At 44.6% G+C, this 144179-nt stretch overlaps 1 protein-coding gene across 3 annotated transcripts; it reads right to left on the reverse strand.

Moving 5' to 3' along the window:
• Nucleotides 1–14880: 14880 nt before the first annotated feature.
• EMCN (endomucin) lies at nt 14881–120724 on the reverse strand. 3 transcript variants are annotated; one of them, XM_090031870.1, is made up of 9 exons: nt 120579–120724; nt 69162–69206; nt 62506–63093; nt 48470–48526; nt 45521–45616; nt 42990–43014; nt 42515–42573; nt 21423–21494; nt 14881–16864 (listed from the first exon to the last, which is right to left on the reverse strand). In XM_090031870.1, the coding sequence occupies exons 1-8, from the start codon at nt 120655–120657 to the stop codon at nt 21469–21471; spliced, it is 975 nt and encodes a 324-aa protein (XP_089887996.1). In that variant the 5' UTR covers nt 120658–120724; the 3' UTR covers nt 14881–16864; nt 21423–21468. The 3 variants fall into 3 exon arrangements, with proteins under 3 accessions (XP_089887996.1, XP_089887995.1, XP_089887997.1); XM_090031869.1 differs by having other exon boundaries at nt 69162–69209; XM_090031871.1 differs by lacking the exon at nt 69162–69206.
• Between the last annotated feature and the right edge of the window lie 23455 nt (nt 120725–144179).

A 144179-nucleotide genomic window follows, 5' to 3' on the forward strand; every position in this document is an offset into this window, starting at 1 on the left:
GTCCCAAACTCAGCCACTGGGAAGCACAGATGACTTAAGGGGTGTGGAGTACACCTCAGGACCACTCCCAGGTCCTCCTGAGAAGACTAATATAGTCACTCCTCCAGTTGAGGAGTGCCTTAGTTGATTACCAATAAAGTCAATCAACTCTTCAAATCAGTTTTCCATATCTGACCCTTCTCTTTCAAGAACATTTGCATGTTTTTACATTTTCTCTTTTTGTATCTATCAAATTCATATTCACCTTCTTTTTGGTTGCATGTTTTCCGCTGCCCTGAAGGTTTATACCCACTTCTTATTCATGAACTAAAATATTGTAAGCAGTTTGTTATGAATTCTTTAAGAAAATCAAATCTAATTTCTGACTGACTATTTAGAAATAACCACTGCAGTTTTCTAAGTTGGAAGACTTCTAAAAGTGAGTTGGCTGCACATTGTTGCATATTTTACATGTATTCTACACAAACGGTTTTGCAAACCCAGTTTGCACTGTTTGCTAGTAGGAGCTTTAGTATTTCATTGGAGTTTGCTTGGAGGATGCTTGGAAATCATCAGAAAGGAGGTTTCTGATTTATTCAAGTAACTTGAATACAGACAAGATATTAATACTTCAATAGGTTAGCCCTGTGCTATTTCAATAGTTATTTTAGTAGAAGTGAATAGCCTTAAGACAGAGTTGTATTGTATTATAAATTTAACAGACAAGACAACAGGCCTCACTCCAAGATTCAGATAACACTCAACAGATGAAGAAACAAAAGTAACAGCAGCAACAGGTGGATTTTTATAAATTAAAAGACAGTAGGAATATCTACACAAGATATTTATTACCGAGTTGCCTAATTAACTTTGCAGTAAAACGTCACTGTCTACACGTGTAGTGCTATTAGGATGGAATAAACTAACAAAATCTCCCATAGGATAGTACTGCAAGACTATCGTTCAAGTCTGCTGGTCCGGACGATCTTCACCCTAGGGTTCTACAGGAACTGGCCGAGGTCATTGCGGGACCCCTGGCGCGGCTCTATGAGCACTCGTGGTGCTCTGGCGAGGTGCCGGAGGACTGGAAGAGGGCCAATGTGGTCCCTATCTTCAAAAAGGGAAAAAAAGAGGACCCGGGAAATTACAGGCCAGTTAGTCTTACCTCAATCCCGGGTAAGCTCTTTGAAAAAATTATCCTGGCACACATCCAGGAGGGCCTTGCGGGGGAATGCATGCTTAGGGGCAACCAACATGGGTTCATCAGTGGCAGGTCTTGTCAGACCAACCTGGTGGCCTTTTACGATCAGGTCACCAAATCATTAGATGCAGGGGTTGCTGTGGATGTAGTCTTTTTGGACTTCCGGAAGGCTTTCGACACTGTCTCTCACCCTGTCCTCATCAAAAAGCTGGGAGACTGTGGTGTCGATGCCCACACGGTCAAATGGGTCGCCAACTGGTTGGAGGGCCGCACCCAGAGGGTGGTAGTGGATGGGTTCTTCTCGACCTGGAAGGATGTGGGCAGTGGGGTTCCGCAGGGCTCGGTCCTCGGGCCCGCACTGTTCAACATCTTCATCAGTGACTTGGATGACGGGGTAGAAAGCACCCTGTTCAAGTTTGCTGATGACACTAAGATGTGGGGGGATGTGGGTGCACTAGAAGGGTGCAATAGGCTACAAGCTGACCTTGACAGGTTGCAACGGTGGGCGGATAAGAATAGGATGGGGTTTAACACTGATAAGTACAAGGTGTTGCACATGGGGAGGAAGAACCGGCACCACACTTACAGGTTGGGGAACTCCCCTCTTGCCAGCACGGAGACGGAAAAGGATCTTGGAGTCGTCATTGACTCCAGGATGAACATGGGCCGGCAGTGTGGGGAGGCAGTCAAGAAGGCCAACCGTACCCTGTCATGCATCCACAGATGCATCTCGAGCAGGTCCAGGGAGGTGATCCTCCCCCTCTATGCGGCACTGGTCAGGCCGCAGCTGGAGTACTGCGTCCAGTTCTGGGCGCCACACTTCAAGAGGGACGTGGACAATATGGAAAGAGTTCAGAGGAGGGCCACTCGTATGATCAGGGGTCAGCAGGGCAGGCCTTATGAGGAGAGGCTACGGGACCTGAACCTGTTTAGCCTCCACAAGAGAAGGTTAAGGGGGGACCTTGTGGCCTGCTACAAACTGGTCAGGGGGGATCAGCAGGTATTGGGGGAGTCCCTGTTCCCCCGTGCGCTGCCAGGAGTGACCAGGAATAACGGTCACAAGCTGGCGGAGGGTAAGTTTAGATTAGATATTAGGAGGCGCTACTTCACAGTCAGGGCGGCTAGGGCCTGGAACCAGCTTCCAGGGGAAGTGGTGCAGGCTCCTAGCCTGGGGATTTTTAAGAGGAAGTTAGATGAGCACCTTGCCGGGGTCATCTGACCCCGGTGCTCTTTCCTGCCAAGGCAGGGGGTCGGACTAGATGATCTACCTAGGTCCCTTCCGACTCTAGCTACTATGAAACTATGAAACTATAAGACACAAATACTATCCTATGGCAGAGTTATTTACTCTACCACAATGCATGTGTAAATGCTGATGGGGCTGGCTGGGGCATGAGGGTGCTTTAGTGCAGGGGCTGCCTGCTAGCTAGTCCTGCACTGAAGCACTGTTGTGCCCCAGATAGTCCCTCTGCAGCACGCTGAGCCAGGTCAGGGCAGCCCTGAGCTGGCAGGGGACCCCCAGGGCCTCTTGCCAGTCAGGGCTGCTCTGCCCTGACTCAATGTGCTACAATCCTCAACGTGCAAATGGCATGCTTGGGAGAAATAAACTCTGGTGCAAACTGTGCCAGAGTTTATTCAGGCATGCTAATTGTATGTGTAGATGCATCCAGTGGTGTTCAATCTCCAGCATAATAAAATTACATTAGTCTGTAGGTAATGCTTCATTATTGTTAGTAGTGTAGTGAGTTGCAGATGGAAGCAGCACACAAATACCTTTAAACCTGTGTAAAAGAATAAGCCAAATAGTGATTACTAAGGTTTCATAGCTCACTTGTAAGTGTTATAGAAGGAGCAATTTCTAGCAAGTTTCAATGACTGCTATGTAAATCTTTGTTCTGACTTGATCTAAGCTTGTGGCTATGCGGCAATCCAAAGGTGGAATTGCAGCTCACCTAGATATAGCTCATATACTGGTGTGAGTGTAGCCCAGGCAGTGTGGAACACAGAAGCTAGTTGCAGTCATAGGCAACTTTTTTCTACTTGGTTGAACCTGATGTTCAGCACCACTTTTCAGTATGCAAGCTAGCAAATTTAAACCTGACTTAGATATGTCAACACCAGCTGAAATCTCTAGACATACTCTTTCTCTCCCCATCAGAAGTACATTCTAGCTAAAATTTTGCATTCTTATTAGCCCTTGATGTGCCTTAACACTCACCCTTACTTTTGGGTAATTACTGCTCAGTTTTATGTCTGTTACTAATCAATGACAACTACTGACAGTTTTTTTCTAGAGAAATAAGGATAAAGTCTCCATCTGCTGTGTAAATTGAAAATATGCCATCATTTTAACTGAAGAAAGGGTATTTTTCATTTCCATGGCAACCTCTTTCACCATCATGTGAGAGACTAGCTAAGAACCATACATTGCATATTTCTGTGTTTAGAGGCACTTGGGGATAAATGATCAGCAATAGTATGATCCTCTCAAGGTTTGTACTTGATGCCATAGTGATCAAGGTGTCAGACTGGGAGGAAAAATATGCTATCTTCCCAAGGTTCTCTCACAACAGCAGAATGCTTCTGCTATAGTAATTTGTAGTGAAACTTAATAGTAATTTGAATTGTTATTGTAGTCTGCATAGTTAGGGTATGTCTATACCATATCCCTGTCACTGCCAGAGGCATATACTTCTATATGCTCCACCTACCTGCTCCTGCTTGCATGTGACAAACTAGGAAGTGCATTTGAGAGGTTGCTTCAGGGACACCTCCTATGACTCCTGAACTGTATCTTTGTAATTGTAACCTGGCGTTCTTTGTATATGTCTTCCCTTATTTAGAAATTGAACCATGCTACTTTTTAGCTTACATCTTATTTTAAAACCAATTTAAGACAAGTTAATATAGGAGAGGCATTCCTAATTTAACATGGTCACACATGGACACTATGCAGAAGTAACAAATATTACAACCGATATAGTTATTGCAATGTTCATCAGTGTGTAGAAGAGTCATTGGTCTACAGTATAATTATAATTATGTTAGGGGGCCTAGATCATAACATGGCTTAGTTTTGTTTGTGTTGACTAAGCTGAGTCAAATCTTGGTCTTCTAGGTTAGGTACAAGCCTGAGGCTGAATCGATTCAGTCTTTGCAGGTTAGTCTAAGCTGCACATATTAAATTGAAACAGAAGTGAACAGACATTTATCTTTGACTCAGCAAATGTAGCCATATGCTTGCAATGGCTCATGCCACGCTAGAGCACGGCTCTCTGGCTGTGTATTATAGAGTCAGAGAGTTAATGGACCAGAAGAGACCTGTAAGATCATCAAGTCCAGTTCCCTACCATAGGCAAGAGGTTAAAGAGTTCAAAATAGCTCAACAAGGTGCTTGTCCAGCCTCCTCTTCAACACCTCCAAGGATGGCAATTGCAGTACCTCTGCCGGGAGTGTGTTCCAGGTTCTATTTACCCTTACAGAGAAGAAGTTCTTCCTTATGTCCAGTCTAAATCTTCTCTCTATTAGTTTGTGACTATTGGTCCTTGTCCTCCCAAGGGGTGCCTTCCTGAAGAGTTGCCGCCCCCACCCAATCTTGGTGTTCCCCCCTGACATATTTGTAGGCAACTATCAAGTCACCTTGCAACTTCCTCTTACCATCTTATTTAAGCCCAGTTCCTGGAGTCTCTCCTCATAGGGCCTATTCTCTAGGCCCCTAATCATGTGGGTGCCCCTTCTCTGCACCCTCTTGAGTTTATCTGCCTCCTTCTTGAAGTGTGATGCCCAAAACTGGGCACAGTACTCCAGTTCTGGCCTCACCAATGCTAAGTAGAGAGGGAGAAGCACCTCCTTGGAGCTGTTGGCAACACATTGGCTGCTGGTGACTTCTTCACACTGTTAGCTCATATTCATCTTCTGGTCGATTGTGACCCCCGGTCCCATTCAGATGCCATGCCAGCCAGTGGGCTACTGCCTGTCCTATAGTTGTGGTGAAGATTCTTCCTACTCAGACGAAGGATTTGGCACTTTTCCCTGTTGAACCTCGTCCGCTTCTGATCAGCCCATAGAAGGTCATTCTGGATTTTTACCTCATCCTCTGGTGTGCCTGCATTTCCCCATGATTGGTATCATCCACAAACTTAATCATAGATCATTCCACCCCCTCATCCAAGTCATTAATAAATATGTTAGAAACCATGGATCCAAGCACTGATCCCTGTGGGAGACCACTGGAGACAGTCCTCCAGGATGAGGCTATCCCATCAATTACAACTCTCTGGGACTGGACTCTAAGCTGGTGTTCAATGCCTCTTCCTTCTGCCCTGAGGGCTCTGGGATTTGCAGTCCAGAATTGCATCAGCAGGACTCTGCCAGGTTACTCATCACTTTCTCTTCCTGCTTCCAGGTGCCTCTGGGATTTGTAGTCCACAGTTGCAGCCAGCTGTAAGTTTGAGCAGGGGAAGGGGTGTTTAACTCCCTTCCCTGGATGGCCCCAACTCCAGTCAAAGTTTGCCTGTAGGGAGAAGTCCCCCCATTGACTGGGCTGCCCCCCTTACCCGCTTGTCAGCCAGCACTCACTGCTCCAGCTAGTAAGCAGAGGGGTGGAGCTAGCTTTGCTTTCTAGAGCAGACACCATAGCCCAGCTCAGGGCTGGAAAGCATGCTGGGATGCTGGGAGACTGTGATTTAACTTGAACAAGGAAGGGGTGTGGGACAAAAATTTCATAAACCATCTTGACCCAAATCAGTTAAGTCTGATAGTACATTCAACCAGATTTATTTTAAAACAGTTTCAGCCATTTTGAAACTATTTTATGTGCACTGAACTTACGTTCTGTTACAGGTTTAAACCAGTTTCTGATCACTTAAACCAGTTGATGTGTAACTTCTGTCCCTAGAGGATCATTTGATCTCAGTAGTATTCCTGCCCAGAGCAGGGGGGGTTGGACTCAATGATCTTTTGAGATCCCTTCCAGCCCTTAATTTTTATGATTCTCTGAGTTTAAGTTCAATTTATATTGAGAAATATAAACTCTGCATTTCCAGAACTATAATCTTGGCTGAGATCATCGTGTCATCCCACGAAACTATTCCCAAGTAGAGCAGTCTGAATAATGGAATTCAGGCTACATTTGATTTAGGTAGTTACATTCTGTCAGCTCAAAATTCAACATATTTCTTCATAAGACTTTCTTACTATTACCATAAGGCTTTCTTTTCCATGAGTTTCTGTATGTTATGTGTCAATGTCACTTTCTGGGCTTCAGCTTGGAACTTCCAGCATTTCCTACTCAGTGAAGTCTTTTTGATACCATTTGTCCAAATCTGCAAAATGCTTTGCAAACCTTCAGGTAGAGAGGGGCATCAAGTAAGTAATCAAGTCATACTCATAAAATCTCCCATGGAATGTTAAGCATCTTCTACTCTCCTGGAATCAATGAGTTTACCAGTAGTAGGCAGAGGGCTGATTTTTTTTAATGGTTAGTTTCTGTGAGAGCCATATGAAGAAATGTTTATAGTGAATGGGCTTTTATGGATCCACAGAACTAATCTTTCATGTACAGATCCTAATAGAAGCAGCATACTAACAGTGTAGGTGTGCAGTTCCTCAGCACAAAACTGCTGTGCAAGGGTTAGGATGTCTTTGTGAGCCGTGCAATTGCAATCTTGAGAACTGAAGCACAGGTTCCTCTCAGTCTTCTCTTCCCCAGGCTGAACAGTTCCAGATCCCTTAGTCTTTTTTCATAAGGTTTGTCCTCCAGGCCCTTAATCATTCTTGTGGCCCTTCTCTGGACCCTTTCAAGTTTCTCCAAATCTTTTTTGAAGTGCAGTGCCCAGAACTAGACATAGTACTCCAGCTGGGGTCTCACCAACACTGAGTAGAGAGGAAGTATCATTTTCCTAGCCGCACTCGTGATGCATCGGCTAATGCAGGGGTTTTCAACCTTTTTTGGTCAGGGTACCCTGGAGGCCAGTTGAGAAGTGAGAAGTCTCCCAGTGGGTGGTTGATGAGCAGGGGGGGTGGGGGGCATGCCACACAGCAGCAAAACCAGAAGTGCCGGCAACGAAACTGGAAGTTGCTGGCAGCTTCTCCACACCACTGCCACGTACCCCCTGGGGCCTTCCAAAGTACCCCCAGTTGAAACCCTCTGAGCTGATGCATCCCAATATGCTATTAGCTCTCTTGACTAGTGTTGCACTGGAGACTTAGGTTCATCCTGTGATCAACCATGTGAGGTCCTTTTCAGCCATTGTGCTGGCCAGAACATCTCCTCCTAACCTGTATTCATATTACTGGTTACTTCTCCCCATATAAAGAGCTCTACATTTATCCTTATTGAACTGTGTTGCCAAACTGGAGAACTAATGGCACCCCGGCAGGGAAAAGTGGTGGACTCCACTCAAACCACCCCAAACCCAAAGGAAAAGTAGCCCAGATAGGACTACTGATGAGTTTACCTTACTGGTATGGTCTGGAGCAGAGTTTCTGGCACACCCCCTACATTGATTCAAAAGCTCATACTCCATGCATATCGGAGGATGTGCAAAGAGTGACGTGTATAAGCAGTGTCTGGAGATGGAGGATAGCTGGGCGTTTGAGGCAGCCAGAGACCACTGAGAGGCAGAGCAGGATGGCAGCAGCCAGGAGAGTGCCTGTGCTCTGACCCAGCCCTGAACCTGTGCTGCTGAGCCTGGTAAGAGAGTCAGAGGGAAACTGAGCTACAGTGAACCAAGGAAAATAGACTCTGGAGTTCACTTGCAAGAGGGGCTCATCAAAAAAGACTCAGAGGAGCTTGGAGTGAGCCAAGAAGTGCTTTGTCCTTGATGACAGTGAAACTGTGGATTGGGAGACAGTTGTGGTACTGGTCATATGAGTGAATCCTCACGGGGTCCAAGACAGAGTACTGCGTGGCCATGGAAATACTTTCTTGCTTTTTGTTGTTGTTGCAAGTTCACTTATATACTTAAAACTGAGGCAAGTCAGGGCTATGATCCCCCTTATTATTTATGAGTAGAAAACTATCCAGAGTCACAAGTGAAAGAGTACCATGGGACATTCCCAGTATCACACTTACTTTATGCTCAACGTCCCTAAAGGGGGAGTAAAAGGGGGAAAAAAGGATATATGCTTGGGTAGAGGAGTTGTCACCTAGATCTTAAAGCTGAAAGACACCATTGATGTAACAACAAGGTTGGCATATGGAAGAGGTATAGGGGAGATGGAGCCTCAAGGAATATGCCCATAAAGGACATTTGTCTGAAAGGTGGGAGAACACATAATTTTGGAGCCTCCTTTGTTTTCATTCTCTTTATGGTAATCAAGTCGTGACAGGCGAGTGAAGAAGGGACCGCACTCTCCCCTCCCACAAAGGGCTACAGTGGTGTATTGGCTGGGAATCTGCCAATAAAACCCAAGGCTGAGATCAAAAGATATGCAACCAACTATGGCAACCCACCCAGAGCTACTAGGTCAGATGCTGCTGGCCATAAATCAGGTCTTAGAAATTCAACAGCAACAAGTATCCTGACAGCAAGAGTGGATGCAGCACAACTTGTCTTTTTTTAAGATGCCTAAAATGACCCAAAATTATGATACTGAAGCTTATATTGAGGCTTTTGAAAGAACAGCAATGCAGGTAAGACTGGATTGCACCTATTGGGCCAGTCAGCTGGGAGCCCTGGTGATTGGCAAAGCTCAAGTGGCTTATAGAGCATTATCGAGGGAAGACACCCGGGGTTATGGAAAAGTGAAGTCAGCCATTTTGCTTTTAGAAATTACCCCAGCGTATTATTGCCACTGATTTTGAGCCAGAAAGAATAAGGAAGATTGCCGGCCTCATATATTAATGCAGCTATTGAGGGATTTAATGAACGAATGGCTCCAGCCTTCATTATTTGATAAAGAGGGTCTAGCTGATTGAACTCTCTTGGAACAACTCCTGAGTGATTTAGAAGAGAGCCTTCAATGTTGAGTCAGATGACATCTACCACAAAACTATGAGGAGGACCTAAGAATTGCAGAAGCCTTAGTGGTTTCAGAAGATGAGTATAACTGAGAGAATGCCTTCCAGCCCTAAGGGTAATAATATGCAAGCAGGAGATAAAAGACAGGGACTGAACACAAGTGGACCTAGTGACATAACTTGTTACAGGTATGGGAAAGGAGGACATATATTGAGAGACTGTCCCAACCTTGGAGGAGATAGATGGAGACATAAATGAATGGTGCCTCCCATGACTTGGGGGCCACCATGGCAGCAGGCGACAAGCAGGAACTGCTTGCAGCCACTGTCCACACTGTCAGTGACAGCAAACTATGGGTGGGGACCACCCACAGCTATTGTTCACGCTGTCGGCAGTGGTGAGCAGGGACTGCCCACCGCTGTCAGTGGCCACATCAGCAGGAAAGGGGGGGCAGCAATTGCCTGGAGAAGCTCACAGCAGCTTCAGCAGCAGCTAATTTTTTGCAGGGGGCACATACTTCCCTGTAGCCCCTCTATGCATCACCTACGGGTGGAGAGTTGACAACATACTTTGCATACCTCATGAGAACCAAAGGCTCATGGAAAAATTTGGGGCATGGACTGTAGTTATGGATGTGGGGGAGAGAATATGGGATGGAGCCACTCAGTCATAACAGGATGGGTAGGAAGCTGACCACTAAAGGCAATGCTGGAGTCAGGATGCTCACAATCGCTGATCTGAGTAGACCTGATGCCACAGCAAGAACTCTGTACAGCCACACCAGTAAAAATGATGTGTATTCATAGAGAGGCAATACAATACAAGACAAGTTTCATCCCCATAAAAATCCTGAAATTCCAAGGAAAACTCAGCACAAAAGCTGGCCTGCATCATGATAATAGGAAGGGATTGGCCACATCTATATAAAGTCCTTGACAGGGTTAAAGAAGCTGAAGAGGGACATATACAAAACAAAGAAGGCTGGCTGGGTGAGTCAGAGGAGGAGGCAAGCTACACAGAGGATGAACAGATTGAATTAGAAGACATTGTTAGTGCAGCCAAATTTAGAGAAACCCAAGAAGGAGATGAAGAACTACAGGCAATTCAGGATAAAGTATCGCCATAAGCGGAGACATCCAGAGCACTCAGGGAGCAAGATAACTGCTATGAGGTAAGGAAGGATTTACTCTGCTAGGTAAAGGGAGAAACAGGGTCCCAGTTTAAAATGTCCTGATTAGTGGTACCTAAAATGTTTAGGCGTATCAAATGGCACTTAGCTCATACTACACCTACAGGGGGACATTTAGGTTGTGATAAAACCATTGCTAGAATTACCCATTGGGTTTTTTAGGCCTAAGGTACACGAAAATGTAGCCCACATGGGGGTAGTGTGCTCAGAGTGCCAAAAGGCCCAATTACAACCTATGCCAATTTTTGATGTACCTTTCGCTCAAGTGGTACTTGATGTAATAGGCCAGGTGCGGGTAATTATTTTGGGCGGAGGCCCACTTAAAAAGTTTTGGTGAGCTGTCAGGGGGCCACATAGGTAGCCCCACCCCTTGAAAGTTGCCCTGCCCCCAATCACCACATTAGGACCAGAAGTCCTGCCCCCTAGCCCTTGACCTTTGCCACCGGAAGTCCATCCCCTTGCTGCACCCCCCCATTCTCCTTTTGGGAGTGGGGATTGCCATCTTAGAACCAGTAAAAAAACCAGATCATACACTAGAAGTCAAACACCTACTATAATATATTTTAATTTTATTACAAAAAAAATTTGTCATGACGTGATTGTGTACTGTATATAGAAGGGATTGCATAAGAACTCAAAAATAAAGTGTCACACTTTAATATTGTGTGTGTGTGTGGTGGGGTATGGGAGTGTGTGGGGATTGTGATAGGGTGTGGCTATATAGGAGGGCATAGGGTATGTTGAGGTGTATGTATATATCGATGGGGCTTATGAGGAGGTCAGGGCACTCATGCCCAGCGCAGGTGCGGCTCTGGCCAGCACTGCATGGGGGGAGGGAGCAGAGCCTGCCCTACTGTCGGGGCTCCACACTATGCACCTGCAGCTCCAGCACTCACAGTAGGAGAAGCCCTGCACTGGAGCCTGCTGCCTCCCCTGATCCCTGCTGTGCAGGTTCCAACACCCTGCCGGAGTGGAGGGAGCTCTGCCCCCTGCTTCCCTGCAGAGTCCAGTGCGGTGCTTCCCCACCGTGAGTGCAGAGTTGCAGGCACGTGGGGTGGAGTCCCCATGTTAGAGGTGGTCAGCGCTGCTCTGGGGGTGAGGAGTGCACCCATGCTTAGCCTGCCTGGCTACTTCTGTCGCAGGGACTCCATACTGCATACCTGCAACTCTGCACTAGCAGCAGGGAAGCCTTATGCTGGACTCCATGGGGAAGCAGGGAGTGGGGTTCCCTCCACTCCAACAGAGTGTAAGGACCTGCACAGCAGGGAGTGGGGGAGGCACAAGGCTCTAATGTGGGGCTTCCCCACTGCAAGTGCTGGAGCTGGAGGCATGCAGCACAGAGCCCCAGCGATAGGGCAAGCTTCACTCCCTCCCCCTATGCAGTGCTAACTGGAGCCACACACCACTGGGTGCCTGTGCTGGGTATGAGCACCCTGATCTCCCCGCCTGCTCCTGCTGCTGGCAGCTGAGGATGCATGCCATGGGGGGAATGTGTGTAGGGTTCCCTACACTCCCCACCTTCACACCTATACCCACACCCTTCCCATCTGAGGTCCATGCTCCCACTGCCCCTCTGGCCACAGGCTCCATGCTGCACTTCTGCTTCCGCCCAGCTGCAAATACACCGCCTCCCTCCCCTGGCCCTCCACCACCCCTGCAGCTTCCCTACCTGCTGCCCCAAACAAGCAGGTTTCAGCTGCAGGAGAAGCCCCACCTGGCTACAAACTGCATCCAGTTCCACTCCACCCATGTTTTCAGTTTGTCCAGATCTAGTTGGATCCACATCCTATCGCCTAGCATGACTGCTTTTCCCCATAAGTTAGTATCATCCAGAAACTTGGCCAATGTGCTTTCCACATATTCATCTAAATCACTGATAAAAATGTTGAACAGCATGGGGCCAAGAACTGAAACCTGTAGTACACCACCAGCCATCTCCTTCCAAGATGATACAAACCCATCCACTAACACACTCTGGGTTCAACCCCTTAGCCAGTTTCCAACTCACCTAACTCTGGACTCTCCCAGTTCACCATCCCCCAGTTTTTTTATAACAGTGTCACAGGAGACCATATCAAAGGCCTTTTTAAAATCCAAGTATATGAAAGCAACTGTGTCTCCCACATCAAGGCAATTCATTACTTGATCATAGAGGAGACGAGGTTGGTCAGGCATGACCTGCCCACAAGAAAACCATGTTGACTATCCCTCAGCATCATGCCTTCTGCCAATCTCTCACAAATGGACTTCTTGATCATTTTTTCCAAAAATTTACCCAGTATCGAGGTCAACTGACCAGTTCTATAGTTTCCCAGATCTTTCTCCCTCCCCTTCTTAAAGATTGGCACCACATAGTCCCACAATGACTCCAGCCAATTCCCTCAGCACTCTCAGGTGTAGTCCATCTGGTCCTACTGACTTGAAGACATTCAGCCACTCTAAGTGCTCCCTCACCGGTTCAACTGTGACCTTTGGTTGGCAATGGCTCCCTCCCCTTCATCCCCTCCCCCCATCCATCCTGTATCCAACCAGGCAGGCAATCACCATTTGTATGTCAGGAACACTGATGTTTTCATTAACGAGTTCAGTTTTCTCCTGACTGTCTGTTATCAGCTGTCCAGTCCCATTCTGCAGGGGCCCCACTTTTCCCTTGGTCTTCCTACATACCTAAAGAAAGACTTCTTATTGTCCTTGATTTCAGTTACCAACCTGAATCAGTCACCTCTCTTGCCCTCTTTATCATTTCCCTACAAATACAGGCTATACTTGTGTATTCCTCCTTGGTAGCTACCCCTTGTTTCCACTGTCCACAAGCCTCCTTTTTCTTTTGACTCCTTGACTCCTCTGGTAAGCGAAGAGGGCTTCCTGGCCCCTTTACCACCTTTCCTGCATACAGGAATGGACCTTTTTTGTGCTCTGAGAATTGTTCCTTTGAGGGACCACCATCCTTCCTGAACTCTCTTCCTCTCCAGTCCCTCTTCCCAAGGGTCTCTCCCACTGTTTTCCTATGCTCATTGAAGTCAGCTTTCCTGAAGTTAAGCACCTTCGCCCTACTGGCTGACTTCCCTGCCATATGACAGATAGCGTGAATTCTAACAACTCATGATCATTATCTCCCAGATTACCCTCAATCCTCAAAATTCCCAGGTCGTCCCCTTTGGCTAGAACCAAATCCAACAAAGCCTTCCCCCTGGTCAACCCATTCACCTCCTGTTCTAAATAAAGTTCTTCCACACAGGTCAAAAACCTATATGACCAGTAAGATCTGCTTAAGTGCTTGTCCCAGCAGATGTCAGGGTAATTGAGGTTGCCCATGACAACCATGTACCTTAAATGTGCAGCCATCATCAGTTCTCTGGAAAATTCCAGATCCAGCTCCTCCTCCTGGTGTGGTGGTCTGTCATAGATGTCTACCATCAAGTCCTCTTCTCTTCAAACTTAGATCTTCAACACAGTTTCAAAACCATCTAAGATCCCCAACACTTCCCCACCCTCCATCATATTTTAAGCATAGGCCTCATGCTAGTAGAACAAGACTAAAAATATGATTTAATGCTATGCATTATACTTAATATATTAATAGTATTAAGTCCAAGCAGGCCTGATATGAAACAGATTTCTCCAGAAGCCCAAGTTGGCTCAGAGTGAACTGAGTGCTGCCTAATACAGAAATGGAGAATTCTTTTCACCTGACAAATCTGACTTCCTAGCACTTTGGTAATATGGACTCACAGTACAACTCAGAATTTGCTAATCAGGAATTATTCATCAGCCAACAACTTCTTGAACAAATGCACATTTGTTAGATTGATGAAAAAGTGGGCTTCTGTTCATGTTGTCATACAGAAAGAATGCAGACTGAAAGAATGCAGAAAGAATGAATGCAGACTGAAATACAGATAGAATGCAGGCTGAAATTATACCATTGGTCTAGAGGCTTGTTTACACTGGACAACTTAGGAAAATTAATCTGAATTAACTTTTAAAATTGACTAATTCAATTTATTAAACCCCATTGTGGGCACTGTAATGAAACAACTTCTATTCAGTTTAGCTTACTTCTCTTTTAAAGTAAATTAAACTATTCAGAATTAAGGGTACTTTAATTCTTAATTAGGGTGCTCAGGTGGCAGTTTAACACAGTTTAACCCATTTTAAATGTACACCTTCAGTTAATTTGGATTCATTTCCCTGAGTGACCTTATGTAGACAAATCACAGATCTTAGAGGACCAGACTGTTTTGTTTCATTTCTCTTAGCCATGCTTGTAACTGAAAGCCTTTTGCAGACCTGTATCAAACTAGGCCCACTGAATCTGATAAGTGTGACACGTATCAATAGAGTTTGCATTTCTTCCGCATTCAGCTATCGCCTGAACGGTTTGTATATTTAACCGCAGTTCAATTTGCAGCCTAGCCAAGCACCTCTGTCCCTCCCTGGTAGGTAACTTTGCTTTCTAGTTAAGATGAATGCAGGATCAGGGCCAATGTATATATTTGGTGCAGATTACACACTGTATTTACAGAAAGTGAGAAAGAGGAACAGGCTTTTATACAAGATCAGAATTTTATTAGACGATTAACATTATCTTGATACTTTGTGACATTTTCTGAATATACCTTTCATAAACACAGATATTCATTTACTAGGCTCATGTTTCTTTTAAACTGGCCTGTCAAGAGGGTGCAGTATGCTACAAAAAAACTTATTATATATGACAGGCACAGATTCCTTTGTCAGCAGGATTCATCAATCAAGCTGAAGTGGGTATACTTTATTGTATAAACTCTTTAAGCTGTGCATATTAGATGGCCTCACGTTTTGAAAGCCCAGGCCTCCTCTGTTCAACCAATCTGGCCAGAGCCAGTCATGATCCAACACAAAGAATGCTTTATCTAAGTATAAAAGTTCAGCTACAGCCTGCAGCATACTCACTGGGTCCCACTTTTCACATTGCTTCATCAGAAAGTTTTCCTGAAATAGGGCAGTAGACCCATCAAAATGAAAATGAGCCATGATAATACCTAGCACTCAAAGAGCACTTTTCATCTCCAAAATACTGAACAAACACAAACTAATGAATCTTTCAGCAACCTTGTGAGATTGGTGCATAAGTGTTACCACCTCCTCTTTAGAGAGAGGCGAACTGGAAAGAGAAGTTAAGTCCCTTGCCAAGGACACCGAGGTAGTAGATCGGAAACAGGATTAGAATTCAATAATTTCTGTGTTTAGAGAACTGTCTCATATTCCTATTTCAACAACAATGGGATGTCTATGCATACTACAAATCAGTAGTTAAAATGGCACAGAATTGATCAAAAGACTGCAATTCCTAAATGTTTTAATTTGTAGAAAAGCTGCAGATATGCAGATAGCAGCACTTTTCAGATGTTTAATGTGTACTCATTACATTTTTAGTACTGATAAATAATGAACAGGACTCTCATGAAATACGCAAAATTTGGGAAACAATGCCCAGCCACACTGTTGTTATCCCTTTGATAAATGCAGCGGGTAGTATTATAAGCAGCTTTTGGATCTTCACTATGTACTGCAGATTAATAGAAGGAGACATGTTAAGAATACTTATAATGAAGTGACTACCTAAGGAGCACTTAAACATAAACGATTATATTGTTTGTGGTCATTTTGCATTTTAAGCACCAAATGCAGCAATATACAGTATTTAGAGATTTCCAATGTAGAACATAATTAGACATTTTCTCCCTTCATAGAAAAAAACCCCAAATGACTGTCACTTAGGGATTATCTCAAAAAGTCTCATCCTGCAAATGTCTGCGACCAGGTGAAGTGCTTGTTGTTATGAGCAATCCCACAAAAGTCAATTGAATTATTTGCAGTTAGAATTTTGTTCTGGTAGTGTCTAAAGCCGGGGTAGGCAACCCCCAGCATGGGTGCAAGAGCTTGGCATGCAAAAGCATTTTGCTTGGCATGCACGCCTTGGGGTGGATGGCAGGGAAGGGGCTGGGGCTGTGCTGCCACATCAAGGATGGGGCCCCTCACGGCTTTCCCGCTGTCCGCTCCTGGCACACCAACATCTTGCAAATCGAGGTTGTGGGTGTTTTTGGCACTCTGCCCAAAAATGTTGCCAACCCTGGTCTAAAGGAGCAGGCTCCAAGTTTGCAATCTGTTACATATGATTTAAGAAAATTATTTACTGAAAGTTCAAAAAATACAGTAACATTTTCCTTCCTGTCCCAAAAGAAAACATTTCTATGTACAAGGCATCATTATTAGTCACTTCTCATTTATACATGATTTTTTTCATTATCACTTTTTTCCTGTTTAATATAAGTAGAAATAATAAATATATATGGTACACCAGTTATGAGACCATTTAAAAAAACACAAGTCTTTCCAAAAAAACAAGAAACATTTTAAAGCACAGAAATTAAGAGCTAGCCAAAAAAACAAAGAACATAACTGTTCTTCCTGTCTTAGAAGCTGCAGTTCATCCATTTGCTTCCAGTGGGAACTGCAACTTCTGCAGTAAACCAGATAGCTTCAGACCTGAAATAATAGCAAAACCTCAAGATTATCATCCCAATTAAGTCTGTTTTATGTCAACTACTTGGAAGAGAAACAAAATTGATTCTATGGTGTCAAAATGAAATGCACAATATTCAAATTATAGGGCAAGTATTTATTTTCAGTTGCTGTTAGCTTTAGGGGTTCTGAATGTTTTCTCTCCAAGAATGGTATTGCTCAATGCCACAATTTATAAGCAAGGTGTAGATAACCCATCAAGTTCTTCACATCTCTGAACAGGTATATTTATGAAACAAAACTTGAATTATTTCTGTAATTAGGGGCAAATTGGTAGAATTTAGCTGAGTACTAGGCTGCATCCCAGGCTCTGCAGAAGGGTTAAATCTTCCCATCTCCCCTTACAAAGATTGAACTTATGAGTTTACTTTTTGCTTTTTTTAGAAATGTTAGAATGAAGAACTGGGGCTAATTTTATTCTAGTTTGTCCAATGTGTGGAAAAGTTACAATGCTGTGGGGGGCCAACCTTTTTGGTAGATGTGCTACAAGATAAACCCTGCACCCCACTCTCCAAGTGCTACTCTGATCCCTGTCTTCTCCCTCCCAAACTGTTGCTCTGCTTTCTGCTCCCTGCCTTACCTACTATTCTGCTTCCTGTCCCCTTTCTCATCTGCCAGGAATCACACACAGGGGCTATTGATGCCACTTGTGGCATATGTGCCACAGGTTGACCACCCCTGTCATAATGCATGGTAAAAATGTGAAGTGACTCTATTATGAAGGATTTCTTCACTCATAAAATACAGTGGGAGCTTAGTCCCTTTAATACAAGCAGGTTTAGGCCTTATGTACATTCTTCACCATGTAATTCAGAAGTATACAGTACTTAAGTCTCAAGTACACTCAACTCCCCTTGGCTTCAAGAGGAATCGAGTGCCCACTCCTTGTCTTCCCACCCCAGAGGTACATTCATAAATGTGTTCTTAGAAATAGTGTGCTATCCTTCACATACGTGTGTGTGTGTATTATATATATGTGTATTTATATATAAATAATAGCTATTTCTTAGGTAAGAAAACCTTTGCAATTAATCAGAGTAGTTTTCATGTAAATCTACCCAGCCTTCCTATTTTTACTTTAAAGGGCATTTACTGTATTTTTTTTCTGCTTGCTATCCAGATCTCCATGCTGGCTTTGGTATCCTTCCTTAGTAATCTCTGAATGTTGTATTCTCTAGAATTTTATATTGCGTATGAGAAAAGTATTTTTAAATTGTGTTTGTGCATCTATACTGATCATTCCCATTTTCCCTTATGTTCTTCAGCATTCTGCCTATTAGTCAGTTGCTGACCTGAACCTCAGAAATGACAGCATTTCACTGCTGCTGTAGGTCTCTGAATCCTAATCCTGCAATCAGGTTGAGAGATGTATGATTTGGAGCTCTACTTCACGTGGGCACAATGGAACGATTAGGCTCAGGATTTCTCAAGCACCTTATGATGAAGGCTGCAGTGCCAATGTAAAATGTTTGTGCTACATATATATTATTTATAGAAAGAAAAGGGTACTATCTCTTCTATGTGGAACTAGTAATCAAGTATCATTTTTAGTAGAAATGCTTTTTAAAATCCTCTGAAAAATATTAACGTTCCTTTTGCCAGATAATTAATATATCACTCCTGTGAAAATCAGTTCACAGAAACCATGCTTCTTTTCAGTGATATAGACTTGCTGGCCATTGTTGCCTCCAGTAAAAGCATTAGCACTTCTATTTAAGGCAGTCTAACATTAAATGGCATGGTGCATTTTGAGGGTTGCCTAATTTGTGGCAAGGCTGCCAAAAGTAGCACAGGAAACCCGTGTGTATGGCATATGACAGACCCAGGGGGACAGGCAGTTCAGCAGCAGGAAGCAGAAGGCAGAAGAGGATGAGTGTGGGACTTGCAGAGGTTGAAGAGCTAATCTGTGGCATGCCTGCCAAAAAGATTAGCTCCTGCTGGTGCATTTACTAAGAAAATAACTTGAACCATCAATGTTTCCCTCCAGAACAACCAACAGCTTTCTGTTGCATGTCTTTGTTACTTCCCTCCTTCCCCAAATCCCTAAAATTGACATGTTTCCTTCCCACTTAAAAGTGCTACTTTGAGTTTCTCAAGTATCTTTATGACTAACAACACAACCAGGCCATTCTGCTCTTGGCTGGCACCTGACTTTTACACAGGCATGCCAGTTTCAAATCCACTGAAGGACAGTTAGCAACACTCAGAGCAGCACTAATTTACATGGATATGGTATTGTAAGTTATGCCACCCAGGGTGAAACATGCTGGGCAGAGCAGCTAAGCAATGACAATTCTCATTTTCCAGCTGACTGTGCATGCAGAGTATAGCTCATACATTGTACTAGTGGGTTGGGGGGGGGGGCGCTACATAATGGTGAGCACTAGACTAGAAGGCAACTGGGGCCAGAGGCCCAGTGCCCAAGACCCAGTGCAGTGGGCCTACGCTAAAAAGAGTCCAGCTAGAGGAAAGAGGCAGAAGCTTAGAAAGCCAAGGCCCTGACAAAGGTGTGCAGGCCTGAGGAGGTCTGATATTGTATTGGGACAAGGTGCCAACTAGAGTAATTCACTGTTAACATATGCAAGGCATGCCTATGACTGTAGGAGTGGAGGAGGGCACAAATAGCCCTTAAGGCAACAGGTGCACTGGGACACAGATGGGTCAGTTGGGCCACTTAGCACTTAAGGGTCAAGATTGGGATCAGCGGGGTCAGAGAGGGACCTGCTGATCAAAAGGCAGGTGTGGGCTCTCTCTCGGACCCAAAGGCAACCTCCTGTTTTGCAAATCAACAAATTTACATTAAGGCATTGCAGGAAAATGAAAAGAGAAGATACCAGGAAGCTGGATGGGGCAGGAGATGTATGGCCAGTAGAAGGCACCATAGCTGCCCCTAGGGGCACGATCCTGTTAGACTTCTGAAGAAGGATTCTTAGCAGGATAAACATGGCCCTTACAGGTCCCCTCTGCAGTTTGAATATGCATGCTGAGAAAGGAGACTATGGGAAATAATTTCATACTTGAAATCACATACTTGGAAAGCTAATGCACAGGTTATCCAGCTGGACATAAAAATAAAGCAAAACATCCCCAATGCCCAAATCTTACTGTGAAAAGAGAAGCTGAGGTGCAGGGGCAGATTCAGGGGGACTGTGGCAACATGGTTGCTCCCTCTTCACCTCTTCACTCCCCCCACCCCCTTCAGCTATGTGGCCATGCACAGTGAGCTCTCTGAGCTCCCCAGCTGACCATTGCAAGGTTTGGGCTGAAGCTTCTGTTTTCACAGAGCTCCAGAGCCCAGAGAGTGATTGCCCTTCTCCCTTCCTCCCCACTAAATTCAGCAGCAAGGAAAAAGAAGGGATGAGCAGTAGAAGCAGCATTTGGTCCCTGGGCTCCAGAGCCAAGGGAAAACAGGAGCTAAGCACCACTGCTACTCATCTCCTCTTTTACTCAGCTGCTGAATTCAGCTGCAGAGGGGGGGGAAGATGAGGAAGGGAAGGGGGAAATGGTGGCTCCCCTGTAATTCAAACCCTAGAAACAGATTTTTAAAATATTACTGCTTGAAATACCTTCAGACTCCAAAGAAAATGCAGAGCCTATTTTTCAAATGATGACTTTGACTTTGATAGGTTTTCTAAGGATTCCTGCTCTCTGATATTTAAAATTTGGGGCAACATTTTCAAATGTTTCACATCTATAATCAAGCACTTTACATGTCACATTTTTGACACCTAAGGAAAGTGACCTTATTAACAGAGATCTGGAGCATAAATAAGTTCCTGTGAAGCCAGTGGGAATTAAAGGTGCTTAGTACCATTATATCCCTCCACTCCTTTTGTTTACAAATTGTAAAATAATTTAGTTTTGGCCAGAGCTAACCTTAGGGAAGATGGTGCTTTGGGCAAACTTGTATTTTGGTGCCCCTCTCCCTAGGCCCACCCCAAATCAGTGGTGCTTCTACAGGCAGAGGCAGGGCCAGCAAGGAGGCAGAGCTGCATGCTGTGCCAGCAGGCAGGTGGTCAGCGACTGAAGGTGGGGCCATCGTGGGGAGCAGGCTGGGCTGGTCACTTCTTCTGTGTGGGGCAGAGATTGGCTGGGGTGGGGCATGTCAAGAGTCCTGCTGTGAGCACAGGCTGCTTAATTGTATGTGCACGTGGTACCCCGCCGATCGTGGTGCCCTAGGCAGTCACCCATGTTGTCCACACCGCTAAGTCTGGCTCTGGTTTTGGCTCACTAAACAAAAGCCCTACTGAACAGGAAATATTTAGCCAAAGCAAGAAAATGCACACTTTAGTTCTGATCATGTTAGATACCAATTACTTCTTCCATGCTCACTGACTTTAGAAGCCTTAGCTCCTTTGTGATCCTAGCAGCTGAGTTTGCTTAAGCAAGATGGCCTCAAGGTTCTTATCAGCTTAGATCCTTTTTTCTGCTTATGGTCCTTTTCTTCATTTTTTTTTCTTTTTTTGTTTTAGCTAAATAGAACCATACTAATTAGACATATTAATTAAAACAGCAAACATACATATTTATTGCCCCGGTGTGAAGAGGATTCATCATGTTGTTGGGTGTTATTCTTCCGGAGGGGAGTGCTCTCCTAAGAAACAGAAGATACATTTTGATCAATTAGGCATAGAAACAGAATGAGAAATGAGTTCAGGAAGAATACATCAGAGCCTGCCCTGCAAAACTAGCCTAGTCTCCTTATCAGAGCTACATTACAGGCAACATTTTCCATTAAATTCTACACAGTGAACCTTTGCTGCCCTCTCTATATTCTATGGGATGTATGTGCATAAGTGTTTTATTAAATAGGGATGAATTTAAGTAGTACTGACAGGTTTTTCACAACAGGAGCCTCTATGCTGAAAAATCCCTTACGTGTCTGTTTCCAGGGTACACTGTTCCCAGTGCTACTTACCATTAAAATCGCTAGGAGTTCATTATATGTAGGCAAAACAGAATATTTAGGTCATGAGTTTTCCTGTGGAATTGTAAAGGGAATCATCCTCTTAGATTGGATTGGCCTGTGTAACCAGAAACTGGTTTTGTGAAACCCACATGCCTCCAGAGAACAGTGGATTACATCTCTGTTCACTTCTCTGAAAGAAGTTTTTCACCAATACACACAAGAGGATAATTTAGAAGGTATACTACAGCCTCCTAAAAAAGGAATATTGTCTATCATGAATCACTGTTCTATAATTGTAAGAGCACATGCCCAATGGAAATTAGTCGATTCACTTATTTGCTGTTCATTTTGAAAATTCTGTAGTAATCTGATTTTTTTTTTAATGAATAACCAATGCTTTTGAGATAAGTTTACATGGGCAGCAGTATTTGCCCTCTAATGAAGTGCAAACCTCAGAGGCTAGCAAAGAACTTGGTATCATCTGGGATTCTAGTGCAACTGCTAGAAAAATCCAAAAGTTACTTAAAAAACAAGGCCATCTTGGGTGGGGGGAGGGAAGGGCAGAAATCAGGGTGACTCCCTGTGCTTTAGGGAGCCTCGTGGAGCTGAGTGGAGTGGCCATGGTGAATCTGTGCCACCACTTCAAAATATTCAATATTTATGGAAAACAATACTATCAAATACATTATTGAAAAATATACTGAAGTAGCTGCTAGCAAATTTTCATTTACTGAAGCCATCAATTTTCAGTGCACAACAAAAATGTCAGCAATCATTTTAATAATTCATTATACAAATTTTGATAGAAAAATATTGGGAAAGAAGGCATAGAAAGAAAGCTGTGTTCTGTGCACACAAAAAATAGTTTAAACGGTATTTCCCTGGGGTGGGGGGGTTAGTTTTGAAATGAACAAATATTTCAAATATAACTCCAGTTGCTATACAGTTTTGTCTCAACCAACTCCACAGACTTGCAAAGACTCAGGGCCAGATTAACACCTAGGCAAGCTAGGCACATGCCTAGGGTCCTGAATTGCGGGGAGGCCTGATCCTTCCCTCCATGGCAGCGGTGCAAATGGCCCTTTCCACCTCCCTTCCCTTCCCTTCCCCTCCCCTCTGTCAGCCTTGCTGCCACAATAGCTGTTTCCTAGCAGCAGTGCCAAGCCCCACTCCCCACTGGCATAACCGTTGGGGTGGGGAGGGGGGACTCAACCGGCCCAAAGCCCAATGAGTTTGTTTGTCTGGGATCCACTAAAGGGTTAATCTGACCCTGCAAAGACTTTCTGGTTTCTTTATTGGATTTCTTTGTTTTCTTTTTGGCCTACATGTTTTAACCTTTCTTCACTTTCAGATGTGTGTTCTATATGAAAAATATGAGGGGGGGCGGGAACTGCTGCACTAAGGTCCTACTCCGTGCACTGGCCTGTGCACCGTGTCTCTGGCCGCATGCCAGAGGTTGCAGACCTGAGCCACCTCATGCAGGTCCCAGGGTCTGGATGCCATGCTGCACACCGAAAGCCTAGCTGCTGGAGCGGTCCACAAGTCCCCACCAATGGAAGTCTTCAGGGGCACTTCTGGGCTACTGCTTCACCCTGATGAGCAGCTGTTCCCAGTTCTTCTAAGTCCCGCTCTTGTCTCTTCTCTGTCCTGGACGTGTTCCCCCCATGCTGGGCACGCAGCTCCTTTTATACACTGCAGGGCTCCACCCCTGAAGTCTTCTGGACCTGAGTGTTGCAGTCTTCAGTCAGGTCTGGGGGAGTGGGGGGAAAGCTCCTCTCCCCCTCCCCTCAGGAAAGGGGCATGACTTAACTCCTCTTGCTGCCTCCTGTTTGGTGGATGGACTCCACCAATCAAAACAGCAAGATTTCAAGTCTGGGACTCAACCCAAGCTCCAAAAGGCAAGCCTGCTACATAAGGGTAGTGCTTCCATGGGTAACTGAAGAAGACACAACACAATGTCATACAGAGATATCTGCACTAACTGTGGAATCAAATGCAGTCTGGCTGCATTTGGATGGCACTCCAGCTTGCTAATAAAGTTGAATAAGTCTCAGCATTTCATCCTACAGACACACCCAGTTATTTTTCATTGGTTGACTATGGTAAGATTATAGTGCTTGGAGGGAAGATGTGTGAGTACAACTCCAGAATAACCATATTTACTCTTGTTCCACCTTTGTTCATGTATTCAGATTAAATATTTTAACACACACAATATTAGAAAGCCTATAATTTTAACTATAATTCAACAATTTAGTGATGAGGGTAAAACAGCTCCATTTTAGGAAGAGGAACACAATAAGAAACAAAAGTAAAAGAATTCTTTCAGAAATAAGACTGGGTTATGCCCTGAAAAATTTCTAGAGTTTTTGCAAATGTCTAGAACATTTCGAGGTTCAAATGGGATACTGAAAAGCAAAAGAAGAACGGTATTACACTTAGTCACTGGATCAAAGCTATTTTTTCCATTGACACCTAATACCTTAAGACACCAGAAAAAAAGATGAAAGTAATTTGAACATTCTTATTTAAAGTGTTAAAAGATTTTTATTAAACTAAAAATGTCTCAGCTTCAAGCTACAGTTTCCAAGACTATAAAAAAAACCACCTGGGTCAAAACCTGTTAGGTTTTATAGCAAGTCTAAAGGCATGGCTTCCATATGCACGCTGAGTATTTTGTTAGTACAACTGAGATTTAAATTGAGTTGTGGAGTTATTTAGCACTGAGCAGTGTAGCACATTACTTAGTCCAATCCACTGGGGATAGATGACTTGGCCAAAATCTCTGGATATTGTGAATCATTTTGAAAGTGCTGTACACAAAATGCAAAAATATGACTGTTTGCAACTGGTCTAGATAGACTATATGAGTACCTTGAGGACTGTGCTTGAAATAAAAGATATATTTATATACAAAGTATCAGAAACAAAATAGGTAGCCAACAAAATCAATGAAACATTGGCTTTTGCTTCTTTTTCCTGATTTGGGACTGTTCAGAGAGCATATTTTAAAAAAATTCCAGTGTCAGCACACTAGCATATGAATCAAATTAAAGTAGCATCTAGGAACACAGAGTCATCTGACTCTCTCAGTATATAGCTCCTAGCACAATGGGACCCCAGTCTCAGTTGGAACATAGATACTACTGTAATAATAACAAAAACTAAGTTTTAAGCTGCGGAAAATTCATTTCATACATGTCAACTTTGTAAAAACGATTGACTAAAGTATGAAAAGGGAAGCAAGCATTGCAAATTGTAGTTGATATAGCTAAGCAAGTTTTGTCAACTGCACAGGTATATGTGTGATGAGACCCCATTTTACCTGTGTTCATGACTAGGGGACACCTCTGAAGTTGGAGGGGGAATTGTGATCTCATATAGATTGGCAGGGGGCAGTGAAAAGCCAAGTGCACTTAAAACACACTGCTACAAAAACTGAAAGAAACAATGCAAAGTTTGAGAAAGAGGCTTTAAGCATTTAGGTATGAAATTACACAGATACTGACATTAGAAATGTTTCTTGATAACTTACTGTGAACCCTTACTTCATCTTAAGAGCTTTTACTGTTACCCTTATCTTCCCTCTCTAGTTCCCTTGAATTGTTTGACATAATCACTTGTAGAAGTTTTTCTCAACCTCAAAACAAGGGCTATATCAATTTACATAAAGGGGATTGGGGCATGACTGGGGTTTTTACTGTAATACAAATAAAACAACAACAATAATACAATTAAGATAAGATGCAACAGTACCTACTACCGCTGCAACACTGATCTTTGTTATGGTTAATGTCCTATTATAGCACTGATTAAAAATTATTTCCCCAGCAGTTCAGATACTCTATTAAAGTATTCTAAGGAAACTAGATCATAATCTGATTACTTTCCTTCAACAGAGTGCGAATAGAGGAAAGGGCCATGTCTACATGAGATATTTACTGAGGAGTTACTCGCTCCGCAGTAAATGTCTCAGCATCTACATATGCAGGGCCATTAGGCTGGAGTAAACCAATTAACTCCACAGGAAAGTTTTTCACTTTGCAGCAGTGCATGTGTAGACACTGATGCAGCTGGTAGGGCACAAGGGTACTTCAGTGCAGGGGCTATCTGATTGCTAGCCCAGCACTGGAGCACTCTTGTGCCCCAGCCAGCCCCTCCACAGCACATTGAGCTGGGGTGGTGGGGAGCAGTCCTGGGCCCCGCTCCCCCCACCCCCCAGGGGGGGCCCGCTAGCAGGGGCTGCTCAGACCCAACTCAGTGTGTTGCAGTCCTGGGTGCACCTTCAAATGGCACACCTGAGAGCAATACATTTTGGAGCAATAAACTCCAGAGTTTATTGCTTCACATTAATTGCACATGTAGATGCAACCAGGAAAGAGGAAAATGTTATGCTATTGTGATAATAAACTGTTTTTGCTTTATTCCTATTATTGGTTAGAAGTACCTGGAAAATGGGGATCAGATACCAGGCAAGAACACATTCCAAGGACCCTGTTGGATCCAGGTAATAACATTAAGTTAAGAAATCTGTAATCTTTCCAGTAATAGCAATACAGATAAAATTATGGGTATTGTTACTGAAATACAACTACTGGCTTATACAAAAACAAGGGTCTCTTGCTATTATATCTGTATTCCATTTTCTGTTTCTAAGTGCATATTGTAAATGAGGTCATCTAGTTGTTACTCCACTGCAGAGTCTATTGCTAGCAAACCAGATACACACCACTATTATTTCAGTATAAAAATTATCATATTTAATCACATACCACACGCAACTTTCTCTCGAAAATCAGACACCCTTCCCCCCACCCCATCCCCCAAAATCAGGGCATGTGTCTAGAAGGTTGATTTTTTTCTTACTGGAATAAAAGAATAGAAACAGTCAGACACTGTTGCAAGATAACTTGGCTGTTGTGCTTCTCCCTCTGCCAGCTTCAACAAGGGAGGGAGCAGAGTTCACCATTCAGTGTCAGAGCTAATGTTAACCCAGCCACAGCCACAGCCACAGCCACAGCAGACAGTATTTGTTCATGACTGGGAAAATCTTTTGTATCCATTCTGCTTTCCCGAAACAAGGTGCGTGTCTTGTTTCAGGACGTGTGGTATGTGAGAAGATAGAGTATGTTTCTTATTCTGAAAGAAATACAATAAAGGTTATTTTCTTAAATGCAAAGCTGCCCTGCTACCAGCCTCTGATTGGTTGTCTCCATAATTATAAAATAAAGAAGGAAGTAGTTTTAAAAATACCTGAGAATAGATTTGTGCTAAACTGAAAATGTAGCCACAGCAAAATATGTGAGGGAAAATATTGGTCAGCAATCTATGCATAGCTGATGGTGTCCCATTCAGCTGATAACATTTTCAGTAATTCCCAGGCAATATAAGACAGGCTATAGTAGAGGTCTCAATGCATAGCAGCAGAATCACAGCAGGGGTGGTTTCTCAGTTGCCTTGAACCTGGTGCTAATGTCCTGTACCTACTGGGCCTAACCAAGGAACAGTTCTCTCTCAGTACCAACAGGATGAAGTTACATAGTCCATAGTGTCATACAGGAGTCAATGAAATGGGAAGATAAGTATTAGGTAACTATCCTCTGTTCAACAAACAACAAAGGATGGATGATAAATGGGGTGATTCCCCTGGCAGGAGGATATCTTGAGCCACAGTTCAGAGCATCAAGTAAAATTCAGATATAAACATCAACCCACAGCACTGTAGCTCTTAGCAGGCTCAAGAGCTGCCCCCCACTGGCTGTGGTAGCCTCTGTTTTAAAAACTCTTGAAAAGACACATAGGGCAAAAAACCCCACTTTAATGAAAAATGGAACTGCAAAGACAGATGGGGAAAAGTATATTTTTTATTTCATGGTTGTGCCCATAGACCCCAGTCAAAATTGTACGCTGGAAATTGCACAAATATCAAATAAAAAGCAGTCAATAATTGAAAGAGCTGGCAGGGTATTTATTTACAATTTCTATGAGGAATGAAGCAACAACAGGGGTAATGCAAGAGAAAATGAGAAAACAGAAGAAAGAAAGGGTACAGAGAAAGGAAAAGAAAAATAAGGGTGCTGGATTCTTCCCCCTTGCAGATACATCTTTTTCTGAAGCCATCTGGAAGGTAAATAAGGTACTAAGATATAAGTTCACAATAACAGAAGCAAAGGTATTTTACGTAGTCAAAGTCACTCCATAAAGTAACTAGGAGTGCCAGTCCTTACCACTTTGTGGCATACAGAACACCAGTGTCCTCCACTGGATACTGCTCAAGAGAAAGAATGAACAGAAGGAATTTGGTGAGGCCTCACTAGGAAGAACTAACTTCTTCACCTGTCCCTGGGTCCCTCCCTCTTGATTCTAAAAGTGGCAAAAAAAAGGGAAGAGGATAAAACTATTAGTGTATATTGAACAGTGGAACCATGCCCCACATCCTAATTTCCTTTGGCTGCAGCAAGGGTTCCATGGCTGAGCCCTCAGTGGATGAACAGCCATTTAGAAATTCAAAACGACAACACAAAGGTTCTTTACCTCCTTAGGCACCATTATCCAGGTGGGATTACTGCAGCAGAAGCCAGGGCTCCCACCTCTTGATTATCTGGGAGGGACAATTATGACCATCTGCCACACTTCCAGCAGCAGAATGAGAATGTAGCATCTCAAGATGTGTGGTTAAATATGCCGGAGAGAACAAAATTCTTAAACAAAATATTGACTCTTGTTGCCAGGAGACTCAAGAAGTCAAGATCAAGGCATAAACTAATAGCCTGAGAATAGAAAATGGTAGGATATTATCCCATCATGCCCAAAACACACCTGTACAAATACCCATTCTGGAGAACTGGGACAGGTACTCTGGCAAAGCTGCTGCAAAGCCCCCATATTTCAATGTCTGAAAGAATTGTGTTGAGCAAAAACAAAGGATTGTTCAACTTTCACTGATGAATTGAGTGGTTGGATACAATGTGTGGTATTGTTCATTACAGAGAGCAAAGTTGTGTGTTGTGAATCTCAGAGGTTATGACAGAAAAGGAATGATAAATTCACACACAGCAGCATTGGAAATAGATGGATGGCAGTAACTCTCAGGCACAAGCTCAGGTCTATTTTATTTGAAAGTCACTCAGCTCATAGTGCCAGAATGATCTACTTTATCACGTATAATAGAACTCCAGAATGGGTATGTCATCTTACCTATGCATAAGGAATGTCATGAGAACCTGTTAGAAAGGAAACAATAGGAACCACAGCTGAAATCTGACCTGTTAACAAAGAGCAGCACATGAAGTTTCTCAAGTATACATAGCCCTGGAGCATTCTGAATGATGGCTGTGTCCCCTTGGTTTGGAACTTGCTCATATTTTGCATTGTGATCTGTGAGTACGTTAAATGGAGAAATGGCCCCTTTCTTCAACAGTGTTACTTCCTAGAAAATTGTTGGACACCTTCCAGGAATGTGAAGCAAGGGCTACCTGAGTAAAACCACCATTCATAAACATCCAATCTGTTCCATTCCCACTGCTGTTGCATTTACCTTCTTAAGGAAAAGCACAGAGGAACAAAGGACATGATGACCAGAGTATCATAGAAAGGCCAGTGAATCTAGTGGTCTCTCTAGAATCTAGTAGTCATCTCTAGACCACAATCAGGTTGGGTATCATGACACATAGTCAGCCACCCGCTTGGTACAATTTCCTGATTATGTTCAATAAAATACTAGAACTTTCATTTGTGACATTAGTGCAAGTGTTTGGAATTTCCCCTGTTGACATCTACAGAATTCAGCATTCCACGACTGGCTAACAACAGATCCACGTTGGTTTTGGCACAATTTTTTATTCCTTTCCAGCAAATTTACTGAGGGCCTGTGATTATCTTTACTTTCCTCATAACCAAGATCCTATGTCTTCCTACCCTATTCTCTCTAAGAAACAAATTGTTTTGCAAGAAACTATACAGTGGGTACATCTACATGAGATGTTTATTTGTGGAGCTGCCTAATTAGCTGCATAGGAAAGTCTCAGCATTTACATTTGCAGCCTTATTAGGCCATAGTAAACTAATTAACTTCACTGCTGAGCCATGCTGGAGCAGCCCCAGGCTGGCAGGTCCCCCCCCCCCTTCCCCCCAGGTCTCCTGTCAGCTGGGGCTGCTCCGACCTGGTTCAATGTGCTGTAGTCCCAGACACACATGTAAACACAGCACCTGGGAGCAATAAATTCTGGTATGACATGCACCAGAGTTTATTGCATCACATTAATTTCATTTGTAGGTGTGCCCTATATGTGTCAAATTACATTCAGATGTTTGAATTATTCTTGGCAACTTTACAAAATCATATTTGTTGCCTCACTTAAATATCATAGTGGTGTGGTATCGATATCAAATACCTTCGCTAAAGTCTGCTTGATGCAGAGCAGCTACTCCAATCTTGTTTCCAAAGTAAGGATTTATCTTCCATTATCTAGGCATCTATACATTTATATCACAAGCATTCATATTAATGGATTATATTAATGGGATATATTCCATCTGTTGTCCATCTGTGATTCTTTCTTTCAGTTCACTTTCACAGAGGTTGATACCAACATAGACTTGAGAGCATGATGTGTGCCAAGTTTCAAGGTGATAGGTGCGAGGGTTTCTGGGAAACTGCACCTCAAAGTCTTGCAAGCAAAACGTGTGTGTGTTAAGCCACAGTGGGATAAAAACTGCAGGGGTGGTAGCTCTGGCTGAGGCCACCTATCTCCTTGAAACTTGGTAGGCTTCATGGCCTCAGCCAGAGCTACCACCCCTGCAGTTTTTACCCCACTGTGGCTTAACATGCCCACATGACATGAGTTTTGCTTTCAAGACTTTGAGGTGCAGTTTCCCAGAAACCCCTAAACCTATCACTTGAAGCATGGCACATGTCATGCTCTTGGCAGAGGCTACCATCCCAGCAAGTTTCATCTGAATCAGTCAAAAGACAACAAAGTTATAAATATTTCATTGATTCCCCATTATACTCTATGGCCAAATCACCGAATTCGCCCCCAATCTTCCGAAGCGATTCAGTCAAATCAAATTGGAAAAACAATTCGGATCTCTGAATTGAATCTCTGGCATCTGAATTGGCTGAATCCAAATTGAATAGTTCCCTATTCACACAGGCCTAGGACTGACTTCTTAGTTAGCATGCAAAATTCTGCATTATCATCCATTTTCTGGAAATGTGCAACTGTGGTGAATGTCCAATCACAAAGCAAGAAAACATCAAAAAAGCTAATATGCTTATGGCTGACTGTTCTGATGCCCTATAGAGTATGAAATGATTTCTTATTCTAGAAAGCAGAACCCTGAATATGCCAATGTAGCCAGGATGAAGGGGCTGAATTAATCTGTGTACATTTGTATGCCACAGGCAAGGCTTTCCAAATTATTTACTATACCCAGGGTGTAGGAGTAAATTTAGTCAGGCTTCTGGCCTACTTAACTAGAAAAACAGACAGAGACCAGAAGTGCTGATACTGCTTATTTCAGTTACATGTTTTGAGATAAGAAATCCTGCATGTCTTATTACCCTGTGCACGGATGTCCAGTTAAGTAAACTTGTTTTAGTTTCTCCAAGGTCGTATTTTTTTTCTCTATCTGTCTTAAGTATAAAAATGCTTAAAAACTTAGAGAGGAGGAGGATTCCTTTGAAACAGACAAGTGGGTGATTCCCCTTGCTGTATGAAATCCTCCCTGTGATCACAGTATAGACCTAAATAAAGAAAAGCTGGCTCTGTCAGTTCTGATTCAACCACAATGCAAAGTTTGATTTCTTCTGCAAGGGTTATTGTCCAGGACAAATATTCTCATAGACTGCACTCAGGAACATGATTCGTTCACATCAGCTGCTGTAACACACTACTAAAAACTCACATATGAAAGCCAAAACTTTTAGATTTTCTACAAATACAACCCAAGCTAGAAGGCAGGAGAAACTCAGGATTACAGCCAACTTAGTTAAAAAAAAAAAAAAAGAACATTTTATTTAGTTTTCCTGGTGTCACAAGCTCTATTAGGACAGCAAATATTTTTGGTACATCTTGAATTAAACATAAGTCTTTCTTTCTATTCTTCAGAATGACTTACTTCTTGTAATAAAATTAGTTCAATTTTATCAAAGTATAATTTTGTTGCATTGTTGGAAAAAGCCAGTCTTTTTTTGTTCTGTTCTCAATTATTAGAGTTGAGGAACAAATTTGGGCTTGACAGACAATCTATACAACTTCATGGAATACAATGAGACTTCCAGGGTTGCATGCCAGAGCAGAGTCTTTGCATGCTTATTTTGCTTTTCTAAAATATCATAATTTGTTCCTCATCATCAAGCTGCTGCATTTGGAATAATATTAAGAAGTCAAAAAATGCCACCAGTGTTGTGAAGAAGGCTTAATTCTCAAGGTTGAGGGGTTTTTTTTGCTTGTTTTTTTAAGTGTATAATGATTCAACGATCACAAAGCAAGGAATATTCACAATTTTATGTCCAAATTTTATAGCCAGCTGATTTGCTTCAAGAGTAGCATTGTGCAAATCCAATAGAGTTCCATTAAATGCACAGAGAGGGCATTCAGAGGTGATATGATTCAGTCTCAGTTCGGTGAGATATTCCATTCCCATCAATGTAACAGAAATCCACATCTGCCATGTCCTGTCTTCATTCAGTTTAGAGAAGACCAAAGATGTATAGGGAGATCAAAGCTAACTGGTGTAATGGTGGGATTTGTAATACTAATTTCTGTATTAAGGGGTGAATTGAGCCATTGATGTATCCACGTATCTTGAAGATTAATGAGTCTTGCTTGGTGTTCTTCAAGCAGGATGTCTAGATTTTAAGCTCAGATGAGGCAGACGTTTAAAAGATCTTCACGTATAGGCAGCTGCGGGTTATTTTTTTTTCTCCATAATTTAGATAAGGCATTTTTTCTTTTTAATTGGAGAGGATGTATGTGTGAGAGGGGAGAAGAGAGTGAGCAAAACGACTGGTGTCCCCTGCTTACCTCCGCAGGAGTGGTTCCTGGAAGTGGCAAGTGGAGATTGCTGCAGCATTTCTAGAGCAACCTGACCCTCCATCTCGGCAGGGAACATGCCATTAAAAGTGCTTCCAGCCCTGGTGAGGGACCTGGAGAGGAGGCCTGCAGAGTGCTATGGAGGCAGATGCTGAAGCAGTCCCCTGACAGGGAGCAGCAGGCCACCAGAGTGGAACCAGGAGACCAGGCAGAGCAGCACAGTGTTCGGAGGAACACTGGTTCCCTAAAACAGCCTCCAGCAGATGTCAGAGCAGATGCGGGCAACTCCAGTGAGACAGGTGGTGGAGAGACAACCATAAGGTAACAGGAAACCTGGGAGGAGGCAGATTGGGTGAGAGGCCCTAGTGTGGGGCGCATTTCACTTAGAAGCCCTGTCCACCTCAAGGGTGAGAGACCAACTTAGGGGAAGCATACCCCAGGACTGAAGCCTGCTGACCAAGAGAGTCTGAAGGCAAAAGAGGGGCTGTGGCCAGTTTGTCAGGTCCCATGATGATGGGACATTAGATTTAAGGCCAGTGAGCCTGTAGAATGCTTTGGGCAACAGGGTTTGGCTGAATAAGTTGGATTGCCTTCAAAGGCCTCTGTTGGGAGGGGTTTACCTCCAAAGAAGTGGGGCAGAACAGCAGTGGATGCTGACACCTTTTTGGTTTTGATTTCTGGGTTTGTTGAATTGAGTTACACGCATTATTAGTACTAAGGAGGTTGGCAGAGCAGTTACGAACCTTCTAGAGCTGTGTAGAGAAGACAAGGGCTGGAGTGAAGGTCAGCTGGATTGCAGGCTGCTACCAGGGGCCACTACCAGGACCCACACCAGCAGGTAACATCATTGAGTTTGGCCATTGTCCATCTTCATCAGAGACTGGAGGTGTTTAGGGTAAGGTAAAGAAGAAATTTGGAGCCCCACAAAGAGGCCAGGGTGCTGTACCAGGAAGGTTGCTCACAGGGAACTGCCTCTCAAAAATTATAACACCGAAGTCATAGCAGAAAAAGAAACCACAACCAGGCAGCCCAGGTGATATAGCCCAAGTGCCACCCTGCCACCCCACAAGTAGGCCAACAGCCCCCTGGGAAGGGCCTAAAGTCATACAATACATACAGGTGACACAGTATGTTACTAAGAATGGGAAGCCATTGAAGAGGGGTGGATCGGATTGTACCTGTAATGATTTGCAAAGCCCCCCACACCCCCAACACCTTGCCACACCACTGCAAACCCTCCCCCCAGGTGCTGTCATGATTTCATGTGCCTTCATGTCCCAGCCTTCCCACACCCTGCTATGGTATCCTGGCACCCACGCCCAAGCAGGGAGACCCAGGAAGTATGGTGTCTTGCTGGTTGGCCTGCTCAACTCACCAGATACTGCAGGATATCATGCATGCCTATTTGGACCTGATGTGGCAGTGGCTCACCATGGTGTGTGCCCTAATGTCCACAAGCCACCAGCCAACTTTCCCACTCATGCCCACCTACCAGACCCTGTGCCTACCAAGCATCCAAGGACTGGGCCACTGACATTTACACAGCTGACAAGGACAAGGCTATCGGAGATGCCATGGATGCCAGGGTGTTCTGGCACCACCTCCAATAGTCACCATGTGTGTCCTCCACAAGATCTGTAAGACCATGGGGAGGTCTTCTGCAAAGCCTGGGGCAAGGACCCATGGCACATGGACCAGGCCTAGCAATGCAAGCACATGCATCACATGGATTGAGGAGAGGCTGAGTCTCCCTGCTGATGATGGGGAAGAAGGCTGTCCAGATCTACAAAGCCCTGGTTGACTACCTCCTCACCCATGTGGACCAGGAGTCCTCCCCAGATTAGTAGGGCCAGAGGACTTTGGGCCTTTGTACCTGCAACAAAATTGGCCTTTAAAGTGGCTTAACTGCTCTTTTGCACCACTTTAATGGCATTGCTATTTACATGCTCAGCAGTGTATTTTGCTTTAAATGACTTGGTTACATAGCAAGGTAAAACTCATCCAAGGTATTTTATTTTGCTACGTAACAAAGTACAATGGTGTACAGGGCACTGGAAATCAAGGTGCTGGGGGAAGCTCAGGCTTGGTGGGCTTCCAACACCCCATGCACCATCCCTGCTGCCTTCTCCCACCAAGAACATACCCAGCCACCCTCCTGCTACCTTGCCACTCTGCCTCAGAGCAAGCCAGCTGTTCCTGCATGGTCCCAGGCAGTGGGGATGGTGCACAGGGTGCTGGAGCTTACCTGCCTCTCCTGCAGTGGAGATGGGGGTGAGTTACCATCTGGCCAAGCAGTCTCTAAGCTGTGGGGGACCCGGATGCTTCCCTCCCAGGTGGCAGAACCCCCAGGCGGCACCTGCTTGCTGGCACTCAGCCCAGGTGGTCCCAGGAGGTGCTGCCACCATGGAGGGAAGCACTGGGGCCTGCACAGCTCAGGAGCTATAAAACCTGGTGGAAGCTCCTGCAGGCAGGCTTGACTGAATTAAAAAAAAAGTGGGGATGAACCTGATCTTTTTTTTTCTTCCTGCTGGAGCCTGCCTGGCTGCCTGAGCTGTGCAGGGACCCGGTGCTTCCCTCTGCAGCTGCAGTGATCCCTAGGCAGCTCCTGGGTGGGCTGCTAGTGGGTGGGAGCTTCCCAGAGGGCAACATAGTCGTGTAGGGAAGTACCAGGCCCCCGTGCAGCTGAGGCAGGCTCTGGGAGGAAAAAAAAGATCAAGCTCCTTGCCAGTTTTTTTGCTTCAGTCAAGCCTGCCTGCCTGAGCTGCACAGGGCCCAGTGCTTTCCTCCATGATAGCGGTGCCTCGAGATTGCCTGGGCCAGGTGCCAGTGGGTGGGTGCCACCTGGGGGGTGCTGCCACCACAGGGGAAGCACCAGTGTCCTCCAGAGTTCAGGCACCTCTCAGCCCGCCGGCATCTCACTTTGCTCAGCCCACCACGGAGAGGCAGGTAGACTCTAAGGATCAGGCCCCCTAACCCTTGTGTACACACAGTGGGGGTTTAGTTTAGTTTAGTCCTCCCTACACTGACATGGTGGAAACAATGGGTTTTAAAAAACCCACCATTTCAATTTAGGGAGAACTAAACTGAACTAAAGCCTCATCATGTGTACAAGCACCCTTCGAGTGCCCATGCCCTGGCACCAGGCCATGAGTCTCCTGCCCCAAGCTCCTCTGGTCCTGAATCCTGGGCAGCACTGCCCATAATCCAGCCTGCCTGGACACCATTTTCCTTCTCCTCCCCCTTTCTCCCCCACCCGACCTAGGGGAAGACCTAGGGTGCAGGAGAATGCAGTGCAAGTAAGAGATTTGCCTCAGTTTAAAAAAATGTTGCGGCTGCCAAATTTTTTTTTAATAAAGAAAACTTGTTGAGAATTGTCTGTCTCAGCTTGGACCCAACTAACACAAACCAACAAACATTTGGAGGGGGCGGGGAGGGCACTGAGAAAGGAGAGAAAGAATCTTGAAGGTGCAGTTAGGATGGGGAGGGGGGAAGGAGATGGTGTCAGGGGGAATGTTGCAGGGGCTGAACTCAAAAACACAAAACCTTGGAGGGGAGGCATGGGGTTGAGGGGTTTAACCAGGCACCCTACTTTCAGTGGTCAGGAATAAAAACCTCTGTAGGAGCTGGACAGGTTTGCGATCCCAGACCCACTGTCTGTCTGAAAGAACTGCAGGGTGGAAGACAGCTGGTGGGCCTGGAGGGGGAGGGAGGCATTGCCACAGCAGGCACCATGGCCTCCTAGCTCTCCAACAGGGGACCCCGAACCCCTTGGCCTGTGCCTCTGGGGCCCAGCCTCCCCCTTCAAGGACCCTAGGCCTGCAGCCCTTGCCTAAATGGTGTCTGGGGCTCACATCATGCAGCTGTCCTGAGTCCCAAGGCTGCTTATCCCCACCAAGGCAGTGCTGCTCCCTTGCAGCAGGACCCAGGCCAGGAGTGGAACCACAGGGAGTGAAAGAGCTCCCTGCTGGGCCCCTGGCTGGTGGGTGGACAAGCTGGGGCTAGTGGGTTCTGTTGCACCTGGCCCATCAGGCTGGTGGGCCATGCCCCCTGCCCCATTCCAAGTGCCCATGTAGCCTTTCAGGACTGGCCTGGAATCACTTGGGGGGACTGAGCATATGGGATGATTGCCAGCCATGGGGGGTACTGAGTTGGGCCTGGAAGGCAGGCATTGCCCCTGATGGCCTTGGCACTGGGTCTTTGACAGCCCAGTTCTGCTCCCCTCATCCACTGATGCTCCCTGATGTGGACCCCACCAGATACTTTCCTGCCTCCTCAGACCATGGGTCAGTGACTTCTACATGCCACATCCCTTTGCCCCCAGAATCACCTAGTCAGAGCATGGTGGGAGTGTTTCCCCTCACCCACCATTGAGGGGTCCCTCCCATGAGACTCCTGTTTCTGTTGCCCCAGGGAAGAGTCCCTGGAGTGGGGCTCACCATGCAGTGAGGGGTTGGACGGCAGCCTCTCTTACCATTGCTGCCTGGGAGGGTTATTGGCTGTCTACAGGAGGTGGTGCTAGAGCAATTCAGGGATGTCATAGGTGGACCCCAAATGATCTATGACCCTGTGCATAAACTCCTTATCCTGGTGCTGTGACTCTCTCATCTCTGCAGTGGCATGGGTTGTTTCATCCAAATAGCAGGTGGCTATCTGGAGCCCCTGTGCATGTGCCTCAGCAGCCTGGTCCTGTGCCTCAACAGCACATCCCTGTTCCTCTGCAGCCCAAGTATAAGCATCCCCCACAGCCTGCCCATTTTCTCCATCCACATCTTGAGTCATTCTTCATGCTGGTCCTGCAGCTCATGGCTCCTGGAGTACATAGTGTGTACCCTGAGCTCAAGAGGCTATGAACAAGAGGTAGGCGTTGAGAGTTGTCCTGAGTGGTGCCTGCACTGTAAGAATCAAAACCAGCTGGCACCCAATTGACTTTACCCACAGATCAGATCAGAGGGGAGAGGGGAAATGCTGGAGTGCCACTTGCCAGCCTCTCTAGGTACACAACTTGGGAGTCACCCTGGCAGCAAGAGCAGAGTGTAGGGTGACCACTGACATAGGCAACGCATGGTGGCGGGGCATGGGGAGGCACGTGCACCCCTTAGATTGGCTGCCCCCTTCCCTGGCTACTGTGGGCGGTCCTTGCTCACCATCTGCACCCCCCCTTGCCACCAACACTGCCACCAGCATCTGCAGGTGGTCCCCACTCACCGCTCACCATTCCCCTTCCCCACTAGCTGACACAGCCACTGGCATCTGTGGGTGGTCCCCGTTTGCCTCTCACCACCCCCCACTGCCAACACTGTTGCTGGCATCTGCAAGCAGTCCTTGCTCACCACTCATCACCGATGCTGCTGCCTACAAATGGTGCCCCACATCTCAGGAGGCACCAGTTATTCATGGCCATTGATGCACCCTCAAAATACAGGACAGCCTCTTGATGATGCTGGACCCCTCAGCCAACCAGGAATGAGGGGTGGAGCCACTGGGCCCCTTTGTGAATCAGCAGCAATGGGCAGGGCCACCACCTTCGTCCTTCCCTGGATGGCTCTCTACCCGGCTCCTCCTGGCTGCACACCACCCTACTTCTAGGTACAGCCTATAGAATCACATGGACAAATGACTGACATGTATTTCCACCAATGAACTGAAAAACAGGACTTTTTGCTGTCTGTTCCTCATCTAGAAATGGATAGGGGACAAAGGGTTTAAAAACAGGATAGTTGAGTATAAAACAGGACCAATGGTCACGCTAGCAGAGCAGTGGAGATAATGCCTCACATGCAGGACTCCTGTAGTCACATCTGTCCCTGTCCTGGACTGGGAAGGAGGACTGGAGGGGGTTTTTTGCTAGGGGGACTTATTCTCATTCCTGCTGAACTGCAACTGCAGCGGTTTTCATACCAAGCTGCATACCCTCCTGTCCCTGACCTCAGGGTGCCCTCTGCCAACCAGGCCTATGGAGATGCCAACGGGGTAGGACAGCATACATCAGCAGTTGTAGCTACAGTTTACTTTGCTTGCAGAGCTCAGTTAACACTTTCAGTGTCTTTAAAAGCCTGCTTGGAGTGACAAAAAGGGGAAGGGAGAGAGGGAGGGGGAGGGGAGGGTGTTTCTGCATGACTGTTTGTGGCAGCTGCAGTGAGGCTCACTTCTATTTGGAGGTTAGCTTGGCCCTGAAAGATAGGGCAAGGATATGTTAGTGAGGCAGATTTATGTTCCCATTGAATGAGACATGGGCTGATAAGTGCCCCAGGCCAAGGGAGGAAGGGAAATTGGTGCCTCAGCTGATCTTCAGGACTGTAGGGAGAGAGTTGGGGGTGGGGAAGTGAGGGGATGGAGTCATTGCTCCACTCAGTTCTGAAGGACAGAAACCTTTGCAGTGTTCACTCAAGGTCTGGGAGGTCAAGTTCTAGGGTGATAGGGGCTCCTACAAGATAGAGGTCACACGCCCAGACTCTAGGTCCTCGGTCCCAATGTCCATGCCCAATGTCCATGGAGCTTTTCTCCCCATCCTGCATGTCACACTCCATGCTCTTGGCCATGGGTGAGAAGATATCCTGGGAGCATGCTTCCAGCAGCAGGTGCACCTCAGCTCCTACATCCTGTGATCAGCATTCCCTCTAAGCTGCGTGGCGTGCATGGCCATGCAGGCACACGTAGCAGCGCTGCATGAGCATGCCTGCACAGCCATGCAGGCCATACAGCTTAGAGACAATGCTGCTTGTGATGATGCAGGGACCAGCATAAGATACCAGACCCCTTTGGGGCCAGCCTCAGAAGCTTTGATCTTGCCCTGTGGCCCCTTGCAACCTGCTTCTGGTCACCCAGTTGCCCCAGTGCTGGGGCTTCCCTGTGCCTCCTCCACCCCTGGAGGGGTCTTGCTGGCAACTCCTCCAGGCCTCTGGTGGTGCTATATGTTTGCAGGGTGTTGACAGATCTGTCCTTGGCGAGGAAACAGGACAGCTCCTTGTAAAATGGCTTTGTCCACCCCTGGACCTCTTGTTGGCATCATGCATATGGTGATACTGACTCATCACCTTGGTCTTGGTGAAGCACTCTGCCCAGCCCCTGTTGTAGCTGGGCTCCACTTGGTAGGGTGCCTGGCCCTGGAGCTGTCTGGGAGAGGGTGCCAGTGGAAAGGCCAGGCTTCTGTGGGGCTGTCTGACTGGGTGTGCTGGTGTCAGGACCAGGCTCCTACAGAGCTGTGCCCATGCATGGAGGGGGTTTCCTGGGCTCTGAGTCATGCCCATGGGGTGACTCATGATGGGCTATGGGGGCAGGGCCTGGGGACATGGGTACCCTAATGCCAAGGCTGGTGCAGGGACACACACCCCTACTCCTCCCCAGCCTGGCTCCAGCTCACAACTGGCTGGAGCGAGGACTTGAGGCTGGGGACTGAGGCTTCACTGACTCTTGTCAGTGACAGCTCAGGAGCAGGAACAGCAGACAAGAAGAGCAGGCAAGTTCTGACTGAAGTTAAAGCACTGCCCTGAGGGGAAGAGGGGTGAGTGGGGATGCAACCCCATGGGATGCTGGCGGAATGCAACCTACCTTGACTTGCAATGGCATCTGGCACAGACTGTTCAATAAGCACTCTAACCTAAAGCACTTTCATCTGATACCACATCCATCCAGTGTTAATCCACCATTTTTAACATTATCTACATGCTGTAACCATCTGTTCAGTTACGGTTGTAAAGTGCTTTCTGTGTGCTTATCATGTGACAAGCGTAAAATCTGTACCTAGCCAAAAAAGCATTATCATTGGCTAAACATACATCTGAAGATAGCCACTTAAACAGGCTAATCTTAAACAGTTGAGCCAACACATAAGACCACTCGGGGCATGAAGTATGCTCGTAAGTGCTTTCCCCTATTGAGACCTAACCCTTTTTATAGTTTTTGTGCACACCACAATAACACTAACATCTAATCAACAGCAGTAAAAAGAACCCCTTTCAAAGCTGTTTTTGAAAACAACACAGGTTATTTTATAGTTTCCTTCTTAACTGAATTGCTTTTTCTTGTAAATAGCAAAAAATAGAAAACACATGTAATAGTTTACACTGCTTCAGGAAAATTCTAAGTTTAAAGAAAAAAGTGAAAACATTTCAATTTGTCTTAGATTTGCTAAAGGTTTTTTGTACTACATCTAAAAGTTGTGACAAATTGAAGTTAATTTTAAATTGTCACTAACACAGCAGAAGTGTTGGGGTTCCTAGGAACTCCAAGTTCCTCAAAAAATATTACTTCCCTAAACAGCATTAGACATTATTTTTTCCAGGTTGCCAAATACAAATACTTGAATAAGACACCTTTTCTTTAACCACCACCTTTGGTTACTTGGATTTGAGGAGCTTTGTTCCACATTTGACATCCTACTAGTTACAGAGGTGGGCAATTATTTGGGCCCACAGGTCACAGGGAATTTTGTTGAGGTGTTGTGGGCCAGGTCAGCAACCCAGCTCCACCCTCCCCAACAGCTCATCAAACTCCCTATGTAGCACGGGGCTGTGGGCAGGCTGGGGACACTGTTCAGGAGTAGGAGAAGCAGGTGAGGCCAGGATCACAGGGCGGGATCACAGGGTGGTGAGAGCGCAGAGCCAGGGCCCAGAGCAGAGCTGCAACCTGCTGCCCACACACCCCTGTGATTGGCGCAGGCTCTCTGGGCAGGGCCAAGCAGACAGTAGATTGTGGTTCACATCCACCTGGCTGAGCGCCCTGTCCATGCAGCTCCCAGCCAATCTCCATGAAGACAGTGGGATAGTGACAGTGTCCTGATCTCACTGACAGTAACACTGTCCCAATCTCCTTAGGAGAGTGACAGCAAGGGCCCAGACCAGGGCAGAGTCTCATTTCTGCAGGCAGGGACATTCACGGAGCACATCATGGCTCTGCCCCAGCCTTGCGCTGTCACTGCCCTAAAATCCCAGGGTTCCCCTGGTCCCGCCCACCCATCCTGCTCCCCACCAGCCTGCAGGCCCATGCTAGCTGCCCAGCCAAGCAGCCTGCCTATGTGGGTCCCAACCTCAGCAGTGAGTGCAGAGCAAACAGGCCAGGGTGCCCAGGCAGCAGGGCTGGGTAAGGCAGTAGTGGCAGCCAGAAGGAGGTGCCCCCACCGCTGGCCTGCCAGGAAAATGGAGTTGGCAGCCACACCACCCCAGCCCCACTGTGTGCCTGGGCATGCATCACGGCCCAGGCTGCCCGGGCTGGACAGAGCTGGGGGACCCGCTGTGGGCTGAGCAAAATTGCTTCATGAGCAATCTAGCCCGCAGGCCATATTTTGCCCGCACCTGTTCTAGCAGGAGGGATATATTGCATCTATACTGTTGAGATTGGAAAGTGGCTATTCAAATAGGCAAATAAGAAGTGTTCTGAATGTGCTCCTAGCACACAAGGAAATGAACAGTGGTGATTTTTTTATTACAGTTTTTTATAGATTTGTGCTACAAAGGCAGGTTTTATTTTCTTAGACAAATGAAATTTCTGCTTCTAGTTTTCATTGAAGACAGAGTTTGCATTTACTTGGGGTCACTGACTGCTTCTAAGGCTGCTTCATTCAATGCAATGAATCAGAATTGGCCTAGCATTTTATTAAATTCAATGTAATATATCTTCCTTTGTGGCCTCTATCATTTATAAAGAAAGTGAAAGCAGGGAAGCACTTACCAGTCTCAGAAGCTGTCTTCACAGAAAGAAGTTTGACACCCTCTTTATCTGATGGGGCTCTGTTTTAATTGGAAGAAGTTAAGCAAACAATTACTTTTGGATACAGGGGAGAAAAGACAACAGACAAAAAAAAGTAGAGCTGTACAACTGCCCCTTGAGACTTAGCTCATAGAGGATAACAAATGAGTTTAATCTCGAGTCTAGCGGAAAGGGAGCCAACACAGAGAAAACTGGGAACTGGTGTACTTCAGGCCATGCTGCAGCAATAAGTGAGGGTTAGCACTGCCGGCCTCCATATGTATGAGAAATGTGAGCTCCCTTGTTCTCAATCACATATTTCCCTTTTGGGTATTTTTAAATATGTTAACAGTTATATTTAAGTAGAGAAAAGCAGAAAGAAGCACATGCAAAAATTGCTGCGTTCCTGTGTCCTGTGACTAGGCTGACAGGAACGCAAGGACATGGCCTAACTTACTGTTCGGTTCCATTCTCTTGCCTCTCTGGAGAAGAAAAAAAACACCAAGTTTATGTTTTCGTGACTGCATAGAGTTTGACTAAATAAAAAGTTCAAGCTCAGTCAATACTAGCATAAACCTAGTTGGCAATTTCACAGTACTGCAGCAAATACACTAATAATATTTTTATTAACAGGAAGGTTAATTTGCACTCATATAACTCCTTTCACTGACAGAACGATCACACCACAGTTTTCTGGTGTCTGGGTACTCTCTGTCCTTCGTGTTAAAGTTGGTCCTCTTTGCCTGGAATAATTGACTACTTTTGGGCTAGGCAAAGAGCATGAAATCAAAAGCCTGTGAGAGGAAGGGAGATGTGGGTTCCAGGCCCTCCTCTAATAGCTATTTAAGTATTTTATTTCACGTTGGCATTGAAACTGTTATAGGTCTCTCCTATAAGTGAGTGCAATACGCAGTGAGCTCTAGATTCACACAAATGCACTCTCTTTCAATAAATATTTAATTCTGCCAAGCAAAGAGGAAAAGCATCAATAGGAGTGACTGCAAACAGCCTGTCCCAAATTCCCTATCACTTAAGTCACTCGATGAATGAGTTTTCGTTAAAGCACCCCCACCTCCGTTTTGAAGTATGAGGGTGCTAATACACGAGATGCAGAAGCTGGCTGAAGCGTGATAATTATTGTGCTCCAACAGTCTCGATTAATTGTGCTTGCTCCGACCCACTGTAACTACAATGCATCGAAGCAGCCCCATGCCTCATGTATAGGCACTTGATTTAGGAGTGAATTCTGGGAGAATGCATGTTTAATCTTCTCAGGCAAGGGAGGGGATTGAATCTAGGTCTCTTCATCCTTGAGGAATGTTCTAGCCAATTAAATTACTGGATAAAGAGGCAGTAACATCTCCACTTGGATAGATGTATTTGGTCTGGAGTCTGTTCTGCCACATAGCCTTTAAGTGCAAGTCCCTGGTCTCTCCTGAATATACTTTACCCACCCACTCCTCCATTCATGCTCCAGATCTGGAAATAAGCTGGTGAAAAAGCTCTGGAGCATCCCTCTTCAGTCACTTCCAGACCTTGGCCTTCAGCATGCTTGGGAATGCACACTGTTAATGACCCCAAAGTATTTTCACTGGAATATTTATTTCTATGCTTGGAGCATGCATATGGGAGCATATGTAGAGTGTGGGATGTGCTCAAGAATAGTTCAGCTAGGATGCAAGCAGTGTTCATGAGCCCTGAGAATGCCTACCAGACCCAGCCCTGATGCTGAGACATGCAGTGGAAGAAAGCCTAGTGAATAACACATGAGCTAGATGCTGAGCTGCTCTTGCATACTTGTCAGAGGTACTTTAATGTGGAAACTTTTGCCTCTGCTCTTTAGGCTCTTCCAAGGACAGATGGCAGAGTGTGTGCTTTGTAGATGTATATTTTGGCCAGCTGAAGCTAAGCAAATACTTCAGAAGAAATCACAGATATTCACTGAATCTTTTTAATGAATTTGATTTGACTGAGTTCACATTCATAGAAGGAAAAATCATGGAAATTTTCTCCATCTAAATTTTGACTCTTAAGCTTGGAGCACTTAGTAATTTCCCAGGCAAGTATCACAATTTTGCTTCTATATTTTTTTCAGTTTGCATTGCCATTTGCTAAACTTAATACGATTTCAATTTACCTAGGCTATTTACCTTGGCCTGAACCTCGAAGACCTTTTTGTAAGCTCCAAGCTCCAGGAATTATATAACTAAATCCCTGTAAAAAACTCTCAGCTCATGCCCATCTACAAGAAGATAGAGACTGTATTTGGCTTCAAATTAGAGTACCCATCTCAATGGTACATTGCTTTTGCCTCTAACTTACTAAGTTGGCCCTTTGCTGTATTTGGCAAAATTAATGCAGTAGAGTTGCTTCCCCATTCAACATCTTACATGCTTCCCCATTCAACATGTTCCTCTTCAACATCTTCTATAGACTGATTTATCAAAACCACTGCTTATTTATATAAATATTCTTTGCCTGGAGCTTTTTTGTTATCCATTTATATATTTTATGTGTACAGAGAAAGATATAATTATTTGTTCCATTTCTCCTAAAAGGAAGCATTGATTTTCTCCCCTGTATTTTGAACAGAGCTGATTTTGTTTAGCAGCAAATTCAACTTATTTTGCATCCTGCTGAACCAAGCAGTTCCTCTCAGTACACAAGATTCATTGATAGTGTCAGCACAGCTGTTCATCAGGTAACTACAGCATAAGGGAGAGCATTAAACTCCGTATGTTGTTGTGCTCTACAAGCATAATGAATATAACCATTTCCTTCCTTACCCATATCATACTCTAGTCTTGATAAAGAAGTGTTTTGTTTTGTTTTGGGTTTTCTTGTTACTAAAAATTAGAAGGATTAGCTATCAGATCGCAATTAAATGTGTATGGCAGGTCAAATTAAAAAAGAAGCACGGAAATATTCCTCCAATATGTTAGAATGGATTGAAGACAGTTTGCATAAAGAAAACTGGTGAACAAATACCTGGGGTTGTCTTCTGGCACATTTTGCACAAGGCCACCAGAATGAATACAGACAAAGTTATTACTATTAAGGCAATCACGACTGGCAAAATAACATCTGCAAAAGATGGATAAAATTATTTTACTGACTACATTCCACTTGTAGAACTTTAAAATATATTAATATAAGTAAATTAATGCTCTACCCCAGCCCCTCCTACAGCAGCAGCAACAACAGCTCTTCATTTCTCTTCTGTATGTGTTGTTCCTCTTATAACCACTAGGTGGCAGGCTTGCAGCTTTTTGAAAACAGGGCTGTAGGCGGCAAGGCCTTCCCTCCCCCATCCCTAGTCATTCTGGAGCTTCTGTCTTTCAATGTCAGTCGCAACTATGCGGAGAGTGTATTTCTGCACACTCTTCCTTAGGACATTGTTATTATTTTTCCCTGCATTGGAATATTCAGTTTGTAACCTGTAATCATGATTAGGTCACCCCAAATGGTAATAGCCCCATATAAATTGTCATCACCCATGTTCCAGGAACTTGTTTGGGGTTTTTTAAGTCACATACAGCGAAACAAGATGAATTTGGAATGTAGTGGCTAAAGTGATTATTTCTCCTTTATCATGACAAACACGGAAAGATATGTAGAAATTGCTCTCTGGTAGCATTTTTTCTCTGTACGTACAACCAGGGATGTGGAACACAAGCTTTCTTTAAAAATGAGGGCATTTCTCTCCTTTTATTATTTCCCACCATCTGCCATTTCCTGACAGGTGTTTCCCAGCCAAGAAGAAAAGACGTGGAAAAAGAAGTTATGTAATAGCGATGCTTTTTTGGAAAATGTACATGACAGCCCCTGTTTTTCTCAGGTTATAATTGTTCACAGCTTCATTCTGTCAGGCTCACATTTAACAGGCTGTAACCCAATGACCTAGAGAAGAATGCTCCCAAGTCTTCCCTGCAATATGGCAGACTTAGGTTTGAGTCCAAACCAGGCTCTGGCTCTCCTTGAGCTGGCAAGAGCTGGCAGAGCTGAAGAGGCAGAGCACTGCAGTTTTCTACAGCCACCTTTTTGCATTGATTAAATGGCAGTATTGCCAAGATACTGGGAGAGTGGGCTTGTTCCTTGCTTCCTGAGCTGAAGGAGTAATAGATTCAGACTCTAGGGCAGAACAGTGGGAGATCATTTGCATTATTCACCAGCAGTCTTTCTGCTTTCAGCTAGAAGCACTAATATTAGTATTTGTTATATTACCTGGATCCAATGGAAGGGCTGACCTGGATTGAAAGACAGGGGCTGCTAAGAATACCTAGGAAGGAGGATGATATGGGCAAGTGACATCTTCATAGCTCCCCCAAGGATGCAGCTCTTCCCAAAAAGTTTGTTGAGGCACTTAAAAAATGTATGTATTGGTACTGGAGGCAAATTTAGAGCACAGGTTCCCAAACCAGAGATTGCACCCCCAAGTGGGATCTGAGGCACCATAGCAATTCAGTGGTAAATAGTCAGGTTTGCACTGGAAGTGGGGTTGCAACCCTGGAAGACTGGGAGTTTCTGTCTCAGAGAGACACTTAAGTTGTGTATAGCTACACAAATACACTCACTGGTCTTAGAAATCAGAGCTGCAGTAACACTGCCCCATTAGATGCATGTCTTATACTATATACAGTAAGTAAGGGCCTATAAATAGCATTCAGTTGCCAGCTGCTTGGAGACAGTCTGACCCCTTTGACTTGAATGATTCTTTTAGTGTTAAATTAAAGGTTTCTGAAAACAGAATGATTGAAGGTCCCTCTACACATGCAGGTAAAAGCACAATGGAAATCAATATGTGATCCACATGTGCATGGCAGGAGTACAATTGTGGGATCATGCATTAGATCCCATTGCACCTTATTGCCAGTGCAGGGGGAGCCTGGGATTGTGATCCTGGGCTTCTCCTGCACCAGTTCCCTCAGCTGAGCCCCACAGCCAGTGGGACTTGCAGCAGGGCAGCATTCCCTGTGCTGTCCCTGCTGTGAGCCCTACATCTGGCATCAACTGCAGGACTTGCAACAGGGGCAGCGCTGCAAATGCTGCTTCCACTGTGAGCCTCATCAGCTGCAGGGCTTCCAGTGGGAAGAAGGCTGCTGCTGCTGCTGCTGCTGCTGCGAGCCCTGCAGGTGATGAGGCTTACAGTGGAGGCAGCATTCTCCCCACTGCTGGCGCTATGAGTCCTACAGCTAAAGACACTGCCCGGTCTGTGAGCCCCACAGCCAGCAAGGCTCACTGGGGCAGCAGTGTTCTCCAGGCTGCAAACCCTGTGTCTGGCAAGGCTCCCAGAAGGGGCAGTCCAGGGAATTCTGCCACCACTGCCAGCCTTATCAGCTGTGGGGCTGGTAGCAAGTGGTGCACCCCTGTGACTAGGAGCCTCTCCACTGATGACCTCCCAGCCAGAGGGGAGCAGTGGGGCACATGTTCAATTAACTGCATGATTAGAACAACCTACAAAGTTACTACACATTTTTTGTGGAATAACTGTGTAGCTTACTGCTTGCTTTATCACACCAGTAATTGGTTGAACATAAAGCTGGGTCACAACTGAAGGCAAGATAAACTGGTTAATCATGCCTTAAGTGTAACATGTACAGGGGGCCTGAGTCATACATTTCCCCATTGTCTTCACTCCACCGGGTAGCCAAGTTCAGGCTTTTCACTTGCATTACTTCGCCCTCAGTCCTTGGGAATAATTCTACAGCTCCAAGGTAAGAACAGTGTCAGCCTGATGTTCATTAAGCCCTGTTTCTCTTGGAGAAAAGCCTTATAACAAAGACACTTAAATTAGTTTTGTAATAGGGTCCATGGTCCCGTAAGGATTGAGATAAGGCTGCCAATTTCAGTTTTGACAGAACCCCGATCACTCGCGCAGTACCACGCAGCTCTGCTGCAAATTGTAAAGATGGAGAATGAAGGAACATATTTACTCACTAGAAAAAGGGGCGCTGTCCACTGACTTGTCCTTGCCTCCAGCGCTGCCAAAACTTTCTGGAAAAGAAAAGAATAGTGTTTTACAGTCAATGTTTTGTTATCATTTTCTCTTCACCTACCCTTGCTGGATTTTTATACAACCAGTCCTGAAGAGAAGCACAACTCTCTCTATCTTCCTCAACATGTGTGCTCAGAAGAACAGAGGAGGTACCATTTGAGTTGACAGATTGCTTCAGTGACTTTGAGCCTGGGGGAGAAGTCTTCCATGATGGGGGTTTTAGCTGAAGGGATTCTGCAGTGGGCTAGGAGAAAATACTCATCAGGGACAAGGTATGTGCACCCTCATAGTGATTACGTGGCACCCTACCTTGGCACAATCTGCTCACAAACACACTAAAAGTGCATACAGTACACAGTCTCATTCAGGAAGTTCAATGTTATAGACATTTCCAACACGGCGAAAAAAAAAGAAAAGAAAAGAAAGGTGGGTGAAACTTAAACACACATTTGAAAGAAGTCTGACTAAGGGATCTACAAGCAGAAGCTAATAATAAATGAAAAAACACAACGAGCTAAAATGTTAGTAGTCTAACTGCTTTCTTGAGTCAGGTGTTTCAGTGGGAGTTGGATGCTTTCTCTGCTGCATTTATAAAGAAGAGAAATGGTTGGTTAGTATAATCAACAGTAGGTGTTCTCTGGGGATTTTCCAGAGGCTGTAGTATAAGGCACTGTTTTCTACCTTCAGGCACTAATCTGAATTCGACTCAGGTATCAACTACCAAACAAGTTTATTACTGCACTGCAGAAAGGTTATAGCAAATCACTGAAGTTAAGAGAAGGCAAATGTCTATGCTTCTTTGCTTGCCATTCTCATCATACACAAATTAACAAAAAAAGGTTTGAGCCCTATATGCAATAGTACATGAGCCATTGTGCACCTCAAGTTGCACATACATTTATTGTAGCTGGGTGTGCAAACTTTGCAACTGCCCAAGTAAACGGAGAGTTAGGTGGGCAGCCACACAGCACATTTATCCAATATATCTGCATTTACCCTAATGTAAATGTGGAGCGGACACAAAATACTCAGCCCTATGCCAGCATAAGGCACTCTACTGTGGGGTACTAGTTACCCCATAGAAAATCTAGAGTACATGAGTAGGTTACATAGGCGTGCCAATTGTGTTCACAGCTCTAGTCAGTTTTTCTTATGTAGCACATGTTCACTGCAGAAACTATTACCAAGTCCGTCACCACTTAATGGTTATCTGTGCACTGTGAACACTGGTGTACCTTACATTGCATGTACGTTACAGAGTCAACCTGTTGCATGTCTCCACCCCAAGGTGCCTAACAATAACATGGTCATAATAGTAAAGTTTAAGCATTTATATAATTCATCTATGACATGAGAAATAGCTCCCACAAAGCAGACTACAGAGAGGAGAGCATGTTAAAGATACACAGTTGGACCTAACAGGGGGCACATATGTATTCTTCACTTATGTTACAGATAGCAACCCTGTTGGTGCATACGCGCTGTCCCCAAGTACTTGCAATCTAACCAGGCTAGGATTGGTTGGGGAGGCAAGGCAATTAAGTATTATTAGCCCTATGTTACATATGGGAACTGAGGCACAGAAAGAGCTTAAGTTGTTTTTGTAAGGTGGCCTCAGAGCTAGGAAGAGATTAGTCTAATGCCTTAGCCTTAGACTGTCATTTTTTTCATATAGATGCTGTAAAAATGTAGGAATGGCATAGATTTCTTGTAACAAATTGAAAATCTGGTCCATCTAAGTTTTAGAGCTTGGGCTCATCTGATGAGAGCTTCAGCTTTTCATAACAAACTATTCTATCCAACTATAAAATAATACCTTGCCTACAGCTGCAAAAGGAGTGAGAGGGGCAGGATCCCATGTAGTGTGGCCACTGACCCTCAGAATACAGGTCATCCGCTTGGTGAGGGTTAGGGCCATTGGGCCCTTTGGCCAATCAGCAGCAAGCGGCAGGACCACCACAAAAAGGCCACCTTCCTCCCGCCCTCCCTCCAGGGCTGGTGTGGAACCCTGCTCCTCCTGCCTGTGCACCACCCTATCTCTAGACACAGCCAATAGAATTTCGAGGACAAATGGTTGACATGTATTTCCACCAATGAACTGAAAAACAGCTTTTTTCAATCTGTTCCTCATTCAGTAATGAACAGCGGACAAAGGGTTTAAACACAGGACGGTCCAGTATAAAACAGGACCGTGGCCACCTTAATCATATGGCCTGTTTTTCCAAAGGCTTTCTGGATATTACAGGTTTGCTGCGGTTTCCATACAAATAGATTCTCAGAACTGTTTAACATCCAGCGTGAACAGGGTGCCAGGGCACTGGACTAAGAGTCGTGAGACTTGGGTTTTAGGCCTGGCTATTACTGATTAAGCCTGTGACCTTGGCAAGCTCTTTTAGTTCTCTGTTTCTTTTCCCGACCTGCCTTTGGCTTGCCTTAGACCATAACATGTTTAGATGAGGATTGTTTTTTAATGTATAGTGCCCAGCATAATGGGGCCTTGTTCTCAAAAAGGGCATCATCTAATATAACATAGGTGATGGCTGTAGTCCAAGGCCATTATGTCTGCAAAATCAGAAAGTTCCTTCAAAATACAAAGTAACTTTTCCATGGTGTCTATCTGTGATGTGATTATAATGTATGGCTAAGAGTCTGCTATCTTAGACACTTTATGATGGTTAATTCTAATAATTTTCATAATTCAATGCTATTGCTTCAGATTCTCCAGAGGAATACTAGCAAACCATTCATTACCTACCTCTACTGCTATAGTAAGAATTAAGCAAGCAAACAAAATGTACAAGAACAACTGAAACTGTGTACTAATCTACTATAGCAACAGAAATAAAAAAGAAAGGCTTGCAGCATTAAATACCAGTCCTCCTCGTCCCAAGTGTGAATTTGGAAGATGTGCAAGTTACAGAGAATAATCTATGCAGTATCACTGTTCATACTGAACTCTACTTGGACAGATTAAAAAAAACATCAGCAATATTTTACAGAAGCCTATCAGAAAAAGAAAGCAAATCCAAGGTGCAACCTATACTGTTGTTGTTATTCAGCAAGAAAGAAGAAAATCCAGAATTATGTTCCCCACCCCCTGCAAAAAAAAATTCTGAAAAGAATGGAGCCAGTACCTATCAGTGAACAGCTGGCATTTAGTAAGTGTCTTACAAGCTTAAATGCCTAATTGAGAGAGGTAAAGGACTACTCCACATCTTCAAGTGTCACAAAGCCTTTTAGAGATGAATCTTCATTAATTACTTTAGTGCTCTTGGCTAGCAGTTTGCAGAGCAGCAGGAGTCATAGGCATTGTTAATGAGGAAGAAATGGACCTCACATCACATAATGCATAATGTTTACTGGCCCACTACTGTCAGCTGCAGTGTCCACTTCAGCAATTTTCAGTGCCATACAGTAATTCCTGCTATTGTCAGCAAGCTGCTGCCCTAATATCTTGATTAGAATTTGTTTGGAAAGTAAGAAGTTTGTAGTAGTGCTGAAGTGATGATGTTGCCATGATGATCCAGGAGATATGCAAGAGGCAAGAATTTTTGTGGGTGATAGCTTTTATTGAACAACCATGTGGTTGGTATACACATAGGCAAGCTTTCAGTTATCACAGAGCCCTTATTCAGGCCTCACAAAGTTTGCGAATGTTTCAGATGGGGAATCTAGCCACAAAACAAGTTTTTTATGATGTTATATTAAGCCTGACTTACACAAATAATATACAAGTTACAAATAGTTGGGCATATAAGTTTGTGAGTAGGTGCATTGAGGTGGGGGCTATGCAACTTCAGCTATTTCTATCTGCTGTGGACCTCACTGTTAGCACCTTTGCTTTTGTGGCCTACATCCTTGAACACAGAAAATAGGGCTAGACTTATTCCTAGTGGAAGGCATGATTTCTGCTAAATGGGTGCGAACCAGAATCATGTAGCTTGTCTCCAAAGCTTGCATAGAGTTTTCCACTTCTTTCTTGCGTGCAATTCAATGTGTTACATTTGATCTATGGAAGTCCTCCACAGTTTAGGACCTGGCTTTCTGAGCATCTGTTTTTCCATATATGTGCTGCCATGGCAATAGAATGCAGCTGGCATGTTATGAATGGCTATTAAGTAAGGTGTTTTGGGGTTCAATGGCAATGGCCAACTCATTTTAACATGCATAGTAGGGCTGTGTGAAGCTTCAGTAACTGATTCAATCTGGAGGAGATTCGGCTTGATTCAGCAACAGAATCTCCCAATCTGAATTGAATCGGGAGACCAACTAAAAGGTCTGAATTGAATTGGAAGCCTTCAAATTGATTCAGAAAAGACTGTTGAGGTGAGCAGAGTGGGAAGGGAAGGGGCGTAGCCCACCACTTGCTCAGCCAGGGTGGGCTGGGGGGCAGGATGTGGGTGCAGCAGCGATGGGAGCAGGGGCTATGCCCTGCTGTCACTTGCCCCCTTCTGCCCAGAGTGAACACTGCCTGCATTGTGCCCCTCTTCCCACCCCGGCTGGACAAGCGGCAGCAGGGCATAGCTCCTGCTCTGAGCACTGCTGAGCCCACATCCTGCCCCCTCCCACCGCCCTACCCAAGTCCTGGCTGGACAGCTTGTCCCAGCCCCAATCCCTCTCTCCCCCACACTTTTTCCCTCCCCTCTCCACCCACCACAACAGATGTACCAGCTGGAGGCAGCTGTGTCCAGCGTGGTAAGGACTGATGCCTGTTTAGTCTATGGCCCAATCTCTGAAGTGGTGCCGAATCTTCAGATCGACTTCAGCCAGATTGAGTCCTGATCAAATCACTGTCCCTCTGAATCAAATCTGAATCCAAAGCGAATACTTGCTGCTTTGCACAAGCCTAATGCATAACACTTTTCCTCCAGCTGTTACTTAGTAAACACCATTATCTGGACGCTTCTATGCCCTTATGGTTCCGTATTATATTTGTTGGGTAAGATGGAAAAATCACTAAAGCAACCATACTTGTTTTTAGGAATCTTATCCTATGTGGTAGTAATAATGTGCAGAACTAATAGTACGTGTAGGATGAAATATTTTCAGCATTATATAATCTGCAGCATATTCAATATAGGATCTGGCCAGAATAATTATATATTACCCTGATGCAAAGGGTCAGTACATGATAGCAGCAAAAATGCAGCAAGAGTGCCAAAAGAACTTCATGTGCCTTTAGGATTACAGTCTGTTCAGGTGCTCTTTTAGCCGCTGATGTAAACTACAGCTTTCTAGAGCTGCTGTAAGTTATAGCAACTTTTCCTCAACAGTCCTTGGTTTGCCTCACTGCCCATAAGAGCTGGAGTGCAGACTGTATGCCATGTGCTCACAGTCTAATTCCTCCTCTTAATAATTCCCCCAAATAAAAGAAGAAAATATTCACCACTTCCACCTTAGCAGGAAAGATAGTAGGTGGACCTTCTACTGTACCCAATATTTTTTCTTTCTGTCAAACAGCTGGAGGAAGAGTGCTATACATGTTAAAATGAGTTGGCTATTGCCTTTGAACCTAAAAACATCTCCCCCCCATTCCCAATTCTCCCTTCACATCTCAACTCCTTGTCTGATCCTCTTCTTCCTGTCCCAGATCTCCTTTCTGGTCTTTACTATCAGTCTTCTTGAGTGGGAGTACTCTACTCCCAGTCTTTTTGGGGCATGCCCAATTAGGATGGAATCCTTTCAATTTTAGCTGCAAAGCTCTAGTAAACGTACTGAACATGCATGAAGTGTTGTTTCAAGGTCTTATAATTTGCCCAATTTTAGTAAATTTCCACAGAGATGATACAACTTCTTCTACTATGTTTCTACCAAACTTCAACTGTGTCTAGACAGAAAATGTACCAAGTCTGGGAGCAGCACTTTCAAACACATCATTGTGTTCCCTGTGTACTAGCTGCCCAACTGGAAGCCATGTAGCCAAATTTGTGCTGTGCAAGGGATAGACTAATTAGCACATGACCTTTAGGTCCCCATTCCAAAACATGGGGACACTAGTGCTTTCTAAAGAAAAGATATCCCCCAACAGCAAAAGGCTGTATTTTACCCAAGCTTTTTTCATAGAAACTAAGGAACCATTTGAGGTAGGCAGTAGCCAATATGTAAAATATCAGTCCAAACATGTAAAGTCTGGTAGAGTTGATGGCTCTGAAGTGGCAAATTTTGGGCAATCTTAATAATAGGCCCACCTATAACGTGCAGTTCTGCTCAGGTCACTTCAGATGTAGAGAAGACAGCGAAGTCCATTTCAGAACTCATAAACTATTTAACATGATACTACCTAATTCCTAAAGACTATAGTAACCTACCTTATCCAGCAACTGCAAAACATCTTCTAAGCCATCACCATTAGTAAAGCTAAACAGAGTTGAAAAAATCTTTTCCATACATAGTTTCACCTGGATTCTGTCAAAACTTGAAAGAACTAGAGATTAAAAAATATTTCTCTTTCTGTCTGTCCTTCCTTCTAGTCGAGCAGCTAATATGTAAACATGTTCTGGATAAGGATCAGCACTGGCACATAAATGCAACTGTGCTTATCTGAGCAATGCAGTCTCTGTTTTCAGTTATTTTCTAAATTATGAGGCATCATCCTCTGTTTGATGGTATAGTTCTATGCTTCAAGAAAGAAAAAGACAAGGGGGCAGCAGCTCATTGCTAACCATGTACTGTAATTGTTCTATCTATTTCTGGGTCACCACACCCTCTAGGGCTATAAATCAAAAAGGCAGATGTTCTGTATAAAGTATCTGGAAAGATTATCTGATTCACCATTGAAAGGTGAGGTGTACAAAATATGCTTAAACTAAATCTTTGTTGGAAGTTATGACAGAGGGCCGTCCCAAGGTTGGTCACAATGTCAGCCCACCTACCTGACTCACCTGCCATGCCTTTGTTAATATAAAATAGTTGTTTCTAGGCAGGAAGCTGCCCACTTAATGCCCCAATGCCAGGGCCATAATACATGGCTCCGAACCACTCCTACACTGTGTCCCATACCTCACAGATGACATCCAAAATCCACTATTACCCCCTCACCCCCTTAAGTGGGCTGCTCTCAGCTTCTGACCCAAACTTGGCCTTAGGCGTCCTCGGACATACCTTGGTCACAACTGTCACTATTACTCCCCCAGCTTCTTACCTGGGCCGCACTGTCTACCCCCTCTCTGGGGTCTCAACTCCAGCCAGCCTATTCACAGTCCTTCAGGCCCCCACGGATCCTACTCTATGCAACTTCTGGCTCTCACTCTACCCCCTTACTAGGGCTTCTGGGCCTGATGCCCCTTGAACCTCAGGTATCTGTCAACATGCCTGGACCCCTAACTCAGCCTACAGCCCACTCAGGCCTCAGGTGTCTGTCAACATGCCTGGACCCTGCCTCAGGCCCCACTCAATGGACCTGGGCCTTGTACTTTTCTGTTGGGGTGTGCTCCCCTGGCCTTTTCCCTCCATGGGTTACCCACAGGGCAGTGGGGGCTGAGGCTTTCTGGCACCCCATACTTGCCTTTCTCTAGGGAGGCATGGGTGTGGCATTTCCTGGGGACACCCCTCTGTAGGCAGCCCCACCATACCAGCCAACCCCAACAGGGGTGAAAACTGGCAGATGGTGAAAGACACCAATAACCTATCTTGTTCCATTTTATTCTCAAAAACCCACTACTAAAGTAGCCTCAATATCCTGTAGTTTCCTTTTTTCTTTTTTTTTGGAAGGCAGCCACATGAAACTGTCTTTACAAGTAAAACAAGTGCATAAATAACTCAGACAGAATACTGTAATCTAAATCAAAGTAACATTAAGAGCCTTAAACATTATTCATTGGTCTGACTGTACTTTTTGGTTAGGCCTATAATTACATGAGCCAAAGGTTTGCCAGTTTTATCATGTTCTAATTCTTTCAAACTATCTTTTCATGCTTCCTAACCACTAAGCAGCTGTGAGATAAGACTGCTGATCTGAGTTTCTGGATAATTATTTGTGTATATAAAGGGTCAAACCCTCCTTGTCTTACGCATATTAGTTGTCCTGTTAGTTCTGGAGAGAGAACTTCTCTGAGTTAAGTAAGAAGCACTTAACAGTCCAGACAGAGCAATGAAAATATCCATGGCTGTATTAGGAAGTTGATTCAGCTTAATTCAGCCTTCAGTAGGAAATCTCTTCATAGTAACATTGTATTTGGTGGATTTAGATTCTTATGGCCTTAACATCCGAAGTCCATGGTGAGTCCTTTACGAATCACCTCTTGCAGTGTAATAACAAAACATAATAATTTCTGCTATTGCTTATATGAGGGGTCAATGTCATCAGCCTTTAAGAATGGGGGGCCACATCTTGCACTGGAGCAGTCACCACAGGTTTTCACTTCCCTCTGCAGCACCCCGCTCCACAACTCTCCCCACTCCAACCCCTTCCACTGACTGCTGCTAAATTCCATTGCCAAGGGAATAGATTGGCACAGCCAATCTCAATCTCAGCCACAGATTTAATGGCATGAGGCAGCAGTGCGGCATGGGGAACCCCTTGGGGTAGAGCAGGAACACAGGATGCTGCAGACGACACTGGCAGCACATGGCAGAGAAATGTATGGCTCAGGGTGGAGAAGGGGCTCCTGCTATCACATGCCACTGATCTTCAGAACTGTTGGCCAGATCCAATTTCTTCACAGGCTATGCTCCGCCAATCTCTTCTGTTGCTCTTTAGCCCTCTCTGATGCCTTTCTCACATCCCAAACAGCTGAAAGAGCAGGTTCAATTTTTCCATTAAAATGTCTTTTCAAAGGTTTTCTTTTTTTGCAGAAATAGAATTTCTACTTTCTGTTTGGAAAATCAAAATCAATATATTGCTTTATGGTAGGTTGTTCCAACAGAAAGACTATAATGGAACTTGGACTGGGCCCTTTAAAAGTGAAAAGCCACACTTGCTCTGAGGTTGATTATTACAGATTTTTTTTTTGTAACTTAATACATATTTCATTGTAAAACATCCACTGGGAACAATTATGCACTGTGTTACTCCAGTTTTTTTATGTATGTAACCCAGTGACAATAGTAAAGACACATTGGAGTAAAGAGAAACAATATAATGATAAAAGCTAGTAATTCACATATTTAATCTAATCACAGTGAAGAGCTGTGAAGGGCTGATAATATCCAACTGATGAATCTCTCTTAATTAATGCATTTTTACAGGACTCCAACCAAACAAGAAGGCACTGACAGGAGACCTGAGAGGTGCTACTAACTGTTGCTGTCTCAGGGCAAATATGCCATTTTTCCAATCTAACCAAAGTGGCCTGTTCAGTATTTAATTCACAAGTTGTTTCCACTTTTTCATTACCAGTTTACCATATATATTTTTTTAATGTTTTATCAGAAACTCAAAGGGTAGAACATTTTTCATCTCCTAGTATTTACACTACTGTTGATTCTACGGAAAAGAGTAGAAGTGGTTCTCAAAACCACAGTTAAGCAACTTAGGGTATTTATAGGGGTATGTACAACTCAAGCTGTCCAATTTCTATGTGAACAGGGACCACACAACCCAAGGGTCTTACTAAAAAGGAACTGAGAGCCCCTGGGGCTGCAGGCTGCACTCCTTCTCGCTGTAGCATGTGCTTCCTGATGCCAGCCCCCAATACATCCTATGCCTGCACCCTCCCAGCTGTACTGCATGCCCCCTGCTGCTCCCCTGCAGTTCCATTGTTTTAAATGCCCTAGGTGCAAGTGTTCATAGGGCTTTAAATGGTTAAAAATGGCCAATGCAGTAGAAATCTCCCCCACATTGGACTAGGTTGAAGTCTAAATGAATTGGGGTTCACATGTTTGAATGAGCACTTGTACACTTCCCCAGATACGTTTACAGAATTCATGGATGTGATCATTCAAGATGACTGAGATCTGAAACTTATGCATATAGTAAGCTGAAATCCATGTTAGCTGTTACATTTCTGTCAGCCAATGAGCCTGAAGTTCTTTCTTACTCTGGTCTTGGATACTCTAGATTAACTTAGAACCATCTTTCACTGGAAGCATGTGCCCCTAGGTAGTAGCATCTGCTTGTCTTGAGCTGATCTTGAACCATGTTGACAGCTGCCACAGACAGCAGTCTGGATTGATTATGAACTGTTGTACAATTCCACTTATTCCTTCATGAAAGTTTGTTGTTAAGAAAAATAATAGTCTAAATGAAACCATTGCCTTTAAGGAGATTGCATTTTAATGGTACAATTTAATCCAATACGCATTAAGAAATCCAAACAGGTGATCTGTCAGTCTTCCATAGACAAAAGAGGTAAACCAGGTCAATCAAAGCAACATGTTATATTTTTACCTTGGTATCAGCTTTCAGCTATGTTTACTTCCTAATGTTTAAACATCAAAAACCTCACTCTAAATTACACCCAGTGTATTTATTATCCCATGTGGATATTATGTAAGATTAATGGCTTCTAACCTTATAGTCATTTTATGCCCTAATTCGAGCTGTCCAATTTCTATGTGGACAGGGACTGCACAACACATGGGTCATACTAGCAGGGACTGAGAGCCCCTGGGGCTGCATGCTGCATGTCCCTCCCTCCCCCCACTGCAGCATGTACCAGTCCCCCTGGTGCTACCCTTTGCCTACATCCTCCCCTCCTGTACTGCATGGCCCCTGCTGCACTGTACAGAACACAACACTGCACTATGCACCCTGCCTCACCCTCACCTTCTAGACTGCAAGCTCACCCCACTGTACCACGCTGCTCAGGCACTGGACTACACTGCTGAGGCTCAGGTATCACACCTCAGGGTCCCCCAGCCCTGTGGGCTGCAGCATATACTGCGCTGCCCTACCCCTTGGGAAGGGGCAAGAAAGGGAAGCCAGATGGTAGGAGAGAGGAGCCTAGAGGGGATCTCAGTTGCTGCTGCAGCCAGTGATGCAGGGGATCAGTGGCTGGGTGCAAGCCTAGGGGCTGCAACTTAATGCCTTGTGGACTGCAGTGAAAAATATTATTTGATTATTCTTACAGCATTAGTTTGGTTTTCTGAATTGTTAATGATCCTAAAATTTACAACTGCCACAAGAGTGATTATATGTGGCAGTAGTAAGCAGGGGCAGCACTAGGGGGCTATAGCCACCCCATAATTTGCATTAACCCCCCCATAGCCAAACCCTACCAGCACCAACCCATCCAAGGCCTCCACTATCCTCAGGCCACTGCGGCTCACCCCACATAGATGTAAGTAAACTATATCAAAGTAGGAGCAGATCATAAAGCAATATCAAAATTCAGCCTGGCCCAGCAGCCATTGACAAATAAGCAGATTGTATTCGGCTGTCACCGATATGAACGTTCGTATAGGGCAGGGGTTAGCAACCCCTGCCCTATGTGCTGAACATGGCACGCAAGGCCATCTTGCTCGGCACACCACTGCCAGCCCGGGCTCTAAGCAGCTGCTGCCAGCCACAGAGCCCAGGCTGTTCCTAGCAGGTGGCTGGGAGGCTGCAAGCCCTGCTGCAAGCATACCAGGCTCCTTGGGCCGGCTGCAGCAGGGAGGCTGCAAACAACTGCTCCAGCCTCCGGCATGTTGGCACTCTGGCACCATCCAAGGTAGACATTGTTTTTTGTGACACTCCAGCCAAAAAACATTGCCTAACCCTGATGTAGGGCAAAGGCTTTCCATGAACTATGTCAGCAAGATTCATAGATTCATAGATTCATAGATGCTAGGGTCGGAAGGGACCTCAACAGATCATCGAGTCCGACCCCCTGCATAACTTATAGGCAGCCACCAGGTCGCCTCTCAACCTTCTCTTGCGGAGGCTGAAAAGGTCCAGTTTCTCTAGTCTCTCCTTGTAGGGCTTGGCCTGCAGGCCCTTAACCATACGAGTGGCCCTTCTCTGGACCCTCTCCAGATTATCCGCATCCTTCGTGAAGTGCGGCGCCCAGAATTGCACGCAGTACTCCAGCTGCGGTCTGACCAGCGCCCGATAGAGGGGAAGTATCACCTCCTTGGACCTATTTGTCATGCATCTGCTGATGCACGATAAAGTGCCATTGGCTTTTCTGATGGTTTCGTCACACTGCCGACTCATGTTCATCTTGGAGTCCACTAGGACTCCAAGATCCCTTTCCACTTCCGTGCCACCCAGCAGGTCATTTCCTAGGCTGTAAGTGTGCTGGACATTTTTCCTCCCTAGATGCAGCACTTTGCATTTCTCCTTGTTGAACTGCATTCTGTTGTTTTCTGCCCACTTGTCTAATCTGTCCAGGTCTGCTTGCAGCTGCTCCCTGCCCTCCGGCATGTCCACTTCGCCCCATAGCTTAGTGTCATCTGCAAACTTGGACAGAGTACATTTCACTCCCTCATCCAAGTCGCTGATGAAGACATTAAAGAGTATCGGTCCAAGGACCGAGCCCTGCGGGACCCCACTGCCCACACCCTTCCAGGTCGAAACCGACCCATCCACCACAACTCTCCGGGTGTGACCCTCCAGCCAATTCTCCACCCACCGGACTGTGCAGTCATCCAAGTCACAGCCCCTTAACTTGTTCACCAGTATGGGGTGGGATACCGTATCAAAGGCCTTCCTGAAGTCCAAGTATACGACATCCACCCCTCCTCCTGCGTCGAGGCGTTTTGTAACCTGGTCATAAAAAGAGACTAGATTGGTCAGGCACGATCTGCCTGCCACGAACCCATGCTGGTTTCCCCTCAGCATAACTTGCCCTGCCGGGCTCTCACAAATGTGAGCCTTGATAATGTGAGCATAGCTGAGCTTGCCCTGCTTTTGCCCACAGAGGTGTGGTGCCTTAAGTGGGTATTGTTAAAAAAATGAATAAGTACATTTGGCCAGATGAGTAAGTACGTTTGGTGCAGCCCCTCCCCCCCAGTATTCTGTCTAGTCCACTTCAGCCCCCCACTGGGAAGAGGCTGGTGCTGCCCCAGTAGTAAGTCTTTCTATTTTATCTAATAGCTAGCAAATTGCCTGTGAAGAATGATGGGGGAGGAGAGGAGGGATGGAGTGCCACCATCCACCACCCTATGCCGCCACCACCTCTCAAGAGCGGGGAACGGGGGTGGGTGGGGAGAAGAAGCTTGCCCCGCCATCCCCTCCATCCCACTCCATCCCCCTCCACCAGCACCCCCACCACTGCCACATCCAGCACCACTGGCCACAACCCCTCCCCCAGCAACCCTGCTCCTCAGAGGCAGCAGAGCACCACAATGACAGCAGGGATGGAGCGGGGGGCAAAGCCAACGGCACTCTCTGCTCTGTCCCCTCTGTCCCCACCATCATGGCAGCACTCTGCCACCTCTAAGGAGCAGGGCTGGGGCAGGGAAGAGGGGAAGGCCAGCAGTGCTGGAGGTGGCAGCAGCATGGGGTGCTAGTGAAGGGGGACAGAGGGGACAGGGGGCAAGCTTCCCTTCATCCCTGCTCCTGGGAGGTGGTGGTGGTGCAGGGTGGTGGGTGGCAGTGCTCCATCCCCACCCGCCCCACCCCCTGCCTCAGCTGCTGGACTCATCCCACCCCCATCCCTGCTCCTCAGAGGTGGTGGGTGCCATGATGACAGGGATGGAGCAGCAGGAGGGCACCACTGGCTTTGCCCCCTACTCTGTCCCCTTCATCCCATCCTTATGGCAGTGCTCTACCTCCTCCAAGGAGCAGGGCTGGGGGGGGGAAGGGGGAGGTTAGTTTCACTAACCAATCAGAGTGCTTCAAGAGCATTATAGACAATCAGACAGACTAAGCCCTTTATTATATAAAAAAGTATTGTCCCTTTAATTAGAATATCCAAACTCTGAATCTTGTGAAGTACAGCCATCACTAATCACAACACAAAAGCTAAATAACACTGACATTTCACACTGAACATGGACACTTCAGAGAAAGAACTCTTGTTTCAGGACAATATGTGACAGATGATGCAAAGATTCAGTTATTCAATTCATAACTTTTTACCCCTTTGGCTATGAAATTGTCTCCATCACTTACGTGTGGTTCCATTAGTAGCATTTGGTTCTGTTCTTTGTGGAATTGTAGTTGACCCAGGTGTGTTGTCTGCTGTATTAGCTCCCACTGGTGATGCAGACAACCCAGGAGAGCTGGCTCTTGTATTGTCTTCGACTGGTGCTGGAGGTGATACAAGAGTGTCACTTGTGCCACTGGCTCCTACTGGAGATGGAGGTGACACAAGAGTGTCATCTGTGCCATTAGTTCCTGCTGGAATTGAAGGTGACACAAGAGTGTCATTTGTGCCATTAGTTCCTGCTGGAATTGGAGGTGACACAAGAATGTCATCTGTGCCATTAGTTCCTGCTGGAATTGGAGGTGACACAAGAGTGTCATCTGTGCCATTAGTTCCTGCTGGAATTGGAGGTGACACAAGAGTGTCATCTGTGCCATTAGTTCCTGCTGGAATTGGAGGTGACACAAGAGTGTTATTTGTGCCCTTAGTTCCTGCTGGAGTTGAGAGCGACTTCTCTGGGATCTTTGTTAGATTAGCTTCTGCCGTGTTTAGAGCTAAAGCCGACCCAGCAGTGGAAATGCTTTCATTACTCTTTGCATGCTCTGCAGTGGTAGCTGGAAGTGGAAAGAGAACAGTCACATGAGAACATACCTGGTAGAAAATTATGCCAGAATCTAATCCGTGCAGCAATGTATACACACAACATGCTCTCAGCCCAAACCTGTGCTAAGATCAGATAGAGTAGCTGGAGCTCCTCACCTTTTTGAAATCCCTTGCCTGCCAAATAGGCTCTCATGGAGTAAGTAACAGAAGCCTTGGGCCTTCACTGAAGAGCAAGTCTTAAGAGAATGGGAAGATAGCTTAGAGTCATCCTTCTCTGCCAACCCAGCGCAAGAATAACTTAGAGTGCAACTTGGTCAGAAAAGAGGAGCTGGCTTGCTATATTCAATTATCACTATTGATGATGATGATCCTATTTTACAGGTATTCGTCTGACAGTCACATTATTTGGTATTATACAAGTTTTGCAGATGACAGTTAAAAATAGAGTCAACATCCATTCTCTGCTTTTGAGCAGATTTAGCCTATTGTTTAGAAACTACAATATAGCTGAAAACTTTATATACGTAAAATGTATCTCTTCTTGCCTTTATTTTGGATCTCCTATGGTTGATACTGCTGTAATAGTAGAACTTGCAATCTAGTTCACATGTAAATTTTCTGTTACACACTGTGCAAGGCTGAGGAGCTGAAGGTCATTGACTAGCAATGCAATAGAATTTAAGTTGTCACAATAGAGTAGATTATACACACACACACACACACACACACACACACACATATAGTTCTCTGACCAAATAGTGGGTGAAATATTCCCTTGCCAATTTAAGCAAAAGTAAGAAAGAATTGGCAAGAAACAGATTTAAACATGTCCAGAGAGGGATTAGCCTCAGTTCACCTAAAATAATTGCAAAAATATTTTAGTAAGAGTAAAGTTACATGTTACACTTGAACCATATAAAGGGCACTTAAATGCAAGCATGCTAAAGCTCATTAACTCATCCTAAGCACCTTCTGACCATCTCAAAGTTACGCCACTTCAGGCGAGGGTTAACTCTGGGCTATGTTACCTAGCTTGTGTTACACTTAGTCTGCTCCACACAGATAAAATGAGCATTTTTCAGTCCTTCAGCATCTCAGGATACACTGTTCCCAGGCTCCCTCACCCCCCATCCTCCCACCCCTCTCTCAAAGCAGGAATAGAGTTCAGGTGTCCTGGCTCCTAGTCATGCCCCTGCTTGCCAGCCCTTTAGTAGCAAGTCAGAGCTGTGCAGGCCAGAAACAGTATTAATCATTGATGTGCAACTCTACGCAGCGCATTCTAACTTTAACATTGCTTAACATACCACAGGTTTACTATGGTCTAAGTGTAATGTGTAAATTTACCTTTAAAGTACAACAATTTGTACAAATAGGGAGTGCCTGAACCTTGAGGAATGCTTCAGATTCTCAATTTCAACTATTCTTATCACAGTAACTCATTCTCCGAAATACTGTCTAAACACCAATAGTCCTGAACATGCCCCACCCATCCATTTTTGCATGCATGCTACAAACCTAGAAGTACACATTGACTGCTCTAAAGCATGCCAGAGACTGGGGTTTTAAGAGTACACTACAGGAGGATACTCCAGAGTGTCTTCACTCATGTATTTCTGTATTGACAATGTGTTGGGTAGGTGGGTCATGTTTAGGAATGTCCTAACTGGAGCATGCTGCTGCTGTGGTGTAGGCATGTTGTTCTGGGCTGATTCTCAGTTATTTTTTATTTAATTTTGTAGGGGTAATAACTTATGAACCCAGTTGATATTATTGATTCAACATATATAATCAATCACAAACTAAAAACTAGATTTTGACTGCAGGGCTCCTCTGGAATGTCAGAGCCAGGATTATTAAACATGGCAAGTCTACTTGTTCTGGCTGTTCTGTGTTCTGGGACTTTATTGTCTCAATCTGCTGCTACTATCACTGGTCTAAGAACCTCTTGGGCAAAATTGCTCTTAGTACCACTCCTTTCCTTTGGAAAGTATATTCCTTTCGTTTGGAATTTGAAGATGATGTCACTTAGTCCCACGCAGTATGTATCCTCTTGGGTTGCAATCTTACTTGGCCGTGGGACAATCTCTTATTTGTGACTATTGTTCCCATTAGAGACATAATGCCATTTTAATGAAGTAATGATTGTTTTCCTTTTGTCTTATCTGCCCTTTTGTGCTTATGCAAGGCCCCAGTGGCTCTGACATCAGCTTCTGATAGTACAAGCATTCTTAGTTTTAGTTTTATGTTGTAAAACATGTGATAAACCATGATTTGCTGTTGCTATTCTGTAATCTAATAATGTAATTGTGGATGAGAATCTGACTCTGCAACCTTTTCATAGTGAATTCATGCTATCTGTGCAGTTAACAGCTGAATAAATCCCAAACACTGATGCTACTGTTCAGTAGCACGAGTTATTGCGTGTTGATTTAGTACTTGGTTATCCAAGTACTAAACTTAATGTGCAGTAACTATGGTGCATTAATGAACATCTAGACGCACCTGCTGGGAACGTCTATATGAAATGCCATAGTGCACAGTAGCCTATTCTACTGCACATTAGCGCATCACAGCAAAAACTGTGCTAATGCGCTAATGCACAGTAGAATTAGTCTACTGCACATTAAGCTTCACAAAAAAGTTCACCTATGCTACTGCACATTAGCATGGGCTAATGCACCTTTATGTAGTACTTCATATTAGAGGTACTAAACTTAATGTGCAGTAGCAAAGGCACATTGGTGCACATGTAGATGAGTCCAGTTTCTCTTAGCTAGCATAAACAAATGTAAACTAGACAATGCCTTCTCTGTTTAAGGGGTTAATATTTTCTGTGCTGCTGGCACAGGCTTTTTATGTTCATCTGCCAGTATTATTTATTTATGTTCAACTGAGGCCAATATAAAACATAGCTGGTTTTCTTAATAGATTTTTCAACCCTCTAAGGGCATTAATATACCTTTTGTAATATATTTTTGTAAGAGAGCAGGAGTCAGAAGTCATCATCAAAGTGGCCTTAAACAAAAACCCCTGAAACCGAACACAGAGGCTGCTCCAATCACCTGCAGTAATAACCTAAAATACTTTCTGCAGTCTCATCCTGAGCAATGGCTCTGGGAATCACAATCCACGTTGTTTTACAAGTTTCTTTCTCTTTTCTTAAGTCAAATTAAGATGGAAAAATCTAGGTTTGGACTTTGTTAACTTGAGTTTTAATGAACTTTCCTCTTTCTCAAACTTTGTATTAAAATTTAAATATCATTTTCATGGGACATCTTCACACAGTAACACTCAGATTTCTGGTATAGATAGCTAAATTAGACACACATTTCCTTACAAAAGAATCTTTGTATCACCTCTGTTGTGGCAGCTAAGTTGGTGAAAGCCTCAGTTTTACTATGATCTACCTGTACATTTTGCTATGTTAACGTCTCTCCTGAGTATATTATCTCCTTTACATGAAATGTATGTTTCTATTTGCTGAAGTTTAGCCCAGCAGCTCTTGTTCATTGCAAAGCTGATTGGAATATGCTATAGACTACCAGAGTACTGTGTCCAGCTTTGGGATGTGGAAAAGTTGGAAAAAGTTCAGTGAAGGGCAATTGAAAATGATTACAGTTCGGGGCTCATGACTTTTGAGGAGAAGCTGAGGGAATTGGGCTTATTTAGTCTGGACAAGAGAAGGTGGGGGGTGATTTAATAGCAGCCTTCAACTCCCTGAAGGGGGTTCCAAAGAGGACAGAGCTCAACTGTTCTCAGTGGTGGCAGATGACAGAACAAGGAGCAATGGTCTCAAGTTGCAGCAAGGGAAGTTTAGGTTAGATATTAGGAAAAACTCTCTCATTAGTAGGATAGTAAAACATTGGAACGAGTTATTCAGAGAGGCTGTGGAATCTCCATCCTTGGAGGTTTTTAAGACCCAGCTTGACAAAGCCTTGGTTGGGATGATCTAGTTGGGTATGGTCCTGCTCTAAGCGAAGGGTTGGACTAGATGACCTCCTGGTGTCCCTTCCAACCCTAGTGTTCTATGATTCTAATATCTAATCCATTTTTCCCCACATGAAAACCTTACTGCCCACTAAACAATCAAAATATGTTGCATTTTCCTGTGAAAAACCTCCTCTTACTAACAATCTGCCACAACAAGCAACACTCTGCCAAAACAATGTCTTCTTAAGGGGGCACTGAACACATACAACTGTGTTCTGTTTTTCTAAAGGCACCTGCCAGAACACAACAGCTACTGATCATGCTAAATGCTTTTCTACTATTCTCAACAATTTTTCCCCTTATAGGTAGTTAAGAATGCTTCATTTTTACATACTTAATTATTTTAGGTCAGTCTAAAATGACTTATGAACATACCTACTGATTCTGTGATTCTGTGAGCCATAAATTTACAGAGTCTGTAATTTAGTGAGGCTGGATGAGCTTGACACCCCTGATCTATTCCACCCAGAAAGCCTAAAAGTTAAGGCTGAACTTGCTGAATAGGCAAGTCTAGCCTATGCCTACAATGGAAGGATATGACAATTTCCATTAAGAAAAAAATGCCTTTTTAGATTTTGGTGTGAAAGTCACACCATGTGTCCAAAATCTTATCACTTTTGAATTCCTGTCACTTTTACAAAACAATCAGAATTTTTTAAACAAGGCTTTTTTGTATTTTTTTAATATTATTTTTACTGCACCAAGCTGAGTCTTGTATGCTGAATTTTCATCTGAGGCCAATATTTTTACTTTTCTAATATGTCTGGCTTATAATGGGGAAACTATGAAAATCGTAGTAGCTATTGGTCCCACTAATGGTCCACTATCATGGTAGCTATAATATAGAGTCACTAAAACAAGATTAATGAAAGCTTCTGATAAGAGAATGAAAGGAGAGCCAGGCTTGCGATAATCCTTCATGTGCAGAGACATTTGAACAAACACGCTCAGGATGCTGTGCAGAATAGTCAGGTGTGTGGGAGAAATGAAGGAGGAGGCTGCCAGACATCATGTTCTGGTATCAACCAACAGTTTGCCTTGTAACCCCACAGGTATCACATATTCCAAGAGTCCCATCAGTCCTGGCAGCCATCCAGCTGTATGTATTCAACTTGTATTCAGGAGCTGTGAGAACAGAATGTTGTAAGGACCACATGCTGTATACTATATATTCGACAGTAAGAGATCAGTGTGGGGAATAATTACTTTCATTTGGCTTTTTGGATTTAACTGTGTCAGTTTGGGTGACACTCCCCTTTATAAGACACTACTTATATCTAACTTAGGACCTGATCTAAATTTGCCACTTTCACTCAGTGAAGAATTCCCTGGATTTTAACAGGCTTTGGGTCAGTCCCTTAAGTGCATGTGGATGGCTTGAGAGGGCCTGTTGTGATAGGTCATCTATAAAGAGATTCATTTCACTATTAGTGATCCAAAAATAGCATGGTAATGGAGAGGTTTTCTTAAATTTCGTTTATAGTTCCCTTCTCATAGCAACACAGTTCAATGCCAGCAACACAACTCTTTCCTGATCTAGAGCATTATATGTCACTTAAATGATACCTAAACCTTATGTCTAATATGTAGCAGATTCTTCTACGTGTCTGTCTAATAGTTCAAGTTGTTCTGGTACCAAACCCTACAGAGGCCAAATCATTCGTATATAGCCAGTAGTTGTAAATGAAATAGCTGCCCCAAGAGCTGCATGCCTTCCAGAGATTTATGGTTTGATAAAACCCATAACTCAGGTCTATATGAGTCTTAATTTGATCTAGAAAGTAGGAGACAGTGTAAATCTGAAGTTCTCCACGTATTACAATGCCAGTGTTTGGTGATCGAACCCCTCACTTATTCCTCTTGGGCACTCAATGATTCAGCTCTGCCCTCTCCACTGACATATCACTGCAGTAATTCATCATGTTACTATTCAGCCAGCTGCAGAAATGGTTTCCACCTGCTTGACAAGCCAGGATTCACAGCAAAGCATCACACCACAAAAAAAGAAACTTCTGCTGTAAAACAGAGTCATTTAAAGTATCTGTTGCCAAGATTTGATTATGAATAAGTTTGTAAAGGTAAGTCTTACCATTGGTTGGCTGTGTGTTGGTACTTGCTGTATTTGCAGGAATACCTGCTGATAGGATAAATGATGGTGCGTTAATCACTGGTTTAAACACATATTTGTCAAAGCAATATTCAGCAGATAAGCAAGGGGGGACTTAGAGCCATTCTATGAAGCTGTTCCCTGAGCATCAGGTTTTGCCTATCATTTGAATCCAATAGGCCATTCATATTTTTCTACCAAATGAGATTTAATACATATCCTGTCCTAATCTCAGTGATCTGCTACCTAACATATATAATTCACATACATTTTGGCATATCCCCAGGGAAGGCTTAAGCTTCCTCACAGCAGACTCCTCCCTAACTAAGACTATAGCAAATAATTGTGAAAATTATTTTGGTGCAGTAAAGTTGTCTGGCTAGTTGACAGTAGAATTATTATTAAGTCACTACATTAAAATAATAAATACACAAGATCAGCTGCACACCCTATCTTATTAATTTAAATTCATATGTACTATTCCCTGTTCTTCTTTGGCTAGTATGTTCAAAGTAAAAACTAAACTTTGATTTTAGATGAGTTTTGAAAGAAAAGGAGGAAATATTTATCCTATTTTTCCCTTCACTTTTTAATAATACAATGAACAACAAAATGTCACCATCCAAAAGGCTGGCTTGGGATGCAATTATCTTTTTTTTCCATAAAAGGCCAGGAATCTAACTATATACAGACATTAAAATGGTTGGTTGTGGCTCCCCTTTATGTCCTTTTCTGACAAGTCTGGGTGTCATGGGTCATGTAACCCTATTTCCAAACAAACCTTTACCAAGAATACGAGTGGTTTGATGTGGCCATGGCTTGGAGGTGAGGGCTGTTCAACCCTAATTTGCTATGATTTGCTGTCATACTTTTGAAAGAGTAAGGGCTACAGGATTTGTCCCCTACTCCTAATGAGTGAGAGAGAAAGATATCCAGTGTTTGGCCTTATATATTAACGAGCAGAGGTAGAAAGAGTTCATGCAGAGGGAAAGACATTTGTAGACTGAGAAAAGAAGCTTTTTCATGCTTTCCCAGAGCACACAGCCTTGTGAGGGCTTATTCTAAATCTATAATAAAAGGTGACAGCAGCCACAGAAATAGTAGCAGAGCTGGGAAGAACTGTCAAATCTCTGCTGCGTGGATGGGATCATTTTCTGAAGATTTTAGCAGGGGTTGAGGTAGGGAAGGTAATTTCCTCTGTTATAAAGCAATATATACTTTGTTTGGAAGAAAATCCAGGTTTATCCTTATTATTAGTCATCCATAACAAAGGCAAAGTTTAACATTTCATAAGGACATCTTAACTTGTTGCCCTTAATCCTCTAAGATACACCAGGGAAAAGGAAGAGGGAATGTGGAAGGAGAAGAGTAGCAGCCAATATTAAAATAGACCATTCCTCATTTTAAGGACAAAATTCTGGCCTATCTAGTGTACCTGCCCTACAAGAGAAGAGGTTGCAGGGACTATTTGCCCCTTTCACCCCTTCAGTGTATCTAAAAACAAACATACAGACCTGTTTCCAAATACATCTTTACCAAGAAGACCAGCTATAGTTAAGGACTGTTCTGGACTGAGTCCTGAGACCTGGAACAAGTAATGAATCCAGTAAAATGTCATAGTCCCAAGGTGTGTGATAAACACCTTGAGAAAACAGCTAGATGGCTGGAGCCCTTCTATCTGCATATACCACTCATGAATGTAGATATTCTCCTAGGTCAGCTGATGCCCTCACAAGCCTGTGGAGTATGGTCTGATTATAAAAGGATCTAAAATGAAATAAAAATTTCAGGCCCAAACACCCACAAACTTGGAAGCGAATAATTTTTGGCATTTTTCAATTCAAACTTACACTGATATAATAATGTATGTTTTGCAGTAGGAACATGCCACCTTCACCAGAAATTCTTCTCCTTTCACAAATTGTTAGAGAGGTTTCCAGCCTGGCCTGGCCTACTCCAGAGTTCTTGTTTTTAGGATATCAGTTCAAACCACCACCTGGAACTAAGTTAGTCAGACAGGCATGCCTTTCCTCATTAGTTTAGCCAGGAGCCCTACCTGTCAGTGAGGTTTAGTTCTAGGTGGGTGTGCTAGATTGTATCCTTGTCAAACCTGAAGAACTAGAAGACACATTAGTGACTTTTACTTATGGCTTTTGGTACACATACAACCTCCTTTATAAGACCTGGTTAGCTAGCTTTTGCATTGGTTATGTTTTACCCTCTTGTTCACTAATGCTTTCTACAATAATGGCACCTGAATGGCAGGCCATTCTGCAAAGATGACTTTCTAAAGTACTGAAGAAGGGCCAAATGCATTACACTGGTCATTATGGAAGCAATGCCTGAGGATTGGTGTCTACATAATTCAAAAGGTATATGTTAGGGTGACTGTGTCATCAACTAAAAGGGAAATCATTTTCAGATAGCAATAAGGTTCAGGACTGCAAGTAATAAACTGAAAGGGAGCAAAAAAAAATTTAGGTTAAAAATAGTAGAGTCTAGATTAGAGGACCAAGGAAGGAACTGGACACCCTGATGACTTGTACTGGTCAAATCTAAACTAGGCTACATTTTAAAGGATGTCCTGGGAGGTGGCCATATATCATTAAAGTGAAAGACTAGGACAGTGATTCTCAGTCAGGGTCCTATGTCATCCCAGGGTGCCTTGAGATCCTATTAAGGGTACTGCAGAGTGCTGTGCAATATTAGCACTATTAAGTGAGTCACAAGATAAACTCAGAAATATCAAATAGGAATCCATAGTGCTAAAAATATTCTGACCTGTAGTGGTTTTTCTGAATTCTTTGCAACAAAAAAATATTTTATTATTTTACTGTGGTTAAACAATGAATGAAAGCTAAGAGCTGTCACTTTTCAAGGAATGCCTCGAGTAAAAAAAGGTTGAGAACCACTAGATTAAAGGTCCAAACACTGGAAATATTTTCATATCTAATGGCTGTGATTCTATGATATCTTTAAAAAGGAATACTTTAAAGACCTTAAGTAGGCCAAGCACTTAAGCACTTCTAAGAGTTAGTTGCTTAATCCCATCCAAGTTTGCTGAAGTACTTCAAAAGTTAAGTTCAAAGATAAACAAAGAGAAGAAAACCTGTAAGATAGGATTCAGAAAAAAGTGAAGGCACAATTTAGAAAATGATCTGACTTTTTGCTCTGGATAGTTGGACGGTTACCAAATGACAACCTTAACTTAAACAAGTATTATAGTATTCTATCTTAACGACCACAGAGAAGTATCCCCACAGAGTGAAATTTGCCATGTGGCCTAGGGTGAGCATGTTTGCTTGAAGGGTCTAGTGGGCGTACCTCAGCCATTCCCACACACTGTTATATGTAGCCATTACAACAATGCAGAGCTAGGTGCATTGTAGCCCCCACGCCCCTAGAGAGCATCCCCAGCTCTCTTCTCCCTGCAGTGGCCTAGGAGTCATGGCATGAGTACATGAGGGGGCTTGTGGTGGGCATGGGTGGCACACCCTGTGCTCTTCCTCTGCTATGAGGACCTCAAAGAGGTGAGTGGCTGTGAGCTTCCTCCCCCCACCCCGTGCCCTGAGGCTGTGAACTTCCCCTCAACAGTGCCCTGAGACTGTAAGCTTCCCCCCAACAGTGCCCTGAAGCTGTGAGCTTCCCCCAACAGTGCCCTAAGAGAGGATTGCAAGATGTGTGGGCAGGCTACGGCAACATAGGCCACAGGGGTGATACTGGTTTGTGGGATAGCCAGGATCAGATGCACCCATAGGGGTGCCTAGCTTCACCTACAATGACTTGAAAACTGGGTGTGTGGCCCAGGGAGCCCTAAGTTTGGAGACCAAGAGAATGTTGGCTGCTGGGCAAAGTAAGTTTTTTACCCTTGGGGGAATGAGCAGAGCAAAACAGTGCAGAGTTTTTCTTGAAAAAGGTTTGGCATATTGGTATAAGGAGAGGGAAGGAAAGGAAAAGAAATTCATTGGAAATAGGAACTATAAGCATATAAATTTCCATTCACAATATAAAGGCCACAATAAATTATCATTCATTAACTGTGCATACAATCAGTTCAAAGCCTGGCAAATGCCTTTTGGCTGGCAGGTGTGGAGGTTGCATGTGTGGTTTACAAAGCTTCAATTGGAGATGCGGCTGTTGAAGTGTTCTGGTGAGTGGACAATTTACAAATATTTCCAGTGATGGCATGCCAAAGAAGCAGGGGCTGGGGAGGTGGGGACGTAGACATATCTAGAACTAGATATGTGGCTGGGGAGGTGAGATCAGGAAGACCTATCCATAAAATGGAGAACACAGTGGCCAATAAGAAACTAGGGAGGAGCAGGGGGCGGGGGCATGTCTTGTGATAAAGTTGGCTATTCATTTATCTTGTGATAAAGCTATTCATGCCACCAGCACAGATTACTGAAGCTGTGAGTACAGTACATGAACTAACAGAAAATGGTTTCAGTCCAAAAATTTAATTGTAATTAACCTGATTTATGCATTCCAGAGATGATCTGTCTGATCCGTAGTCAGAACAATTTTGACCCTTTCCACTGGCTATGTAAAGGCACATATTACAACAGAATGCTACCAACCAAACTGAAAATTACATGGATTTCACAGGAATCAGAGCTTAAGGTAGAAGTGATATCTTTTTTTAGACCAACTAGATTTTTAAAAAAAAATTCTTTAATTGCAAGCTTTCAGGCACAACACCCTTCTTCAGGCATAGGAGAAAAGATGGTACAAGTTCTCCTGGGTAGAAATGAAAATTCATATTTCACAGGAGAGTTGAAGGTGTGATAAAATCTCCTGCTTGGAACAGTTCATTTTATATGCAGATTAGGTTCAGAGATCAATTGGAATAATCGGTTGACCTCGAAGTTGTTTGGTGGTAAGCAGATGTATTCATATTTCCTTCTGGTTATTGTGTTTCGTATTTCACAGAAGAGTAAAGAGATGGATTCCATCTCCTCTGTCACTGGGTCAGGACTGGCCATCAATATTTACAAATGGGTCCTGGTACAAAAAAAGTTGAGAACCACTGAGTAAATGACACAAGTCAGTCTTAAGGGCAGAGCTCACTTAAACCATCATTTTAATAATCTATCTGTGTGACAGTAAAGTAGAATCTAGTGAGCTATTTATAATTAAAGAAAATCAAAGATCTGAGTAGCTAATGTACTACAGTGCAACATGCAAGTTTGAGTTATGGTTTTATTGATGAAATTCATCTCATGTTAATACCAGCACAAAGGCCACATGAAGCTTAAGTCCCTAACACTGGATGAATTTCAAAATCAGAGCAGAATGGCTTTCATTATCAGAAGATTGGGATGTCACAGAGTCATATATTTTAATCACAACTCTAACTCTGGCACTCTTTGCAGTCTTGGGTTGGTTGAGTCTTATGTGACAGACTTGGGAGACCTGAGTTAAAACCCCTACTACTCCAACACAGATTTCCTTCTTGACTTTGGCAAGTTCCATAGGGCACATCTACAAATCACCCTATGGCGACATAGTAACATGCTACATCACCATATGGCACACGCTATAGTGATATAGCAATCATGTGGGTCTACACGTGATCAGCAGCTATGTCACCATAGCGGTGCACTCCCCCATTGTAACGCACTGCTATGGCGACATAGCGGCAAAATCCAACCGGGCACTATGAGCATGGTGCAGTAGAAGCAGTTACTGCACCATGCTTTAGTACTTCCAAAGGAAGCACTAAAACATGGTGCCATAACATCGCCATGTGGTGACATGTAGATGTACCCACAGGGTATGTGAAGAAGTGCCAAGGAACATAGTACCTCAGATTCACTATGCTATAGACCAGTAGCAGTGCAGTGCAGCAGAGCTTACTGGTTTGTCTGCAGTGCCACCCTAACATGACAAGGTTACTTTAAGATCAGGAGCTAGGTGCCAAGGTTTCCCAATGCAGAACTGACCTCACCCTTACTCCTTCTGTGACGCATTTGATTATCTGTAAAATGGAGACACTTGTTTTATCTCATAGTGCTTTTACAAGGAGAAATACCCTAAGACTGAGAGGCACTGAAACTATGACGAATGAGTGTTAGAGAAATACCTTAGCTTTATGGAATAGGAATTTCAGTCTGTATGCTTCCTAACACAAAGAGGGGAATAGCTTTCTACTAGCCTTAATCTTAGAAGACTTATTTTACCTGGGCATACGGGGATTAGAAAGAATTCAATATGGATTAGATCCAGATTGGGTCTATATTGGATTTCCTATACCCTATAGCTCATGTCAGGCACCTGTTTAAACTGGCATCATCTCCAGTTGTAAACATATGTTAAAGAATTGCCTGACAAACAGCTGATTGTTGGCATTGAAATGATATTAGGGCATACCACATAGTCAGTTTATGGCACCATACAAACCAGCCACAAAGACGTTACATTTTTTTTAGTAATATCTTTGTGACTGGTTTGCCATTTTATGGCACCATAGATTCAATAAATGTATAGCATGTTGTTATTTTTGGTGCAATTAACATTTTAGGGTCATTAAGTTGTTCTATGCAGATTGTTACTTTGTCCGAAATATGCCACTATAACTCCTCTGTGTGGAACTTTGTTCTGGAAACAGTGACTGGAGCAAGTTCCATAGGGTACCTGAATACATGCAAGGTGGTACAGTACCAAGGCATTGAAACTGAGTGTCTAAATGGGGGCTGTAAACTGAGGTAACTCTCTTCTGTTACTGTTATGCTGGCAAATTTCTGCATGTAGGGCAACCCTTAGGCAGTTGGTTAAATATATCTAGTATAGCTGAGGCATTTATTTTTTTTAAGGAAGTAAAAAGTTTATAAAAGAATATACTATTTATTTATATATTAACCTAGTTTTTATATATATATAAAAATATATATTAGATTGTCAGTAGAGTAACACAGCATATATTTTTGATTATACCCACTTCTTCTACCCTCTTTCTTTGTAGTCTTTAGAACCACGCACATGTAGCAGAGCTCCAGTCTGGACTACTACTGTAGTACAAATAAATACTACTGCTCTTTCCTTTGGGTCATAATCATCTCTGCACTCCACAGCAGCTGTAAATTTAGCTGAAAAATTGTTTTAAGGAGATATACAACACTGTGGCCTAATTCTTATTTTTGATGGTTTTATACAAATGTTAACTCCACAAAACTGTGACTGTTCATGATGTATAGTAGATGCCAGTGTAAATCTGAACAGAATTGAGCCCCTGATGATTGGTAACATGCAAGACCTACAGCTGGCTAGGGCAAGGCATATTGCAGGCTATACATTTTGCTAATGCAAGTCAACTCCTACCAATTAGGTTACCAATTCTTGTTTCAGTCTCAGCTCTTTTGTGGGGCATAGTCTCCCAGTTGTAATGTTTTTTATAATGTAGGCAATTTTCTTTATCATGCATCTAATGTGAAATGTTCACCCAGACAAGATGACAATGAGAGTTCACTTCAATGGAAGTTTGACCCAAGCACTTTAGGAATAGACCTCATATCTAAAGAGGCTTCATGGAGAAAGGAAACACATTAAGATGTAATATAATGAAAAGTGGCATGTTATTTGGGGTATGTTTACAAGTGCAGTCACTGCAGCTTGTATAGAAATACTTGAGATAACTTTACACTTCCTGGAATGTGTACTCCTAATACTGTAGACCTCATAACATGGAGCTCAGCACAAGCTAGGCAACTGAATATTTGCCCAGCTTCTTTGGCAGTTGGTTCTCTAGTCCATGCTAAGCTCTGTGCCATTGCAGACATACTTTGAGCAGTTCCCAATGTAGCTTGTTTAAATCAAACTTAGATGATATGTAGTTGCTGAACCCCACTACCACCTCCAGGATGTCAGGCACACAGAGCAAGGTGTGCCCCAGCACATCCTGGAGGGTGCCACACACCTCCAGGATGGTCTCTCTGGTGGTCCCCTGGCCCATGATGAAGAGGTGGCTGATATAGCATAGGTTGGTGAGTGTGGCCAACTTGAGAAGGGTGATGGCCAGCTGGGTGTCTGCAGGGAGGGGCTGCCACATGGTGGTGGCCTGCTGTTCCAGTTGTAGGCAGAACTGCTTGAGGAGGTCTTGGAAAGCGGCTCAGGTCATGCAAAAGGACTCCAGCAATTGCTCGTCATCCCAGGTGTGCTGGCTGGCCAGGCAGGCCCACAAACAATGGGACTGGAGCCCCAGGAGTGCGTGGCTAGCACCGGTGGTGGTGTCTAGGTGCACATCATCAGTGTCCCTGCTGGGGTCTGGGCAGCAGCATGGTGGCAAGGGACCTGAAATGCTGTGGTGAGCCAGGCCATGTGGCTACACCACACAGGGGGGCAGGCAGGGCTGAGATTGACCTGGGCCAGATGGCAGTTGCCACAGTGGCACAGCATGGCAACCAGGGTGTTCAGCAGGAGCCCAAGATACTGGACATTGCTCCAGAGGTGGAGCAACCATTGCATGGTGGGCACAGACTCCAGCAACAGTCACAGAGCTCTGTGCCAGCACACTGCAGGCAGGCTGTAGGCCAGGATTGCAGGTGGCCAGGGAGCAGTGCTTGGGGATGTCTTTTAAAGATGGCCCCTGACTGCAGGCACCTGTGGCCAGAGCCTGCAGTTCCCCCTGGCTGTTTCAGGAGACTGGTGCAGAGCCAGAGGGGCTGGAAGCAGACTACTTCCAAGAGCAGCAAATCTGTTCCCAAACACTTGCCTGGGGTGGGATTACTCTGCAGTAAATTACTGTGGAGTAAACCCATCTAGCAGCATTTGCATGTGTAGATGAGCCCAGTATGCTGGGGGGAAAAAAAGTTGAAGGTTTTCATAGATTTCATAGACATTAGGGCTGGAAGGGACCTTGGGAGATCATCGAGTTCAGCCCCCTGCCCAAAGGTATCCCAACATTATTAGAAACTTTGTCTTACTCTCTGTGGTTTAGGTTCCTTTCTGTGAAAATGGGGATAGGAGCATTCCTTCATCCCATAGATGTGTTGCAGAGATGAATTAACATCTTTGTAGCTATCTAAAAGCTAAGATACTACTGTGATGAGCACAACAGAAAACCTGATAAGGAAATTAATAATTCTGTCTTCAGAGCAGTGCAGTAAATAAAGCCTGTGGCTATACAAGGAATATTGACATACTGCTCATTAGCTGAGCACCATCCATTCTAGACATTGGAAGAAGCAGGGGTCCTATAGGAAAAGAAAAACTAGCATGTAACCAAGTGCTTAACGATTGTGCGTATCATAATGAACACGTACAAAATTAAATGACATTTCTCTAGACAAACTTAATTCTGGTATACCTTAGCATATGAGTGCTCTACTCTGTAACCTCAGTGTTTTTAAATGTAGACTTTTGTGTTATATTGCTAATTGAATCTGCAATGTCTTGCTCGCCTTAAATTTCTAAGAACTTTAGTAAAATGCATGCACTGTGCTTTCTCACTGATGTGCCAGTATTGTTCTTTCTTGCTGATATACTTCCAAATATGAAATTAATCATTTTTGACTGAAAACGTATGTCTCAGGGGCAGAACAAAAAATTCTCCTCTCTAAGAGAGAAAAGGAAAAACTCCTACATCTAGAACACAACAGATAATGTCAGACAGGATTACAGGTTTTGAAATATTAGGGATTATTTTATCTACTACTGAAAAAGTAAAACTTGGTTTACTGCATATAGTTTTAATTGTGTTCTTGAGCATATTACATATAATTCTCAAGGTAAAAACCTAGTAGCCTGCTTTTGGAAGGAGTGAATGCCCCTTGTCAGAAGCTCTAAAGCCAGGGAAAAATCCCCTTCCCACATCCATAGACAAGTGAAAAATTTAGGGTTATTTGAAAATTTTCAGGGAGTGAGAAGTGTTCCCTTTTACATTTTGAAATTCTTTAAAATACAATGGAATGGAAAAATAAAAAGCTAGAGGTAGTTTGCCAAATTAGTTTGAAGTCAGTCTGAAGGCAAGGTAGATAAGTACTTTTACATACTAACTAACTAAGACTTATGTAGAGAATACAAGCTTTTGTGAACTCAAGTTCACTTCAACAGATGACAATTAAAAGTTTCATTGCCCCCTTTTTTTCCTTTGTCTAGTAACAAAATGGAAAATCTTGGAAAAGGAGGCAGGGAGAGAGAAAGGAAAGAGAAAAAAGGGGAAAAAAGACACTACAAATCATAACTCAGAAATTCAAATTTTTAAAAATGTTTTAAGGAAAGAGGGGATATATAATTATGGCACTGGACTCTGCTACCTTCCTGTGGTGGTGAATTTCAAACTTTTCACAAGATATGAAAAATGAATTTACAGTCACTGTATCTACTTTCTTACACTCCTGCATGATTCAGGGAAAGACACTGAAGTCCATGAAGTTCAACAGTGTAGGACTAATATGGATCATAACTAGGTCCACTGTAAGAAAAAATGAATGGACTTTTAATTATTTGTGATTTCTGAGGTTACCTGGCCTTCAAAAAAAGCTACAAAATTTTCTTTGCCACAACTATAAATCATGACCTGTTTACAGCTCCGATATCAAGATACTTGATGTGAAGTGTGTAACAGCACTGATAGCAGTTGATAGGTGACATAATTGCTGCTGGTTACCAGAGATCACTCTGGATACACTCATCTCTTTCAAGTCGCATAATCACAACTGAAGAGGTTAATGGTGCATTAGGGGTGCCGACTTTGCTGTCACCTCCACAGAAGCAGTGTTAAGACTGTTAACTCTGCATGTTCTTCAGAGACTAACTCTCTAGCTGTCTACCCTATTGCATGATATTTTTGTAGCCATACCTTTCTCTTTTACGTCACTCTTCTCCTAGCTTTAGGCCTTTTTCATCTTAAAAGTTCTTGTCACCTTAAGACTATAACCTACCACTTACTTTTAAGTGGAGATGAGGCTCTAGAGCATGAATAAATTGTCTCTGTATATATTTATATATTCCAGTAGATGTATACCCACAAGCTTCCCCCTGCATGTATGGGAGACACAGTTTATAGTAGCAAAAGGAGTTCTTTTGCCCAAAAGAATTCTCTGAACAAAATAAGCTCAACTGGTAAATGACTTTGGATCAATGTAACCTGGGTTGTACACAGTTGGTACCCCCTCTTCAATTAAAAGGATGTTTGGAGTGTGTGTGTGTGTGTGTGCACACCATGAAAGCGTAGCTGCTTGGCTTAGGCCAGTCTGCCATCCTCCCCAGCAGAGCAGAGCAGAGCAGAGCAGAGCCTGTGGTCACTCAGTAAAATTTAACTATTTACAGAACTTTATTTACAGGACCTATAGAACTTATTAAGCATATACACACATATATCCCAGAACTATATACAAATTTACACCATCTAAGGCGTCAGAAACCTGGGCTGCCTCGTGCAATTCCAGAGTCCTGCCAGGTCTTCAGCCCTGTGCACAGGTCTGTGCACTGAGCGCTTTGTAGCTGCAGTGGTCCCATCAGCCTAGCTCTCCCGGACCCTTTCCAGACCTGTGCACCAACCCATGCACCGAGGGCTCCTGCCTCATGCAGGGGTGCGGCCCTGTGCTTCCTCATGCAGCTGCCGTGGTCCCATCTGCTCTCTGGACCTTCACCAGCCTTGTGCACCGACCCATGTACTGAAGACTCCACCTTGAGCAAGGCTGGGTACCCATGCTACCTCATGCAGCTGCCGCATCCCCTTCAGCTTCACCAGCCCTGTGCACCAGCCTGCACACTGAGGGCTCCTGCCTCATGCAGGGTTAAAGACCCGTGGTGTCTCATGCAGTTGCAGTGCCCCTTCAGCTCACCAAACCCTGTGCACCACTCTGTACACCAAAGGGGCTAGCCTCCTGCCTCATGCAGGGTTGGGGACCTGCGCTGCCTCATGCAGCTGCTGAGGTCCCGTCCATCCTTCGGACCCTCCATGCACAGTCCCATGCATCACTGATGAGCTCTTCCACAGCAGCTGGGATGCAGCCACCCACTTCTTCTTCTCCCCCGGAGTTATCTTCAGGGCACTTTTGGGGCAACGGCTCTGCCCTGCTGGTCAGCTCTACCAGCTCTTCTACATCCCTCGTGTTTGTCATCCCTCGTTGAAGCCACCCATGTGCTCGGCACGTGGACTTTTATTCCCTCCAGAGGCTTCACCTCAGGTTGGTAATGGATCAATGAGGAAGCTCGAGGGGTTAGTTCCCTCTCAGGTCCTCTCTTTCACCTCAACCCTGGGTCAGGGCAGGGCTGCCTTCCTTCTGCCTTTCCCTCATTGGGGGAGAAGGAAAAATTTCCTCCACCAATGGAGCCCAAGCCCTTCAGGCTCAAGCTAACACTCCAGGCTGCTGGTGAGCCCACCAGCCAGCCTGCCACACCAATTCATCCACCCATCCTGCACTTCTCTAGGTGTACTTGCATTAATTTGAGGGTGATGGTACTTCACAGCCCTAAACCCTGGTGTCTTGGAGTGGGGTGCAGGGGCAGCCATGATCCTGCTAACGCCCCCTGCCGTGTCAACTTAGGTGATCCAGCACCCTCTTATCCTCGCCCGCCACATCTTTGATGGTAATTGGTTCAATTAGGGAGGCTGCCTTTATCTCCTAATACACAGCGTAAGTTGACCTACCCCTAATCCATATGGGGTGCCTCAGTGCACCCCTGCCTTAAGGGCTAATGCATACCTCCTACCTCCCCTTTAGCACGCCCCAAGCCTCGCAGCTGTGCCGGACGTTCTCTTGTCTTATATTCGCCCCTCCTGGGCTTCTATTCGGCTCTGTCGAGCTCTTATCGGTCTAGCCCCTACCTGGATGTCAGCCCCTCTCCGGGCTTATGCCGCGCGCCTGCCTCTCTCCGGGACGTATACCACATGCCCGCCCTTCTCCGGGGTTTCGTGCCGGTCGGGGACTAATTGCTCACTCTGGAGCCTCTTGTTCTGATCAGCCCTCTCTGGAGCCTGTGCCGCGCTGATTGCGCTACCCTTGCTCTCTCTTGGGCTTCTCAAAGTTGGGCTCAGGCGGCCCTATCCCCACCTGGCCCCCAGACCCACCTTCTCAGGTCTAGCTCGCGTGCCTCTCGCGCTCGTTGCCCCCTCTGGGGCCTATGCCGTGCCTCTCGCGCTCGTTGCCCCCCCGGGGCCTATGCCGCGCCTCTCATGCCTTGGGGCTCAGGTGGCGCGTAGCCGTGCCTGGCCCCCTGCCCTTCTTCGGGTCGTATGCCCCACTGGGCAAAATACCGCCCTCACGGGCTGGGGTCCGAAACCCTGCACACCGCGCCTCTCCAGCGCTCATTCACTGTGCCGACTCCGGCACTAACTACTGTGCCCTTACTGGGCACCAGGAACCCCCGGATTATTGGGGAGCTCCTGTGAGGCCTCCTCACACCTCTACAGCCTCACCCGGTTCTCCGGTGTAACAGTAACCAAACTAAACCATAAGCCTGCCAGCCGTAACATAACAATAAGCCTCCTGGCTAAAGCATCTATTCTAGGCCCACCTGGCTTTCTCGCAAGGCCTTCTAATCAGGGTCCTCTCAACCCTCGCCATGGTGCAGCCCCTTGGGTGGTCAGGGTGCGCCGCTCATCTTTGCTCTGCTGGACTCTCCTGCAGAGCTCCTGCACCTCAGGCTGCCGGACAGGAACTGCTAGCTAGGCTTTGGCCTAGCTGTTTATAAAGGCCCTTCCCCGTTTTTGGCCATGTGACTTACCTGGTTGCCCCAGCAACCCACATCTGTGCTGCTTCAGGGAGCTTCAGCAGCCCTATTCCTACTGCTAGTAGCAGGCACCCCGGGTGCCCTGCTGCACCTGGCTTTGCAGGCAAAATTTTAATGTAAATGAAGTACTACTGTTACAACCACCACAGTCTGGAGTGTATTGTTTATATGGGCAGTGAAATATTAGACAGGCAGCAACTCAAAAATACATGGTATTCAGTTCATGCTTAAAGGTAGGAGGAAGTAGACTAGATTATTCCATCTAAAAAACTGGATATGACCAGCTAAGAAGCATTTAGGCTAAAGACAAAAATTATCCATAAATTGGTGAGACAGGGGGCCATCCAAGAACCAAGATCTCACATTCGTCTGCCCACCTGTCTATATGGGACAGTCTGCCCAGTCTTGCCTGCCACAACTTTGCTGGTATAATAAATTGGTGGTAAATGCAAGACACTGTCCATTACATGCCCTGATGCCAGAGGGCACTATCCACAGCTCCATCCCTTCCCTACACCATGGCCCATGTCTCGCAGATGGCATCTGAACAAGTTCTTATACTAATTACCTCAACTCAGCCTCTCAGCATCTGAGGGCTTACTGGTGTCTCCCTCTGACCCAATCACATGGCCTTGACATGCCTGAGGGCTTACTGGGGTTGTGACTTACCTTAGCTCCTTGGCTGAGCCACAAACTCGGCCTCCAGTCCAACTATGGTCTGTGGTGTCCATGGACACCTTGGCCTATCCACCCCTTACCTGGGGCTTCGACTCATGCCCTACACCTGGGCATTCCAACTATGAACTCTCACTAGGGCGTTCACTGTACCACTGATGTTATTACTCGGGGGTTGGCCCATGTGCTGCCCTTCAGGCCATCCCTTCAGCCCTACTCAACACCTGGATTGTGCACAGTCCTTCAGATTGTAAAGATACCCCTATTCTCTGTGGGCTGCCTCTGCTGTCGTTTCTGGAATCAAGAGTGTATGTTTATTCACTTGTTTATTGGTTCAATCTATGCCGCTTAGACTAACCTGTGAAAATTGAACAGATTCAGCGTCAGGTTTTTTGGCTGTCTGTGCTTGGACTTAGTGATGTGGTTCTCAGCTCTTCTAGACTTGAGATGCCCATCCTTAGGCTTGAGGCACCCCTTGGAAAATACCAACTCAACTTTGGTAGACAAAGTTCTTTAAGTAAATCTGATATCTTTTATTAAACCAAGTCAAATAGTTGTAAAATTATTCTTTGCAAGCTTTTGGGTACAAATACCCTTTCTCAAGCAGAGGAAGCATCTGCAGTTCGTCTGTGGTCTTCCTGGATGGAGTAGTAAAACAGCCAGAGGCTGTTAGAATTTTTCCAACTATTTGAGTTGGTCTAATAAAAGATATCAGATTTACCCAAAGAACCTTGTCTGCCCATGCCCTTAGACCAACACGGCTATAGCCTACACCCTGAACTCTTGACTTCCATTCATTTTTTGATGAGAGAAAAATACTAGAGCAAATTTTCTGTTTGGACTCAGAAAGATCACAACAGGTCAGAATGGTTTTAATACTATGAATTCCTATTTGAAATCTCCAGGTTCATCTTGAGAATTATGGTTGCATGCCTAATAGTGCAGCCAGCGCCCCTGTGCTTTTTGAGTCCAAACAGGGTGTCATAGCACCCTGGATGAGAATCACTGATTTAGTGCAACTTTAATAAATTTCCCATTGCCTTACACTTTTCCTCATTATTTATGTTGATACAAAACAGTGTTGCATGTTCCTAGAACTTTCTAGCATTACATTTTTTTTTATTCCAACACTGGAATAAAGGTATTGCCTGTAAATCACAGCTTCATTAAAAAACAAAAAATTTCTAACAAGTCAAGTAGAGAAAAGTTCTAAACATGGCCCATAGCTCAGATACCAGAAGACTACAGGGAACTCCCAAATGTATTATTCCTTTAAATCCCAAGACGTATATATATAGGCAGAACTTTTGAGTTTTTGGACTGAGTCACAATTTTTGAACACTTGGAACTGGTAATACTAGCAAAATGAATGCAGTTCAGTGAACAGTGCTATTAAGTCAGAAACAGCAGTGCTTTACATTCACTTTAGGTTGTCTTGTACAGTCACTTGCAGCACTGAGGTCTCTGATAGAATGGATCTCTTCCTTCTTGGGCTTGACAGCTTGCAAACGGCATAGCAGAGAAGTACAAAATAATCACACAGTGTGACATCCAGAACTTTTGTAGGTTTGCATCATGACATGTTGTCATGATGTATTAATATACCATGATGTAGACATAGCAAAATTGTGTTAGGACAGCATGCTACTATTATTATATGATTCCACTCACAGTGATATCTCCTGTCATTCTACCTTTTTTACTCTGAGCAGAAGAGTGGGCTTTGTTTAATATATTGCTCTCTGCTAGCATTTCACTAGCAGTTGCTCATACCAACCAGATTTGCTGAAATCTTATTTGTGGATTTAAGGAACATTAAATTTTTAAGAGTCACAAGAGCCCTACAGCCAGAGCTTGAAAAACAATAGATTAGAACTTTCAGTAAGTATATGCATGGAAATGACAGTTTAACAAGGCCAGGTTAAAATAGTGTGCCCTCCCTTCCTTGGCTACATTTCAGACCATTCTGCTCTTGGTATAAGAGAATAAGGTATACTGACAGTTTAGAACAGTCTGAAGGAAGGAACCCATGATTACCAGATCATACTTCTGGATGATAGTAGTTTCCATTTATCTTTTCTATGAACAAGACTTCCAAGCAAAGACTCCCTCTTTTATAGAAGGATTCCTATTCCTTATGTTTTCTATAGGCAGAAGTTCATCTTTCCTTTTTAGGTAGTGCAATTCCCATTCTTGGAATTTTAAGAAAAAGTTAAACTGACACTTGAATGAGATAGTTTAGGCAGAGATGATCCTGTCTTGAGCAGAAGGGTTGGACTACTTGACCTCCTGAGGTCCCTTCCTACCATATATTTCTACCAAGCATTCCTGAGGTAGCATGGGGACAGTTTATAAGCTCTTGGTAGAAAAGCATCACAACTGGGGATTAAAGAAAGAAAATACAGAGAGCTTGATAACACAGTGTTTATCACTCCTAACACAGTGCTTATCACCCCATTAAGAAAAGAGCAGAGGGACATTACCAGCTACCTGTTATCCCATCTGCCACAATACAGACCAAAGCCAACATGTGGTATGCTAGCTAATGCTAAGAGGTGTCTGTGTCAGGCAGAGGGGATGGGGAATCCCTGCTTAGCAGGGAGTGGGATGGGGAGGTGGGAAGATGAAGGGGAGGAGCAGGGGGAAGCCAAGCAGATGCCTTCAGTCTCTGCCAAGCTCCAGCCAGGGAGCAGAGGGGAGGGGCCAGCTCTGCTGTGGAGCAGAGAGCCCCACCCAGCCCAGAGAACATGCTGGGATGCTGGGGGAGTTTGGTTTAACTTAAACCAGCAAGGGGTCTGGGAGAGACATTGCATAAACTGGTTTGACCCAAATCAGTTATGTCTGAGACTACATTCAACTAGGTTGATCTCAAAGCAGTTTCAGCCATTTTCAAACTGCTTTATGTGCACTGAACATCTGTCCTGTTATAGGTTTAAACCAGTTTTTGATCATTTAAATCAGTTTATGTGTAACATCTGTCCCTAGCTGTAGTGTTCCAGATGGAACAACATTAGGCCAGATATTGTTCAACATTTTCATCAATAATGTGGAAACAATAAAAACAAAAATTAGGAGGACAGAGCAGTTGCGCAGAGTTACGTGGTTACGTGGTGAGGTAGGCCCAAATAAAGTATGTTTTAGTACAGCCAAATGCATTTTACATCTAGCAACAAGGAATACAGGTCATACGCAGAGTGAGGCAACAAAAAGCATTTAGGACTAATAGTAGACAGCAGCTAAACAAGAGCTCCTACTGTAACAGTGACAGAAAGAGCTAATGCAAGGTTTGGATGCATAAACAAGAAAATAGCAAGTAGGAGTAAGGAGGTAATTATTTCTAGATTCACTAATACTGTGTGAATTATATGAAACTGCAACAGTCCTGGTTTCTATGGGTTAAAAAAATTGGTGAGGATGCAGACAACTAAGGAAAAATCCAATTTCATTTTATACACCTAAATGGCACGTATGCAACTGCTTAACTGCAGTTTTCGGTACTCAGTCACAGCTTTGGAATTTATTTTGTCTTGTAGTGAAATGCAACCACTCTACACATATACCTGCTGGAAGTCAGGAAGAGGAGGAGGGCCCAGAGGGAGCATGAACCACCATCTTCTGCTTCCCAAAAAATATTTTAGCCACCAGACCAAAGATTAGAGATTATCTACTCATCTCCAGTTGATCCAGTGCATTTAGCATTTGATATTCCTTTGATAAAAATTATAAATAACAGCGGGAAAGTTTCTACCCTCTTGTAATCAGGACCCTAGGTTCATGCATAGGGGCCCTTCCTACCCAGGATAAAATCCATCTCACTAAGCCATGCAAACTCTGGTTTGGTTTTATTCTTCCCAGCCTCATATTTCCCTTTCTGTTACTCAGGGGGACAACTTCAAGAAGTGGAATGGAAAAAATCCTGGATAATGTCTAATCTCTGGCCTGGTGGTTACAATCCTTCACTGGAAAGCAGGTTCAATCCTCTTCTGGCTGATGGGGGCCCTAAAACAGATGTCTTCCACTGTCTAGGCAGGTGCCCTAGCTAGTAAGCAGTTGGTCTTAAAGAGAAGGACCTCCACTTCCTCATGCCTGCTAGTCATGTTGTTTCTTCAGCTAAAACTTCAGGACTCAGCCACCATGATATGTGTACCTAAGTGACACCAGTTTGCCACATATGTGACTAGCCAGAACAAAGCTCCACTCACCATTCCCAGTTACGTACATGTATGCTTATGCACCTGAAGTCATGAACTGTGTAGTAAGGGCCAAAAATTGCAGTTGTCCACTTGCACGTATACCGTTTAGGTGCATATGATGCAGGGTTCTACCCCTGGTGAGAGACTGTTCTACTACCAGAGGGAATACAGGTAGCCCCTGTTTAATGCTCTTAACTGGTTCCGGAAAAAACGAGCGTTAAACGGAACCATGCTAAGTGAAGCCCATTTCTCCATAGGAATGAATGTAAATAGAGATAACTGGTAACCACTGCTTCTTGCTGCAGCCTCTTGCCGCTGCTGCTGCCTCTCCCACCCTTTCTCCTGCCCACCAGCTGCTCCAGCCCCACGTGCCAGCCTGTGCCTTGCGCTCCTGCCACCCCGCCCTGGGCTCCCACCGGCCCTGGCTCCAGGTACTGGTGGGGACTCCCCACGCACACGTGCCCCCCCACTCATTGCTTCTCTCCACCCCCCTGCCCACTGGCTGCTCTGTTACCATGTGCCATCCTGGGCCCCGCACTCCTGCTACCCCACCCTGGGCCTCTGCTGGCCCTGGCCCCATGGCACCATGAATGAAATTGGGCCCTGAGCTCATGCCCACCTGCCCACTCGCTGCCACTCACCACTTCTCACCACTGGTGCTGCTGCCACTTCGTTGAGCACTATAAGAATACAGGCTCGGCGCTAAGTGGAATCAGGTATGAATTTTAAATGAGTGCTATGGCAAAATAGCGCCAAGTAAAACCGCGTTAAGCGTGGGTTGCCTGTAGGTCACAAAGTAACAAGCTTAAAAAGCTTAAACAAGGGAGTTTTAGGTCAGACAACCAAGAACTTTCAAACCAAAAGGGTAGCTATATCTGCCCAATGTTAGTACCTTCACAGCAGTAAAATACCTGCTAATGGTGGAATCTGTACTCTTGCAGAGAAAGGCCTAACCATGCTCTGTGGTTAGAAACTGAAGCCAGCCATATTCCAAGGAATAATTAGCTAACATGCTCCAGCAGACTCAATTAATCGAATTTGCTCCAACCTACTGTAATTACAGCATGTTGGAGCAGTGTCCCTGCATGTCTACAGGCACCTTAGGGTGCCACCCTGCCCTGTCTTCTACCTAAGTATCAATCAGGTTCTGGACCTGTAGTCCTCATCATATCTTGTTCTGCCCAAAATATGTTATTACCTGGTTTCATTTAAGGGAGCATACTAGCTACTTTTATTAGGATCAGGCAGCTATTTGCATGAGAAGCCACAGGAAAAATCAAATGGAAGCAGTGCTAGTGATTAAGAAAGAAACTGTGAGACACTTCTTGCTAAATTCAGATCACAGTGAATTGCACAAGGATAGTATGCTGCTGGAAGTATTCAATTTCAGTGGAAATACAACTTTAGTCAAGGGGGGGCGGGGAATCTCTTACAATTCATCAGGAGGACACAGATTTTAAGCTAACTTCAGCATCTTCTCCAAATCCCAGTTTGGGTATAATTTCTCCACCTGAAAATGCCTGTTTCAATTGGATATCACATTCCGTACCTCCTGTCCTAAAATTAGACTGTAGTGTAGTTGTCAGTTGTATGTGTAAAACAGTTGATGTTTCACCAGAAAAACTGAGTTTCACTAATGTCCCTTTACAACCAATAAATAATATCAAATTTAGACAGAGACATACAGAGGAGTACAGTAAGATGCAACAAAGGGCATAGTTAGTACTTTAAGTTATGGTTTCAGTATAATTTATAAGGTGCTATGGGATCCATCCAGACAGAAGTCCATATAAATGCTTGAGATAATCACCCCTGAAAGAGAGAAAGAGAGAAAGAGAGAAAAGGCAACTGCATCCAAAAATGCAATAAAACATGCGGACTATAGAAATTAAGTGAAAATTTTAAACCCAAGTCCTTTCTGTTACAGTCAACCCAAAAAAGTTGTAAGATGCTTTGGGCAATTCCAAAAAAATGGAGGCTATATCTCAGTACAGTGTTTTGACAACAGCACACTTGCATGTGTTGTAAAATATTAATAGGAAAAACCAAAAAAGCATACGTCCATTATAAAAGCCAAAATAAATGCCTTTGTGAACCAGTTAGTTTCTAAGTTGTCACCCTGACCTATGTTCTGTCTGACTTGACGCTTAACATAGTTAAACCACCTCTCTCTTTTCCTCTTGAATTTATGGGTGGGAACTATGCATGTCACCACATTCCTTAATACAGTTTCTTAAAATATAGAATAATGGCTCTCAACCTTTTTCAGACTCAAAGCACCCTGCACACAGCAGCCCTTGATAAACTCAAGGGACCTCTTAAAAATATTAGCTCTTAGTTTTAACTCAGCTTTTGACTACAAAAAATAAAAGAGCAATTGTTCTGTTGCAGAGAACTCAGAAAGACTACAACGGGTTGGAATGTTCTTAACGTTATGGACTCCTATTTGAAATCTCTGGGTTTTCTTGTGAACCATATTTGCACAGTGCCAACATTATGTAGCACCCTGCTGTACCCTTGAAAGGATCTCAAGGCAACCTGGTTAAGACACTCTGGGTGCATCTACACAAGACTCTGACTGTGAAGTAGCCAAATAATACCATGCAGTAGTGCGTGACAGCACTGGTAGTGCTAAGAAGCTACCGCACAGTATTTTTAGGTTACTGTGCAGTAGCGTCACTTAAAAGATGTTTGTCAGTGCTACTGTGCAGTAACTCCAGTTACTACTCATTCATATAGTACTTGATTAAACAAGTACTAAATAAATGTGCAGTAACCACTGTTCAATAGTGTCTCATGTAGACGTGTCCACTGATACAGACCAGCCAATAACAAGCATCTCTTATGGGATCTAAGCTATACCACTGGATTTTCAGTGCAATATATTCTAGAGCGGGGATGACTGACTTACTTTAAATCACCATACTAATGGGGCAAAATGTATCTCTTTTGGTACCATTATGTTAAAGAATTTCAATCTGACCACAACATACAGACATTCAAATGGGAAATATATTGCAATGTGTAATGAATTTATTTAAAGAAATCCCTACATTTGTCAAAAACTGTGAATAAGCAAGGTTTTAGAGAAGTTCAGTTTCACTTACAACATACAGCAGGAAAGAACAAACACTGGGAAAAAATCTATAACTGTTGAATATATTCAACAAGTATTACCTACTCATAAGAATAAATAGGACATAGGAAACAGCTAGTCATAATAATATGGATTTCCAATTCTGTGTCTGGATGTACGAGTTAGATGTATGCTGACCACTCTGGCCATCATTCAGAAAAACAACAGTAAGGCACACTGCCTAATGTACCAGACCTTCAGCATCATAAATACTGTAATTCTCAGGGAAAGCCATAAGGAATAAAGCCACTGAGAAATCTTGACAGGGGATCTAAGGATTTTATTTTTTCATGTAAAACTAGACAGCTAGATGCATATATATACAGGCAGTCTACACTTTCTCTCTCCCTGTCTTTCTGGAGACCCACATCCTTAGAATAAGAATCCAAATGTGTTTGTATTGTTTCCTGTCAGAATATAGTGTCAACTAGGTGGCCATTGGTCCTGTTTTATACCAGACCATCCTGTTTTTAAATCCGTTGTCTCTTGTCTATTCCTGAATGAGGACTGGACTGAAAAAAGTCTGATTTTTTTCAGTTCATTTGTGGAAATACAGGTCAATCATTTGTCCTCATGATTTTATTGGCTGTGCCTAGAGGTAGGGCGGTGCTCAGCCAGGAAGAGCAGGGTTCCAAGCCAGAAAGTGGGGGAGGCAGGGGAGAAGGTGGAGAATCCCAGAGGCAGAGGATCCTTCTGCGCCTGTGCAAGGAGCCATGGCTGTAGTGAGCTGAAGAACTGCTGCACATCTGAGCTCCCTCACCTTGGGCTGGGCATATGTGGGTGGGCCCAGGCCTTGGGGGCTGCTGAGTTGCCAGGGCCAAGCAGTTGGTCTGCACATCACCCCCCCAACACTGCCTTGGCACAAGGCAATTGCTTTCAGAGCAGGCAGTGGTGGGAGGGGCACTGCATTTGTATCTGCTGGAACACCAGTGGGACTGGGAGGAGATTCTTGTCACCATCTTTGTACCCACAGCGCACCCTGGTGAGACCCTGGAGTGTCCTGCTGCACAGGGAGGGGAAGCTATGGCCAGAGGGGCCTCCAGGTTCCTGGGTGGCTGGGCCAGCTCGTTAAACCATTATTTCTCCTTCAGGACAGGAAAACCTAGCTGTGTCCTAGGGAAGAAAGGGATGGTCCCACTGGGCAGCTGGCTCCACTGTCACAGGCATCCAACACCCACCAACCCCACTCAGGCCAATTCTGACCAGAACATGGTCAGGGCAGATTCCTGGGTGCCCAGTGCTGAATGCTGATAGTGGGAGAGACAAGGTCTTGATGTGATGTGCGCCCCTGGCTCTGAGTCCCAAGCATGGAGCTGGGCTGGAGTGAGACCAGATCACTGTCAGAGGAGGGGGTGAGAGGGAGCACGAGGTTCAAGGGGGAGGAGTGGGGCTCAAGCTTCACACCTGCTATGCCACATTCTCTCAAGGTAGGACTGTCTGGAGAGAATGGCAAAGCTGTGAGATATGTGAAACCATGATGCAGGGGGAACGAGGCAAGGCTCCTTGCTGACTGAACTGCAGAGGTTCACAAACTTGTTGCTGATCCTATGCATCTGGATGTTACTTGTGTTAAATGCCTGTTGAACCACTTTACTTTGCTCACTTGAAAAAAAGAAAAAGAAAAAAAACCAATTCCTCTTCTCCAGGCTGTTTTCCATACTGATGATCCTAGGCACCCCCAACTGATATTTGAACACTAGTGCTAAAAAAACGAAACAATATTTAAAAATAGTGTCACAGCACCAAAACATGGGCAGGCTGACTCAGCAGAAAAAGCTGGGCTGGAGCGTTGGAACTGGAATCACACAGCTAGAAGAGAAACGGGGCCATGGAGCTTGATACAGAACATACAGGAACAGAGCAGCTAGCACTCTGAGGCAAGACTGTTGAACAGCCTTCAAACAATTCCCCCAGGTCTCTTCAAAGAATCAGCAGCTCTTGCCACCTTTCTGAGCTAATCAAAAGGCATATAGGCCTGTCCAGCCTGAGGCAGACCAGCTGCCCAAATGGCATAGGTGGGCTGTCTGTTTTTTTGCTTTGTTTTTTTTAATAGTGTATTAGCATTTTGGGCCCAGTGAACGGGACCCACAAATACCATGTGTTCTTCTCAGAAACAGCTGTCATATTCCATTGCATTCACACACTGATGTTTGTTACTCCAATATTGCATTCAACACTTTTATATTCCATTAACAGCGTCAAAGCAAGGTGAAAACTAATACCACCTACTTTTTCCAGCACCTCATGCCATTCTAGTATAGTTCTGTGGATAGTATAGTTCTGTGGATCACAGTCTGGTGATTTAATAACTGTTTTGATACAAATGAAGATAAACTGGATGAACAGTGTGGTTTAAAATGGAGTTTTAGTATTTGGGTGTGCGCCAAAGAAAGCCTAGTGAAAGCTAAGTATGTTCTGAAAACAAGTGCAGATCTATGTGAAATGTTCTTAAAAAGTTATTTTTTCTTTCTTAAATAAAGGGAATAGCTGTCTGGCCTATACTATACACTGTATTTCAGAGAAACATCTAGACATTGTGAAAAAAAGATAGAGAAAGTTCAGTTTCTGTTTATGTCAAGAGGACTGCAAACCTGGGCAAAGAAAGTATAATTATATTATAAATGCAGTACTCCAATGAATCCAGACATTATAAAACTCCACTGACAGTGAGAGAGTCCTAAATTGTTCCAATGCACTGAAATACATAATCCCCATAATAAGTTTTTCTCAAACAGGAGTAAATGTCAAAATATCCATCCAACTCATTGAGCTGGAATGGCACAATGGTTGTTATAGCATAGGGCAGGGGTTTTCAACATTTTTTAACAGGTGTACCCCTTCAGTCTCAAAGTTTCAGTTCATCTACCCCTTCATATTTTTTTTTCTGTTTTTAAGGGGGGGGGGTGCAGATTGAGGCCTCCATGGTGAGGGAGGGAGTGGGGCTAGGGCAGGCGCTGCATAGGCACAGGGAGAAAAAATTACTGGGGGGGGACATTGAGCACATACATGCAGACCCCCCAAGCAGGTAAGTCTGTGGGGGAAGGCGGGGGGGGGAAGGGGCCATAAGAAGGCAGATGAAGGCCCCTGTGGTGAGGGAGGGAGAAGGGCAGGAGCAGGGCTGGGGTGAGTGGGGCCCCAGACAGGCCAGGTGGTGCGGTACAGCAGGCCTCCACTTGTCCCACAACCTGGCCTGGCTGGGGTCCCACTCACCCCAGCCCCTGCTTCTACCCCCTCCCTTCCTCACCTTGATCTGCCCCCCTGGTGGTGAGGGAGGAAGGGATGCTAGGGATTGAGCTCCCCACTGTGCAGGAGGGAATGGGGCAGGGGCAGGGGTGAATCATTCACTGCACTGTGGGGATTGTCCCATGACCTGCCCGGCTGAGGCCCCATTCACTGTGAATGGGGCTCTGGCTGGGCCGGGTCATGCAATGATCCTCACAGTGCAGGAGGGAGCAAGCCAGGGGCAGGAGTGAATGATTCACCCCTGCCCCTGCCTCACTTCCTCCTCCACTTTGTGGCACTCTTCCCAGTGGGGAGAGAGGGGGACTGTGCTATGGGGGGGGCTGCAGCCACCCCAAGTTTGCCATAGCTCCCCCAACCCCTTCCCACTGCCATCCAGCCCAACACCCCCACCAGAAAAAGCCCGGCACTACCCTGGCCCCAGCCTGAAGCAGCACAGAGCCTGGCCTGCCCCACATGCTAACCTGGGGGCATACACCCCCTATGCCCTCCTGGGGGTGCATGTAGCAATGGTGCTGGGAGGGGGGAAGCTGAATGGAGGTGGGGCTTGCACGCAATGGCTGCTGCCCTGCTTGGCCATGTGCTGTGCCACTTTCCTATAGCCGGTCATGGCTCCTTGGGCTGCTAACAGGCCCTGTGCCCAGCCAATTGCATGCCACTGGGGGCGGGCACAACCCCTCCCCCCACAGCCATTCAGACAGGTTGGGGTGGGGAGGTGCTGCCGTGTGCTGCGTGGGCCTGGAAGCACCCAGCACATCCCTACCCCAGGCACATTCCATCCCTGCCAATCCATGCGTACCCCCTATGACCTGTCTAAATACCCCTGGGGTACAGCTTTGAGTAGATGTGATATCTTTTATTAGACCAACTGAGTAATTAGAAGATTGCAGCCTATCTTAAGTCAAGGATTGAAAAGGAGGCACCATTAGCAGTAGGAGGCAAAACAAGGGAAAGAACTAAAAGTATTAAAAAGAAAAAAGTAAGGAGGGGAAAAATAGCTGTTGGAAAGGAGGGGGAAAAAAAGACCAGAGTAGGAAAAAAGAACAGGAGGGGCATGTCTACATGAGATGCTTAATGCAAAGTAGACCACTTATACTGCACACTAGTGCATCATGGCAAAACCTATGCTAATGCTCATTAGAATTTAGTCTACAAAACATTAAGCATCACACAATGTCTATGCATCAGTGCTGCTGCACAGTAGTGCTGACTACTATGCTTATTAGAGGTACTAAACTTAAACTTAAACTACTTAAACTACTATGCATATTAGAGGTACTAAACTTACAGTAGCAATAGTGATTGTGCCCAAAAGCTTGCTAAGAACTTTTTTCCAGTTACTCAGTTGGTCTAATAAAAGTTATCACATCTACTCAAAAAACCTTGCCTGCCTATGTCCTTAGACCAACGTAGCTACAAACATTAATGCATATGTAGACATGCCCAAGACATAGAATAGTGAAAATAAGGTGCAGTGTAATTCTGTAGATCCATCTCTGAAGTTATTACACATTTGAAGCTATGATGTAGGGCAGTGCAAATCATAGAATCTTATAGTAAACTTCTGGCTCAATTGAATAAACATATATATAATCCTAATAATTGTGGACAGCTCTTTGTAGGAAGTAAATGTGCATATAGCAAGTGATTTAGATCAGAGGAACAGTGATAGAAATTTGCTACTTCAATTTCTTTTTTATCTGGATTTGCTCTCTATAAAGTATAGTTATTGCAAACATCGAACATTAAGTGAATTTGATTAGGAAGTAGAGAAATTGATCACACTTTACAAGAGCTTTCAATATCACTTAAATAGTAAGATATTAAGGATAACTAAGATAATGACAAAAAGTGAAAATCATTACAGGGATTTTTTTCTGTAGTGGGCAATACACTATACATAACTAGGCTTTTTCTATCACATGTAACTTTTGTTTCTCATTGTAATTAAGAGTCATTGGGTCCCAAGAGGAGTTCAGGTCTAGTAATCAGCAAGGTCAAGAAATGCCTCCTTTCTTCAAGGCAAAGTGTTTTTGCTCATAGAATCATAGGGCTAGAAGGGACCCTGAAGGATCATCAGATCCAACCCCCTGCATGAGCAGGAAAGACATCTGGGGTCAGACGACCCCGGCCAAGTGACCATCCAGTCTTCTCTTGAAGACCTCTAGGGTAGATAATTGCACCACCTCTGTGGGGAGCTTGTTCCATAGTCTGGACACCCTAGTTGTAAAGAAGTTTTTCCTAATGTTCAGCCTGAAGCTATCTTCCAGGAGTTTGTGGCCATTGTTTCTAGTGTTTCCCCAGGGTGCCCTAGTAAACAGTTATTCACCAAGCCCCTGATGTATGCCTCTGATATAGTGGTAATCTGCAACCAGGTCCCCTCTCAGCCTTCTTTTCTTTAGGCTGAAAAGTCCAAGATCCCTCAGCCTCTCCTGATATGGCTTGCCATGCAAGTCCCTGATCATATGGGTGGCCCTTCTCTGGACCCTCTCAAGCTTTAGCATGTCTTTGTTGAAGTGCAGTGCCCAGAACTGGACACACTACTTCACCTGCAGCAAGACCAATGTTAAGTAAATTGGGAGAAACACTTCTTTGGATTTACTGGAGATGCATTGATTGAGTTTTATTGGCCCTAGCGGCTATTTTGTCGCACTGCCAGCTCATATTCATGCTGGAGTCTATTGATACCCCCAGATCCCTTTCATTTGTAGTGCTGGTCAGGTTAGCGATGCCCAGCCTGTAGGTGTGCTGGGGGGTTTCCTTCCCAGATGCAGCACTTGGCATTTCTCTACTTTGAACCTCATCTGGTTCCGTTCTGCCCAATATGCCAGCCTGTTTAGGTCTGCTTATATCTGCAGCCTATCTGCAGGTGTGTTCACACAACTCCATATCTTGGTGTCATCTGTGAACTTGGCCAATGGGCTTTTCACCCCATCATCCAGGTCATTGATGAAGATATTGAACAGCACTGGGCCAAGTACCAACCCCTGGGGTATGCCACTGCCCGCATCTCACCAGGATAACACCAATCCATTCATCTGAACTCTCTATGTCCTACCCTGCAACCAGTTTCACACCCACTTGACGGTCCCGCAGTTGAGCCTATATCTTCCAGTTTTCTGATCAGTACCTCGTGGGATACCAGGTTAAAGGATTTCTGGAAGTTGAGGTATATGATGTCAACCACTTTTGTCCAGGTGAGGAGTCACCTGATCATAGAAAGAAATTACGGGGGTCAGACAAGACCTGCCCTGATGAAGCCATGCTGGCTGTCATTCAGTATCATGCCTTCTGCAAGTTTGTCACATATAGCTGCTTTGATGAATGTTTCTAGGATTTTCTCTGGAATAGAAGTTAAGCTAAATGGCCTGTAGTTTTCTGGGTCTTCATGCTTCCCCTTCTTGAAGATGGGCACAACTTTGGCCCTCTTCTAGTCCTCTGGGATTTCTCCAGAGGCCCATGATTTTTGAAAGACCTTTGCCAGGAGCTCTGCAATTACTTGGGCCAACTCTTGCAGCACTCTTGGGTAGAATTCATTCAGTCCTGCTGATTTATATACATCTAATTTCTTTAACTGATCATATACCCATTCTATGGCAATGGTGGAAATGGTGTCAATCCCGCTCTGCTCATTCTGTGCCCTACCTGGTACGTTGTTCCCCTTGGTCTTGTGAAAGACCGAGGCAAAGTAGTCATTTAGGAGTTCTGTTTTTTCCTGAGTGGTAGTGACCAGGTATCCTGAGGCATTGAGCAGTGGCCCCATACTCCCATTAGTTTTCCCTTTACTCCCTTTGTAGCTAAAGAAGGACTTCTTGTTGTCCTTGATTCTTGTAGCTAGTTTTAGTTCTGTTTTTGCCTTAGCTTGCCTAATCTGTTTTCTACAAGTGCAGGCCATTTTCAAGTAGTCTTCCTTAGAGTTTGTCCGAAGCTTCCATTGTCTGTACACCTCTTTCTTTTTCTGTTGGAGGGCTGCAACTTCCCAGCTTAACCAAGAGGGGTTTTTTTGACCCTTCTGCTACTTTTTCTCCATATGGGAATGGATTTTCTTTGAGCCTTAAAGATTGTACCCTTAAGGAATGACCATTCTTCTCATGTTCCTTTTATCTGTTGTCTTTGGTTGTCTCTCACGGCATTCTCTACTAGTGACCTAAGCTTATTAAAATTTGCATTTTTGAAGTCTATGACTTCGAGCTTAGTATCTGTTTTGTCAGCCTTGTGACAAAGTGTGAACATAATGATTTCATGGTCGCTATTATCTAGGCTGCCCTCTATGTTTAAGTTGGTCACCAGGTCATCCCCTTTGGCCAGGACCAGGTCAAGAGCTACATTGCCTCTAATTGGCCTGTGCACCTCCTGAGTCAAAAAAAGCTCTTCGGTGCTGGTCAGTAAGGATCATGATTGATCTGAGCTGGCTGAGTACTCCTCCCGGGGGATGGCTAGGTAGTTGAAGTCATCCATGACAACTATGTCCCGTGCACGCACGACTTCCATTAGTTCATGGGCGAATGCTAAATCAAGTTCCTCCCCTCGCTTAGGCAACCTCTATTATACACCTACAGTCAGGTCTCTCTTACCACGCCTCCCGTGGAGCTTTACCCAGAGGGTTTTAAGCTGTTCTTCTTTGGGGCCAACATTGGCCTGTAGGGAAGTGTACTGTTCTTTCACAAAGAGGGCAACATCCCCATTTCTGTTCCCTACCCAATCCCTTCTGTGAAGCTCTTCGTATACAAAACTACTAGTTCAGTTAGAGTCTTCCCAGTGATGTTTTGGAGCATCTTGAGAAGCACTCCATTAAGACTCAAATCATTATGCTCTGTTTCGAAAAATCAGACAGTGCTGACAGATCATGGATTTACTCACAGCATGACCACCAAATAAATGAAAGGTTTCTACTAACAGATAGTCTACACTAGCTCATTATATTAGGTTCTGTGAAACATACAATTAATTACAACTCATTATCAAAACTATATCTAGAATATTGAAATAAATAATACTGATGCAGCTAATCAGGAGCTATTTGTAAGTTATCTACATTGTGGGAGAATGCTGAAATTAAGTGCTGCTTGGTTAAGTAGCATACTGTACATATTATTAAAATGCTTAATAGGTAGTGCAGAAACGTTTTCAAGGATGTTTTCAAGTTAGCATAAGCAGATGGGTTGCATCCTACAGTACTCAAGGAATTGGTTGAGGTAACTTCAGAGCCACTGGCTATTTTCTTTGAGAACTTGTAGAGGTCAGGTAGATGACTGGAAGAGGGTAAATATAGTGGCCACCTTTAAGAAAGGGAAGATATTGGGAAGATTTTTTTAACTATGAGAGTGTTTAAGTATTGAACATCGGAGGAGGCTACCTAGACAGGTTGTAGAATCTCCATCCTTGGAAGTTTTGAAGAGCAAGTTAGACAAATACTTGTTTAGGAAGGTTTAGACAGAGATAATCCTGCCTTGAGCAGCAGGTGGGACTAAATGAAGTCCTTTCCAGCTCTGTTTTCTATGATCCTATGAAACTCTGGAGAGAAGGATTTCTGTTACAAATCTGCAAGACCTTTTTTTTTTCTTCTGAAAGGATTAAACTTATCTTTATTGGTGTTTCTTTTAACCATACATGTGGTGAGTGCTGCCAAATGGAATCATTAAAAAATCATGAAATTAGGATATAAATCATTAAAAACAATTTGGTGGAGATAATTTCCCTTTTGGCACTTTTAAAATACTAAGTTCATATGTTCAAGTATTTGTTTGTCAAGCAGAAAGATAAGAAACTTTTTTTTTTTAATGAAAGAAGGGTTTCTTCGGTATTTGCTTCAAGGCAAGAGCTGGAGTTTTAAGAAAAACAACAAAGGTTGTAAGATGTGATAAGACTTTGAACACTGGCAACACTAAATACAGTCATTCCTAATTTCAAAAGCTAAAAACAAAAGTAAAGAACAACCCTCCTCTCCAGTTTTTTTTCTTCAGCAAGTTTTGCAAACAAGTGTTACACATATAACACACTTCACATATAATATTCTATAGTTCTTGCAATGATGCAAAAGCATTTCCAGCCTCATCTGCTTAGGCCAAGAAATGTAGTGCCACCAAAAATGCATCCGACATGTGACCAATCACCACCACTTCATGCTAGCATACACAGGAATTGCTGGCACTGCAGCTGTAAGTTGCTAAGTGGTCTTTTCAGCAGAGCTGCACAATGCCCCTTCAACCCTTACTGTGGTTATTCTGTACAGTATACATTGTCACCTGTATTCCTGACTACGTTCTCGGTTTGAGCAGCTAAGATATGTAGGGCCTACATTTCTGAGCTGCAGACCAGCTTCCACCAGCAATAAAGAACAGAGACCCACTTGAACAGTAGAACGGGGACTCTGTCACCACTGCCTGCAAATGGAAACCAGGGAAATGCTTGCAGGCCAGAGCCAGGTGAGGTCTTACTATGATTAGACAGACCTAGGGAGCTCCCTGATATTAAGGGTGAACAAACATCTGAGAAAAAAAAGGAAAAAAGATCACTAGCTAGAAGGGAGGAAAAATGCAAGCCTGTGAGGCAGAAAAGGACAAAAAGTCATTGGTGGTGGTGAGTGGACTGGTGTTGAACCTGCAAGGAAATCTGAAACAGTCACATAGGGCTGAGGCCATGGACTTTGACAACTAGGGCCAGGTACAGACATTATACTTTTACTGGTATAAGTGATCAGAAACAGGTCTATAACCATAACAGAACAGAAGTTTGGTGCACACACCCTGGGACATGTCTATACATGTATTAACATGCTTTAATGAATGTGCATTAAATCTAATGTCTCCACTGTAAGGCACTAGAAAAATGTGCATTAGCCTGTCTTAATGCACATTAACTAAACAGTTTTAAGAGATGCTTAATGAGCTTTAACTTATTTTAATTCTCATCAAATAAATAGCATGAGATGTCTGTATACATGCTCTGGGGTGAAGAGGGGGTGAGAGGGAGGGATGTTTTCATAGACATTAGGGCTGGAAGGGATCTTGGAAGATCGAGTCCAGCCTACATTTTGTTTGTATTTTTTTGTATTTTTTTTAGGTCCTCTTTTTCTAAGTTGCAATACAGTTTAATGTAGATAATAGCCATTAGCAAAAATGCTAATGAGTTTAGAAGCACTAAAGTTACTGTAAACCCTAATGACGGTGTTTCTCCACTTGGGAAGGGTAAGCAGAGGGGTGATGCTGAATATTTGCCCTTTATGAAAAAGAGGCAAGCAACTTACTGCTGTTGCACACAGGAAAACAAAAACTGCAGCAACATGAAATTGTTTTCAGTAAAGCGGTTCTCAGAGCCACTCTAATTAAAGTGCCTTCAATGTCACATGTATTCAATGTCCTTCACTTCAAAATGGCAGAAGGGGCACTTTAACTAAAACTCATTTAAAGAGCTTTAGTTAAAGCACTCCTGCCACCATTTCGAAATGTGAGGACACTGAATATACATGACACGGAGGCTACTGAAGTGTGCTAATTAGCACACTCCAGCAGACTCTCAGCAGACTGAGTTAATCAAGTCTGCTCCAGAATGTGCTAATTAGCATGCAATGGAGCCAAAGTCCATCACGTATATAGGTGCCCATAGATTTTTTTAGTGATTTTTTAGTGTGCATTAAAATAGGCTAATGCACATTAAAGCACATATGTAGATGTGCCCACAGACTGGTTTAAAAAGGGCAGAACCTGGTCTAAGATTCCCAGCCCCTCCACACCCCCAAAAGATGAATGTGTGGTCTGTTTGCTACTGATCTAAACTATGCCACTTACAAAAAAACTTGTAGCTTAGATCTATTTCACCTCAGTCTCTACCTAGCCTCGATTGAGCAGAGGAAGGAAGGGGAGGAAGGAGTAGAACTTGATACAATATTTTTTTACAGGGGAACAGGGAGGAACAGGAAAAGGAAACTCTGAATGTGAAACTTCTTCTTCTTCCTCCTCTTCCCAGAACACCTAAGTTACAGACTATGGGACTGAGCAGTAGCTATTCCATGCAGCCAGGCAAGCAATTCATGAAAGCTGTTCATAAATGAAAAGCACAGCCTACAGCTCCCACATAACATTTTACAGAGTAATAGTAAAAAAAACCTTATGGTATATCAGGTTACTTAAGAATTCCCCTAAACTGAATTGGATAGCAAGGAACATGGTCAACTTAGAAAAAAACAGCAAGCTTCTGTTCAAAATTATTGTTAGAATAACTTCCCAAGACTAGATAAAACACATTTCTTTTTCTACCTGTGCAGGTTATGAACTGGATGTATTTGACAACCTTTTGTGAATCACCACCTTCATCGTTTCTTCAGTACTGTCCCACGCACCCAAACCAAAAAGGCAACCCTACTAACTTGCCTCAGCCTCAGGCTTTTCCACCACACATTTTGGGTTTTTTGATCCTTTGTTACACTAGGCTCAGTAGTGCTGGCTAGCACTTATTTAAGCATATTGCAGGATGCTTAGCACATTGCTTGCACTCCAGAAATAAAATATTAACATATTGCTGCATTCAGCACTCCACATTCTGTCCAAGAGCTGCACTCACAGCTGACTTCTCTAGAGAGACCCGTAGCATTTAAGTTATAAAATGATCAATCTCCTCCCCTTTCCTCATGCACAGTGTTTAAGGGTAAAGAGAGAGAGTTGTTTCTCTACACGACTGGTGCAAGTTAAACTAAATCCATTTTAAAGCAGTCTTTTAGTTAAACAGGTGCAGCCTATACATAGACAAAGATTTAAGTCCCCACTGCAACCATGCAGGGAAATAAGGGAAAAAACAAAATGAAAAAGTCCCTTCCCTCACAATTTCAGTGGAGTAACGGTCACCTCTTAATTCACTCCCTCCAGTAGCTGTCTAGTCCTTTGAACTGTGCTTAATTGCTACTTATGATGAGACTTTAATTGCCAGGTTTTGTTCTGAACCATATTTTTAGAGACATAAAATGGTAATCTTAAGAGATCCTAAAAAGGCATTACAAATAAAATATTCACAGATGCAGTACTTTGGCATTACTATGACAGATGATAGACCAATGCACACACACGAGCAGAATTTCTTTAACTGCTTTTGTGTAATATGCAGTTTAATACTTAATCAGTTTAATACTGTTAAGCAGTTAATCGAGAACTGCTATATTGACCCACAGACCCTATTGGCACAATGTGTATTAAAGTATAAAGCTGCATCCTGCATATATCTCTTGTTTTGGATGCAACTGCTACACAATGTCTTCAAATAGTAACTCAATGTTTAATATTTAGAGTAATATCTTCAAAAGTGGCATAATAATTTAGGGAAGGTTACTGAGATATAAGCTGCTAAATCACTGAAGAGCTTTTGAAAATGTTACCCTAAAAAAACATTAAGAGAATGACAAGAAATGAATTAATTACTGTAATGAACTGCTGGTGTATTTTTGTCCCATTGTACTTTACCTGATGGATCAGAACTGCTCACTGTTTGTCCTGGGCTACATATTACCAACATTTTATGGGAATTTTTCAATAATGAGGGGTAGAAAGAGACTGTGATTTTGGAGCAGGAAGATCTTTATTCTATTCCTGCTATTGCCTTGAACTATGAAGTGGGCAAGATGCACAGCACAGTGATAATTACATAGTCCAAGGTGTTTTTAAATTTGTTACCATACATTTTTTGTATATGAAGAATTATTACACTTTGTGGAAAAAAGAAAAGTTAAGGAAAGTGAGTATGGATGAGCTGTTAGTTATCATGTATCATGCACTGCATTCAATAAAATCCTGAAATTGTTGCTAGGACTTGGTGAGAAAGTTCAACTGTCTAACTGTATAATGCAGGAAGTTTTCATTGCAATGACTCCTGTGATGTATTTTTAGCATATCCTGTGTCTGTTTTACACTCACTCCAGCCACACCCAGCTTTGCCACTATGCTCTTGCCACTTTTGTGGAAACGTGTGTTTGGAGTATCAAAATCAGCCAAACACCGTGAAGGAAACTCCTGTGGAAACATAAATTGGTTCCATAATTGATTTAAATCCATACTGAATTGAATCCCTTCTCATTTTTTCCAGTGTCTAGGATAAAACCACAAGGGCTAAATGGTGCAGAACATGTCAATATTAAAATGTCTTGTCCCGGGGAGACGGAGCGGAGCTTACCCGCGGCAGCGGCGGAGCCCGAGCGGGACATTCGCCACTTGTTTACGCCGGAAGCCAGTGCCAGTGCCGGCGGCCGGAAGCCGGCAATAAAAGCGGCCGCCGAGGAAGAACGGGGGCGGGGCCCGGAGGGAGGACTCTGCCGCGGAGGCGGAGGAGCCCGGAGGGGAGCAGGCAGACAACTCCACACCAGGCGGGAGTGCGGACCCCGGCGGGGAGTGGCCACCCGCCCAGGCAGAGGGAAGGACATCTGTGGCAGCCGGACCCAGTACCACGAGCGGGGAGCGGTGGACCGGCCCGGAGGACGAGGGTTCCAGCGACGGAGAGTTCTGGGACTGTGAACCCCCAGCTTGCGGGACTTGCAGGTCTGGGGTCAGGGCGTGGGCCTGGGAGGGCACCGACGAGGCACGGTAGGGCCTAGACCGGTGCCGGACACTAGCGGCCAGGAACCCGGTGAGGAGTATCACCGGGAAGGTCCAGGCAGAGGGCTTGGTGTTAGCCGGTTAGGTTGCTCACCTTAGACGAGGAACCCGGTGAGGAGTATCACCGGGAAGGTCTGGGCAGGGGCCCGGGGAGGAAGCCAGCTTTGGCTGGGACCCGGTCCTGGAGTCCTGGGCCCGGGATGCCTGAAGATAAGGGTCGGCGGGGCCGGTGAGGCGACCAGCCATGGGGATCAGGAGCCGGGGCACCGAGTACAAGGATACCCGAGGAGGCGTGAGGCCGGGGTGAAAGGGGTGGCGGAGCCCCGCAATGTGACTGCCGGGGACCCCGGGCTGTCGAGTAACCAGGAGCCGTCCTACTGAACCTAACAGCAAGTTGTGGCGGGCGAGAACCAGGGCGGGAACCTGATGATCCAACGCCTACTCCGGACCAACGGAGTCCCAGGGTGAATAGCGGCACCCTCTCACCTCAAGCCACTATTCCTAAGGGGGTTCACCCCCGCCCCTTCCAGCCTGGCGGTCACATGTCTGAATGAGACATTAGCAAATTAATATGCTATCACTTCAGCTATTTTCACATGAACAGTACAGAGAGTACACATGGAAAACACCTGGTATCTGTAACTCATCTTAGATTCACAAAATTATAGTACCGAAAAAAATCTAAAGGGTCATCTGGTCCAGTGTCCTGAAGGATATGTTGTTCTTAAAAAACAAAGCCAGATGCTTCTTCAGACTCTTCTTGAAAATCTCATGTGAAAGAGATTCCAGGACGTCCCTAATGCAATTGTTCCACTGTCTTACTATTCTCACCATTAGTTTTTCCCTTGAAATTTAATTTAAATCTACTTTTGTGTACTTTAAAACCCTTGCCTCATGTGCTGCCCTCTGTGGCATAGGAGAAACATTTTTCTCCATCCATTTATGACAGCGTTTTAAATATCAGAAAACTGCTATCATGTTCCACTTTAATATCTTTGTCTGAAAATTAAACTGTATCTAATTTTTTATGTTCCTTTCCTTAAATGGCTCTTATTCCAACTGCTTTATCATCTTCGCCACTTGTCTTAGCTCATCATCACCTGTGGTCAGTTTCTTTCTGTCCCTTTAAAATATAATGCCACAAATCAGACACAGCAATTCAGCTGAGGCCTATCCGTCTCTGAGTGGAGTAATACTATTACCCACTATTTCTTTCATACAATGCTTCTACTAATGTGAACAAACTTGCATTTTTCTGTTTTGTGTATCACTATAAATCACACTGCTCCTTTTCTGTCTACTGCCAAATGCGTTATTCAGTCCCCACCATTCTGGATTTATGCATGCGTTTTTTTTTCTCTAGGTGTAGCACCTTACCTTTGTCTCTGCTGAATTTCATTTTTATGTCTCTAGTCCAGTCCAGATAGACACAGGGAACTATCTATCTCCATCTCCTTTAGTAGTTCCTTTCAGGTAATTGAAGACTCTTATCAAATGCCCCCTTAATCTTCTCTTTTCCAAACTAAACCATTGTAGTTGTTTCATCTTTTTCTCATAGGTAGGGTTTTCCATGCCTCTTACCATTTTTGTTGCTCTCAATTGAATTCTTTCTAATATAACAACATCTTTCTTGAAGTGTGGTGTCCAAAAATTGGCACAGAACTCCAGACGAGTTCTGTCCATTGCTATGTAGAATTGTTGAATCACTTCCCATGATTTTTAAGTGACACTCTTGTTAATCCAATACAGTATGCTGTTGGCTTTTTTATACAACAATTGCACACTGTTGGCTCATATTCAGCTTACAGTCCATTCTAACCACCAAATTCTTTGGCAGCCTCACCAGTCATTCTCTAGACTGTACTTATGCATGCATTTATTCTATACCAGCTTTGCATTTGTCCTTACTGAATTTCATCTGATTGATTTCAGACCATTTCTCCAGTTTCTCTAAGTCAAGACTTGGCAACCTACAGGCTACAAGCTAGATCTCACTCATGAGCCATTTGATCCAACTCATTGACATAGAGTTTTGTGGCATACAGTGGCAGGGGACTCCAGCAGCAATCTCTCTCCCCCGCCACTCTAGGAAGAAACACTGGCTGTGGGAGGTTACTCTGTGTCGCTTTGTGGAAAAGTGGTGGTGTCAACAAAGTTCTAGTGCCCACCTCTCCACCTACCTCTAACCAAACTGGGTCACTCCAGCCCATAGTCTAAACAGCTGCCAACCTCTGATTTATGTCATTCTAGATCTTAGCCCTACCTTCCAGAATGTCTGCAACTCCACCCAACTTGGTGTCAACTGCAAATTTGCTAAGTGTACATTTAGTACCATGCTCCACATCATTAATGAGTAGGCACTGACCATAACATCACATCTATTCTTTTCTAGCATTATCTTCACCCAGATACTCTTAAGATACCAGCTTTCTCCTCTTAGTCCTTAGAACTAGGACATACCTTTGAGACATAAAGAACTGAATCCAATTTGATTTTATGCACCTAAATAGCACATATGTAGCTGCATGACTTCAGTTTGGGGCAGTGCAAGTGCTGTAGGGCTATGGTACCCGCTTGCCCGACACTTTATTGGAGTGAACCATGGGGAAGAACTGGATAATCCTGTCACTATGCAGCTTCTGATGTTCTTCTCTCACCTGCCATGTCTTGATGTCTCTATTTAATTACTGGGAGTTTGATACAGGACAGTGACAATCTTACTCGCTCACCTGGGTGGTTTTCTTTATGGGGCTCCTCCGCCCCTTGCATTGCACCCTTACCATACCCCAACAGACAATACTTGCCTGAACCTTGATGTTGCATAGACTGGTTGGCTGCCAGCAGGACTTCACTGGTTCATTCAAATGGAAGAGTGCCTCAGTTCAAATTAATCCCTCCAGGCTCCTTAGAGCCATGACATAAATCAGTTGCTTGTGGGTTTATGGAACAAGCCCCTTAGATCAGTTCATACAAGAATCTATATTATAGTTAGCTTAATTTAATTTACCTCCAGAGTATTTGTTAGTCAATTTGTATGAGGTCCTGTAAGACCCAGAGAATAATCAACTTAAATCCATTTCTTCTCTGGTGCATAGGCCATCCAGTGGGGCTGGGGGGCAAGGCTCCAGAGGAGTGGGACCCTAAGCCAAGGGAGCTAGATGCAAGACTCCTCAGGTAAGGAGATAAGGGAATTTGTGAGGCCCAGTGTAGGGGAGGGGATGAGGCCCAGTGTAGGGAAGAGGATGAGGGCCACAGTATGGGAGTATGGGGGGACCAGGAGGGTCCCGAGCCAGATTGGAGCCCTGAGTTGGTAGGGGCTGGGAGCCCTGATGGATTGAAGGAGAACCTGCAATCTCCCTGCTGCTCTTTCCCTCATACTCCCTTCTGCACTGCATATGTTTTCCCAATATTCCACCTATACCATACACCCTTTCCACCACATTCTCCACTGCACTGTTTCCCTCATTCTGTGTGTCCCTTCCCCTGAACCCTTTCTCCATGTTCCCCTTGCTCCATGTATCCCTTTCCCTGCAACCCCCCGCCACTTTTTCCCCATGCTCCCCTCACACCATGTATCCCTTCCTCACACTCTCCCATGAACCCCCTACTTGCCACATGAGCCCCCCAGGCCCTATCAGGAGCCACAGCAGCTGCTTTCCTGGTCTGTACTCATATCAAAAAAGAGATTGTTTTCCCTCCTGCTAAATGGAGGGAAAAAACTAGGGCTGTGTGAAATGGCACTGTTCCATTTTGACTTCAGTTTTGAGGTTTCGATGGAACAGTGTTTGGTCTAGAATTTCATTTTGAGTCGAAACAGCTGTTCCATTTCACTTCGTCGAAACGGTGAGGCTGTTTAAACACTTTTTTGACATTTTGCCTGATGATTGGCCTCATGATTGAGTTTCACCTGACTTTTTGCCTGACGATTGAGTTCCCAACCCCAGCTCCATGATCGGGCTGGGGAAATGAATTTAACCCAGCTGGGCTGACTTCCCATCCCCAGGCCAATCGTAGGGCGAGGGGAGCTGAGCAATAGGGCTCAGTTCCTTTCCCCAGCCCAATCACAGCACTTGGGAGGGGAACTGAGCCTGGACTGAATTCCCTTCCCCTGCATTGTGATTGGCTTCCCACCACCCAGTGGCAGGAAACAGGGAAAGCCAGGGTTGTGCTCCTGGATGCTGCTGGGAACGCAGCCCTAGTTGTCCCCTGTCTCCCACCACTTTGTTGCTGGCTGCTTCGAAACTTAAAATATTTGGAAACTTTCAAAACATTTCAACTAGCCTCGTTTTGTTTTGAGACTTGTTTTGAAGCCCTTTGTTTCAATTTGATTTCACTGTTTTGAGCTTGAAATGAGTCAAAACAGTATCAAATCAAAACAGCCAGTGAAATTTTGCATAGCCCTAAAAAGCCCCTCGTCTTATATTCAAATAAGTACAGTAGTTCGGGCAGAGGGTGTCATCCAGAGACTCAAGGCAGGTTTAGCTGCCCAAGCAATTAGCTCAAACTTGGATGTTTGCTAGGGTCTCTGAAAGTGAGTCCTTTAATGGTAGCCCTGCAAAAACCTATGAATAGTGGATGTTAGATCAAAGAGGGGAAGAGGAGGGTGCTCCCATCTTTTAATCCAATAGTCTAGAGCAGGGGTGGACAAAGTCCAGCCTGCAGGCTGGATCTGGCCTGTGGCAGGCTCCATTTCCCAGGAACCCCTGCCCACATCCAGGTTTCCATGGAGACCACAGAGGCAGTATATCTGTGACTGCACGGGGCCACGGTTTCCATGGAGACCAGCCCCAGCAGCACTGGCAGGGCACACAGCTGGGCAGGGAGCTGCTTTTACCACTGCAAGATCCCAGCCCTGGCCCTGGAGCAGCTCCTCTCTCAGCCACGCTTCCTGCCACTGCTCCTGGGGCTGGTCTCTATGGAAACCCTGGTCCTGCACTGTCATGGCAGCACTGCTCCTGGGATCTCCATGGAAACCAGCTGCAGTAACAAGGACAGGGGCTGCTGGGAAATGGAGTCCAGCTGCCAGCAAACTCTGCCATCTTGCCCACCCCTGGTCTAGAGGTTAGGGCATTTGGCTATTGGATTTTGCTGCAAGTTGACTACCTATTTCACTATTTATCCTTGTTACTTTGATTCAGCAGCAGCCATAGGGTACAGCAGGGCTTAGATTATAAAACAATAATTTTCTCCCATGCTTTGATGTTGCAGAGTTGGACTGATGGCTGAAACAGATAAGGTGACATCACTGTCTAGGTTGCCAACCTTCCAGGATTCCCTGGGGTCTCTAGGACTTAAGTATAAATCTCCAGAAGACTGCTGAAAGTCATCTGGGAGATAAATGATAGGTCATTAAATGTTGAATCCAATTTATACAGTAGTCACTATGCAACTGAACTACAGTATGTCATGTGCTGACTATTATGAATTTGTCAAAAGTCCCCCAAGTTTCTGAGAGCAGCAAGAAGCCAGCTGAAGTACAGATTTAAGAAGAAAAAACTGTGAGCAAAAGTACTCCACTATAGGAGATGTAGCTTCTATAAGGGAAGTACAATAACAGTTGATTTTAAGTTTAATTAATGATTTTTTGTTGTATCCATCATTTTATAATGGTATTAGAATGTTATTTATTTTTCTGTATTTTTCAGTTAATACACACATGCACACAGACCCACAAACATTAAAATGTGTATTTACAAGCAAAGTACCCCTAACCAGATCTCACTTTTAAAAAATAAGGTTCACATTACAACTTGAGATTTTGCAGTATTTTTTATTTATTACAATATGCTTAAAATGTGAAAATATGATCCATATGATGCTTCTTATTTCCACTGAAGACAAAATGGTGGCTCTGCAGTGAATAAATGTTAGAGTACAATAGATCAGTCATTAAAGTCATTATATTATGTGATAAAAATCTTCCGGAATAGATTCAGAGTTGGCAACCCTAGTCTGGAACATTTTTGGACTTGAGGTGCTCCTCACTGAATCTGAGGCACCCCTTCAAAACTCTTGTTGATTTAGATATGGCAATGCTTATCTCCTTGGAGAGGGCCTGGGCAATAGGGATGGAGAATCTGCCAGGTACAGACAAACCTGAGCCTACTTATCTACTGATACATCATAGCACCTTCAAAGAACCTGTGTGGCATCCTGGTTGAGAATCTCTGGCCTAGAATAAGATGCAGGCAAGGGGCAATGGAGGAACAGAGGAGATGCAAAATGGCTGCAATAATTGCCATCTTTCGTTGAATAAATCAGACAGGTCTCCAGAAGAACATCACTAACAGAGGCCCCTGGGAGATAACTATGCCTCCTGCTAAAATGGGATTATGGGTATATTGACACCAAATTTGGAAAAATGAAATGAATCCAGGCTCTGGCCTCAATCCAGCCCCATTTCAGATTTGTTCCCTGAGGTTAAAGGCAGCTGCCAAAAAAACTCAAGAAATGAGGATTGACCATGTTTGCAAAGAGCTTTAAATATGTTTAGTGCTTTTTTGTGCTATTAGCATTTGTCCATTCCCAAATGCAATGACAACAAGGATTTCTAAACCAGCAATTCCATTTCTACACAATTCCTTCTGAACAATCTCTCCCTTGGAAATTTCCTTCCATAAATGACTAATCAACAATAGGGGAAAGTCAGTAATTCCAGAATAATAATTTCTGAAATGACAGCATTCTAAGGTGAAAACAATGAAAAAGAAGAGGCACTGAACAGAGTGCTATCAGAGGGGGTCACCATGAACAACAGAATGCAATTTTGCAATAGTAAAGTTTAATAGAATAGCCTATAAATGCCCTAAACCTGAGATACATTAGCATGTGAAATAGTTTGCAAAGGAAAGTCATGGAATCTTTTTCCATATGAGACATTTAAAATCTATATTGGACAAAGCATTGGAAAAGGTATTGAGAGCAGGGAGTCCTGCTCTAGCAGGCTGGAAAGGGGGCCTTAGCATGTCAGGCGCCTTTTATATCTAATTCCTATGATATAACACAGCAGGTGCTACTGCGTCAGTAAGCCAGGATGTTTATGAAAAGGGATGGTTAGGGAATTTGCATGTTGTGTTCCTGTTATTATTAGCAGCAGGTCCCCTGTAATAGGTTATTTTGCAAATATTTTTAATACTGCCCTTCCTTACAATACACATTGGAAACAATTGCACTATTTTCAGAAGGAATCCAGCAGTTTGGCATATGTATTTTTTTGGCCTTCATACCCTAGCAAATATAGGTAATATACTCTACCAACCTGCAGTTGAAAAGAATACCAGTGACAAAAAGAGAACCTAAAGTTACATGACTATAACAGGCACTTCAGGTACACTGAAGTTATATAGTTTTCAAGGCATATTTTCTGTATGGCAAACTGAAGCTAAATACTGCAGCGAGAAGCCCAGTCTTCTGTAGAACTCGGGGAATTCCTTGGCAACCTACTTTTATTAAGCCTTCCTTCCCTTTTTCCACTTGAATCTGAAGTGACTTAAAATGTTGGTGGTAGGAACCCTTGGCTTTCTAGTTTCTTTCTACTGTGAACCTGCCTAGCAACCAGTTTCCCCAGTGCGTCTCTCAACAATAACTGATGAATATTTGGGCTTCAATGGCCAGCTGTGAATGAGTCAACAATGTTAACATTTACATGATCTTTATTAGGTATTGGAGTTAAATCACAGTAAGTGTGTGTACACATGCATTTGATGCGGGACCAGTTTACTTGTAAATAAACTACTCACAATTAAACACTCTGAGGCAGACATCAACACATGGAAAGACATGGCAGCAGATTTGCTGCTCTCAGCAGCAAACTGGTCCTATTTCCTGGGGCCCTGCAATGGGCCTCTGCCACCACCAGAGGGAGCTGGAGGCTCCACCCACAGCTGTCTGCAGAGGAGACTCTTTAAAAGATACCTCTGCTCCCTGGCCAGCTGTCGTTCTGGCCAGGAGCAGCATGCACACTGTGGTAGCTCTTGTACCACAGTCTCTGCCTCCCTATGCCATGGCTGCTCCAGTCCCTGCCCCAGTAGTGATGCCTAGTGTCCTGGGCTCCTGCTGGCCACCACACCAGCTGATCCACAGCCATCTGGGACCTGCTGGCTCTCCCATGACTGGCTTCACCATGTCGTCCTAGGGCTGCCGCCACCATGCAGCTGCCACTTAGACCCCATCCTGCTGGCCAGACCCCAACAGGGAGGCTGACGCACTCCAGGATGCCACTGCAAGGGCCACCCTTACTCTTCTGGCCCTCCCACTCCACCACTTCCGGGCCCACCAGGCCAGGCAGGACTAGTGGCTACCCATTGTCTATAGCACACCTAGGACAACAAGCAGTGGCTGGAAGCATTCAGGATAACCCGGACTAGCTTCCAGGACCTCTGAAAGCATCTCTGTGCACACCTGAAGCAGCAGGACACCAACATCAGGCTGCCCTCTCTACAGAAACCCTGCTGGCCATTGCCCTACTGAAGCTGGCCATGCCTGCCAGCCTCTGCTACATGGGCCACCTCTTTGGTGTGGGCAATGTGACCACTGGGGAAGCCATCTTGGAGGTGTGCTGTGCCCTCCAGGATATGCTGGGCCACACTGCTCCATGTGCATGACTTCCTGGTGGTGGTGGTGGGGGTTCTGTGCCCGGGGGTTCCATCAGTGCATCGGGGCTCTGGATTGTACCTACATTCCCATCATCAGCCCATCCCACTGTGACCTACCCTACTTTACGTGGTGCCTGGGCTGGACCCACATCCTGCTGCAGCATGTCTTTGGCCACCGCAAGGGATGCTGGTGTACCCTCATAGCCCACCTAGAATTCACCGAGGACAGTGTGTCCTGGGTCATCATTACAGCCTGCATTTTGCATACCATCTGCAAGGCACAGCAGGTGGATGATGCCTGACAGCAGGAGCACCAGCTGTGGTGGCAGCAACAGTGGTGGAACACCCTCACTGAGGCCCCAGGTACACCACACACCTGCCACCAGGGGACCAGGGCATTGGGTTTCAGAGGTGCTGGCTGACCACCTCCTCCTGCACTCTCTGCTGTAGCCTGACTGGACAGTTGCCCAAGGACCCCACCCCACTGCCCCTCCCCAGCACCAGAGCCCATCTCCCCTCCATCCCCAACAGCAGAGCCCCTCCACTATGCACCCCATCCAACAACAATAAACCACCCTCTTCCCCATGGAAACTATTTACAATGTGTCATGTTTTTGTGCCTTCCTGGGGTGGGTGGCCATGGGGTGGAGTCCAGGGACAGGCAGCTGGCACCTCAATCTCTGGCCATTCCCCGACAGGTGCATGTATTACAGTGAGTCCAGTGTGTAGGGGACTCACCCAGGGGTGATGGCAGGCACTTCTCCCCTGGTGTGGGTGGCTCCCACTCTGGCAGATGGTGTCTAGAGCCAGCAGGGCTGGTGTGTGGTCCTGAGCCCACTACAGGCAGCTTCTGCTCTGCACTGTGTGCACTGGAGCCAGGGCACACAGTGGGGCTGGGTCCATGCGGAGGGAGCTCAGTGGCAGGGGGCGTGGACTCCTGGCTGGTGGAGGTGGCATTGGACCTTTTCCCAGGCCCATGAGGGGGCCTGCTGCTGGGAAGCAGGCAGCTGCCAGGGGACAGGTGGGGCTAGGGTCAGGAGCAGAGCAGCAGGCAGTGCAAAAGTGACTGCCAGGGTCAGGATGGTGTCCAGCACCTCCTCCATGGGCTGCACTGCCTTGATTGACCATTCCTTGCTCCCCAAGGGTGTCTACATGCTCCAGGACCTGCACCCTGAACTCCTGATCTGGTCCTGTCCAGTCTTATCTGGTCCCACATGTCCACACAGGCACATCCTCCACCCACCACCTTTCCTGCCAGGCAACATCCTCTACCTGCCATATCCATGCATCCACCTGCCAGCCTTCTGTGGCCATCAACATCTGGCCCAGGAGGTTCTCCTCCTGTAGAGCTGATGCATCCCCAGGACCCCAGCTATTGGAGGCGGTGACCCTAAAGCCACCACCTAGCTGCCAACAGTAGCCTCTCCCTTGCTTGCAGCTTCAGAGCTTACAGAGTCATGAGAAAGAAGCTGTTTGTGAAAGTTCGCAACATTTCTGAGATAAGATACTCTGTACCAGGGGCTGTGTGGTGCTCAGCCTCAGATCAGGGGTCAGGCATACACGGGTGCCCAGGGACTATGGGAACTTGGCCAGGAAGCCACCAGCCAAGCCCCCCATTTCAACTCACTCCCCTGGGGCTTCAGGTGCTGGCCACAGGCAGCCTGCCTCCCCCACCCCGTTCCCAGACTGGGAAAGTCCTGGCTCTTGGCAGCACCTGCCGCCATAGCTCCAAACCCTGCTGCCCCCTCCCCTTTTCCTCCTGAAGGCCATCCTGTCTCCTGTCCTGCCACCTAGCCCATGGCACTTGGGCTCAGGAGGCGTGGGGCTCCCAGATGACTGGAATAAGGAGCTACCCACACCCTCCCCCTCCCCACAGGGGCCCTCTCTGGGGAGGCACTGGTGCTGCACCCTGAGTGTGACTCTGCTGTGCATGTCCTGGGCACAGCATGAGGATTTGTTTGCATGGATTGAGGGGTGCCCAACCCACTATGCCTTGCTGCTACTAATTGCCATGGTGCTCTGGGAACACTTGCACACCTGCTATGGGACCCTGAGCCTCAACTGTATTGGGGACAAACCTGGGCTTCCCTGTAATCTCTGATGCCACCTGGAGGGCTATCTGTGGCTGCACTACACATCCCTGTCCCATGCAGCCAAGGAGGACTTTGTGCTGGCACTGACATGTTTCTTGGCATGTGAGAGACGTGTGTCCACTTACCTGTGGGGGCACAGGCTGCTCAATAAAGTTTTGTGTCTCCCACCTCCCTGTGTGCTGTGGAGGGGGAGCCCAGGAGCCAGGGGAACATGGTTGGAAGGGGGGGCAGTGAGGGGCAGCAGGGGTCAGGGCTGGAGCTGGGGGCAGGGATGGCCCCCGCAGTGTGGGTCTTACCATGTGGGCAGGGCTGGCATGTCCAGTGGCTTCAGTCTGTCCTGACTGGTGAGAACAGCATGTGGCTCCCAGCAGTTTCCTTGGGTGGTGGGGCATGGCATGCAGGCATCCAGCCTGGGGCCCCCCAGGGAGGTGTTGGCACTGCTGGTGGCCAGTGGTAACATGGCTGGCTGCACCTCGTGGCTGGAGATGAAGCTGCAGATCTGTGGGGCAGGCACTGGTTCAGACTCCCCAACCTGCTGGTGGAGGCTGGGGCAGGCAGCTCAGTAGGACCCCAAGGGACCCTCCCCCAGTGACACATCACCACCAGGCTAGAGTGGGAGCTTGGGCAGGCCTCCTATGCTGCTGTACACAGCATGGCTGTGGCTTGGATGTCAGGTTACAAGGATCTCAGTTAGCAGCTGCATAAAGGGCATGGACTTGCAGGTACTCTGCAACTGACAGTTGTGGTCGGTGATGGTGACCCACTGTGCCCACAGGCCTTGACCTTTATGCGGCACTGCCATGCTGACCAGTTGTACCTGCACTTCCACATCCAGCCTGACAGTCCTCATGGATGTGGGTGTTCAAGTGTCTGCCCTGCACAAACTGCTGCTGCACCTCTCCCTCACCCCACAGTGCCATGAGTTTGCCTGTCTCTTCCTGCAACCAGTTGGGGCCCCAGGTGGTGGCAAATGGCATCAGTGATGATCCCATTAGGGCCCCAACACTAGCTCTCAGGGCCTCTGCACAGCTGTTCCTGTGCTGCCAGGCTTGGGCAGCTGCCTGCACCTAGTGCAGGGATATGGTGCAGGACTGGGAGCCATGCAGTGAGGCAATGCCCTGCAGCACCTGCAGGCTCCAGGAAGGCTGCTGGGGGCTGGCTGCAGGCAGCTGGTGCTGGCCCTGGCACCCAGGAGCTAGCTGCAACTGGGCCTGGGAGCTGGCAGTGGCAGTAGCCTTCAGCAGCCTGCAGGGCTGGATGGTATGGTCCTGGCAGCCAAGAAGCACTATGGTGCCAGGCAGCGGTGTCAGGGTGCAGACAGGCTTGCACAGGTAGCCCAAGGCCTGTGCAGGAACAGCAGAGGCCAAAAGTCCCATTCCTTCCCCCACACCCCCCTTGGGCTTCTGAGTTCAGGCTGGCCCCCTAGTAGCGGGGCTGACCATGAGAAAATCTGCTCCTGGTTGGCGTCTACATGAGCATTACTGTGCTGCAAGTACTCATGGATAAATTAAATTTGTTACTTGCATTGGCTGCCACTTGCGTTGGCTGCCTTCATGAGTAGTAAAGTTTACGGTGGAGTAAGCGGGTACACCTATAGCCGTTCATGCTCACTGTGCAGTAAACTACACTACTTTGCAGTAAAACATTTCGTGTAGACATACCCAATGAAATGATTTAATGACATGAAGCTACTCTCTCTCTACGTTGAAATGAACAGGGGTAATTCACTTCTATGAGACATGATTTCAGGCTGTCCAAGACTCAGGCAGATATCACTGTATAGTTTAACATTTAGAAAGTTATTTTCATGGCCTTACAGGCTTCAATTTTCTATTTTTTAAAAAGAAAAGCCTAGAATCCATATCAGGACAAGGGGCCAGCTTAGAACTTGCCACAAAGTTCAGAATCACACAATAATGGAAATGCTGAGCTCTGATTATTTCTAGTAATTATGAGGCAAAAAATGTACACCTCAGAACAGGGACAAAATAAGTAAAATCTTTTGGCCACAAGGGTAGAAGATGCTGAACTTACTGCCACTGTTTCTTCTAGATTAACTAAAACCAAAGAGCCTTTGTACACGAGCTCCGAAAGTGGAGGTAGGGCGCTTTAATTAGAGCAGCTCCAAGAGCCACTGTAATTAAAGTGCGCCGAACATCTAATGTATCAGCATCCCTGCGCTTCTAAAAGGCAGTGGAGGTGCTTTATCTAAAGTTCGCGCTAATTACCGCACTACAGCATACACAACTAATCAAGTCTCCTCCAACATGCTATAATTACAGCGCGTCAGAGCAGCATCCTGGCTTGTATACAGGCACCTAAAGATTTTAGCATGGTAATCAGGCTTGCCTCACTAGCTAAGTCTGTTGTGCCCAAATACGACTGTTTTGGCTTATTCATATTCTGATAAAAATGATAGAGGGAAAAAGGTCATGAGAAGCATGGACTACTCCTTAATATACTCAAGGTTTTTAATGGACTTAATACTAATGTTTTACCTACACTAACATTCTTTAAATAAATTATCACCCTGTGAAAACTTAAGATGTTAATAGAACCTGAATGTGTTCTTCAAAAAGATTAGATATGTTTAAATAACAGTGCTCTCCCAATCCTGGCAAAAGGCGCAATTCTATTAGAATGATAAGGAAAGGCAGAAAGTCCACAGCGCATATATGAGTGACGCAAAAACAAGCACTGGGCATGTTTGCTTCTTGCTGTCTTTCTCCTGAACGTTAGAAATAGCAGCACACCCTGAAGCATGATAGTGCAGTTGGAAAACAGGATGACAAAACATGCTTAAACCAGACATAATGGAGGGTTTTCAACAGTACCTGAGGAAGGTAGGCATTCAGCTCCCAGTGAAAGTCAATTAGAAAATCCCACCAATATTTATTATTGGCCCTGCTGGCTACAGCATTGCCGTGCCGGCTCATGTTCATACTGTGGTCAATTATTACCCCCAGGTGTTGGTGGCAAGTGATGGGTGATCTTCAGTCCTGCTGCCTGATGAGAGGCAGCCATTGCACAAGCACCCATGTCATGAATTTTGCCTGTCAGCAGCTAGGGGTGCAGGGCCCCAGAATCCCCCTGCACCAATCTCCTTAACAGCTGGCAGGCTTCGTGACTGCAGCAGTGACTAGCAGCCAGGCCTGCAGTAATTCCTTCCCCCCGTGCCCAAAGACAGACACAGTTGCGCAAGCACCCATGTCACAAGTTTTGCCTGTCAGCAGCTAGACGTGCAGGGGCCCAGAACCCAGAACCCCTGCATCTACCTCTTTGACAGCTGGGAGGCTTCATGACCGCAGCAGGGGCTATCATCCCTGCAGCTTTCACTCTGTTGCACCTTAACACACACAGTGTCACCCATGTCATGAGTTTTGCTTGTCTGCAGTTTGAGGTGCAGTTTCCCCCAAACCCCTGCACCGTTCTTCTTGAAACTTGGCAGGCTTTGTGGCCTCAGGAGGGGCTAGCTTGCCTGCTGTTTTCACCCCACTGTGGCTTAACACATACACACAACACAAATTTTACTTCTAGATTTTGGGGTGCAAGTTCCTCGAACCCCCTGCACCTATCTTCCTGAAACTTGACATGCTTCATGCCCTCAGAAGTGCTACCATTTCTGCAAGTTTCATCCACATCTGGCCAGAAGTGACAAAGTTATAGGCGGTTTCAACCTTCCCCATTATAGCCTATGGGCAAAACGTCGAAACAGCGTCAAAATGGTGAAACGTTTCGACTTGCCTCATTTTGTTTCAAGGCTGTTTTAACCATAGCTGTTCTGTTTTGATTTTGCTTTTTTGACCTTGAAATGCATCAAAACAGCATCAAAACAAAACGGGTGGTAAAATTTTGCACAGCCCTAGCTGAAAGCAAGTGTCTCTTATTTTGATTCTTACTAATTCATTGCAATGACTTCTGCCCTGCTCCAGCTATGTCCTATCATCTCCATTCAGAAGAGTTTAGAAAGCCTGTATGCCAGGGACTTCACAAAACTGACCAACCTCCTATGCATTGCCCTTCACCTTTGCATGTTGGTTTGGAATAACCTGTTACAAACAGAATGCACTCCACCAGGTTTTCCCAAAGATAAGTAATTTACTAAACATTTAATAGTGATGGAAAGGCTGCTTTTTCTGACACCAGCCAACAGAGAATACATACATTTTCAGAATACATACTGGCATGGCATAGTTCACAAATTAGATAATTTATGACAGAAACATCACTGTTAATCTACTTCACTGCTTTCTTTAACGGTGACGACCACAAGCAATAGTGCAGCTCACTCCACAATACATTTTTGGGGTTTTTTGCTTGGATTTTTAAAGCATAACTCAAGTAAAAGTTTTTAGCTCAGGACTTGTAATTACTTAATCCAGTAGAAATAGATTTTCTATTTACTGGTTAGTTGCCAGTTACTGAAAATCTTTTAATCTATTCTAATGACATCTGTAAAAGCTTTAGGTACAGTTTTCCAGAAAATGAGAAATAAAATCTTCAGCTTCAACTTTAACTCTCAATAAAGCTGGTGAGACTTTAGTTGCAGTTTCTTTCATCTTATTATCACAAACTAATTTATTCTGAATGAAAAATATTTCAAGCAGAAGAGCACTAGAAACAGAAGATCAGTGACCATTAGAACATAAACTAACAGTTTTTAATCTTCTAAAACTTGTTGAACACAGTCACTAGTTCTGCCCAGTAAATATACACTGGCTTTTGAAAAGCACACTCAGCCAGTACACCACCAATGTAATTCTGGTGAATAAGGGGGTTATATCAGGGTACATTTGACCTGTTGTATTTACCCAGTGTATTAAACTAAATTTTCAGAACCAACAGACATTTCAAATCTTGTTAGAAGTTTCTTGTACAAAAGACAGTTTTCAGAAGAGGAAAATAAAACAAAACACCCTCCTAATAAGCAGTTTTTTCCTTAGTCAGTGCTTTTAATTCCTCTCAGATCTACCAGAGAAAACGTACATTGCCAAAAATATTCTTTTTACGGAGGTCATATAACTCAAAACAAAACAGAGGTAGTACCTCTTCCAAATGTACATTTCTTCTGCCTACATGTATGGGAATGAAGTACTGAACTGCAGTATCACAGTCAAATGAAACCTTCACTATCAAAAGCCCACTGAAATGATAACTGTGTCTGCTACAGATCTGCTAACAAAGTCAAAAGAGAAACAGAGAACAATGCACTCTTACCAATTGTAACATAGGTGCTGAATGCGAAGAGAAGGGCAACTTCAAGGAGCTTCATGTTTGTGCTTAGTTTCATTGGCATCCCTTTTCAGAGCCAGGCAGTGAATAGTCTCTTACTGTGAAGCAGGCCCTAATTAGTAAGTGGAAAAGGTGTGCAGAGGCTGTGCAGACACAGCCCATTCCTGCTTATTTAGGGGACTTTGATAAAGAACGAGAGGAAACACAACACACTCCCTCTGGGAGTTCAGTATAGAGGAGATTAATTGTTTCAGTCCTTACAGGAACTCCTTTTTCTTTGGCAGTCAACCGTGCTTTTGTTAATACTTTATTTTGTTCTTCTTTGACCCAGAAGTCAAGAAAGGTCTCAAGCTGAGGCCTTTCTTTAGAATACAGCGTACATTACTAATTCTTTTAATATATTATGGATATTTTTAAATAGGGTGTTTATTAATAGTGACAACGTCTGGATAATGGGAATCTTACAACAGGGTATGAAAAGGAAAAAGTAAATAATTCTGACATCAGGATTATTAGCTATATTATGGAAGCACTTAAAGGTTCCAATTGAGAGCAGGACCATAGTATTCTAGGGGCTGCACAAGCACATTATCAGAAAAAAGAGCAGAAAGTCTGGATAGGATGGACAAAGATACACGGCAAATGAGCACAGAGAGGGAAATGACTTGCTTCCAGTAACATAAGAGATAAATGACAACTAGTAACAGGACCAGTGTCAAAAGCGTACCCACCCCTCACCCTGACAAGTAGATCACATGGCCTCTAAACCTTTGATTTCTTAAAACATCATAAGGGGGTACAATCCCATGTGATTTTAAAAAGATCGGGAATCAAGGTATATTTTTAATTCAACACAATCCACAACTCACTGAATAAGAGCAACATGTTAAGGCAAGAACCTTGAAGTATCGTGACCCAAACGCCATGGCAAAACATGAATCAGAATCAACAGTGAGCAGTAGGGGTGTGCGAAATGGGCCATATTCGATTTAGATTTGGCCCGAATTGGGAACAGTGATTTGATTAGCTGATTTGGATCACTGTCCCCAATTTGATTTGGCCAAATCCAAATCTGAAGATTCTATGCTGATTCGGAGAATCAGCAATTTGGCCATTGGCACAGCTTTAAATGTTTTTTTCTACATACCTCAAGGTACCAGACATGGATCATGAATACTGCAATGATGGGGCAGATGAAGTGTCCCACAGGAGCACATGAGGCTCCCCCATGTGCTTGGCAGCAAATCCAGAAGTGGACTGCAAGTACTTCCAGTCCACCTCTGGCTCCGCCATGCTCCCATGGGAAGTTACATCTGCCCCAGCATCTCAGCATTCACAAGCTGCCTGGAATCCTTGAGGTATGTAGAAAAAAACATTAAAAGCTGTGTCTATGTCTAAATCATTGAATCTTAGGTTTTGATTCAATTAGGAGAGATTAAAGGGTCTCCTGATTCAATTTGGATTCAGAGATTTGGCTGCCGAATCAGGCCAAATCTCCACTAAATCGAATCAGCAACCAAAGCTTTGCACAGCCCTAGTGAGCAGCAGGTGGCACAGTACTAGTTTGCTGGCAGCACAGGACCCAGAGAGGAATGGCTGCATCATGGTCATAGAACACCCTTTTCCCAACCTTATGGCTACGCTTCAGTGTAAGAAGCTCTATGAAATGATGCCTGAATAAATTATAATCTGTATTTGATTTTGAATAGGACCACTAAAACAATCAGGCAACTAGATGGAGAGGGATTTAGATGGCTTGTGAGCACTTTTCATCTGGTGAGAATTGCTAACTCCCATTCTCTAGAGGCAGGCAATCAACTCCTGGTCAGTTATTACTTTTTGTTTGTGCAGCTTAAGAAATGATTTTTTTTTCAAAAGATCTCTTAAAAAGTCTCTCTTTCATCTAAAACTTAACCAACTTTAACTGTTGAATTCAGAAGCTAGGCCATATATTCTTCTTCAACTGAATATGTATTTATAATTCTGACTCAATGTAACTTTTATGAGCACATATCCCTCAAAGTGTTCCTCTCAGCCAGGCCTTCTAATCAGCCAGAATAAAAGTCACTGGCCAGATTAAACTGAGAAATATTAATGTCCCTCTCACATAAACATTTCTCTTGGGTAACACTGGTAGTGCTCTCAAATGAAACGCTGTAAAAATGGGTTCTTGTAATGTTCCTGTGCATTAGTCCTGTATTACTTCATTCAGCTGACAATCATTAAATACAGCCCTTTAAATACAGTGGGAGAAAGATACAGTACTTTTCACTCCTCTCTCTTTTTCTCTGATGAAACTATGAGGAATAACTGACCTAACACATTGCCTGTTCCATTAAACAATCAGCGCTGCATACTGTAATAGCTGGGTAACTTTATCATGCATGTTCCTCTCTCTAAAGGGAAGTAGCTCTTCAAAATAGGTTTATGGTCAGGAACTCCCAGGAGTTAACCACAATTCTTGCAGCAAGATTGCTGAACTATGATTATTATATGAAAACAGTGACAGATCGAGGAGACGATTCTTTCTTTCCCTCCCACCCATCCATTCTATCAGAATGTACAGAAGCGAAACTTTTTACTTAACAATAATTCTAGTCTAATTGTGACCAAAACCTTCTGAATGTGGACCAGTGACACTTTGTCTGAATCTACAGAGAGAGTGCTCAGTACTCAAATGATGCTGGGTTGGTAGAGCTCTGTGGAAGACTATGAAGACTATGTTGCTTCATCTGTCTCTGACAGCACAAAACAGTAAATGTAAGAAAGGTGTCAGTTCCCCAGTTCATCTTAACGGGTTGCTAACCTTGAAAAATGACCCAAGAGGGCAATTTAAAGTTTATTTTATATTGTAGGGTATTGAGTGAGGTTCAGAAGTTTCTTCAGAAACCAAGAGACCAAGAGCAGGAACACAGCTTTAGGAACTGTAGCAGTTCAGAGAAACTATTTATCATCCTCATTTAAAAATATGCGATCTTCCAGCTCTGTTAACTTATCTGATTAGTAGTATCCGAGCAGTCAAGAAGAACCACAAGAGGAAAAGACCCGATGACTGCATGCTGTTGGACAAGCATAGTGATTAAGTAGACAGTGATTAAGTGGAAGAAAACAGATCAAACAGGTCACCACCACCAAAATGGTGACCAAATCCACATTACAATCATTCACAGCATCTCCTCGAGGAGCAGAAGATAAAGAACTTCAAACTAAAGATAATAAGCTTCCCCAAACGCTGCAGGCAAAGTTTATTTTTGTATGTCACTGCATTTTTCTGCTTCTTGTTTTAACCCTGCTACCAAATAAGTTCTCCTTAATTAAATTAACTATTTTCCATTTATCTAAAAACAAGAAATTTAGCTTTGGTGCCAGTATGTGCCTTGTTTTGGAATGGGACATTTTGTTATCTGTAATGCTGCCAATTCTAATGATTTTATTGTCAGTCCTGTGATCTCCAGTGTTTCATGTAAAGCCCTGACTCTTGGAGACAAATGCCTACATGACAATGTATGTTTCTATTTAAAAACAAGTTTCTAGCCCTCACTGTTGCATGGGGTAGTTTGAATATGTGACTCAAGAGCAACTGAGAAGCAAAACATTACAAGGCAAAGATCAAGAGCCTCACATTTTTTAATCTCATGATTTTTGCTCCGAAATGATGATTTTTTGAGAGTAAGAGTTTAAATCTGTGTATATTTCTGGTTGACACACTTATTAAAAACAGCCATTTATCACCACAAGAGATTTTCACTGACCAAGTTCCAAACAATATTTATCTTATATTGAATTGATATATTTTACTTGTTTTATTTTTAGGTTCACATTACTTGAAGCAAAACAAGGACAAGTAAGAAATTCAAATGATTCCTTTCAGCTATTAAAGAGCACAGCAGCTTAACCCCTGATTCAGTGCTCTTCAAGTTGCATGCACTGCCATGTCCAACAACTAATTTGCTTGCAGCGATAGCCAACAAGCATCATGAAGTGGCACTTCTATTACTGGCATCGAAGTAGGGCAGAATTTGTCAAAATCATTGCAAAAGCAAAATAAAAAGGTATGTCTTCAGTGACCCATATTTTTAAGTGAAAAACAGTGACAAAATGTACCATCAGCCCCTGTACAGGAATAGTGTAGATGTTTGCTGTCTCTTCCACTTATGTACATTTTACTCACTCTATTATATGACAGATTTGGAACCTGCAATAAATAGAGTCCAGGAATGTTTTATTGTTTTGTTGCCTGTGTATTTCAGCTAATGTAACTATACTCTACTTGCACAGTAAGTCATCTAGTAGAGCTGCCAGAATTTTTTTTTGATGAAACCATTTTCTGTTAAAAAGGCAGTGAAAAGATTATATGGAAATTTGTTGATTTTGACAAAGATTTTCAATCAGAAAGATTTAAAAATGTTTTGTTACAATAGCATTGAAGCGCTTGTTTTCAGTATTGTTTCAGCACTTCCTTTGGAATGGAAATTCCACTTCCCAACTACCTTTGCTTGTCATAGAAACCTGCTAAGTATCGGGGACCATATTTTTCAATGTATGTAGATGTCTAAATATTAGGCCTGTGTGAAGCAGCTAGTATTTGCTTCAGATTTGGATTCAGCTGATTCGGGGGACAGTGATTCGATTTGGTGATTCAAATCACTGTCCTGATTCGATTTGGCCAGATCTAATTCGGCGATTAGGCAGCAGCACAATCTGAATCAGCCAGGCCAAGTCCATCTCCCAGCTCAGCAATGGCTGCCCCACCTGCCCCAGCTCCCAGCTCTTGGGGGAAAAAAAAGCCCTGGCTCAGCAGGTGCTGCCAGGCGGGGGGGAATCTTCTCTGCCCCCCACTGCCCCATGCTGTGTGGGGGCTCTACAGCAGCCCCTGAACCCTCCCTCCCCACTCCCCCAGCCCCCTCACATGTGCCCCGCATGGGCCAGCTCCCACTTTTTAAGAAAAAAGAACCTGAAGAAACCCCCGGACTCACCGCTTCTGCCGGTGTGGGTGATCCCCACTGCCTCAATGCCATGTTGGGGGCTCTGCAGGAGTCCCTGAAGCCCCAAGGCTGCACCAGCAGTGGTGAGTCCCAGGGCTTTTCTCAGCTTTTTTTTTTCTTAAAGGGCCAGAGCCCCAGCAGGCAGGGCAGCCAGCATGGGGGGTGTATCAAGGGGACTTATGCAGAGCCCCCCATGCAGTGTTGGGCAGTGGGTGGCAGTGGGGATTGCTCCCCACCCAGCAGCACCCGGTGAGCACTGGGGCTTTTCTTTAAAGTACCGGGAGCTGGGGGGGGAGGGCAGGGGCAGCCACTAGGGACTGCCCAAATTATCAAAGCTCTCTGAATCTTTGCCGAAGATTCGGAGAGCTTTGAATTGATTGGGACCTTTAAATCGGTCCCCCGGTTCAATTCGGATTCAGAGATTTAGCCATCGAATCGGGCCAAATCTCCTCCAAATCGAATCAGCACCCAAAGCTTCCCATAGCCCTACTAAATATCTAGATAGGAGTTAGGCACCTAAATGCTTTGGCAAAGTCTCATTAAGTGCCTAACCTCATCTTTAGTTCCTAAGTTACTTTAAACTCTGCCCTGTGGCCCTTACTGGGCATGTCTACACAAGATGCTTTAATACACAGTAGACTAACTTACTGTACAGTAAAGTGCCACTGTCTACATGTGCGGGGCATTTACTTTGCAGTAAATTAGGCTACTACACAGTTAGCTAGCACTTGTAAATACAGGTACTAGATTAACTGTGGAGTAGTTACTGCACAATAGCACTCTTGTATACACTGACTGGGAGCAAGTTGCTCCTGGTCAGCCTAGGAAGTAGGGTGCCACAGCAGACGGGGAGCTCTCTGCCCCCTGTACTGGCACTACTCAGGCAAGCCAGTCAGCACTGGGACTGGGGAGCTCTCTGCCTTGTCCCAGCTCCCAGCACAGAGCTGGCAGCTCCAGAGGGCAAACGGGCTGGAAACCCAGCCCCTACCCACTGCATGGTGTGGACTTGGCTGCTTTGGGGGTGAGCAAGGGCTGGCCCACACTAGCAAGGCAGCTTCCAGCAAGCCCTGTGCCCCCTCCTCCCCCCTCGCCCCACAGGAGGCTCACTGGCAGCTGCCCCACACTCAGGACAGCTCCCAGCAATCCCTGTGCTGGGCAGGAAAACCCCACCCAGCAGGGAGCTCATTGGCAGCTGTGTGTCCTGATGGACATGGGGCCAGGAGAGCTCTGCTTGCTTCAGGGGCAGCTGCCTCCCAGCCGGAAGTATATCAGGTCCCCTCCTGATGTGTATGGAGCCAGGAGACAGCTGCCACTCCAGCTGGCAGAGCTCTTCTGGCCTCGTGCAAATTGTGACCAGCCCCATGCCCCTTGCCAGCCCCCAGGCTAGCACCTAGGGTGCCTAGAGCACCCCCTGGCTGCTGCAGGAGGGCACAGCAGGGCAGAAGCAGCCCTCTACTGGGTTGCCCCCATTTAAAGCGAATCTGTTTCCAACAGGGAACATGTGTATACATGCTCCTGGGGAAGACTCACTGGGTGGTATTTTACTGTGCAGTAAGCCTAATGTGAATGAATAGTATCTGTAGGTGTGGCCACTGAGTACTGTTGTTAGAACAGGTATTTTCAAGAACATGAGGCCATACATATTACTAGGCTGTAAAACCAGGACTTCTGCTTCTCTGCTGCTGCAGAGACTTCCTTTCCTGAAATTTAATATATGGTAAATTGCTGCTGCATTGCTGGTAATGAAAAATATCTGACTCTACTTATTCATTGATGACCACTTTTAGAAAACATTTAACTGACTTTTCAAACTAGCTAGGATTTCAAAGATTATTGCTTCTCCAAAACATTAAATATGGCACAGCTGATTGTCATAAAGATATAGCTAACTTGCCTATTGAACCCACCTCTGTCCATTTCTCCCTCATTGCAAAATCCTTGTACTGTTGCTGGCCAAACATGAAATATTACAAAAGGAGCAGTATACACATACATTTAATGAATAGTTCTATTTTGACTGATCTTCTATAAAATACAAAATTATACTTCAGAGCTCATACTTCATTTTGACTTGCAGTTTCAGATTCTTCTGAGTCCTAGTTAGTATGAATGATCTTGTCATTGTGCTCTCCCTAGTCCCCTTTCTTTCCCTCTCATAAGCCAATCAAACATAGATTTTAGTGGAGCAAGGCCTATTTACACCAACAGAGAACTTGGTTCATTGACTTTAGTAGTTTCTTCAGATTTATATGGTATTCTTGAGAGCAGGTTTGGCTCTTTTCTTTGTTCCTTAGCAACTAAACTATCCATCTCTTGGCTGACCCTTGCCTTTCTGATTAGAAGTCTGTTGACCTGGAGAAGCAATGTGTTGTTTAAAAAAACAATATCATCTAAACACAACAGGGACAGAGCAGGAGATGCCTTTGGGCAATATGAGAAGTAGCACTCTTGAAGAACTATTAGTAGTGATGTGCAAATATTGCCAAATCACTGATCTAAAGCAGCTTCAGGCATGCTTTATGGTGGCCGTGAGGAGTGAGCTATGAAAAGAAAGTTGCTGTCTGTTTCGTCACACTTCATGCTTTTGGGTGGGGAGTCTGGAGAGCTACAAGAGAAGTCATAAACAATCATTCAGAAGGAAATTAAAAATGGAGGTTCACAGAATTGTGAAAGTAATTTTATGTCATATACAGACTCCCAAAATGTGTTTATGAGCTTTGTATCCTGTCCCAAGCTAATGAAATGGGAAACAGTGAGTCAGTCTCAGATTCTCTTGTTATTTGAAACTTATGGAATGATTATACTCTTGGCTGTCTCAGAGGAAACAAAATAGAAGTATGTGTTTGGGCCAGGCCTTAATTTTCCAGAAGACTGAATAAGTGCAACTACTATCTATCCAGACACAAATCCTGTCTTTATTGTGCTAACCTACAATGAGCTCATTCTGCTTGGCCTGGTTAAAAGTAAACACCAGTATGGGAAGACAGGTACCTACAGCACACCTCAGTACTGTACAGACATACCTGTTTTCTGTTTCAATGGTAATTTCCAATTTTCATGGACATCATGCTGAAAAAAATTAAGCTGCTAGTAAGCCGAGCTTTTACAGCTTCCTTGTTTCCATTTGGCTTTCCCTGCACATACAGTGGAAAAATATATAAGGTTTCTTGTCAGTCCCATGAGGGTTTATATAATGTACTGGTGTGTGTAAGCTGTGGTATTTAACTGTCTCGACTTTGTGTTTAAACCACTAGTGCCTGAAAACAGTGTTTTTTTCTTAATTATAGAACATTTGATCGTAAAGAGCTCATTATACATAAATATAATAGGGCATTATAGTTTTCTCAGTTGCGAAAACTATGGTTATGTTTGGGTCCCAGCTTCTATTATAAACCTGTGTTTTCACTTACTTATAATAGATGTCACTGAAAAAGAATTTCCCCAGTATCCACAAATTTAAGATTTGTCATCGTCTGACCACGTCTTGAAATGTTTTGGTCTTGGGCTAGTTCTGGTGGAGGTTTATGGGATGGTTCAGAGTGTGGAATAGGAGACTGGATCAAGGCAGAAATTGCAGGTAGTTTTGCAGCTGGAAAGAATTTGGTCTGGGGCAGGGAGAAGCACTGGCAGACACTGGATGGTCCAGGACACTTAATTAAACCCTCTTCTTCCCTCTGTGCTATTGAAGGGTTGAAAGGGAAGCTAGACTTCATAATCTGTGGCATCTCCTGAAACTAATAGTAAGGTTTCCAGAATTTAAAACAGACTGCATCATGACCTAGCTGTCTTCCGCAAAAGCATTTAGGAATCATTTTTTGGTGTGAGGCAATCATAAATTCAGGCATGTCCTCCAGATCTCTTTCTATCACTGTACTCCATATTTCAACATTTATAGTGGCTCAGCCTGATTATGTAGAATAGTCATAGCTGCCTCTCCTCAGTGACTGACTTCCCATACTTTCATTCGTTTAGTGTTTTTCAGACTTCCTGTTGCTGGTATTACATAGGGCTCTGCCAACTGGCACTTTTTGACACTGCAACAAACACTGAACATCCGATCCAAAAATTTTGTATGATAACGAGGAGACAAAGGATCCAAGAAAAGTGGGCAAGGTCTTTGTGGAGTACCAAAATATACCCCAAATTCTTAAGCTACTTGCTGAATGGTATATCTGCCTCTACAAATATCTTTAAAATTTTCCTGCTTTCAGTGTTTCAACTTTCCAATTTATATAAAAAATATAGAGGGGATGAAATATTTTCCACAGCATGTATTGCTATCAATTTAAGCAGTAAGTATCCATTTGAAAATAAAATCATACTGGATTTTCCAAACACACATGCTTCTAGTAATTTGTTATCACTCTGCGTAGTTCATCATCAGGGACAATCCAGCCCCATCCATCTTGTCTTACAGATCTTCTAAAGTCTCATTCCAGGCAACAGAGGTAATAATACAACTTTTTAAAAGTGACCTACTGAGTAAAAACAACTTAAAAGGGATTTCCAGCATTTTACACTGAAAAATATTTTACTTAGGATTGTTCTTGAGTAATAGGAATTGAATGTATTAACACAAAACTAGATCAATAATTTTTTCAGCTGTGTGTATTAAGTCACTTCATTTAAAAAGAAATAACTACAACATATTCTGTCTACAGTGTACTGATATTTATGAATGCATAAATAGGTACGCTAGCACTGCATGTATTTGCAGTTGGGTTTAGTTGCTTGGATTTGTACAGGAGCAGTGGAGATTTGGGGTCAGTCCCTACTGAAATATGCTCTTGGATCATATCCCATGGATGGCTAAGCAAAGGGGGACACAAAAAAGAGTTCTTTGTACTATGTATAAATGACACTATATGCTACTGCTATAGAAACAACAGGCTTGTGACTTCACATATTGATGCTTTATTGAACTAATAGGAAAATAGCTCCTTTCATATATTACAATCCATGCACAATCTGTATCATGTGTGAAAATATATAGTATATTATCCCTTGATATAGAAATATGTATATCCCAGCTGTGAACCAAATCACCCCATTATCCTAAAAGTAAGTTATGGGCTTAATAAACTAATTTCCTCTAAAATTACAGTGAAGTCAAATAAGTTAATCAGGATGACCCACAGTAAGCTCCAGCCCCTCAGGGAACCAACTTGAAGCCGTGGAGAAAGCTGAAAAGTGGGTGATGACAATGATTCCAGGCAGCAGAAGCCACAGACATGACTATGGTGGCTGCAGATTTCTGTGCTTCCTGGAGGGATTAAACCAACAAGTTGTGTCGGGAAACTTCACTCCTCCCACCATGCTGCTGACTTGTAGAGTCCCACAAGTAATCAGATAACGTGATACAAGTTCTAGTTTTATGCAGGAGACATAGGTCTACCTGCTCTCCTTTACATAGTCATACACATAGATCATGCACAACCCCAAAGTGGCCCGATGCTTGGACAAGACCAGGACATGAATGAAGAACAGCTGGATAAGCCTGTATACAAATGACACACAGGGAACAGAAAATATCTTGCATAGTTTATAGCCAAGGAACTGGTTCTTTTGGTTGAAAGTACAACTGTCAAGGACCCTGGGACAAACAGCCAATCAGAGCATGAAGAAGAGTTCTGACTATAGGCAGCCCACCACCATGATGATGGGGACAAGAGGATGGAGCAGGGCGGAGTGGGGGGAGGGGGGAGGTCAGCACAGCTGTTCTTGCCCTGCCCTGCTCTGCTCCCTGGATGCGGCGGCAACAGAGTGGATGGAAGTGGGGGACGAGGCCAACAGGGCTGGCCTCACCCCCCACCCTGCCCTGCTCCCTGCAGGTAATGCAGGGTGCAGAGTGGGCCCAGGCCCAATGTAGGGGGAGGGGAGCAGGCCTGAGCAGGGGAAAAGCCAGCCTGCTGCATCAGGGCAGGGGGAAACAGGGAGCCTGGCCCAATGCAGTCATGGCCGTAGCTGGAGGAGGGAAGGAGCAGGCCTCCTCCCCCTCTTAGGCCCAGGGTGACTTGTCCCCAACCCTCCTCCCCACGTTGGCCCTGAGCCCACTCCTCCCATCCCCAAGCAGGCCCAATGTTGGGATGTTGGGGTGAGCCTGAGCCGGGGGAAAAGCCAGCTCACTGCAGCAGTGGGAGATGGGGACAATGGGGCCAGCCCAGCCCAGCCTGGCCCCAGCCAACATGAAAGCTGCAAGGGGAGGGGAGAAGCAAACCTCCTCCCCTGTCAGGCTTGGGTCTACTCCTCTCCTACTCCCACTCCCTTATCCACCCCGACTCCTCCTGTCCCCCTGCCACTGCTGGGTTGTTCCAGGCCCACTGACCCCCCTGCCCTCCCGCTGCAATGGCCTGGCTTCTTCCCACCCTCAGGCCCGGTCCTTGCCCACACCAGGCCCAGGCCTGCTCCTCCCTTCCCCCCGCTACTGCAGCAAGCAGCAGGAGGGAAGGGGGAGTGGGTCTGGATGGGGTTGGGGCCCAGGGTTCTGTCCCCACCCTCTCCCTCCACCCTACCACAGCATTCTTGACAGGCAATTGGCTAGTGGTACCATATTTACTCAAATCCAAGATGAGGTTTCCCCCCATTCAACAAGGGGGGGGGGGGAGTTTATCTTGGATTTGAGTACCAGCCCAGGAAAGCACTGCTGTACTTGCTGCTTCAGCTTCCACCCTGACCCCGACCTGGAGAGAGCTAATGCAATGGTCACAGAGAGAGGTGGGAGCAAGTGTGAGGGAGATCACACAGCATGGGAGAGGGGAATGAAGGTGAGATTGGGAGGGAGGCAGAGCGCAGAGGAGATTGCATGTTGGTGGGAGAAGGGGTGCAGGACAGACCATGCAGCAGCAGAGAAGCTGAGGCTAGAGCTGCCACTGCCATGGCCACCTAGGGCTGGAGCTGGACCAGAACCAGATCTGGTTTACAGGATAAATGGTGGGGGTGGGAGGACAGGGATAGACAAGAGGCCAGGAGAGCAGGCTGTGTGAGGGGCTAGTGGTGTAGAGGGGCAGGCACTGGGAGTGGGCAAAAGGCAGGGGAGAGAAAGGTCAGGTTGCTTGCCCCTCACCCCCATTGCTGCTTGCCCCCCTACTGTTTATTTCCCTGCTCCACCAGTGGTGGGGGGTTGGGGGATGAATTTAAGATGACCCAGATAATAATTAGATTCTGCTATCTATGGAAAATTACAACACATTTATAATTTTCATGTATAGAGTCTAATTATTGGGGGTTATCTTAAATTTAAAATCATTGTGAATGTGGATAAATACGGTAATACAAAACTGAGTATTTAAAACTTTTTATCATTCTTTGGAAAACTGACAGTGGGACTTACCTAGCCAACACTGTAACAAAAATACTTGCATCACTGCGTAAGTAAAGTGCATGAAAGAATATTTATGGGCCCAGGTTTCAGTTACAATGAGAACCACAGTGAGCTCTTTATTTGAAAGTTCCTAAGTAATATAACTGAATCCTGGAGTTAACTGTGATTATTAAAGCAATGGAAAAGAGGAATAGAGATAAAGAAGAACTCAGCAGGAACAGATTTTGATAAAGATAATCTAAGTTCAATTTCTCCTTTGATTAAAGGTGACTATTAGGTCTGTGCGAGGCTTCGGACCATACTTCAGATCCAGATAAGCTTCAGATGCTTCAGTGTTTGAAGCAGCATGTCTGGGTCGAAGCACTGGCTTTGTTAGACTTTTCGAAGTTGTTCGGAGGGTACAATGGGGAATCAATGCAATATCTATAACTTTGTTGTTTTTGTCTGATTTGTATGAAATCTGAAGGAGTTGTAGCTTCTGTTAATAATATGAACCCTGACAAGTTTCAAGAAGATCAGGGGTTTGGGGGAAACTGCACCCCAAATTCATGAAAGCAAAACTCATGTCACGTCTATGATGTCACGTCACGTAAACTGAAGGAATGGTAGCCCATGGTGAGGCCACAAAGCCTACTGAGTTTCAAGAAGATCGGGGCAGGGGTTTTGGAGAAACTGCACCTCAAGCTGCTGACAGGCAAAACTCGTGACATAGATGACCCTGTGTGTGTTAAGGCACAGCAGGATGAAAACTGCAGGAGTAGTAGCCCCTGCTGAGGCCACAAAGCCTGCCAAGTTTCAAGGAGATAAGTTCAGGGTTTTGGGGGAACTGCACCTCAGGCTGCACACAAGCAAAACTTGTGACATGGGTGACACTGTAAGTGTTAAGGCACAGCAGAGTGAAAGCTGCAGGGATGGTAGCCCCTGCTGCGGGCATGAAGCCTGCCAGCTGTCCAGGACATAGGTGCAGGGGGAATCTGGGGCCCTGCACCTCTAGCCACTGGCTGGCAAAACTTGTGACATGGGTGCTTGCGCAACTGTGTCTGTCTTGGGGCGGGGGGGGGGGGGGAGGGGAGGGAGAACTACTGCAGGCCTGGCTGCTAAGCTACTGTGTTACTAGTTCCCAATCAATCATGATTCACTCAGGGACCAGCCCTATACACAGTTGCTAGCTAATGTAACCTGTTAATTAGCAACAATTAACACCTACAAAACCACAGACTAAGGAGAGGAAAGAATCAATGTAGATGATCAACTGCCACAAGACAGAGACAGTCAGTTCCACAAGCACCCATGTCACAAGGTTTGTCTGTCAGCAGCTACAGGTGCAGGGCCCAGAACCCAGAACCCCTGTGCCTATCTCCTCAACAGCTGGCAGGCTTTGTGGCCACAGCAGGGGATACCATCCCTGAAGCTTTCACCCTGCTGCGCCTTAACACACACAGTATCACCCATGTCATGAGTTTTGCTTGTCCACAGCTTGAGGTGCAGTTTTCCCCAAACCCCTGCACTTATCTCCTTGAAACCTGGCAGGCTTAGTAGCCTCAGCAGGGGCTGTAACCCCTGCAGTTTTCAGCCCGCTGCGCTTTAACACCCACAGGATCATCTGTGTTAGTAAGGAACTAGTTAGGGAACTTCTGGAAAGACTGGATGTATTCAGATCAGCTGGTCCAGATGATCTCCACCTTAGAATACTGAGGGAATTAGCTGAGGTCATTGCAGGACCCCTGGCACGGCTTTACGAGCACTCATGGCACTCTGGTGTGGTGCCAGAGGACTGGAAGGGGGGCAATGTGGTTCCCATCTTCAAAAAGGGGAGGAAGGAGGACCTGGGAAACTATAGGCCAGTTAGTCTTACCTCGATGCTGGGCAAGCTTTTTGAGAAAATTATTTTGGCGCATATCCACGAGGGGCCAGCAGGGGAGATTATGCTTAGGTGCAACCAACATGGGTTCATTAGTGGCAGGTCCTGTCAGACCAACCTGGTGGTCTTCTATGACCAGATCACCAAATCCTTAGATGCAGGGGTAGCAGTGGACATAGTCTTCCTAGACTTTCGGAAGGCCTTCGACACTGTCTCTCACCCCGTTCTCATTAAGAAACTGGGGGGCTGTGGTGTCGAGACCCACACAGTCAATTGGGTTGCCAACTAGCTGGAGGGCTGCACCCAGAGAGTGGTAGTGGATGTGTCATTTTTGACTTGGAGGGATGTGGGCAGTGGGGTTCTGCAGGACTCAGTCCTTGGGCCCGCACTGTTCAACATCTTCATCAGTGACGAGGGGGTAAAAAGCACCTTGTTCAAATTTGCTGATGACACTAAGATGTGAGGGGATGTGGGCACACTAGAAGGGAGGAATAGGCTGCACTCAGACCTAGACAGGTTACAGGGGTGGGCAGATGAAAATAGGATGGGATTCAACACCAACAAGTGCAAAGTGATGCACCTGAGGAGGAACAACTGGCACCATACCTACAGGTTGGGGAACTCCCTTCTTGTCTGTACAGAGGCAGAAAAGGATCTTGGAGTCATCGTTGACTCCAAGGTGAAAATGGGCTGGCAGTGTGGGGATGCAGTCAGGAAGGCCAACTGCACCTTGTCATGCATCCACAGATGCATCTCATGCAGGTCCAAGGAGGTGATCCTCCCCCTCTATGTGACACTGGTCAGGCCACAGCTGGAGTACTACATCCAGTTCTGGGCGCTGCACTTCAAGAGGGATGTGGACAGCATCAAGAGGGTCCAGAGGAGGGCCACTCGCATGATCAGGGGGCAGCAGGGCAGGCCCTATGAGGAGAGGCTACAGGACCTGAACCTGTTCAGCCTCCAAAATAGAAGGCTGAGGGAGGATCTAGTGGCCTGTTACAAACTAGTCAGAGGGAACCAGCAGGCATTGGGGGAGTCCCTGTTCCCCCGCGCACCGCCAGGAGTGACCAGGAATAACGGTCACAAGCTGGCAGAGGGTAGATTTAAGCTAGATATAAGGAGGCACTACTTCATGGTTAGGGCGGCTAGGATCTGGAGCCAACTTCCAATAGAAGTGGTGCTGGCTCCTACCCTGGGGGTCTTTAAAAGGAGGCTAGATGTACACCTTGCCAAGGTCGTTTGACCCCAGTACTCTTTCCTGCCATGGCAGGGGGTCGGACTCGATGATCCGCTCAGGTCCCTTCCCACCCTAGAAACTATGGAACTATGTGTCACGAGTTTTGCCTGTCAGCAGCTTGAGGTGCAGTTCCCCCCGAACCCCTACACTGATCTTCTTGAAACTTGGCAGGCTTTGTGGCCTCAGCAGGGGCTACTATCCCTGCAGTTTTCACCCCCTTGTGGTGTAATAGGTACAAGTGACATGAGTTTTGCTTTCAAGAATTTGGGGTGCAGTTCCCCCGCCAAGGCCCTGCACCAATCTTCTTGAAGTTTGGCAGGAGTCATTCTTTCAGCGGAGGCTACCATTCCTGCAAGTTTCATCCAAATCAGACAAAAACCAACAAAGTTATAGATATTCCATTGATTCCCCATTGTACCCTATGGTCGGATCTCCAAGGCGGCTCTGAAGCTTCAGAGCCACTTCAGCCAGATCAAAGCAGAAAACCATTCCAGAGCTCCAGATTGGATTGCTGCCATCCAAAGAGCCGGATCCGAAGCCAGACAGAATAGCTGCCTACTCTCACAGACCTAGTGAATATTTGTCATTTTTACTGAGAAACACAAGAAGGTTCCATCCACCGACAAAATAGTACTTGTTAATGTATTTCCTAGTTTTGCCAAACACCATTGGCATTACACATCAAGAATTATTGGCATCCACATGACAACTTTCTACTTGGATCAGGTACTTTGGGGCAAATAACTTGAGAAAATTGAAAGGATTTCGGTTCTCCCCCTTCACTGCAACAAACAAGTTACCAGAGATTTTCAAAACAAAATAAAGTAAAATCACACATGCAAACACAATGAACAAAAGCTTCAGTTACATTCCATACCATTTGGGCTGCTCTGTTAAAGCAAAAGGGATTACAACTGGTCTTAACCAGCCAGTATGGAATTTATTTTTTTCAGGATTCCCCCATCCTGGAGTCCTGCTTTGATAAGGCTCTTTGCCCAGCAATTATAAATACTCCAAGTCTCATAAATTTACTGGGTAAACCCAGATATCTGGGTCATAGCTGTAGTGGTCTAGAGGAAAAAGCAATCAGGACTTGTGGTAGAGGTGATATCTTTTATTATAAAGTGGTTATTATACAATGGTATATTTTATTATACAATCCACTGTTACAAACAGGAGATTTTACTGCATCTTCAATTCTCCTCTGAAATATGAACTTTCATTTCTACACAGGAGAACTTTTACAATCTTTTTTCCGATGCCTGAAGAAGGGTATTTACACTCAAAAGCTTGCAATTAAAGCCTTTTCTTTTTTTTTTTGCAAAAATCTTAGTTGGCCTAATAAAAGATATCATCCCTACCACTGGGTAAATCCATGCACTTTTCAAAAATACCTGATGCCTGAGATAGAACGTTAGGGAAATTTGACTTTTAGCAATGTAGACATTGGATCTGTTAAGAAGTGTAATACTGCTGTAGGACTCCTGTTCAGAAAATTATTCCCAGACCTGTCCTTTTAATATCTTTTAATGAGAAATTTAAAAATCTACTTCAAACATGAGTTTCTTGATAGGATGGAAGTTTATCCTCAGCATCAGTACCACATAGTGGCACTACATACCAAGATGATTCTATGCTATTGAGTCTGGAAGGATAATCTCTAGCATTACTCAGAAAGGTAGTTTAATGTCTTTGCTCTTGGCCTCAGCAGAGAGACTATAAACCTGAGCAATATGAACTGAATGCCAAAAGGCTCATTATCAACCCACAGCCATCTGTTCCTTATAGGATTCCCACTTTTAACTGGAAATACATACCACTTCTCAGTGTTTGTGTCAGGAACTGCTGTATATGAGTACTGTAGTTGCAATTTGTGGTTAGAAAGTCTTCCATTTTCCTGGAATTATGTCATTTGGATGGGAAGCCCTCTAGTGAGTCACCCAGTCCATCCCCTGAATAACAACAGGAAGGGTAACACATTCCTTTAAGAATAACAATGATTATAAGGCTTGTGGATTCAGACTTGATTGTTGGTTACTGACAACATTTGAAATTGCACTCAGTATATGCTTTTCTAGTTCAGGTTGCATTTTATTTTTTCTCTGTTCTAAAAGTTTTTTCTGAATACTCTCAAAAAATGATTCACAGTGAAGCTGACTGACCACTATATGTCAACTATGCTGCTTGGTGAATTTTGTCATTATCTATCCTGCTGTACCTTTATGCTCCTTAGATAGGGACGAGCTGTCACTAACAACCATACTTTGCTAGAATGACGTGACTTTTAGGTGCCTGAATGCTGAGCAGCTAGAAAGGCGACCTAGTTTCCTATTACAGAGAGACATGTTGAAATAGTTAACACAACCCACAGTAATTCAATTCCCTCATCATTGGTACCCTTCTTCCTCCTCTACTGCTGCTCAGGGGCTGCTTCTACTCTCCTAAGTTCATATATCAAAACAGATCTGTTGGCCTTGTGTACTATTTATTGTCGTCCGAGATCATCAGTAGCTCAGATCAGGCTTCCCTGGCTCAGCTAAACCTCCCCATGAGCTTGAAACTACATGGCAGGTGACACACATCAATGGAGTAATATGGCAATGCATCACTTCCTCCTATATAATTAAGACAGTGTCCTAAGGGAAACAAAGAAAAATGATAATATTTACATTGATTAGTTTTAAAACCTGTCTTATTTGCCATTGCAGTATCCTCCACAGTCTAGAAAATATAATTATAGGATATAGCTACATTTGAAATAAAAATTGAAGCCAAATTTAAAAACTACTCCCTCTTTAAACTATCATCTTTTAGTTTCTCAGGCTTTGCCTATACACAAAAGCAGCAACATTTTAAACTATATCAGTTTAAAAACTAATTTAGTCATTTTTTTCCAATCCTTTGGGTGAACACTTAAAAAGTTTCAAGAGTCTTTCATAGATTTAGTTTGAGTTTATTCTTTACAGATGATGCAGCTTCTTTTGCACAGACACATCCTCAGTGCAAGACAAACTTGCATGCACATTCATGTCAGAATTTTTGCAATGAGTGCATGTGAGTAACTTTACAAATAGTCTCTTTCAGTTCAGTTGCAGTACTGTAGGTCTAAAGTTACCTGTGTATAAGCTTCTATAGGAACAGTGAAAATTAGGAGTATTATAATGGAAATTATAAATGAATACACCAAGTGCTTACTCACTACTAGGTATTCGGGTTTTCTTTGTTTAAAAATATCAAATTCTGTGATAAAATTTGCAAATTATCTGATTAAAACCCTCAAAATCTGCGTTTTTCCATGATTAAAATGAAATGCTGCTATATTTATAGATATCAATTGAACACAATGTTTTACTGATATATTTTAAAGCAATTTGGAAGCCTACCAGTGCCTCAATCATTATAATAAAATAAATTCTAAATACCTATAAATTTTGGCATTTGATTAGGGTTTTTATCATGGAAAATCAGAGCTCCTCCTACCCCCTTTGTTCACCAGGATATGAGTCCATCTGTGGCTGTCCCTCCTGCCCCTCCTCACACACACTATTTTGTGGCACTGAGCAGCTCTGATATGCTGGTGCCATGCCTCTACCCATGCCATTGCCTCTCACTCCCAAGCCATAGCCCCGCTCGGCCTTGCTTGTGCACCTCACTCCTGACCTACAGCCCTTCCAGTGTCCCTTACTCCCAACCCACAACCCCCTGGTCCTGCCAATGCCCTTCACTCCTGACCCACAGCCCCTCAGCCCTGCTGATGTCCCTCACTCCTAACTCACTTCCTCCTGCCCCCAGCACATTAGCAAAGGAGTGGGTGTGTGTGGAATGGGGTCAGTGTGTGGGGAAGGGGAGGTGTGTGGGTACAGGTGACATGTGGACAAGCAGGAGTGGGGACAGGCAGTGTGGCAGGGGGTTAGGGGGGGCACATGGATTTCTGTGCCCACAGCAGAGCATGTGGTTGTAGCGGGGCTGGACCTGGTCCAGGTAGGAGCTGCCTCCATGTCCCAGTGCATGGAACCCAGCGCAGAAGGGAGCATCGCACCACCATGGCTGCCAAGATGAGGCACACCCAGCAGCAGTGGGGGCACAACTCCATGTCACTGCTGCTGCACCTCACCTTGGTGTCCATGGCACTGCGGTGCTCCCTCCCACACAGTGTCCCAAGCACTGGGCCATGGAGGCAGCTCCTCTAGAGCTGGCCCATCTCTGCTGAAGCCCCTACTCTGATGTGGATGCAAAAATTTCAGGAGGCACGTAGCCCCTCCACCCCATCGCCTGTGCCCCCTCCTGCCCTCTCAACATGTGGCCTGTGCCCACGCCCACCCTGGCCCATAAACTTACCTTCAGGGAGCTGCAGGAGTTGCTCTCCACAGCTGCCTGGCTACCATGTGCATGTGGTACTTGCATATGGTGCCCTCTGCCTTGATTGCCCTCTTCCCACCCCAAGTAACCTCTTGCAGGAAGGAACTCTGTCAGCCTGCAAGGGAAAACCCACTGTTTCCCTATTTTTTCTCCTTTCAGGGGGAAAATCTGCGATTTTCTCCATTAAAGGAGAGAATTTATATTTTTCTGTGCTTTTCTGCAGCATATGGAAAGCCTGGACCCCTGCTCACTATGAATACAGGTGGTAACATTTTATAATCCAGAATTTGATGAATTCTGAAGAATGTGGGAGAGATCTGTATTTAGTTTCATTAACACTGTGTGTTTCATTATTTGTTTGAACATTGTGGTATAGCCAGCTCTGTGAAATAAAAAGACAACTCCAGCTGAGCTCTCTGTCAGTAGTGTAACAAGGCATGGGGATGAGAGACACCTGCTCTAGAAGTCAAGTTACAGGGGGCAGCGGCATCACCCTCCCACTGCCAAACTGGGAACACCAAAACAGACCCTAATTGCTACTGCTTGAAGAGAAACAGCCAAAGCAGGAAATGCATGTATAGCAGCAGCAGCTCAGCCAGGACTGTGTAGGAGCTCCCATCATCAGTAAGGCTGCTAGCCCCTCCCAGCCCCCTCCAACACACACACACACTCTCTCTCTTAGCCCCTGTATCTCCTACATCCTCCTGATCTTGGGCCCTGCACCTGCCACTCCTCCTTGCTCTTGAAACTCTTGCACTCCATCAGTTTACTATAGGAGTCAAACAGAAAGACCAGGACTGTAGGGATACTGTCTACTACCCCTATTCACTATGCTGCAGGATTATAAGGACAGAGGAAGGAGCTCTGTTTAAACTGTTCAGGATATATATATATATATATATAGTATTAAGAAACAAACAAACCTTTCTTTCCCTTTCTGTTTTCTGTGTTCCTAGGAAAGATAGAAAACAAAGACAAAAAGAAAAAAAACATCGAGTATAAATCGGGGTGGGCAAAATATATCCCATGGACTGTATCTGGCTTGTCAACAGTTTTGATCTGTGGAGAGCTGGACAGCTGCCAATTCATTGGATGTGAACCACAGGCCACTGCATGGTGCCAGGTGGGGTTTCCACTGCAGGAGGTGGGTGGCAACATCAGCTGTGGATACCACCAGGAGGTTCAGGAGCCCCAACACAGAACTTTCCACCAGTGTCTACAGCTGACACCACCACCCTACCAACACCTCTAAATCAGAACTTCTTAGACCATAAGACTAGGGACAGAAATCACACACAAACTGGTATAAGTGATTGGAAACTAGTTCTGAGTCTGTAATACAACAGAAGTTCAGTGCACATAAACCACTTTCAAAATGGCCATAATGGGTTTAAGATGAACCTGGATGGGTCTAGTATCAGACTTAACTGATTTAATTTAAATCAGTTTATTGAACTTCTGTCCCATATCCCCTCCAGATTCAAGTTAATTCACAGTCATCCAGTATCACAGGATGCTTTGCACCTCCCCCATAACCTCCTCCCGTCCTCGCAGGGTGGATGGGCTAGCTTTGTCCCAAGCTGTCTGCTCCAGGAGAGCAGGAAGGTGTGCTCTAGTGCCCCCCAACTTCTGGCTTGGGCTACTGCAGACATGTGGCTGCATTTCTGGAATCAAAAGTGAATGTCTGTTCACTTGCTTGTCGGTTCAATCTATGCAGTTTAAACTAACCAGAAAAGACTGAATCAGTTCAGCCTCAGGCCTTTTGACTGTCTGTACTTAGCCTAAATGCTGGAGGGTGCAACTGGGAAAGGAACAGTGGAAAAAGACGTGTTCATATCCTAATCTGTTTCCCTTTTAGCATGCACCCTCTGCCAATGTGTGACACAAGATACTTGACAAGATGGACTTACGGTCTGATCCAGTAAATGACAGTTCTTATGTTCTTATGCAATAGGAACAAACTGCTCTCTATCACTGTATTTTCATATGCTCCTAAAGGGAATTTTACAAGAAGAGCCAAACCCAAATGGGCATGCTGAGAAAACATAGTTGGTAAAGGGTGTGCTGTAACTTGTAGCAGGGGGCTATCTATTTGACCTGAGGATGAATTTCAGGATTCAATCCTAAGAGTAGTACAGGCTTGGGTCTGTCACTTGGAAGGTTGCAGGGAGAGAGAGTGACAACCAGCTTCCTGTAAACTAATACACAAGCACTGACAAATTTTGATAGTGAGGTCTACTAATTAATTCTTGCCTATAAAATTACTTGATAAAGATTAGATTGAATCTATTTTTATTCACACTGAAAGATATTTTTCCTCCTTCCCCACTTAGCAATTCTTAATTAGAATAAGCCTCCCTACCTTCCTCCCCTTTTCCCTGCCACCTTCCCCTCCCTGCAGGCTACTTTTTTGGGGAGGGTGTGGGGTGGGGGCAGTGTGGTGGCTCCCTCGCTGTCCATAATGCTCTGGACCCTCACAGCCAACCAGTGCATGCCCTCTCAGCGGCACGTGCACAGTTGGTCTGGAGCATTACAAACTGACAGAGACAGGCTAAGGCTTTTATTATATTAGAATTTTGAAACAACTAGTAAGCTCTGCTGCTTTTCAGCTAGGCTATTTCAAAGGAAAGTCTGACTTTTAAAACAAGAAAAAACAGCAGAAAGGCCTCACTGAACTACCTTTTGAAGTCGTTGTTATTTTCATTTGTTTGTGCTCTTTTTAGACCTTTATATTTGAAATGAGAATGTTTAATAATTATATTACACAACTAAATTCAGAATTCGAATCCATTCTGATTGATTCCAGTCAAACTGGAATTTTCCCTTCAACTACAGTGGGAGCAAGATCTAACCCCTAATCATTCCCATACACTAAGATGAAATTCTGAAGCCATTGAAGTAAATGGCAAAACTTCCCTTGACTTCAATGTGACCAGGATTTCCCCTAAATTTCCAATCAGCTGCTGATTGAAATTTAAGAATGAAATCCTACTGTGGCATTTCTCACATTCACGTACAGTTTTAGTCACATGTTCTTGTCCATATTTTCTATCATTCAATTATATGGTATATGAAATCATAAATTCACATCTAGGGTTCTGTGCATGTAGCCATTCAGCTGAAAAGATCTATCTTTCTTATTTTCAATGCCATATTGCTGTTTACCAAGTGCATCGCTCTACAATTCAAGAACTTGATGAAACATTAACTAAAATCAATGGGAATCTTGAGATTAGAAACTAATTGGATCAGATCACTTATCAAAAATTTAAGAACATAAGAAGTGCCATGCTGGGTTATCTAACCCAGAATCCTGCCCTGACAGTGGCAGGAGTGGATGCTTTATAGGGACAGCATTGAATAGGGTATATGTGGAGAGATCTTTCCCCTCATCATTACCCTCCATAGCATCCACCATCATTGATGTCAGAAGAAACATTTCCAACCATTCTCTTGAATACTTATTACTAGATCTATCATCCATGAATTTATCTAGTCCCTTTTTGAACTTGGCTATACTATCTGCCTCTATAATTTCCCATGGCAATGAGCTCTACCAGTTAATTACACTGCTGCACACTGAGCTGATGTTTTTAGAGAACTATCTATAATGACTCCAAGCACCCTTTTCTGAGTCATAACAGCTTGTTCAGAACCCAGCATTGTGTATGTATTGGTGAGATTATTTTCCCCATGTTCATTACCTTGCACTTGTCAATACTGAACTGAAATTCATCTGCCATTTAAAAAAATTTTTTTTTGCCTACTCACTTCACTTGGTGAGATCTTTCTCTGGTTCTTTCCTGTAAGCCTGGAATTTTTC

The sequence above is a fragment of the Crocodylus siamensis genome, chromosome 2 (genome assembly GCF_052110815.1).
Source record: "Crocodylus siamensis isolate JL-2025a chromosome 2, ASM5211081v1, whole genome shotgun sequence".
NCBI lineage: Eukaryota > Metazoa > Chordata > Crocodylia > Crocodylidae > Crocodylus > Crocodylus siamensis.

What these genes read in the sequence shown, in the direction of transcription:
- EMCN (XM_090031869.1), bottom strand. Translation starts at nt 120,657, where the DNA reads ATGCCAATGAAACTAAGCACAAACATGAAGCTCCTTGAAGTTGCCCTT. An exon ending in CAGCACCTATGTTACAATTG is followed by an intron (nt 69,210 to 120,578) that starts GTAAGAGTGCAT and finishes TTATCCTATCAG; the next exon opens with CAGGTATTCCTGCAAATACA. An exon ending in GTGCCAGAAGACAACCCCAG is followed by an intron (nt 43,015 to 45,520) that starts GTATTTGTTCAC and finishes TTTCTTCTCCAG; the next exon opens with AGAGGCAAGAGAATGGAACC.